This window comes from Aedes albopictus, chromosome 3 (genome assembly GCF_035046485.1).
Source record: "Aedes albopictus strain Foshan chromosome 3, AalbF5, whole genome shotgun sequence".
In the NCBI taxonomy this organism is placed as follows: domain Eukaryota; kingdom Metazoa; phylum Arthropoda; class Insecta; order Diptera; family Culicidae; genus Aedes; species Aedes albopictus.
The window spans coordinates 175,926,035-176,049,207 of NC_085138.1; the positions used below are offsets into that span (position 1 = coordinate 175,926,035).

General features: G+C 39.5%; 3 protein-coding genes across 4 annotated transcripts; 2 read left to right on the forward strand and 1 right to left on the reverse strand.

Annotated features, from left to right (window-relative positions):
* Positions 1–713: 713 nt before the first annotated feature.
* LOC109398927 (uncharacterized) lies at positions 714–1,853 on the reverse strand. Its single transcript, XM_019671380.3, has 4 exons — positions 1,656–1,853; positions 1,434–1,596; positions 1,072–1,375; positions 714–1,011 (listed from the first exon to the last, which is right to left on the reverse strand). Exons 1-4 carry the CDS (start codon positions 1,711–1,713, stop codon positions 805–807), a joined length of 732 nt encoding a protein of 243 aa, XP_019526925.3. The 5' UTR covers positions 1,714–1,853; the 3' UTR covers positions 714–804.
* Positions 1,854–15,408: 13,555 nt separating this feature from the next.
* LOC109403733 (acetylcholinesterase) lies at positions 15,409–119,940 on the forward strand. Of its 2 annotated transcripts, none has more exons than XM_029862673.2 (9): positions 15,409–16,598; positions 29,690–30,299; positions 98,885–99,135; positions 105,656–105,793; positions 105,923–106,460; positions 106,796–106,993; positions 107,070–107,777; positions 107,842–108,014; positions 115,133–119,940. In XM_029862673.2, the coding sequence occupies exons 3-9, from the start codon at positions 98,898–98,900 to the stop codon at positions 115,246–115,248; spliced, it is 2,109 nt and encodes a 702-aa protein (XP_029718533.1). In that variant the 5' UTR covers positions 15,409–16,598; positions 29,690–30,299; positions 98,885–98,897; the 3' UTR covers positions 115,249–119,940. The 2 variants fall into 2 exon arrangements, with proteins under 2 accessions (XP_029718533.1, XP_029718537.1); XM_029862677.2 differs by having other exon boundaries at positions 105,680–105,793.
* LOC134284282 (uncharacterized protein K02A2.6-like) lies at positions 61,129–70,755 on the forward strand. The gene has a single exon (XM_062843033.1). It carries the CDS (start codon positions 64,037–64,039, stop codon positions 68,486–68,488), a length of 4,452 nt encoding a protein of 1,483 aa, XP_062699017.1. The 5' UTR covers positions 61,129–64,036; the 3' UTR covers positions 68,489–70,755.
* Positions 119,941–123,173: the final 3,233 nt, after the last annotated feature.

The window sequence follows — 123,173 nt, forward strand, 5'->3', positions numbered from 1 at the left end:
GTTGTATCATAGAAAGAAACTGATGGACTATCTGTTTCATGAATTTAGGATTACTATTTTGAACGACTATTGAAAAAAAAGATTGATTTTGAGTTGTGACTTAATGAAAATAACCAAATCTCGCGTTTCTCCGCGCATTTCGGAATGGATCTTTGTGAAATGGAAATTTTCATAGTTTTTCATCATTTGCCATCCAAATCTCAAAAACGCCCAATTTTGAGTTGTGCTCCTATTGCAGCAAACCCACGATATAACTCCGTTCGTACGATAAATCATTGAAGTAGTTTCGGTGCAGTATTCCATGGCCCAGTCAAGTCCATAAGTGGTTTTGCACCATTTTCTTGCAACGTGTAATAATTTTAATAATTCAAATGACTAGAACCTCCTCAGTTCCCAAACCAAGCTACATCTAACATTTCATGACTATCGCACTTGAGCTACCCATGACGTCGATTTTTATCTCCACCGTAATTCTTGTCTCGGCATCCTTCTATGCAAAACTGAAGCTGATCATCAAACATTAGATTTCATTGAATTTTATGTATATAAAAACAATAGTCCTCGAACTACACTGTTGTAACACTTTTCCAACCAAAACATAACAGGTGTCATCTACAGAGGTGGTAATCTAATCTTAGAACAATTGGGAACAGCAGTGTAGTACAAAGCATGAGATAAACTGCCAGTAATCGAAGACAATAAAACAAGTAGCATTCGTTGTTTGCAATGATTACATTTATCGTTCAACTGGTTATTGTTAGGTATGCCAAAATGTTAATGATAACGTAGGATTGTTTGCAAAATTTAGCCAGCTCTAGGGAACAGGAGATTCAACAAATCTTCCATGGTTCTGGTAGCAAGGAAACGGTTGGCCATGGGGAAAATTGCCGCCGACAACAAGTTAGACATTCCTTCCGGGAAGTTCCTTAAGATCGAAGGTACAATGTCCTGAATCACTTCGTTTAGTAAATCCGACAGGTCTCCACCAAGAAGCATTCCTTGAATATTTGTCTGAAAGTAATAGGGAAAAAGTATAAGCGAACTATTGGAAACATATATTTTTCTTCTAACCTCCAATGAATCAATCATCAACTGTATTGTAAAATCAGTCAACGTTAGCATTCCTTCGCCGTTGTCTCCAATGGTAGCCGCACCAGTCAAAAGCACACCTTTAGGTCTGATGAAGAAATTACCAATACCGAAAATTGGAATCAAGCCATACATTCGACCATTCATGTCGTAGAAACCACTCATCGTCAATTCGTCATTATAACGGAATTCAAAAGGAAAGCGCAGTGACGACAGATCAACTTGCAAGCGCCCTTGGAATTCATCTAGACCTTCAATATGAATGGGGGTAAACCTGGTATCTAAGCTGTAATGATATTAATGTTGAAGTTACCTATAAATATCGTATATTCATTTATTCTCACTCAAAAAGTCCTCCAAACGAAACATTAATGAAGAGATCCTCATTAAAATACGGTGCCAAAACGGGCATGCCTGTTTCCGGATTTCCAGTACGCATCAGTTGCCGTATGTTTTCCAAAATTCTCCTCAAAGCGGCGTCCACAATAATTCCTTGACCAGAAACATCTGGAACGAATCAATTAGAAATTGAATAACAAAGAAAGAAAAATAAATCATTTTCTCACCCTTCACGCCCACAGCCATTAAGACCATAAGCACCGTGGAAACGATTTTGATGTTCATTTTGAAAACCAGCTTTAAAAAACACTAAACCAAAATCCAATATCGTATTGCACAGGAAACCGTTTTTATAACTCGATTGGTTGTCCAACGATGGACGAATGTGGCCCAACCTCTTCACTCAATCTAACCTTTGCTAAAAATAATGAACGGTTTTTTGATAAGTACGATGAAATCTCTGATTACCGGCCACAGCTGGAGTTGGCTGAAATCTGTATTACCATGCTATCATATCGCACCTGGAGGAGCGGATTGGCACTTATCTTGAGCGCATTCGCGAATTGAAATTAAAAGAAGAAAGCTCCATAGAACAACATTGAATTGGTTGTCCTCGGTAAATATACAGCTTTTATTTTTTCAACTAATAAAGTTAAAATAATAGAGACTTTCAGCCCGAGGCTGGTTCGTCTTCGAATTTATAGTTACATGATTATACAGGGGATAGACAAAATGATCGGGCCACTTTCTAACTGTGGAACAGTTCAATCTTTCCAACTAAAAAAATGTGAATTTTCAGAATAAGCGTTTGAAAGTAGGAAATCTTGAAGCACCTCCCACCAGTTCACATATTTTTCTCATTATTTGACAAAACCCGAGCAGAAGAATATATCGACAGCATAATGGAATATGTTATTTTGGCATAATAACTGTATAATGGAATTACTATTTTTAATGTTATTAAAATATCTTATTATATTATAAACTTGTCTGTCATAAGCGACAAAATAACAAAAATCATAACCTAAAAATTTTCCTGGAAGACCAATATAACAACATGTTTTGTTGGATTCAATAACAACTTCATATCAATGCATATGGCATTGTATTTGAAAACTTGTTATTGTTGTGTTATAGATCGTCACATATTTGTACATTTTCAATAGCAAGAAAATATCAAAACTTGGTCTACAACAAAGTATATTATTGAAACGCTATTAAGTAGATGAGTCTCAATAATTTGATAATAACAAAATAAGATTGCCCAACAAAACATGTTACAAAAAAGTAATACTTTGATAAGTTAATAATAACAAATTATGATATAAAAACAGGCTATGTGATTATCTTGCTATAAATTTGATATTCTCCTCAGCTCGGGAAGTAAACGAATTTTGATTGTTGTATCATGGAAAGGGACTGTAGGACTAACTGTTTCACGAACTTTTGATGACTATTTTTCAACGACTATTGAAAAAGTTGACTGATTGGGCTTCGTGGCCGTGCGGTTACCGGCGTCAGCCGTTTAGGCGTATTGTGAGTGCCACGGAGTAAGGGTTCGATTCCCGCTCCAGCCGGAGGAAACTTTTCGTCAAACGAAAAATCCTCCACTGGTCCACTGGGTGTTCCGTGTTGTCCGTTGCCTAATGTTAGTGAATGTTCAGTCTGTGCAACCTCTGGTTGAAGACGGTGTAGTGTCTTTTTTTTTTAATTTTGAGTTGTGCCTTTATTGCAGAAAATTGGTAAAATGACAAAATCTCGCGTTTTCAAACGAATTTTGGAACGGGTCTTTGTGAGATGAAAATTTGCATAGTTTTTTTATGATTTGCCATCAAAATCTTAAAAATGACAAATTTTGAGTTGTGTCCCTATTGCAGGAAACCGACGATATAGGAAACATACATGGTTGTTATCCACTTCTCCTGGAGAACAAAGGCTCAGGCTAGCAAGAGTTCTCACAGAGGTTGGTTACCAGATCTTCCCTAAGGTTGCTCGCAGCTCGACTGGTGACACTAGAAGGTAAAAATAGGAGTTACTTGGAAGAGGAAGATAACCTCATTGGAGTCTGTATTACGCGTTACCCAGCCTTTGCCTTTGTTTGTTCGAATGTTCAATATTTTGCATTATTCTATAAGTTTTCGAGAGGATATAAGTGGGGTATGAGATATTTATAATTTTGCCGGATTTTAAATGTTATGGTTTAACAAGATTTCTTTTTTCGTACACATCCACTACCTGTAACTGGATATTGGTAGCCCTCTATATACTCGCATGCTCCGATTATCTAAAGCTTTCAATGAAAGCTTCCGATCACACATAGCTGCCAACGTAAAAGCTTTTTCGGGCAAATATGCCACCCATCGATGACGTCATTTAGCTGTGGGTTGATTTCCCCTCACTTTTATTGGCACGTTGTTTTATGCCTCGAGCAACCATGCATACCGATACAGGATGTTTGCCTCCAATCAAAGGACGGTTCTATGCCGATTCTCTCTGCAGGCTCTTGCTCCCAGTTTCGCTCGGCTCGGCATTGATTCGGTAACATATTTTTCTACGTTGAGAATGTTTGCCTATGTGGTTGGAAGGCAGGTAGCCCTGTGTGTACACATCTACTCTCGGTGGGTGAAACAATTATTCAGCATGCAACACAACAACAACATCAAAAACAATAAAATCATGCGCCAAATCCGCTCTCCCTCTCACGCGCGGCGCATTAAAGGACAACGACGGAAGCAGTCCTTGCACGTTGTCGTCGTTCCTTTGCCTCCCACTCCCGGACGCGGTTCTACCTTGGCAGCCAAGCGCAAAGTTCAGGACCGCCATCCCGACCAGGGGAATGTAGTAGCGATTTTATATTTGGAGACTTTCGAATGTTCATATTAATATATTTAACAGGATATTTTCAGTGGCGGTGCCTCGTTGCATTGAGAACAAATTAACTTTATAACCGAGCTAAGATCAAATTCTACGACGGATTGTTTTGGGATTGAACCATTAGATGCCAACGAGTGCCGACGAGCGACTGCCACCAAAATTCTAATGTTACCTGGTTCAACATAGCCATACAGGTAATAAAAGCAAATCAGGCCAAACATTTCAATAGGTCCTATCTGCATTTGAGAGGCTCTCTTTGTTTACTTTCTCTTTCAATTATTGCAATATAATGGTACACTTTTCAACTATTTTTGCAGTACAAATCACAAGACGATTGTTTTTACCATCGTTCAAATCAGGGAGGCAATCAAAATACAAATAAATAGCTGAGATATTAACGAAAGAGAGAGAAACCAAAGAGAGCCTCTCTTCTGCAGATTGGACCTTTAGACATGTTTGGCCTGAAATAAGAAACGACTCTACCGCAGCTAGAAACTACATCACAAAGAGCGTTCGATTGCTCATATACAAAAGCATGAATCGGAACGACATGCAGAGGTTTTGTCTCAATGGTACGCGGGACAACACTGCACTAGTACACGCAAAACAAGAAAAGCTACCAAAAATTGAGATATGCCTTTTCTATCAATTTATGTATTAAAAACGTACAGAAAATGAGATAAATCATAATCCATTCGTTGTATTAAGATGCGCTACACGATTCCATAGCTTCCATACCACTACACACAAACACCTCCATTCAAACCCGAGAAGTTGAACCGGGTTGCGTCTAAAAATAACTTTCGCTTCGCTGCTGAGCTTCGCGTCCTATTGTCTACATGGAATTTTCCACTTGCAAACAGCAACTAGATGGATGCGGGCTTTTCAGTGCACAATGGGTCTAGAGTCGTATTTACGAAGACAAAAATGTTTCTGCCAAGTTCTGTCATTTCTTTTTTTTTTCATTAATGTGAAATGATTACGGTCAATCAAGTGTGGCTTATCCAAAAATCTGCTGATTAATTATTCTCTATACAATATCAGAATGTTTTACAAAGTTATAGCAAATTTACAAAAATAAAACATTCGATTGATTTGATTGATTTGTCTTTATTCAAGAGACTTTCAGCCCTTGGATAAAACATTCGAATCATTAGAACTTTTCGAAAAGTTTTCAATAAATTGCAACTTTTTTGCCTTTGGTCATATTTTAGTCGAGTCCAACAATACATGAAGACCAACACATTAGTCACAAACTTTCAAAATTTAATTTAATTCGGTTCGCTTAGTCCTTAGGTACAGTAATTTGATAAACGGAAGTCAAAAACTAGATATAGATAGAAGGGCTCTAATTTCGTGTAAAGTTGAATAATCAATCAAGCCCAAATTTGCACGAATTAAATCAAACTCGTTGAGGAACAAGTAATCAAAATTTGAATAGTTTTGGTGGACTTTATAAAAGGATACAACTTGCTAAAAATGTTTTAGGCAATTTTTAAAACTTAGCATGCTTTTGTATATACCACTAGGCGGTGCTAGAGGGCAAGCAAATTTTAAATTTAATATATCTCAGAATTCTGGTCACTTACAAAGTAGGTGTCTTTGACAATGTTGTTTGGTAGGTCAAGGGCTTGCAGATAATGGTCCACTTGTTTCGAAATTTTGCCACAAGGAAGCGCAAGTTACACATTTGCAAAATTATGGAAATGAATGTTTTTTTTTTTTCGTAAAGCAATCAAAAAGCCGTAATTTAGTTTTCTTTGGACATATTGAAGTCAAGTCAAAGGTTTTTCAAAGAGCTATACATTAGTCATAAAAATGCAAAATTTCATTTCATTTGGTTCACTTAATCCAGAGATATAGCAGTTTAACGAAGAACACTCAAATATGAAACATTTTACTAGAGTCGCTCCAACTTCATGTAAAACTATTCAATCGAGCTCAAATTTGTACCATTTATAGCTAATTAGTTGTGCAACTAGCAGATAAAATTTGAGAATTTTCCCTACACATTATAGAAAGTTACAGGTTGCTGAATATATTCGAGATAATAAGTAAAAGATACATGCTTCTACTAATTTGCAACCAACGCCGTCTACTGACAGAATCCTGAACCAATCAGCTAATCAACTGAAACGCCTTAATAAACCAAACAACATTGCCGAAGAAACCAACTTTCTATTTATTTTCTATTATAATAATTAATTTATCGTCAGCGCTACCTAGTGGTGGAATTTTGAATCAAACGGCTTATCACCAGTAAAACCTTGGCTGGCCTAACAACTTTGCCAAGTATAGAGTAAGGTGGGGCAAAAGTTCGACCCTAGTTGAAAATTCAATATTTTTCAAAAAACCAAAGCAGACATAAATAAACGAATACCGTTTGGTGATTTTACCATCCATGAGCTAAAACTTAGCTGAACAAACTTACGCCAAATGTCTTTTCAATTTTATGTTACAATACTTTTTGTATGTGTGTCTCTTATTCGAACTCTTGCCCCACCACTGGGGTAAAAGTTCGAATCTAGTGTTTGTGGAATTTCGCTATCCGTAGCACACTATTAGACACTTTGATAATAGGAATACCTGAACCCAATTAATATTTGATGCTGGAACTGGAATACGCTTTAAAGTTCGATCTGGATTTTACCCAAATCAGGGTTAAATTTACTACACCAAAAATTAGAAGTTTTCCGCTAAATTCAGATAAAACAACTTTTTTTTCAACTCTGATCGAATTTTCTCACTAATTACATCATTTTTAGAGATAATATAGACATTTTGCAGAATTTGAGTTTTTTACCTAAAGTTGCCACATGACTCGAACTCTTGCCCCACAATTCGAACTTTTGCCCCACTATGGGTAAAATATGATTTCCAAATCTTTTTTGCAAAAAGTTATACATGCTAAAGCATCTTCAAAATATACCTAGTTACGCCCCAAAATAAAATATCGAATTCGATTTCATTACAATTCCATTCCATGCGTTAGAAGGACCATCGCATATTACAATTTTTTGATCAAAAACCAACATTTTGTCATAACTTTTCGAAATAGTGATCAATTTTCATAATTTTTGGAGTGAAAGACTCTTTTTCAAAAAGGTTTCGAACAACCTTGACACCCGAAAAATATAATTTGAATTAAGCTCGAAAACTTCAAAAGAAACTCTTGCCCCACTCGAACTTTTGCCCCACTTTACTCTACCGAATATTTAAGTAATCATGGTGCTAAGATGTACGGTATGGAAATTTCACCAGTGCTACGTCTTGCTGTCTGTGACAGATATGTCATACCAGAGACAAACAGACGTAACACTGATGAAATGTTTATACCAAATATCTCATCATCCTGGTTACTTAGAGAGTTGGTGTCTTCGGCAATATTTTTTGTCTTGTCAAGAACTAACAAATGATGAGCCGTTTGATTCAAAATTCCACCACAAGGCAGCGCTAGTGAGCAAACAAATATTATATTCCATATATCTCAGGACTCAGATCACTTAGAAAGTTGATGTCTTCGGCGATGTTGTTAGGCTGGTTACGGCCGCTCAGTTGATTAGCTGATTGGTTCAAGGTTCTGTCAGTAGGCGGCGCTAGTTACGAATTAATTGAAGCATGCAACTTTTATTTATTATTTCAAATATATTCAGTAAGCTGTAACTTTTTCAAAAATGCACCAAATATTTTTCCTGCTATTTGCACAACTAGTAAGCTATAAACGGTACAAATTTGGGCTCGATTAGATAACTTTACATAAAATTGGAGCAACTCTAATAAAGTAGTAGAAAACAAACTTACAGCTTGTTGATTACTTCACGAAAAAATATCAATCATTTGAATGATTTTGCAAATGTGTAACTAGCGCCGCCTAGTGGACCATTAACTGTAAGCCCTTGACTCACTTAACAACGTTGTCGAAGACACCAACTTTCTAAGTGGTGAGAGTCCTGAGATATATGAAATTTAGAATTTGCCGTTTATTGGTGGAGTTTCTAATTAAACGATCCATGGCATCGAAAATAAAGTTATTAGAAAGCAGATTTTTGAATCAGTTTAACCAGACGAACCACTCTAACATAACAATAATAGGGAATAGGGTCAACAAATGAAAATAAACTTTCTAAAACACAATATGTGTCTAAAAACTTAAAGCTGAAGCTTAAACAGTTTTGTCTTCGCAAATACGGCTCTGAACCCATTGTGCAGTGTGGCGGCTGTATCACTTCCATCACCAAGCCACGTTTGTGTTGATGATGATGGCTTTCAGCCTCTTCTCTATTCATGTGCAGTTATAGCCGTACTGGTTAGAGCGCAGCATACTGAGTATCACCATGATAGTGTCTCAGTTCGATTCCCGTCGCCACCCGTATTTGTTTTTAAACATGTATTGGTATTTGATGCCGCCGCTGCTGCCATGATCAGTCTAAAAATAGAACAAATAATGAGAAACCAGTGCGACAGAGCACACGCACACATGCGAAATTTTCCTTTTCCAGATTCTAGGAAGCCAATACAATTTTTGGTATACTGCCACCTACCAATTTTTGTATTTGCAAGGCCCTAATACAATATTTGTATATGTTTCATACCCAATTGTATTAGAATCTGCCAACCTGCACGCAAAAACGGCTACGCTCAAAAATGTGTTTGACCTGCACATTTTTAGTAAACATCCATGCCGCACATGACTGTGTTGGAAACACACATTTTTTAAAAAATTGCTCGTACGCTCACATGAGCATGTATTTTGCAATAATTTCGACATGGCAGCTCACTGGGTTTATAAACCACCTTCAAATACCGAAAAATATTGATATTTTGCAAAATTGTGAGCGTACGAGCAATTTAAAAAAATGTGTGTTTCCAACACAGTCCCTGTGCGGCATGGGCGCTACTCAAAAATGAGCGTTTTTATTTTAGAGAGTCAGGTTGCGTGTACCTACCATGTGCAATGACAGAGAATGAAATTTGGTGACAAGTAAACAATGATGGTAAACAGGTAGAAGTAGCAATTTGAAGATTTATCGGAAGGTAACAATGCAGATTAACCCACACAGTTAAAAAATGTTACATCTCATAACCTGTAGCAAAAGGACTCCGTCATATAGCACACATTTTTCCATCAGTTTATGGATTTACGGCATGGTCTTAGTATAAAGCTTGCGTTCAACAATCCATTCAATAAATTATGTAATGTAAAACTGAGTTAAATGCAGTTGAAATTTATATATATGTACATATATGCCGATTTTGCTCACGTCCTGTGGAATTTTCAGATTTTTTATTGCTGTGCAGAACAGAACAGTAAAAACATATTACATCATATAACCTGTAAAAAAAGCATCCCGCCATATCGCACACATTTTTCCTTCAGTTTTTTTATTTACGGCTCTCAGTATGAAACTTACGTTTAACATTCCATACAAGAAATTGTCTAATGTCAAATTCAGTGAAATTGGGTTTTTAATTAAGAAAAATTCAATGATTTTTTATTTTTAAACAAAAGAGCACCTTTTTCTGAGCCGCTATGATTTTTTTTTTTCAGATTTATAGAATTTTATTTTGGTATCTAAAACCAATTTCAAAGAGATTTTTGAAATCACCTTTTGACAGCTGGGCAACTGCTTGACAGCTCCGCTCAGTACAAAATGCGACGAGGGGTGATTCGACAAATCGCTCCCATACAAATTTCAAAACGATTTTGAAATAGGTTCCCGGGCACCAAAATTGATGAAAATTTGGATTTCGGCTCAGTTTAGCATGCAGATTCAGAATATGGAATTATCTCAACACCACTAAAGAAGCCAATTGAAATATTTAGCTGTGACAAAAATAAATTTAATCTTAATCAGATTTCTATTTAATCTAGGTATTCTAGTCAGGACGGTTTGGATTATATATCGTTAAGAAGACCGAGATGCTTACGATGCACGCTTCAGCAAACAACTAACTTTATTATCTCTGATCGGCTATTTCTAAACGAGTAGTCGTAGGTCACTCATTTCATTACGCTAATAGTGGTCATCACAGTTCTTTCTCCTTAAGATTAAGGACAAGGTATTTGGAGTACATAGCTCATATAGCCGAGGCGGTAAACGCACGGGTATTCAGCATGACCATGCTGAGGGTGACGGGTTCGATTCCCGGTCGGTCCAGGATCTTTTCGTAAAGGAAATTTCCTTGACTTCCTTGGGCATAGAGTATCTTCGTGCCTGCCACACGATATACACATGCAAAATGGTCATTGGCAGAGGAAGCTCTCAGTTAATAACTGTGGAAGTGCTCATAGAACACTAAGCTGAGAAGCAGGCATTGTCCCAGTGAGGATGTTACGCCAAGAAGAGAGAGAGAGAGAGCTCAAAATTTCTAGAGCACCGTTTTTTAGAACCGTTGAACGGATTTGGATGAAAATGCATCACGCTAATTGTTCAGTGGTTGTCAACAGCATGATGCATTTTAATCCAAATCCGTTGAACGGTTCTAAAAAACGGTGCTCTAGAAATTTTGAGCAATGTACTCCAAATACCTTGTCCTTAAACCAAAATACAATAAATTCAGGTCAAATTCAACATTTCTGATAATTCACTTCGAAAGCTTAAATATGATCCGACTGAATAGGATTCAACTTAATAATACAAATAAATAGAATCGCTTTGTTCGATGAGACCTCCTGATTCTTGGACCTTCTCGATGACCAACGATTTCATTTCGAATAATTCCTTGTCGCTGTTCGACTTGTTGTTACATGGAAAAATCAAGTTTTTGGGCATGTTTTGGCAGTTGTTTGAGAAAAGCATCTTAGTACTGGATACTGGATACAATATTATGTTCAAGACATCTTTAGACAACAAAAATATCTACCAAAGTATGTCAAACGTATACTGAATATTGATAATGTTATGACAATTAAAGTGAACGTCTTTTTAATACCTGAAGATACAACATTGAGTCGCTTGCTCCATCTGTAAACCTCAATGTTTTTCACTCAAATTCCTCCTTTCATTTGATTTGAATTTAGTAGAGCATACGAATTTCAATTGCCAACAACAAATATAAACCGCACCCTACCCACCATCTGTTCCTTTGTTTCTTAAGTAGAGTACGATTTAGTGAATTGCAAAGAGCTTTGGAAAATACTGTCAGCATATGTTTTTTTCAGTGAAACTTCTAAGGGACGCGTAGTAGGCACGAAGGTAGTGAAGCAAATTTCCATTACAAGAAGTTTTTGGATCAACCGGGCATCGAACCCGTCACGAATCGGCTATATCGGCTCTGTTTAATGTTAAATGGCATTACTAAAAATTCCATCTCTCAAACTGCATTCACCAAATGCATATCGAGAGATGGATGAATGCTTACCCGGGTAGACGTGAATATCATAATCATATCTTAAAACGATCAAATTTTGATGTCATATCTTAATATGATATTGATGAGATATTCAAAAAGTTGCCAAATATCTGCTCAATATCTTATCGTCAGATCCTAATGAACCAACCACCGAGTTTAAAAATGTCGATTTTTTTTTTTTTTTTTAATGCATACAATCGATATTTGCTTTTCTTTACGATACTAAAAAAGGCACAAAAGTGTTCTCTGATAGGTTTCTCAATCCCAGTTTATAATTATTGTATTTCACTGTGAGTAATCCAGCAGAGGCTTTCTAATTGAGACCAATGACAACATGAGCTGGTCCTCGATGTCGAGTTTGCATTTGTGGTATGAATCCAATGAATGAATCACCGGACAATTTGGGAGCTTTATCGGCCAGCAAAGCAAAATACGACCATTTCGAAAAATGGACCATTTGATTCTAGATTCAACAAAACATACCCTGCAGACGACCAGCTTTTAGAGTTTCAACCAACAAATTGCGAAGTGATTCTGCCTTGGGTATAAGAACAGACGACAGTCGTGACGAGAACGATCTTCTGAACTTTTCCAAAACTTTTCTGGGCGACAGTTCACATTAGGACACGTTCAGTGAAGTACTAGATTTTTAGCTGATTTTTTTATAACTAGAAGGTAAATTCTCCGTTTTTGCAACGAAATTTTGTAAAAAAAAAACGTGGGTATTACGATTCCTTGCCTTATTTATTTCTGCTAGAACAAAACTTTGAAAACTTTGTTGCAAGAAATGGAGAAATGAAGAAAACAATAACAAAGTTACCTAGAATTTTGCTCCAACAGCATTAAATTAAGCAAGGAATCGAGATAGCCACGCTTTTCGTGTCATTTCATTGCAGAAATGGAGAATTTACCTTCTCACCATTCAAAAATTCAGCTCATTACAACAATCTAGTACTTCACTGATTGCGTCCTAATGGTGGAAATTCGTCCTTTTTTAGGCGCAAAATAAACCAAACATGTTTCTACACATGTCGTTTTTAAAGATTGGATCACTAGCTTTGTTAACAATTCAGAGAATAGGCATAAAATGTGAAATCATCTAGAGAAAAGAGCTCTCTTAGTTTAGGAAAATATGCATTCCTATTTGAGCCTTCACTCATTTTTATTTCCCACACTATCGCTTCAGTTTGCAAATTTAGGGTGGAAACTGTTTTAGTATTCTGCAATAGAACATTTATCATTTGTAAATCTGAAAAATACAGCTTAAGATCAAAGTAAGCTCTTCACATTTCCATCTGCAACATCCAGAAAACGAAAGATCTGAAAATTATTGCTCAAGATCAAAATCAGTTCTTTCATACATTCACACAAAAATTGTAAGATCTGAAAACTACTATTCAAGATCAAAATTAGTTCTTTCACACACTCAGCTACAACATGGCGGGACCAAACCAACATAGCTACCATGAGTCGCAAACACCTTGGAAAACGTAGAAGTTGATGCTCTTGTTATCTCATATTTTCAGATATGATTCGTGGTGCAGTGGTAATGTCACTGCTCATAAATCACAAAATCATAAGTTCGATGCTGGTCACGGCCATTTTTATTTTTTTATACATTTTATCCACCTGTAATATCATGTTATGATATTGGTTTGATGCAGTAGCACATCTCCCCAGATATTAGTCTGATCTTATAATATCAAAATGAGATATTATTATGTTTCCCCATACTAATTTTTGATCTAATTTTTGATCTTTTATCTCTTATGTCAAACAAACCAATAGCTAATTATGAACTTGAGTACTTCACTGAGGAATATCAAATGATGATATCGTTTTGATTTTTACTTCTACTCGGGTATTACTTTAGAAAGGCCAATATACCGAACCTAGAAATTGGGCTATGCAAAACTAGTTATTTCATTATTAAAAACTGAGAAACCCACAACAGTCCAACATACCTCCCTGACATATACCTCCTCCAAATGCAATTACAGTTGACTCTCTACATCTCGATATTGAAGGGACCATCGAGATAGGGAGAGATCAAACTCAAGAACCAATTTGTAATGCACACTAGATTGATAAATCGTCCGTAACTACACGGAACTCTAGGAGCACGGAACTGTAAGAGCCGATGCACACGGGCGGCGCGTGCACGCAGCGTGAATCAACGGTCCTGTGGGGCATGCGTTGACATTGCGTGACGCACACGGTGCGGCGCGGTTGCGGTGCGGTAGCGTTGCGTTCTCGTGTGCATCCTCCCATTTGATTGTGTGTAACTCAGGACGCACTTGCGTGCACGCTGCGTTGACGCGCCGCCCGTGTGCATCGGCTCTAAATCAACCCAAATTTAAGTTCTTTTGACGCAATACCGCACCTCCGTGGAATTACTCAAATTTGCGTCAAACAGCGATAGTCGTCACTAGGTAATTCTCGTTTGATCGTTGCAAAAAATTTCACCCAATGCTAAGTTATTTTCACCCAGCGGAGGCCTTATTTGACGCAAATTTGGGTTTAGTCAAAATAACCCTAATTTGGCTTCTTCCACGGAGCCGCACGGATTTGTCGGTGCTTCTCTCTTCATTTTTGACAACATTCGTGTGGGGCGAGGGAGAAACAACCCAATGCTGAATAAAAACTTAAAGCTGTTTAGTCAAATTTGAGTTTTTAAAACTTATTCGCTAGGTTTAAATATTTTTCAGTGTAAGAAAAACCGCCAATAATCAAATGTCACTTCGCCTTCCCAGAATGTTTTGCAACTGAGAAACGAGATCTAGCAACCTGTGTAAACGGAAATATCGACATATGGAGAGACAATCTAGAACAAAATCGAACGAGATCGCATCGAGATAGAGAGATATCGAGAAAAGGAGATATCGACATGTAGAAAGGTAAAATGTATGCAGATTGAAGGGACCGATCAAACCATCGAGATAGGGAGAGATATCGAGATGTAGAACATCGACATTTGGAGAGTCGACTGTAATTTGGATGTAAAAATATAGAACTGATCGGCATTGATCGTGAGGCTATGGAGGAAGCTTTAACTTCTCTGAAGCAGGAAACTGCAAGGATGAGCTCGACCAAAATTAAGTACATGATCGCGAGTAGAAACAGAGGCACGAAAAGTGGTAGTAGAACTGAGATAGGGAACGATGAGTAAGTTCTCGAAGTTGTTGAAGAATATCTGCCTGTTATCACATATCAGTCCTACCTTTGCTAGGTTTCCTATTCAAATGGAGCAGTTTGGCGATTAAAGGCAGATACGTGTATCTTGAAACACTTATGGTATGTGACAATGACGATTCCCATGAAGTGAAAAGTCGTAGTTGTAGCCACACGAACAGGACAGTCAGTGCAATCAGCAGATACAATGGATGATGTCCTAAATGGTTTCCAATAGTGCAAGCTTCTTCCAAAATCCCATCAATTCTCAGATGAAAAACTTCGGCTATTTGCATTAGACCTACCTTTTTCTCCAATAAAGGTCTGCTTAGTTTATGGTAGTTTTGCCAATCTAAGGTTCAGCTGAAAATGTAATGTAAAACAGAAAATATTTACGAGTTTTTCACTCAGCATATCAAAATTTAATCTACATTGGTACTATTTTCCCATTCAGGAAGCCACTAACAAACAGCAGAAAAATAACATAAAACCCCAAGAGTGTCGTCTCTGTTTGTTTGCGAGTGTTGGTGAGCGGAACTGCTGCCGTCCAATGCGACTATTTTTTCCCTTCCGAACAAAACGTCCATCTCAGTTCAGAGCTTTTCGTCCGAGCTGCTAGCTGCTGGTAGTGTGAGCCTGAAACTTTTCCGAGTCGCATGTCTGCTGTGCCGCAATGAGGAGCTGTCTCATTAAAAGGATATAATATCTTTTCTGGAGTGTTGTGGAAAGTTAACTTTTTTTCTTCACTGTGATAACCATCGACGGAGCAGTGCAAGTGCGTGGCTCGATCCGCTAGCTCGCCAGGTTTTCAATTTAGCTATTCTTGGAGATTCAGTGACGACGACGGTGACATTGGAAAGGGATTAAAAGCTGTTTGCAGGGGAAGCTCGAAATCCTTGAAAGGAAAAAAGAGAGACAAAAAGTTTATTCTGTGGCAAAGTGATTTGTGCAGCACTGTCTGTGAAGGAATTTCCACGGGTTTCCACTGCATTGAAGCAGATTGCGATGCAGTATTGGAACATCGATGGAAATCTTGTGAGAAACTAGAGATAGTGTTGAGCAAGTGTTGAAGGCAAAAAAACAATATTGCGGACGAGTAAACCTCAGTATAGCGAAGAAAAAAAGGTAAGCACAGGAGGATCCAGCAAACTGCTGCAGGAAAATCAATGGTGGAAGAGATAAAAACTTGATATTTTTTACTTTCAAAATATCACATGCTAGGAACCTTTACGAAGGTTACCCTAAGCGAAGAAACAGCGAGAAAACGACAATAGTGAGCATTAGAATTGCTGCAAGGACTGCGATACGGAAAAGCGAAGAACTCGTAATTGAAAAGTGAATATCGGCGACAGCTGCAACCGTAGCGTGAGACACGGGAGTGAGGCAAATCAAAAACTCAAATAAAATTAGTACAGTTTTTCTTGCTCGGCGAACTTTGCTCGGAAGGGTGATCCCCGTCTGTAGTAAAGTCAACCCTCCCCTTTAATCTTCCTCCCACCCACTGGCGCCGAAGGGTTGAAAACAGGAAGCAGCGGACGAAGGCTCGTCGCGGGATGTGCGAGAGTTAGAAAAGGACAGGGGAATACTATCTGCCGTTTGCGCTACCTAGTTTTGAAAGCTGTTGTAGAGTGGCAGCGCCTCCAGTAGCAGTTTTGTTATCAGCAGCAGCAGCAGCAGCAGAAATAAAATTCGAAGAGCTTTGAAACGACGTTCTATAAAAAAAACATTTACTGTAGACATCCTCCCTCTCCGTACTGTAGCAACATCGAGAGGTTAGTTGTATAGCGAAATCTCTCGCTGTTTCTCCGGTGTGATCTCACTGAGCACTGTGGTCAGAATCGTAAATTTTCATATTGGGTTGCGAAATTATCATTGAAGATTATTTAATAAAAACTGAAATGAAATTGACAGCTTTTAGCGATATCTTTGACAATCAAGTGTTTGTAAGGTGACACTGGTTCATCATAGCTTTCGTGTAAAATGAGCACAATATGAATTTTCAGAATAATCATTGGTTGGGGCTTCCGAAACACATTGTACTCATTAACTAATTAAATTCATCGTATGACTTCCGTGAGTTTTGGAAGAATATTTTTCAAGACTATTGAAAAAGCTGACTGAATTTGAGTTTAATGAACAATATTGGTGAAAATACCTTAATCTCGCTCATCTCAATACATTTCGAAATGGGTACTTGTGAGATGAAAGTTTACATAGCTTACCATCTTTTGCCATCAAAATCACAAAAATGGAAAATTTTGAGTTGTGCCCCTCTTGCACGAAACCGACACTTTTTTATTTATTTCAATTCATAGTGCATATTTAAGGACAGACTTGTTAGAATCCCGAAATGGCCGCCACAATGGCTGACTTTGGCACCTACTCACGATTTCGAAAGCACTATGTGCTTTCAAGTGCAAATTTAAACAAATTATAATAAACTACTTGTGTAATTTTCAAATTTTGAAAACTTTCGGAAGTATAAAAATTTACAGCTCGTTGATTTTTTTTCTAGATGAATAATAACACGTTCATGCTCATGCAAATTATCAGCAAAGATATCAACTTCCCAGGTAATCAGACTCGGAGATATATAAGATATAAAATTTGCATACTCATTAGCACCACTTACTGGTGAAATATTGATTTCATCGACCCATCAACCAAATGCACCTATATGACAACTTTGCCATCTCTCTTTTAGTAAGCAGGATCCTGAGAACTATAGCATATACATTTTTTATGTTCACTAGCGTCATCTAGTGATGAAATTACGATTCAAACGGACAACTATCTGTAAGTTTTCGATCTTTTAGAAGGTCGGCACGAGAGGTAACTTTTCCTCCATTTGGTCTTTGATCTACCAAACAACTTTGCCGAAGACACCATCTTTCTGAGTAAAGTGGAGCTTCGTGGCCGTTCGGTTAGCGTTACCAAGCGTGTAACCGCACCATGCTATCCACTGGTGAAAGTAATGTATGTCGTGTCCATGGTCTAGTGTTGAGTTCTGTTCAGTCTGTACAGCCTCTGGCTGAAGACAATGTCCCGTGCCTTTTTAATCGGAATCCTGAGCTACATGAGATCAAAAATGTACATGCTCACTAGCGCCTCCTAGTGGTGGCATTTCAAATCAAACTGTCACTCATCTATAAGCCCTTGATATACCAAACATATTTGCCGAAGACACTACCTTTCTAAGTTGTAAGGGTCCAGAGATACATAATATATAATATTTACGTGCTCACTAGCGCCGCCAAGTGATGAAATTTCAAATTAAACTGCGAATCATCCGTAAGTACTTGACCTACCAAACAACTTTGTCGAAGACACCATCTTTCTAAGTTATCAGGTTCCCGAGATACATAGGGTATAGTTTATTTGCTAACCAGCGCCGCCTAGTGGTGGAATTTCCAATTAAACGGTAAATAATCTGTAAGCCGTTGACTTACCAAACAACTTTGCCGAAGACACCATCTTTCTAAGACATCAGGATCCTGAGATATAATATATAACATGAAATTGCTCACTAGCGCCGCCTAGTGGACGTATTACGAATCAACTTTGTCAGCATTAAGTAGCCCATGAAATTTACAACAACTTTGCCAAAGACAGTCCTCCTCTAAACAATCAGGATCCTGAGATATTTCAGAATGTATGGGTGTTGTACAAAGTACAACGCGCGACGGCTCGCGTTACAAAAATTGGCGCGAGTACTGAAAGGTTAAAGACCGCAATTAAATCGCATGTCTCGTCAATCAATTATTGACTATTATCCAACTTGATGATCTTTTACACATCAATGTGTGCAGTGTAAGAAATTCCATACACAATATTCACGACATGTTTTTGAACTTAATGACTTTAAAATGCCTTTGTCATAGAGTTTCAAATGTTCTTCATTTATTGTGTTCAACCGCTCTTTGTTTCCAAGTGTTAAGAAAATTTGGATTTGATCGAAAAATGCATATTTAATAGGTGTAGATTTCACCATATCTGTGCTTAAGATTTGTGCAAAATTCTATTTAAACAAAATGTTATCCTATATATTTTTGCTGCTGTGTTACTATTGTTGCGACACTAACTCCAAAATCCCATATGAATTCAATGGGATACCGCAACATTAGGAACCAAAGTTAAATTTTACCTCAATAATAGTAGTGTGCCATTAGCAGTGTGCCTAATGTTGGTGCAAGCGATCTACTATCGAAAACAAAGATAAATTTTAGTTTTTATATTATCCCGAGCAAATTTCGGTTGAAAACTACCGACTAATATTTTGAAACCCCACATTAGGTGGTACGACCATTTTTTTTTTTTTTTTCAAATACCCGGATAAAGGATTGTGGGGGGGGCCAGGGCCCGAGCAGTTGTGGAGGCCCCTCGTAGGTAAAAATGCGATGAGCAATACAGTTTTATTTGTTTTTGAGCAGTACTTGAACCAAAATTGTTTTTTGTGGCCCCTAAAATGTGGGGGCCCGGGGCCCTTGCCAACACTCATTCTGAAAATTCACAATTTTTCAGTTGTGTCCCTATTGCAGGAAACCGACGACATGGTCAAATCTCAACCGTTACGTAGTTATTGAACTTTCCATGTTTTTGACTATTATTGCCTTAACTGGCTATAACTTGAAAATGGTCAAACTTATGGGAGATTTTTTACCCTAATTCGAAAGATTATTAAAGTTTCTATCAAATTGCATCTTTGAATCGATTGGTTTAGTTAAATAACTAAGTTTTCTGAAGTAAATAGCTCAAAAATAGTGTGTTTCAATTTGATTTTGACAATTATCTTTGAAAAATGCGTAATAAGTTAAAATTATTTCTTAGACAAAGTTGTGGCCCCTGTTCCACTCTACAATTCGTTCTTTAACATCAAACTTCTACCTCTTATAATTTTCTTGCAATTTCGATTTAAACATCGTATTGCAGATCATAAATTTGCAACTGTACAAGTAAGCAGTTTTTTGTGCACTGTGTCGCTGGATCTGACGCACGTTAAAATCGAAATTGCAAGAAAACGATAAGAGCTAGAAGTTTGGTGTCAAAGAACAAAATGTAGTAGGGGCCACAATTTTGCCTAAAAAAGAATTTTAACTTATTACGCATGTTTCAAAGATAATTGACAAAAATAAATTAAAGTTTTTTTGAGCTATTTGTTCTAGAAAACTTAGTTATTTAACTAAACCAACCGATTCAAAGATGCCATTTGATAGAAAATTCAATAATCTTTCGAATAAGGGTAAAAAACTGCGATAAGTTTGACCATTCCAAAGTTATAGCCAGTTAAGGCAATAATAGTCAAAAACATGGAAACGTAACGGTTGAGATTTGACCATATGCATAGGCGCTGATGCCCAAACGGTTCCAGACCCTATTTTGCTTATCTTCTTAGATAAACGACTTAAAAAGCTTCAACCCATTCTAATCACATCAAAGGGATAAGACTGGGTCAATTTTAAATCGTTTGTATATTTAGCAAAACAACATTTTATAAGATACTTTCGTATTTAACTGTCATTTCTTCAAGTAGTCTGTCCTACCTTTATTTGCTTTTTTGTTTTTGTTTTGTTTTGAATCCATTTTTGAAAAACTTCTACACCTAACGACGGTATTCTAAAAATCTGTATATTCATATAGTTTTGATTTGTTAAAAATGTTGTAAAGATAGACGAGAACTCTCCTGGAATTTGCAAGAACCTTCATTCAGAGTTCAGTCTTATCTCTTTCAAGAGATTAACCGTTATGTGTCCAACAATTTTTTGTTTTTGCTTTTTTCTACATCGTTAATAGAAACATGCTGCAGAATAATGTAAAGTTCAATTTTTTTACATCTACATTCAACTGAAATTCAAATTCATGTTCTTTCAATGAAACCTCAAAAAAATCTTCCAGATTTCTTCATTTTTAAGATACATGGTCTAGATGCTAGATCTAATGTAAACATTAAAAAGCTTTTTTCGAAGTATCATAGAAAAATATCTAAGGCTGATACAAATTTAATTTTGACTTGTTCATCCCCCCCCCATCAAAAATGTTTGGCTGGATTTTGCATTTTGAGGGGGCAGAAGATAAATAGTTATCAAATTGCCGGTTCTTGCTAAAAAGTCTTTATCAAATCCGATGAATTTTTAATTCTTTCAGATTAAATGCTTCATTTTTTTCCCTTCACCTCTACCAGTCACAGATTGGGTAAAAAAGTGAAATAAATATTTGTAATAGCCTAAGTTAAATATAAATATTTGGTTATTTTAGTATATAAACAGTATCTCTTGTTTATGTTAAAAAAAATGATGCTTTTTAATGCAGTATCAATAAAGTTTGAGATGATTTTAGTCACAGCAGTCAAAAACAAATTCGTTCACATATCGTCCCCTTAATGCTAGAACTAGGTAACTCAAAAATCAAGGATTCGAGAAAAACGAGTTTGAAAATTTCACATTTTTTCATGCAATTGTTCCAAAGGTATGAAACCTTAAAATAGCACTTTTTTGGCTTTGAATGCTAATTTAGCTTCTACTCTTTCTGTTATAAGAAAAAGTTGTGAACTATTAAAGCAAACATGTTGTAGAATCAGGGAAAATTTGAAAATATAAGTATGAAATAACTCAATGAGATATTGGTGAAAAGTTCTCGTTTTAGATGCATACGTTACACTAATAAATGTTCTGAAAGTTATGTCATTGATTTTGCCGGAAATTTTGTTAAGGTAATATACTCAAGATCACAAAACAACATTTTAACGATTTACCAATAGTTGATTCACCAATAGTTGATTCACAAATCTCAGAAGAAATACAGGGGATAGACAAAATGATAGGGACAGGCATAATTTTCACTTTTCAAAAAATGTTCAACTATGTGTAACTTTTCGAAAAGTGCATCAAATATTCTCAAATTTTTACTGTAAGTTCATCAACTAGTTGTGCTTCAGTGGTCCAAATTTGGAAAAGATTGAACCATTCTTCACGTAGTTATAAATATTCTTTAAAAAGGTAAAATTATCCGATAGCCAACTTTGAGCTGTAATATCTCCGAATTCAATGAACCGATTGCAATGAAATTCTGAGCATTCATGACCTATATAATGAACTCTGGAAAACATTTGACTTAGCTTGAAATTTTTGACAAGAAAAAAAGTTATAGCGATTTAATTTTTTTCATGATTTTTTAGTAAATTGGTCTATTTTCAATATGCATTCCATTATTTTTTCAATTTTTTTTCGGCTATGTTGTTACTTTCCACCAAAACACATTTATATATAAGTCAACCAGAGGGAAATTTAATGAACTATAATTTGCATCTTGAATTTTGAAACGATGTTGATGTTTTGGATAATTTGGTGTTTTATTAGAATAATAAACTAATCGTTATAATTTTCTTCCGTGTTCAGAATTTCAAGATAAGTCAATGGTTTTCGATAGCTCATTATATAAGTCATGAATGGTCAAAATTGCATTGCATTCGGTTCATTGAATCCGAAGATACAGAAGATGGCCAAAATGTTTGGGATAGGCAACTTTTTTTCTCCCACAAAAAAAATCAACATGCTGTAACTTTTCATAGAGTGCATAAAAAAATCTCAAATTTTGACTGTTTGTCAACCTATTATATGTGCATCATTGGTACAAATTTGGGCGCGATTGATTAATATTTCGCGAAGTTAGAACCGTTCGGGTAAAACACTATTTTTTTGACAACTCATTTTTGAACTGTCATATCTCGGAAACCAGTGAACCGAATTGAATAAATTTTTTAACATTTATCATATATTGATACTTAATACGACGTTATAAAATGTTATATTTTCTCACGGCGAATTAAGTTATACCGGGTTGAAATTTTTACCCATACAGAGGAAAATAAGTCAAATTTACAATACCACACAAAAATTATTAAATGTGTTCTTCCTTCAATCTAAATAGGCTCTAATATATCTTATTAGAGATAATTTGAGAACAGAAGTGGAAAATCTTTGGATATCAACACTAAAATTTATTGACATTGATGTGAAAAAATTACATTTTTTCGAGAAAAATCCAAAATGTGTCAATCCATGATAACTTTTTTTAATGTTTAAAAAGTACCTATGTTTTGATAGTTTGTGAAGCATTTACATATTGTTAGTGTACGTTCAAAATTTCATTCAATTCGGTTCACTGGTTTCCGAGATATGACAGCTCAAAAATGAGTTGTCTGAAAAATAGTGTTTTACCCTAACGGTTCTAACTTTGCGAAAGATTTATCAATCGAGCCCAAATTTGTACCAATGACGCACATATAATAGGTTGACAAACAGTCAAAATTTGAGATTTTTTGATGCGCTCTATAAAAAGTTATAGCATGTTGAACTTTTTTGCGAGAGAAAAAAAGTTGCCTATCCCAAACATTTTGGCCATCCCCTGTACAACAGCTCAAAGTTGGCTATCGGATACTTTTACCTTTTTCAAAAATCTTTATACGACCTTTTTCAACCACTGAAACACAACTAGTTGATGAACTTACAATAAAAATTTTAGAATATTTGATGCACTTTTTGAAACGTTACAGCTAGTTGAACATTTTATGAAAAGTGAAAATTTTGCCTGTCCCGATCATCTATCCCCTGTACATACTACCAAAAAATCCAAGAAAAGCCAAAAAAATCCTACACGTAATTTACCACAATTTCTACCAGGAAACAATTTGACAAATGCATCTTATTTAATCATTGAAGGATTCCACCTGAAATTGTTTCAGTAGTTCATGAAATTCCTTTGAAACTCTTTGATGGATCCGAAACCCAACAACCATTTTTGCTGTATAAGAGTAGAACAAACCACTCTTAAGCCCTCGAAGCTCGTGAATGCGGCCCGCAGAGTACTTTAGAAAAAGCTGCTGATTGTTGAAAATAATGATTTTGTTTGTGACTCGAAATAAGCTAGGGAACGATAATTTCTAAATATTAGTTTTATCTGTAGTTTATTACTTATTTTGAATTCTTCAAGGCAAGTACCGAATGATACGCTTCCTAAAGAAAAACAAAATCAACTTGACGTAAAATTACAAATGGATGAAAATGTTGAAGTTCAACACGTTCAATGGTTAAACTAAGATTTTTTTAGGAATAAGTTTGAAAGGCGAGAAATTATTGTCGAGAGTACCCGAAAATCTTTATTTTCCAATTATAAATTTATCTGGGTAAAAGGATTAGAACATTTGATAGTTCATTTTGGTTTCATTTTACTGGAATGATGGTTTTATTCTGCGACCCACGGTTTAAGCAAAAAAAAAACCTTAATTTGGCACACGGAATGCTTGAACCTGAGCACCACTGCCTTAAGGTGAAACTGGACGTATTTCCTCATTTTTTGGTTTCGGATTTTTTTTTATCAAATATCGAAGCAATATTTTCAAAATCGGTTTTTGTACATATGGTGAGTATGGATCAAGGTATCTCCTGAATGTTTTTCTGGTGGAAAATGTTTATCGTTTTTGCAGAAACCATTTGAGGCAAAATTTTACAAAAAAAAATGGTTTCTTAAAAAAATAGAAAACATTTTCCACCACGCAAAAAAATCTGAAAAAATCTGAGCATTTTAGCCAGATCGCTCTCCTCTTAAAAGTCTACGTCGTGCTCACCAACATCAACCTTCTATGTTTTTTTTTTGTTGGGATTTGAACCACTGTGACCATTATTGTGATCTATTGTGGGTATACCCCTGTCTAATTTTGCATTCATACAGATGACGAGTCACCATTTAGGGTAACCGCCGTTAAAACCTTCTATGTTACTATACCTTACCTGTATACCTATACCTATACATATAGGGTGTCCCAGAAAGTATGGGCACAACTTTGTAGCTCTGCCATTTGGGAATGGATGCATAAACAAACTTTATTTCCACACATATCCTGCCTTAATATATTAACATCAAATGACCATCATTGAAATTTGCATTTAACACTTTGTTTGAAAGCGGTAGAACATTCCCTAGAAGACCTTTTAAAGCTTCTGCACAAATTGCTGCATTTTTCAATAACATCGCTTAATAAATTGCTTCCTACGCATGAAATTATGCTCGATAAAAATTTCCATAAATATTTTCGTGTATTTCCATACGCGAATCTATTATACAATGCTTAGTTTGAATTGAAATCATATACTTTTGAATCTGAAAAATGAATTTAAATACCAAAATCGATATTTTTGAAAACCCCGTTTTTCTAATAGATGAATACAAGCTTCTGAATATATACCACAACATGCAGAAAATTACATTTAAATTTCACTATAAGTAAAATAAATGCTCCAGCTTTATAAAGTGCAGATTGAATCATTTCTATTCTCGTTAAAACATGTTTAAAAACTCGAATGTCTGTGAGCATGTCTTATCCAGAAATAGAAAAGGCGAATTTTCCAGTTTTCTCAAAATTCTGAAATACCCGTACACACAGGAAAAACATATTTTGATAAAAAAAATTTCAATCAACCATCTGAGGAAACATGTTTACGAGTATATCATGTGAAAAAAAATCGAGAAAATGTTTCGAATTTGGATATTTGGCCAAATATAAAAGTTGTTGTTTGTTAAGAAAATAATTGTATTTTCGCTATACAGGGTTGTGCCCATACTTTCTGGGACATCCTATACCTCTATATACCTAATAAGGTGCCAAACATAAGGGTTTACGACATTGTTTGAGTGATCTCACCAAATATGCCACAGAATGAAATTCCGCGAAATAACACGGAATTCACCGAAGGCATTTTCTTTTATTTTGAATTTCGTTTGTTTGCATCAAATTTATAAGAATTTCCTACCAAAAAAATGAATTCCAGACATTATACTACTTGTTTTTTTTCGATTGTTCATCTATTTCAAAAACAATTTCATAAAAGCATACCATGTCACAGGCACGAAGAGATTCAATATCCGGCCATCAATTGAATGATTTCGCTAAATAGTTGTGCATCACCACTGATTATTATGATTCCGTCGCCCCCCCCCCCCCCTTCAAAAAGTTTTGGCTGGATTTTGCATTTTGAGGGGGCAGATAAAAAAAAATATTTATCAGAATATCGCGACTTGCCAAAAATTCTTTACCAATCCGATGAGTTTTTAATATTTTTCAGATTAAATGCTTCATTATTTTTATTCACCCCTTGACCAGCCAAAGAGTGGTGGGACAAAACGTGAAATAAATATTTGTAACGGCCTTATCAAAAATTTAAAAGTAAGAATCAAAGTTATAAAATAACTATTCTCATAGGACCAATTATATACAACAAAATTCCTGACATCAAAGCTGCTCCAACGTTATTCATATTCAAACGCAAACTAAAGTTATGCATTCTGAATAACCCTAGATATAGTATGTGAACTAGTAAGAATTGTTTTTTAATTATTCAAATACTCTAAGATAGATATTGAACAAACCTTTAAAGGAACATTAGTTCAGTTCAAACCATTGTATTTTTCATTATAAATAATTTAAATGAAATAAAAAAAAACTATTAGCGCGATAAGCAAATGCAATTCGTTTATACAATAAGCCCATGGTATAAATAATAACACTGGTAAAAATCCGGAACCCGAAACAGACAACATGCATCATTATTTGGCAATAAATGTATGTTACTTCACATACATCATAAAAATCGCCAAACAATGATAAACTGTGGCTGGTAATTCTCATAAACTTTAGAACCATGACGAAAATTTAGGAAACTAGTCCTATCGTTTGTGATTTTGATTCCATCGGCAAATCTAGTAATAACTAGTAATACCATGATAAGAATTTATTTATGAAATTGTTACTTGCCATTTATGATTTTGGTTTCATGGGCAAAAATGTGGAAACCAGTTTTATTGAAATGTAAACTTTTTGGGTACGTGAAACTAAAATAAAAAAACTCCCGATCAAAAGGGTCACCCCCTCAAAAACATGCCATTTTTAGGACCATATCTCCGTCAATTTGCGTCCGATATCAATGCTTTAGGTCACATTCAAAATATAATAAGTCAAAGTAACCTTGAACATGATTTTGGTGAAATTTTTACAAACATATTTGTATGAAAACTTATTCCAAAGTTGCCAAATTTCCTTAAAAATGAAAATAAACTTACGGTAGTGTCGCTGGAAATTGCGTCGACCAAATTTTAAGATGAGAGTAGTAATAAAACCTCTTTTGCATTTGCTTTCAACTGCTTTTTATCGAACTTAGCTAAAACATCAAGAAAAAAAAGTTATAGGGTAAGAAATCAAGCTTTGAACTAGTCAAATTGTAATCTTAATTTGAACCATTTCAAAATTCATTAAAACGACGTACTTTTCAGGCAAATATTGTCCCGAAAAAGATGTTAAACAGCTTTCCCTAATATAACCTGATAACATGGACTTTAAAAGCATTGAAAAAAGCGTTTTTGTCATGGAAAACAGGCAATTGAAAAATCACTGTGATTTCACCCATTTCCCCCAAGAGAAAGCACATTTTCGGTGCACTCGTACAGCTCATGCATTGTATCACACGCAATATGTGAACACATCAAATGAAAGCTTATTTATCGTAGAATCGACCAACCGAATAAAATTCCGCATTATTTCTCATAAAATTATCAAATTTAAGTGATTCTTACTTGGAGAATGTTATCTTAAGTTGAACCATTTGTAATCTAAATTTGAACTAGTAAACGTGGGTGAGCTTCTAGTGTTGGCCTGTAGATTGCGCTAGTGGTTGCTTTGTTTACTCTTGGGGAATGGAAAAATCTAAATTTAGTTTCATAATTCCTAAAGAATTTCGAACATTCTGAGTTGAGATTCCACTGCCTAATGAAAAATAGGTATGAGAATTAGCAGATTCGTGTGATTTTTCATTGTTTTGCATGGAATTGGCTGTTTTGTGAGTTGCTCGAGCTGCTGCCGCCAGTAGTTCAAATTAAGATTAAAATTGGTTCAAATTATGATTACGATGGTTCAAATTAAGATTAAAATCATTGTTGATGAAAAATCGAATATTTGAATGAAATTCGATGCAAATACAAACTTTTTACCATTTAACAGAAAGCTTATACCCGTGGCTTTCATGTACATACGATTTTGCCGTAGTAAATTATTTCCATGTGGGAGAAAAAATCACTTAAAATTTGCACTGCTTCAGAAAGCCGCAATTTGGTTCAAATTTTGATTACCTACCCTATTAAGTAAATTAACTCTTGATGTCATCGACCAAAAGTTTGGGGTCACCCCTTAAAATGATGTCATCGGCCAAAAGTTTGGGGTCACTATCGTAAAACATGGGAATGTGATTTGTTGATAACTTTGTCATCTTTAATTCAATTTTAATTCTTCTTGGCTAATTTGAAACATAATGAATGGTACTTACTGCATGGACATTGAACCACAAATATTTGTTAAAATTTACATACTAAAACTCAACGTTAAATTGCCTCATTTTTTGAAATGTGGAGAAATGTGTTAACTTTACATAATATTTTTATATATAAAAGTCGTAAACTATGTTAAATTGAAAACATCAAACGTAAATTTAGTTAATTATCTTTGAAATGAGCCATAAAGAGTTAAAATTGAACTCTAAATGCCGAAGGTATCACCAAATCACTTTTCCTTGTTTTACGATAGTGACCCCAAACTTTTGGCCGATGACATCAAGAGTTAATTTACTTAATAACTTTTCTTTCTAGATTTTTTAGCTAAGTTCGGTTAAAAGCAGTTGAAAGCTAATAGAAAACAGGTTATATTACCGCTCTTACCTTAAAATTTGATCGACCCAATTTCCAGCGACACTGCCGTAAGTTTATTTTCATTTTTAAGAAAATTTGGCAACTTTGGGTTAAGTTTACATACAAATATTTTTGTAAAAGTTTTACCCAAATCATGTTTAAAGTTACTTCGACTTATTATCTTTTGAATGAGACCTAAAGTTTTGAAATCGGACGCAATTTGGTTGAGATATGGGCCTAAGAAAATGACATGTTTTTGAGGGAGCGACCCCAAACTTTTAATCGGGAGTGTATGTACTCTAACCGCTTCTAATTCCACTTTTTTTAGTTTTTAACTCCGGAAACTCAATTTATGTTGAATGGTACAGAAGGAATTATGATTCACAAATTTGTGATTTGAAATAGGCGCCGTCATAGTAGATGAAGTAAAAATATATTTTATGGGAAGTATCAATAATGAATAAAAAACAAAAGCCTTTGCTTCAAAATACTGTTAGAAAAATAATAAGATTTGAGTTAGATAATTACACTTTTGAAAATTTATAGAATTCTTTGTCTTGCCATGAAACACAGCGCACAGCCATTCGGATTCGGTAAAAAAAATAACAAATGCCATCACTGGTTTAAAAAAACTCCCGTTTGTTTGGTAGCATGTTGTAAAGTCGCTGTTTTATAATTTTATGACTTAGTAGCATGATTTCATGACTCAGCAGCATGGTATCATGAATCAATGTCACGGTATTTGATAAATGTAAACAAGAAAAGGATCGCCGTACCGTCTTTGGCAACCATGACTTTTTCTATGGAAAGGGTAAGAAACATTTATGATAATCGTCGTTATCGTCATGATATCATAAAGTGACGTATTTTATGGTCTTTTGACTTCTTCGTTATGATTTCGGAAATTAATTTTTCCCGTGAAAATGTGTAAATATCGAGTTTGGCCCCAATTCACAAATTTTCAATTTGTAAACCCAAGGAAACAGTCGAATAATCGCTTTCCAATGCTGAAATTTCATGCTTTCGACCACAGTGCCAATGCTTGAATGCTACACTCGTCGTGTGGAACTGTTTCACTGTGGGGTAGCATGCAGCAGTCAGTCAGAGATTCTCCCATCCTTGGAAATTATCCTCTTTTCAGAGAAAACCGTGTTGTGAAGCATCAGTGGCAGCATCCAGTCACACATTCAGTGGTGAGTGTGGTGTTGTAAGAAGCAAAACCGTGACTGTGTTTTCCGCTCTTCACTTCATCTCTCGAGATTGTGTAAGCAAATAAAACCAGCACAGCAAGACAAATATATTCTCGACCTCTGACACCGTACCCGTGTGGTGTTTCGCTGGTTGGCACGTAAGCGAGTGCTTTTCACAGTAGTTCACGCTAACGAATTGATTTCAAAGCCGAGGCAAGAGACAGAAGTACCATCTGTCACACACCGACTGGAAAACGTCGTCACCGGAGAAGAAAAGTTGACCCCGGAAAATTTAAGTAGATAATAAACCCCCAACTTGGAGAGTTACGTACATACTGCTGTGAGTGAACCCGCATTCACAAGTGGAACCTGTTATTGTCTCCGGTGGTGCTCCTGGAGCAAGTGGATGTGTAGTGGCAATTAGCGAATTTCACACAAAAGGAGTCGGAAAACACAGCAGCCAGTTGAGTGAACCACGCAGCCAGAAGAGCGCCAGCACTTGAGAAATTGGTGTCATCATCGTTAAATGCTCCTCTCTACAGTCTTATAGCTTTATTTGCGGTGAGTAATGATACTGCTTTGTCATCTGACCTTTTGGTTTCCCCGTTGGGATATGGAACGAAAAACTATAAACGTTGACCAAATTGAAATGGATTCGTTTTTCAGCTATCGACATCAACACTTTTTCTTGCAACTCAGCAGCACCTTATGTAACAGTTTGATAGATTCGAAGAAGTAACAAGGCAATACTCAATAGCCTTGTTGATAATTCAACATAGTCTTCAGATGTATGAACAGAGCATTGTTCACTAGAGTAGATTAGCGAGTTTATCAGTCAAAATTGAAACGCGACATACTCAGCAACGTTACAACGTCATTATTGAATCCTCTGCATCTTTATGAGTATTATAGAAACTGATACACTAAAACCTCTTTTATGTAAGTTATTTGCATGCACTTTCAATTTAGGCGCCTTTTTAGGCCCTGCATAAAAAGAGGGAACGCTACTCAGAATCATTGTACATAAGAATATTTAATAATGACGGAAACTTTTGCAACGGCCCTTGCCGCCGTGTTTATAGGGGAGAACAAAGGAAGATTACAGGAGCGTTTCAGGGGGTCCCAAGGGGTTTCAGCGGGGTACCAGGAGATCTCATGGGGATTTCCAGGGGTCTGAGGGGGTTTTCGAAAGCAATGCAGAGAGTTTCAGAGAAATTTCCGCGGGGTTTGTAGGCACTACACAGGTACATTTGCGGTGGTTTCTGTAGGTATTGTGTGCGTTACATGGGGTCCACGTGGGTCTTAAGAGAGTTTCGGAGGCATTTCAGGAAGTTTCAGAGCATTTGAGGCTGGTTTCAAAGGCGTTGTGGAGGTTTTGTGGATGTCGACGTCGGGGAATCTTAGGTACGTTACATAGGGTCCGAGGTGCAGGGCTGACAAACGTCCTTCTCGTCACACCTCCGTGAAGAAAACAATATAATCATCGTTATCCGGAACAACAACGGTGACGACTAGCCTTTTCGTCGCCGACTAAGGGCTTCACGACGAAGCTCAATCTTAGAATAGTCGACCACCAACTTTTCGTCACCCTCTTTGTTTCTTGGAAACCAACGACGACGGGCCAAGCGAACGCCAACAGGGAATAGCTTTCATTGGCGTTTCGGCGCATATCGTCGGTTTCCTGCAATAGGGGCACAACTAAAAAAAATGTGAATTTTCAGAATGAGCGTTTGAAAATTGGCAATCTTGAAGCACCTCCTGCAAGTTCACTTATTTCTCTCATCATTTGACAAAAGTAAACGAATTTTGTTTGTTATATCATGGAAAGGGACTGAAGGACTATCTGTTTCATGAATTTTCGATTACTATTTTCCAACGACTATTGAAAAAGTTGACTGATTTTGAGTTGTGCCTTTATTGCGGAAAATGAATAAAAATGCAAAATTCTCGCGTTTCTTATCGAATTTCGGAACGGGTCTTTGTGAGATGAAAGTTTACATAGTTTTTCATCAGTTGCCATCAAAATCTCAAAATGACAAATTTTGAGTTGTGCCCCTATTGCAGGAAACCGACGATATGGCAGCATCCATTTATTATGTAACGCTAAAATCAACATTTTTCGACCCCCCCCCCCCCCCTTCCCCCTCTGTAACGCTTTTTTGTAAGTAAAGCCTAAATTTTTTGTATGGGCCGTAACGCTTGGCCGTATACCCCCCCCCCCTCCTCTCCCACTAGAGCATTACGTAATTTGTGGACGGCGCCAATGTTGGAGCGGAACCTCATTAGCTCAACTAGCTTCTTCAACGGTGTTGAGATAATTACATATTCTGTATCTGCATGCCCAACTGAGCCAAAATCCAAATTTTCATGAATTTTGATGCCCGGGAACATACAGGGGATGGCCAATAGGCCGTGTCGATTTTTGCAAAATTGCGAATACACAATCCCGAATAGTCACAAATGGTTGCAAATGGACCCAAATGAAGCCCTGCAAAATTTAAAAATTCTAAAAAATCGGTAAGCTAGTCCGCAATCGACTTGAAGTTTTATATGGGAATTTTAATTTTTCAGTATGGGGAAATCCAACTTTTCAAACTTTTGAAGAAAAAGGCACATTAAAGCAACTCTAAAAATCCGCTCCCCACCTGAAGATTTAGTGCATATATTAGGGAACATTTTGTTAGAAGACAACTTTTTAGTTGCACTTAAGATAAGGGCGTTATTAAATTTCGAAACAATGGACATTTTATTCGCATGATTTCTAACTTCTTTAATTGGCATCACTGCACGTTTTGCGTGTGGAAGAGGGTGGTAACAGCCATCTGCGGCGTCACCACCCGTCGCTGGATGGAGACGCAAGTACCTGATAAAAATGAGATAGTTAGGATTGTAAATATTCTTGCGATATTGCTTTATAAAAACTTGGTATCTTCGGCAAAGTTGTTGGCATGGTCAAGAGCTGTCCAGTGATGAACTGAATTATTGGCAAATCCATCGCTGGGCGGCGCTAGTGTGCATACAAACTGCATGCAAAAGTATTAACGTATATTCGTGTATCTCAATAACGTGATAATTTAACGGTGTGGTGTCTTCGATAAAGTTGTTGGCTGGGCCACGGGCTATCCAGTGACGAACCAACTAAGTAGGATTTCAACCGATAGGCGGCGCTAGTGTACATACAAACTGGATGCAAAAATACAAACGTATATGTGTGTATCTCAATAACGTAATAGTTTAAGTTGGTGGTGTCTTCAACAAATTTGTTGGCTGGGCCACGGGCTATCCAGTGACGAAAGCAATACAGTCTAGACTCCTATTACACGGTTAGTTCGAGGGTGCAGTAGGAATCCGTGTTGTAGGAAACCCAGAGCTAATGGAATTTCGCCTAATTGGGGGTGTGAGCGAATATATCAGGAGTATTACAAGATAGCACCATACTTTCTTTGGCAAAGTTGTGGTACTAGAATAGATTTACCACACAATGCGAACTAACATCCAATTAGTTGGCGATTTGGCCGATAGAGGCGCTATGTAGAAGTGGTTGATTATGTTCACTCGCCAGTAGAAGCACTCATAAGTTATCGCTTGCGATATCTCAAGATCTACTTGATTTGGAACAATGCTGTCTTCGGCAAGGTTGTTCAGTAGGTCAAGAACAATCTGGTGGTTAACCAATTTGTTTGTGATTTCGCCGCTAGGTGGTGCTAGTTGTCAAGTAAAGTTTCAAACTTCTCTAGCTCGCGATCCAGAGCAGATGGAAAAGTGTCGTCTTCGGCAAAGTTCTACAGGAAGTCAAGAGCTATTTAGTGAATTAACAATTAGTTTGTGATTTCGCCGCTAGGTGGCGCTAGTTGTCAAGTAAAGTTTCAAACTTCTTTATTTCGGGATCCATAGCAGATAGAAGAGGGTCGTCTCCGGCAAAGTTGTCCAGGAAGTCAAGAACAATCTTGTGATTCAACATTAAGTTTGTGATTTCACCGCTAGGTGGCGCTAGTTGTCAAGTAAAGTTTCAAACTTCTCTAGCTCGCGATCCAGAGCAGATAGAAAAGTGTCGTCTTGAGCAAAGTTTTTAGGAATTCAAAACCTCTGTGGTGATTCAATATTTAGTTGATGCTTTCGCCGCTAGGTTGCGCTAGCTTTTAGGTAAGATGTTAAACTTCTCTAGCTCGCGATCCAGAGCAGATAAATAAGTGTCATCTTGGGAAAAGTTCTACAAGAAGGCATTTCGCCTCTATGTGGCACTAGTTGTCAAGTAAAGTTTCAAACTTCTTTATTTCGGGATCCATAGCAGATAGAAGAGGGTCGTCTCCGGCAAAGTTGTCCAGGAAGTCAAGAACAATCTTGTGATTCAACATTAAGTATGTGATTTCGCCGCTAGGTGGCGCTAGTTGTCAAGTAAAGTTTCAAACTTCTCTAGCTCGCGATCCAGAGCAGATGGAAAAGTGTCGTCTTCGGCAAAGTTCTACAGGAAGTCAAGAGCTATTTAGTGAATTAACAATTAATTTGTGATTTCGCCGCTAGGTGGCGCTAGTTGTCAAGTAAAGTTTCAAACTTCTTTATTTCGGGATCCATAGCAGATAGAAGAGCGTCGTTTACGGCAAAACTCTTCAGGAAGTCAAGAACATTCTTGTGATATCAACAATTAGTTGGTGATTTCGCCACTAGGTGGCACTAGTTGTCAAGTAAAGTTTCAAACTCCGCTATCTCAGGATCCAAAGCAGATCGAAAAGTATCGTCTTCGGAAAAGTTCTTCAGGCAGTCAAGAGCTATCTAATGACTAAACATTTAGTTTGTAATTTCGCCGCTAGGTGACGCTAGTTGTCAAGTAAAGTTTCAAACTTCTATAGCTCGCGATCCAGATCAGATAGAAAAGTGCCGTCTTCGTCAGAGTTTTTCAGGAAGTAAAAACCTATCTGGTGATTTAACATTTAGTTGGTGATTTCACCGCTAGTTGGTGTTAGTTGTCAAGTAAAGTTTCAAACTTCTCTAGCTCGCGATCCAGAGCAGATAGAAAAGTATCGTCTTCGGCAAAGTTTTAACGAATTCAAAACCTCAGTGGTGATTCAACATTCAGTTGATGATTTTGCCGCTAGGTGACGCTTGTTTTTAAGTAAAATTTCAAACTTCTCTAGCTCGCGATCCAGAGCAGATAGAAAAGTGTCGTCTTCGGCAAAGTTCTTCAGGAAGTCACGAACAATCTTGTGATGTAACAAATTGGTGATTTCGCCGCTAGGTGGCACTAGTTGTCATGTAAAGTTTCAAACTCCGCTATCTCGGGATCCAAAGCAGATCGAAAAGTTTCATCTTCGGCAAAGTGCTTTTGGAAGTCATGAGCTATCTGTTGATTCAACATTTAGTTGGTGATTTCGCTGTTAGGTGGTGGTTTTGCCTCTAGCTCGCGATCCAGCGCAAATAGAAAAGTGTCGTCTTCGGCAAAGTTCTTCAGTGAATTGATAATTAGTTGGTGATTACGCCGCTAGGTCACGCTAGTTGTCAAGTAAAGCTTCAAACTTCTCTATCTTGGGATCCAGAGCAGATAGAAGAGGTTCGTCTTGGGCAAAGTTCTTCAGGAAGTCAAGAACAATCTGGTGATTCAACAATTACAGTCGGAACCCGCTCGTTGAGCCACAACCTCCACCCAACCAACGAATTCGATTCGCTAGTTGGGTGAAGTGACAGCAGCACAAGGGGCGTGCGCATTGTTTTTTTAAATCATGTTTAGGTTGGAAGCAAAAAGGAAAAATTTTCAATTTGTTTTACATTTGGAGCAAAACTGATACGTTTTGCAAGATACATATATGGCCAATGCGAGAAATAATTATTTTCACCCATTTTCAGTCGGTGAAGTGAAAATATAGATGTTTATGAAACCACCCGGACCAAAAGCAAGCACAAAACACTTTCAATGATCGACAAAATAAAGATTGCCGATGTTTTGCATTTGTTTCGGAGTAATTGTACATATTCTTTTTTTTTTAAAGAAATATGAAATAGAATTTTTTTCTCGATTATCAGTAAAGTTTAAGCAACCAAAAACTCATTAGCTCGCCCCTCGGAATCACAGATTGGTTGTCATTTTCAGTTTGACATTGAATTATGACATCCAGGTACTTTTTAGTTGGCTGACAGCTCAACTAACGGGGCCCCAACTAAAAAGTCACCCAACTATTAAGCCCCCAACCAGCGAGTCATGACTGTAGTTGCATGAATGGCTTGCATTTTTAAGAAAAATGAAATCTTTTGTCGAAACTTTTGGAGAAAATTCTTCAAGAACTTTTGCCCGGTATATTTTCCATGAGCACATAGCCACCTGTTCGAAGAACCGCTCGAGATACTGTCGATTGCATGATTCAGCAACGTGTACACTGGCAAACGTCAAAACGATCGAACACTAGCGCCTCTGGTGGAAGGATAGTGGAAATTAAATGAAATTTGAATTGATCCTTAAATGCACGTGCCAAGCCATGTTTAAGAGTGTTACGTCTGTTTGTCTGTGGACGGAGTCTATGTTGTCGCACAGTAACACACAAATATGAATTTCAATATATGTACAAAAAAGTTTGCATCTGGGATCAAACATCGGACCTCTGAATTGTCAATCCTTCCCAAGTAACGCACTTGTCACATAAAAGTTACAGCAGCAGGTTTTTGTTCCGATCTTATGTGACAAGCGTGTTACTTGGAATTACTATTAAGCAGCAGAACTATTGCGGTGCAACAATAGCATACGCGCTGAAACACTAATAAATGCTACTTCCTGGTGGCGTTTCCTTGGCCGGTCGCCGCTCGTTTACAAAGGGACAAAAAGGATGACAAAAACGTTGGTGGTCGACTATTTATCACTGAGGTTCATCGTGGAACCCTTTATCGGCAATGAAAAAGCTAGTCGCCAATGTTGTTCTATCGGGATAATGTGATTTTTTTTCTTTGCGCGGCGGTGAAGAGAACGACGATTGTCAACCCTGGTCTGGATACAAGATAGAGATGTTCAAAATTCTATTTGCCAATTACCGCCACGTAGCGGTGAACTACCTACTAATTGTTGAATCACTAGGTTGTTCTATAGTCTATACTTTCTGAAGAAAATTGCCAAAGATAACACTTTTCTTTCTGCTATGGATTCCGAGCAGCCTTGCATCACCTAGCAGCTAAATCATCAATTTATTGTTTTATAACCAGAATGCTCTTGGCTTCCTGTTGAACTTTGCCGAAGACAGGACTATTCTATCTGCCATAGATCCTGAGATAGTGTTTTAAAACTTTACATGACAATTAGCGCCACCTAACGGCAAATTCACAAACTATATTTTTAATCAGAACATGACTCTTGACTTCCTGAAGAACTTTGCCGAAGACGACACTTTTCTATCTGCTCTGGATCGCGAGCTAGAGAAGTTTGAAACTTTACTGGACAACTAGCGCCACCTAGCGGCGAAATCACAAACTAATAGTTGAATCACTAGATAGCCCTTGACTTCTAGAAGAACTTTGTCGAAGACGACCCTCTTCAATCTGCTCTGGATCGCGAGCTAGAGAAGTTTGAAATTTTACTTGACAAAGAGCGCTACCTAGCGGCGAAATCACCAACTTAATGTTGAATCACAAAATTGTTCTTGACTTCCTGGAGAACTTTGCCGAAGACGACCCTCTTCTATCTGCTATGGATCCCGAAATAAAGAAGTTTGAAACTTTACTTGACAACTAGTGCCACATAGAGGCGAAATGCCTTCTTGTAGAACTTTTCCCAAGATGACACTTATTTATCTGCTCTGGATCGCGAGCTAGAGAAGTTTAACATCTTACCTAAAAGCTAGCGCAACCTAGCGGCGAAAGCATCAACTAAATATTGAATCACCTCAGAGGTTTTGAATTCCTAAAAACTTTGCTCAAGACGACACTTTTCTATCTGCTCTGGATCGCGAGCTAGAGAAGTTTGAAACTTTACTTGACAACTAGCGCCACCTAGCGGCGAAATCACAAACATAATGTTGAATCACAAGATTGTTCTTGACTTCCTGGACAACTTTGCCGGAGACGACCCTCTTCTATCTGCTATGGATCCCGAAATAAAGAAGTTTGAAACTTTACTTGGCAACTAGCGCCACCTAGCGGCGAAATCACAAACTAATTGTTAATTCACTAAATAGCTCTTGACTTCCTGTAGAACTTTGCCGAAGACGACACTTTTCCATCTGCTCTGAATCGCGAGCTAGAGAAGTTTGAAACTTTACTTGACAACTAGCACCACCTAGCGGCGAAATCACAAACAAATTGGTTAACCACCAGATTGTTCTTGACCTACTGAACAACCTTGCCGAAGACAGCATTGTTCCAAATCAAGTAGATCTTGAGATATCGCAAGCGATAACTTATGAGTGCTTCTACTGGCGAGTGAACATAATCAACCACTTCTACATAGCGCCTCTATCGGCCAAATCGCCAACTAATTGGATGTTAGTTCGCATTGTGTGGTAAATCTATTCTAGTACCACAACTTTGCCAAAGAAAGTATGGTGCTATCTTGTAATACTCCTGATATATTCGCTCACACCCCCAATTAGGCGAAATTCCATTAGCTCTGGGTTTCCTACAACACGGATTCCTACTGCACCCTCGAACTAACCGTGTAATAGGAGTCTAGACTGTATTGCTTTCGTCACTGGATAGCCCGTGGCCCAGCCAACAAATTTGTTGAAGACACCACCAACTTAAACTATTACGTTATTGAGATACACACATATACGTTTGTATTTTTGCATCCAGTTTGTATGTACACTAGCGCCGCCTATCGGTTGAAATCCTACTTAGTTGGTTCGTCACTGGATAGCCCGTGGCCCAGCCAACAACTTTATCGAAGACACCACACCGTTAAATTATCACGTTATTGAGATACACGAATATACGTTAATACTTTTGCATGCAGTTTGTATGCACACTAGCGCCGCCCAGCGATGGATTTGCCAATAATTCAGTTCATCACTGGACAGCTCTTGACCATGCCAACAACTTTGCCGAAGATACCAAGTTTTTATAAAGCAATATCGCAAGAATATTTACAATCCTAACTATCTCATTTTTATCAGGTACTTGCGTCTCCATCCAGCGACGGGTGGTGACGCCGCAGATGGCTGTTACCACCCTCTTCCACACGCAAAACGTGCAGTGATGCCAATTAAAGAAGTTAGAAATCATGCGAATAAAATGTCCATTGTTTCGAAATTTAATAACGCCCTTATCTTAAGTGCAACTAAAAAGTTGTCTTCTAACAAAATGTTCCCTAATATATGCACTAAATCTTCAGGTGGGGAGCGGATTTTTAGAGTTGCTTTAATGTGCCTTTTTCTTCAAAAGTTTGAAAAGTTGGATTTCCCCATACTGAAAAATTAAAATTCCCATATAAAACTTCAAGTCGATTGCGGACTAGCTTACCGATTTTTTAGAATTTTTAAATTTTGCAGGGCTTCATTTGGGTCCATTTGCAACCATTTGTGACTATTCGGGATTGTGTATTCGCAATTTTGCAAAAATCGACACGGCCTAATGGCCAAAATGTTTGGGATAGGCAACTTTTTTTCTCCCACAAAAAAAATTAACATGCTGTAACTTTTCATAGAGTGCATCAAAAAATCTCAAATTTTGAGTGTTATCAACCTGTTATATGTGCATCATTGGTACAAATTTGGGCTCGATTGAATAATTTTTCGCGAAGTTAGAACCGTTCGGGTAAAACAAATTTTTTAAACAAATTATTTTTGAGCTGTCATATCTTGGAAACCAGTGAACCGAATTGAATGAAATTTTGAACGTACACTAAAAATACACAAATGCTTCACAAACTATTAAAACATAGATACTTTTTGAACGTTGAAAAAAGTTATCATGGGTTGACGCTTTTTGGATTTTTCTCAAAAAAAATGTATTTTTTAAGTCAATGTCAATAAATTTTAGTGTTAATATTCAAAGATTTTCCACTTTTGTTCTCAAGTTATCTTTAATCAGATATCTAAGAGCCTATTTAGATTAAAGGAAGAACACATTTAGTAATTTTTGTGTGGTATTGTAATTTTGACTTATTTTCTTCTATATGGGTAAAAATTTCAACCCGGTATAACTTAATCCGCCGTGAGAAAATATTAAATTTTATAACGTTGTATTTAGTATCAATATATTGTTGATGAACGTTAAAAAATTCATTCAATTCGATTCACTGGTTTCCGAGATATGACAGCTCAAAAATGAGTTGTCTAAAAAATAGTGTTTTACCTGAACAGTTCTAACTTCACGAAAAATTATTCAATCGAGCCTAAATTTGTACCAATGATGCACATATAACAGGTTGATAAACAGTCAAAATTTGAGATTTTTTTGATGCACTCTATGAAAAGTTACAGCATGTTGAATTTTTTTGTGGGAGAAAAAAAGTTGCCTATCCCAAACATTTTGGCCACCCCCTGTATTTTAAAATCAGTTTGAAGTTTGTATGGGAACGATTTGTCGAATCGCCCTCGTCGTATTTTGTACTGGGCGGAACTGTCAAACAGTTGCCCAGCTGTCAAAAGGTGATTTCAAAAAATATCTTTGAAATTGATTTTAGGTACCAAAATAATGTTCTAAAAATCTGAAAAAAATCATAGTGGCTCAGAAAAAGGTACTCTTTCATATAAAATCAAAAAATAGTACATTTTTTTAAATTTAAAAACCCAATTGGCAAGAGTGCTGGATTGGTCATCTAGAGGTTCGTTGTTTGATTCTAGATGCAATAATTAATTTTATATTAAAACCTATATTTCTTTGTGTTGCTGAGGGCAACATTGACTTCGTCGGTTAGGCGCACTTGGACGAAGAGCGAAACAAAACGAATGACGATTTTGTTTCTTCACGACGCAAGCGCGTCACATGGGGTCCGAAAGGTCTTAAGGGGGATTTTGGAAGCATTTCAGGATGTTTCAGAGCATTTTCGTCGCGATTCATTTCAGGAAGTTTCAGAGCGTTTTCGGTGGTATTCAGAGGCGTTACGGAAGAGGTATCGAGGAGTTTTAGAGCCTCTCAAGTGCGTTACATCTTACATGGGGTCCCCATGAATCCGATGGGGCTTAAAGGGGATTTCGGAGGCATTTCAGGAAGTTTCAGAGAAAGTTGCCTAAAAGTATGTAATTTCTTTACGAAATAACTGCTTACTTCCAAAAACATTATTTTATACAAAAAATTTTATATTTATAGAATTTTTGATGACGTTATCAGGTTTAGTAAATACTTTACAAACAGAAATAATCAATCAAATGCTCATTTAATGTGCCATACTGCTATTGTAACAAAAGTTTGAAAGTGCCATGGTAGATCGCCTTACACGCAGTTTGGGAAAATATTGAATTTAATACAGAAATATGTCACTAATTGGCTATAAAACATGGAAACACACCCATCTTTTAGCCATATGTCGTTCATTGCCCACATATTGTTAAATGCTTAGAGCGTAATTTTTGACAAATAAAAATGGCTCTCACGTCGATCAATTTTACCCCACTGATCAATTTCACCCGAAATGACGGTAAAATTCAAAGTTAGCTATGTTTAAGATTTTGACGACAAACGATAGAAAACTATGGAGACTTTCATCTTACAAGGATCGTTCCGAAATTCTCGCGTTACTCTAGTTTTAAACATTTTAACCGATTTTGTGTAATAAAGGCACAACATAAAATCAGTCAACCTAATCAATAGTCGTTAAAAACTAATCATCACAAATTCACAAAATAATATAGGTAGTCATTAAGGATTTTTCTCAGACATAATATCAAAGTTAACTCACCTATGGGTGGTGTCCGGCCATTTGGCCGAATTTCGTTTGGCTGAACGCCATTTGGCCGAATACCGTCTGGCCGAATGGGTCGTTCGACCGAATGCCGTTTGGCCGAATTATGATGAAAAGAATTCAGAGGTAGTTTTTGACATTCTAACCACAGAGAACAGACGTCCAAGTGGAACGGACCTGGTGTGATGGTTAGAACACTTGACTATCACGCCGAGGACCTGGGATCGAATCCCACTCCCGACAAACTCGCAAAATGTGAGTTTTTCTTTCGGAAGGGAAGTAAAGCGTGGGTCCCGAGATGAACTAGCCCAGGGCTAAAAATCTCGTTAAAACAGTTAAAAAAAAGAGTTTAATCTGAATTTTGTATAAGAAATATTTCATCGGCAACACAAGTGGCAACATCGTGGCACTGCAATCAATTAGTTTCTCATACTAATATAATTCGTCGGGGTCGCCAGTTAGCCTAGTGGTTAAGGCTATGGATCGCCAATCCGGAGACGGCGGGTTCGATTCTCGTTCCGGTCGGGAAAATTTTCTCGACTCCCTGGGTATAGAGTATCATTGTACTTGGCTCACAATATACAAATTCATGCAATGGCAGGCATAGAAAGCCCTTCAATTGATAACTGTGGAAGTGCTCAAAGAACACTAAATTGAAGCGAGGCAGGTCAAGTCCCAGTGCGGACGTAGAGCCATGAAGAAGAAGAAGAACTAATATAATTCACCACTTGAAATGGATCAATTCACCACTGATTGTGGCAACATGGTATTTGGCGGCGCTAATGTTTTTATTGTGTATTGGTTTTCATCCTTACTCAAGTAAGGATTGAAATCCTTCAACAACTTTTTGAATGAAATTTGTTCTAGCCTGGATATCTGTTCTCTGTGTTCTAACTTACAAATATTATCATCAGAAATATTTCCTTCTTTTATTCATAGGCGATTCTTTCTAGTTTTGATATTCAGGAATTATTTGCCGTTGAAACTGTCAATATTTTATCAAAGATTTTTCATTCTTTGAATCATAGTTTGTTCTTTCGAGTTATACTGATGCGGAAAACAGTCGCATAGTCAGTTAAGTGCATCATTCAGTTTCGGCCAAACGGCATTTGGCCAAATGACCCGGAACCCTATGAATGAACCTTTTGTAACTCACATTTTTGAGTTTTGTCCCTTTTGCACGAAAGCAAGGATAATGCATTAACCTGTTAGCTACCACGCGTCTCCTTTCCCTTTCATTGCTACTGTGAATAGTCCGACAGAGCCCTCAGGTACTTTATTACAAGCCAAAGCGGAAAATGTCAACGAATACTAATGCAAAACTGGTGGATTCACCTATTGGGTAACCGTTGTGGAGATGTTCAAAGATGGTTTAGCTGAAATACAGGTTGAACATTTCTCTGCTACAAACTAACATATCATATTTTATTTAAAAATTGCTACTGTTTCTTTCCATCAAAGTATTAACGGAAACGAAACAATTAACATTCCCCTAACTGATCCGTATCGGAAAGGGTAAGGCTATTAGGAAGCCAACTCCGTAATGAAATGCCCTATGAAAATTTAAATCTGTTCTCATCATTAATTTGGTCACTTTTTCCCTCAATTTCATCGCATCATCGTTCGCACATCCGATGGAGCTGAGGGCGGCCGCATCATAAATGAATCGTTGGGTCCCTTGTATGGGTAAATCGTTTTTGTTTTTTTTTTTCGTTCGCACAATCCCACTGTTGTTCATTTTTACTTTTCCACGCTGTGAACGATCACATGAATAGCAATCGACACCGTTTTTGCCATTGGATAGCGATATTGTTTCTGCTTTAAACGGTTGTCCTCTGAACCGGTGGTAATAGGCATAGGCGAAACTACCGGGGGTGCCGGGGGTGCCTGGCACCCCCTAGAATTTTGATGCATTGCTGTAAGATATGGGGCAATGAATGATGAATGGATGAACTAATGAATATTTTGTTTGTAGTGCACCCCCTGGCAAAAATCCGTAGTTTCGCCAATGGTAATAGGTGGTAATAACTGTTAGGAAACGACCATCGGTGAGTGGATTGAACAGGACCATTTATTTTTATAATCAAATCAATAAAACATACATTATGTAATGCACAGCTTATATATGTGTACTGCATAAATACATTCAGATGCTATCTAGCAGAAACAGAAATAATGGGAAAGATTTCTTCTTTCGATTTCATGCTACTTTTTCCACCAAAGTTTCTTATCCTTTGCTGCTACTTCTTGCCGAGTTCGTCCCGGCAACCAAACGTGCCCACACACACACATGAAAGCGTACATATCAGAAGAAGGAAAAGCTATTTTTTCTTATTTTCCATCGCCCTCGGGTCGACTACTTGGGTGGCAGACTCACATACAGGACGAGAGAAAAACTTTGGGAAACCTATTAATATTTTATTACAGGCACTTCATTTAAACAATTTCAGCGAGGCTATACCAGACTGATAACGTACAAAGCCCCGCAATTTTGTTGATGACAGTTGCTCTATATACCTAGTGACCAGACGTTACCAACATTCAGTCGACTATATCTTGTTCAACCCGGGGTCTCCACTAGCCTTACTTTAAGGTTTCATTCCAACTTCGTAACTGGTAGATGCTCGTATAGTGAAATGAGAGCCTTGTCCATTGTCATCGAAGCACGTGGAGCATTGGATCAATAACTCTAAGAATTTGTTCGTTAGGGGCGTTCCATTTATTACGTAAGGGAATTTTTACGATTTTTCGACACCCCCATCCCTCCTTGTAATATTTTTTGTAAGAGAGCCCAAAAATTTTTGTATGGCTTGTAAGGTTTTTCAAAACCCCCCTCCCCCCCATAAACCCTTACGTAATCAATGGCCAGCCCCTTATGTGAAACGAACAAGTTTTAATGATATCGAAAGTCTACAAAACCGTCTTATCAGCTATACTCAAGGATCTGCTCAGGATTAACAGGATTAACAGTGTAAAAAACATAATGTAAGAAATCTTACAATTTTACGAAAAGAACGGCTGCAATGCTTTTTTATCATTAACTCTACTAACAAGACTTTTAGCTCTTGACTGGTTCGGTTCTTGTTTTCAACGTTACTGCAATAACAATAGACCTCCAGTAATGTGGAGTACTTTCTTTACGAGCGATACAAAATATAAGTTGGAAATGCCTGCTATAGCCGAACGAACTAACAAGCCAGAAACCGGAAGGATGGCCTATACCATAAGCTCAACCAGACAGCTCAGGATGTGAAAGCGGGAAACTACGGAGATATAAACAAAAGAAGAAAAAACGATAAAAGATGAGGAAAAACGTGGGCGCAATGTTAATGGCCCAAACAAGTGAAATATTGCGCAAAAAGTTGTCGCTTCCAAGCCGACTGCTGGACTGCTAGAATCGACTCGGCAATTTATGGCTGAACTAGCAGTGAACAAACAGTTGGAAAAATTTCATCTAGGTATGGAGATAGATTACAGAGTAGATACGTAGTGCAAAAATAGACGTCCACGGTGCGATGAATAATGGAGTTGGTTTGGTTGCTTGCATTTTTACCGGACTTATGGAGTGCTGCCTCGCGGCCGACCGACTGTCAACCGTCGTCGTCGTGCTTTGACTTTTGCACACAATTTGCATGCTCAGTCGGTTGACTAATATGAAGTTTTCTTGAAAGGAGTTCGGAACTTGCGGGGACAATGATTATTTTTAGACGAGGATAACAAACGGCCGTTTTTTTCCTGATTGTTCCAGCTCAGAAATCCACTCACTTTCTTTTTTTATCTTGGCATATTATGTAGTCCAGTAACAGAGCCTGTTCATACAAGGAAAGCGCACAATTATGTAATTTTTGCGAGGTTTTGCCTCACTTTCAAATGACGCTGTACTAACTTGTTGGAATTATGAAATACTAAAATACTTATTTCTTCTGGCATGAGCCACGAGCACAATTTTATTCGATACTTACATCTAACCATGGGTCTCCCGTTAGCCTAGTGGTTAAGGCTATGGATCGCCAATTCTGAGACGGCGGGTTCGATTCCCGTTCCGGTCGCGAAAATTTTCTCGACTCCCTGGGCATAAAGTATCATTGTACTTGCCTCACAATATACAAATTCATGCAATGGCAGGCAAAGAAAGCCCTTCAATTATAAAAACTGTGGAAGTGCTCAAAGAACACTAAGTTGAAGCGAGGCAGGCCAAGTCACAGTAGGGACGTCGAGCCATAAAGAATAAGAAGAAGAAGAAGATCTAACCATGTGGTCCACCTCCTTGTTTTAAAACTTATAAAAAAAAATAATTCCTGTTTAACTACTAAACAAAATTGTGTTATTATTTAATTTCCATTACACGAAGGTATTGCACAGGGGATTTTTTCGGCTTTCAGTCTATTAAGCGATTAAAACGAAAGTATCTTTCTTACGCCCGACGTTTCAATGGGTTTTACCATCTTTTTCAAGGGTTCTGTAAAGGTACATTGGTTCTGTTACATGGAAATACAAAAAACTACAATCTTACAAGGATGTTTTTCGTTTTTCGTCTGGAGGTTTGTTCTTTGCGTGAAAACTTGTCAGCATAGTATGGTTCATCAATTCCCTAAAACATCAACAATCAAAAACACTTTTTTAACAATTGGAACTACATAAAACAGATAAACAGTTACTAACTATCGGATTTTCTACACAGAACGGAAGACTGGACACTGGGCAACTACACTATTTTTCTTCGTCTTTAGACTATGTGCATTTAAACGGTCATTTTGTAGTCATTATTCTATAAAAGTGTTATGGAGGAAAACAGTTATTGAATGCAAGTTCTTGTCATAAGCTATTGTGTGTCATTATCATTCAGGTTTGTCTGGTTATCTATTGTCTGTGTATCTGTGCGGTTTGTTTTGGTTTTTGTTTTAAGTGTGTGTAGAATTCCTGCATAAATGTTACTTAGACCGTCGCAATCGCTTCGCTTGTTTACCGTCTCGTTTGTGTTCACGATGTGGCAAACTTCCAAGATAGGGAGAGCAGAGTACCGTCGGTGACTATCGAGTATCTCTGTTCTATCTAGGGCAAAGCAAATGCATTGTAAGATTGTAAGATTGTAGTTTTTGTAAGTTTTTGTATTTCCATGTAACAGAACCAATGTACCTTTACAGAACCCTTGAAAAAGATGGTAAAACCCATTGAAACGTCGGGCGTAAGAAAGATACTTTCGTTTTAATCGCTTAATAGACTGAAAGCCGAAAAAATCCCCTGTGAATTCGAAACAGTCGATAGCATCCACGTACAACGAAGGTATTGCACGTGAACGTTTTCTTAAATGTATTTGTTTTAAATTCCCAATAAATATGTTCTTTACAGCTTATACCACACCTATTATCTAAGCACAAATTTAAAAAAAAAAACAGCTAAATATAATCGTATTTGTAGCTTTTGAAAACACCAGTGTCACTTCGAGTGTAATCCCAATTGATCTCAAGAGCAACTTTGCCAAATATGAAGTAACATTATGTAGAGTTGATGAGTTTATTGCAAACAAGCAGAAATTCTTAAACCATCAAATATTTATCGTTTTTTTAATGGATCATTTTTTTTACCTGTATTAACGAGATTTTTAGCCCTAGGCTAGTTCATCTTGGGACCCACGCTTTACTTCCCTTCCAAAGGAAGAACTCACATTTTGTGAGTTTATCGGGAGTGGGATTCGATCCCAGGTCCACGGCGTAATAGCCACGTTCTTTAACCATAATACCAGGTCCGCTCCCCAATGGATCATTTATTATCGAAGTTTTTGGAGTCTTATTTTTTAGTTTCCCTTAAAGATTGAAATACAAAGTTTACCTTTTTTCAACTATAATGCCGTAACCTGAAAACTCGAACTTTGCATAAATTTAGAAATTCCTAGTGGGTACCCAGTCAACCAGTCATCGTATAAGATGTTGTATAAGATGTTAAAGTGGAGACGATATGCGTACATTTTACATGCGCCTAAATGGAGGCATGCACGCATATGGCCTCCACTTTATCATCTTATGCAATATCTTATACGATGACTGGTTGTCTGGGTAAACCTATAATAAACTATAGATCTATAGGTCATCATCATAGACTATAGACCTATAGGTCATCATCGTAAAGCCTTTGGATGTCCTGATAATCTTTGCTGAAAACGTACTTCCTTCTACGCAGTATGCAATCTGATTCTCATAGGACAGATATTTTAATATTTACAAAATTCACAAGCGACACCTAACGGATAGATCCAGAATCAACCAGTTCATCATCAGATACAGATAGCTCTTGATGTTTATCAGCTCCGCTATTTTAGAAATTCTTTTATGTAGAATAAATCTTGAGATACAGAAATCTTAAAATTTGTAAGGCTTATCGGTGCCAACCACCAGAAAAAATCTATAATCAACTAGTTCATCATCGGATGTCTCATTTCTGATATCCTGATAAGCTTGGCAAAACCACCTCCAGAATCAAGGGGCAGAAGTTTATAGTTTCTTTGACTCACTAGCGCCACCCAGCGGATAATTGTAAATCCGGCACACGTGTAAGGGGTACCGCTGTCCGATCATTTTTGCACATTTTGAACGCCTTGTCACGCCCAGACCAGTGAACGAAAACATTGTGTACGTCGTGTACAAAAAAATCAGCATAATGATAGTTCCGTGTCAAAACTTGAGGTTAATCCATCAAAGCAAGCCACAGTCACAGCATCCCAAACTTAACCATTTTGTATGAAAATCGGCGTTTATCCGATCAATTATGCGCCACAGTGTACATGCTTAGTTTGATTGGCTGTTTGCAGTGTAACGATTCACCGAGGTAATTCGTAATACTCAGCATTTCCATTTTATATTCAATAATAATTCTGTCAAAAGACATCGTCATAATAAAATACGCAACGAATAAATCTCGCGTAACTTAAAAAAACAGACGAATTTGTCTGCAAACTAAACGTTTCTGCTCATTTAGCGCCTAGCCAACTAGTCCTATCTAACATTCTTCAAATTGCTCAAAGACTTTTCTTCTTAGGTACTTCTGGAGGAGAACAAATGCTAAACGTTACCTGTGGCTGTGATTATAAGTCAGACTTTTCCAAACATGTGATGCTGGTTAAGAAAAAAATAACTGAATCTAGTCCCAGTATGGGGAAATGCCAAATTTGCGTCTTATTTCCAGAGATGCCTCAAGGGATTCTTGCAGGAATACTTGTTGGGATTGATCCAGGAGTTTATGATGGGGTTTTCGCGATAGATTTCCCACTAGATTGCTTCAGGAGGTGTTACCAAGATTTCTTTCAGGGATTTCTCGCAGAATCATGTTTCATTTATAAATTCTTCTTGTGATTTCTCCAAGATGTTCTATTGGAAACCCTTTCTGCCGGAATTCTTCCAAGGAATTCTGCTGGTATTCCTCCGGGAATTCCTTCGGGAATTCATCCTGGAATTTTTACGAAAACTTTTATTGAGATATTTCCCTAGGATTTTACTAGGCATTCCTCTATTGGTAGCTCCAGAAGTTTTTTTTTCTTGTGAATCCTCCAGCAACTCCTGTTGGCATTCCTCCAGGTTACTATTGCAGAATTTCTCAAGAATTTATGCTGGAACTCCTCTAAGGATGTATCCAGAAATTTCGGTAAGGAGTTATCCTCTTCCTATAATTACTCCGTGGTTTCATCCAGAAATTCCTTAAAAGATTTTCCCAAAGATTTTTCCAGAATTTGGTATTCTTTCAGGAGTTTCTAGTGGGATTCTTCCAGTAATGGTACCGGGGATTCATCCATGGTTTTCACCGACGATTGCTCTACGAATTGATTTAAAAAATCTCTATTAATTAATTCAGATATAACTCAAATAAATTATCCAGGAATGCCTCGCTCAAGGGATTTTTTCATGATTCTTCAAAAGATTTCCCTATAGGGCTTCTTCCATGGATTTCTTGGGAGCTCCTCTGGGTATTCTTACTGGAATATCTCTTGGTATTGCTTCAGGAATTTCTCTTGCGATTTCTTCCAGAATTCCATCGGAGATTCTTCTAAAAACTCTTGCTGGGAATTCTCCTGGAATTTATGTTAGAATTTCCTAAGTCTTTTCACTGGGATTTCTCCAGAAATGGCTTCAGATTTCCCCGCAGAATGGAATCCTAGCAGGGATTGCTGCAGAGATTTCAATAGAAATTCCCCCAATGATTGTTCTAGGAATTACTTTAGGACTTTTTCTTGTCTCTAGCGATTTCTTCAGAAATTACTCAAGAGATTTATCCGGGAATTTCTCTACAGGTTTCTACAGAAATTACTTACGGTATTCCTCTAGGAATTATGTAGGATTCCATCATGTAGTTCCTGGGGTAATTTCTCCAGGAATTTCTCAAAAAGTTCTTCCACTCTAGCAGGGACTCGCAAAGTCGGGTCCTCACTATAGTTCAATATCGATTAGCTCTGTATGTTCTGACGAACTTTGCCTAAGAGGAATTGCCTTTGTGTCGTCTACATCTGGAGAAACAGAATTTTAGGATTTCTAAGATTCTGTAGCGCCTTTTTTGCTAGTCTTTATTTTAAATTTCGTTTACAGAGATTGTTGCTGTGTCATTCCTTTCAGAAGATATTGGTGATTTTTCTTTTTTTTTAATGGGAACTTTTTTACAACACTAGCGCCTCTTCATTTTATAATACAATTCACAATAATAATCTTGAATAAGAGATACTTTTTATGCTTGCCTCAACGTGTAATACCGTCTTTTGAATAAACTGTGATTTTTGAAAAAAAAAACTTACTTGATCCAAAAGCTACATCGACCATTTTTGCCCGCGTAATTCCAAACACGTTTTTTGTGCGACTTTAAGGAGAATAAAACTACACCTAATTTAAAAAAGCTCTAGACCGGTCAATTTTAATAGCATAAATATATTCATTGCGAGGGGCATTGGAAATTCACGATTCCGCAAAATCCGCAAAATTGGGCAATGGTCGCGAAATTTAAGAAATCACGCGAAATGACGCGAAATATCTGAGAAAATTTTGAAAATAACCTTGAAATTCCGCTAATTTTTAAGACGTAAATTAGCTGATAGCTTTTAACAGTGTAAAGTAATTTACGATTCCGAATGCATTTTTTATTTACTTCTTCTCTGATTTTTCATCAAATTTGTTACTTTTTCTGTAGATTTATGATTACGCCCCACAAAATGCAAGTAAATTATTAATTTCGCATGAAAAATTGGTGTTTTCTTCAACGGTACGGTTAAAAATATGGTGCCGCGAAATCACTGCGAAATTCTCAGAGTTGACCCGCGAAATTTGAGAAATTTAGCCGTGAATTTCCATTGTCCCTGTTTATTGCCATTGCTGATTCCGCTACTATTTACAATAACATGGACCCACTCATCTCCACACAATTGGCCGACTGCCGTGTGCAGCGTAGCTGCCCATGTTCTATGGAAATCCCTATTAACATGGACAACTATACTGCATCCGGCAGCCTAGTCCATGCAAGATTTTTTACGCTTCAAGGAACGATTTCTTCGCCCCCGCTTAGGCATTGAACCTGGTTTAATTATATGGGTAAACCAGGTTTACGAGTTGAGCGGAGCTAATGAAATCGATCCTAAGTCATATCATCAACTCAGAAAGCGTCCTGAACATAAACGGCTTGCGATAGATGATAAAATGGTAAAAAAGTGAATACACATTTCAAACATACATCACATTGTGTTGTAAAAATACATACATTGTGTTAAAAAAATACAAACATACATCACACTGTGTTATAAAAATTATCTGATTACTCATTGTGATATATTTAAGATTAATTTCTTCGACATTTTATAATGTTACAAAATTGTATCAAATTTGTATAGAAACAAGTAGGCTCAGTGTACCAGTTATGGCTATAGTACCTCAAATTCGCAATAGTGGATTTTCAACCTTAACCCTAAAAGGGATACCTGGGGTCCATTGGACCCCAGGCGCCTTTCAGAGCTCGTCTTTGATGGAACACACTCAGCGAGGTGACGAAACTGAGTCCATGAAGGTATCCCTTTTAGGATTAACGATGCAAATCAACTAGAAAAAATGTGTGAGCAAAAGATCACATTAACAAAAGATGGTTGTACTCATTCAAACTTTACAATTTGCCCAAATTATGATAGAAATAAATCATTTTCTCTAAAATTTGGGCTTCGTTGTTTTTTATTTTGCCATAGTGTACCAGTTATGGTTAATCCCATAAGGAATGCATGTAAATTGTGCTAAGTGGAACCGAAATAAGCACATGCCGTAATAAATACTAAAAGTGGGATTGGCTCCGATTCTATATATTTTCTTTAAAGTATGGAAACAAATCTATCATTTGACATATCGGAGACATTCGTCGATCTTCTTCTTATTTTTGTAGAAATAGTTTTCCTTAGGTAGTGCGAGAAACTGGTACAGGCACCTTAATCATGAAGCTAAAATTCATGGCACATTTTGTTAGAATTTTGATCTGCTTATGACAAAATAAAGTTTTATCTTGATTAGAGCAGTGTAGTTTTTGTTACAATTTTAGTTATTATAACGTCATCCTGCATCTAGTTTATAACATAATAAGTTATAGAAAAATATGTTACACCATAACACATTATGATATGAACTTGTAAGCCATGGAGTGTGGATTCAAATCCCACGTTGTCCGTTATCTAGTGTAAGTTATGTTCAATCTGTAACCTTAGGCTGTAAAGACCGTGTGTAGTGCCTTTTTTTAGAAAGAGGACCTTAAGCAGGAACAGCTTTGTATAAGGCCATATTCGCCTAAAATCTTAACAATCATTTGAAGGCACTACATCTTACCTCGTAGAATAAGATTCTCGACCACTAATTTAATTTTAAATTGTACACTGAATATGATTTTCTAGGCAAACTCAATAAGGACAATGTGTTGTATCTACGATGAACGATTCCATATAGGTAGTAAGCGAACTGTGTTTTTCTTTTCTCTGCATAAAATTCACCTTAGCAACATAGCCACAGCCAGTGCTGCACGCACTCCCTATTTCCACACACCAACCGTGGGAAAAGCTCTCCACCGGATTTTCTCTGTTTTCACGATACCTTCAGATTGATTATATTTACATACTTAAATGTTGTGTGAAATCGTCGCACGAAACATCGTTTATTGCTTTAGGGAGTTTTCCGTGCCATCATGGCCTTACTGACTGCTGCTGTATTTTGAGTTGATGGTCCTCGCGCACATAGCTTGATATGTATTCCGCGGACGACAAGGTGCGGGGGATCCTGCTCCACCGTGCCGTGTGGCTGTGACGTAGTGGTTGATGTGTCAGGAGGAGTGCCAAGGGAAACGCCACGATGGCACGAATGAGAGGAGGACAAGCCAAGACTGTTTCGCAAGTAAGGACGAGTATGGTGTAAATGTTTTTGTTGGGAGTAAAGTAAGGGGCCCACACACTAGAAAATGATCACACATAACTGAGTTCGTTGCAGACTAGTGTACAAGCGCCAAACTAGGTGCTTACAGAGGAATAAATTGCGAAATACTGTGGTAAATATAAGCTGTTTCGTAGTCACACATCAGCAAGACGGAAGTAACCTTCTTTCATTGGTCCATGTAAAGCCCATATCTGGTTTTGATAATCTCGTTACTGCACATTCAGTTAATTTTTAAGTGGTTTTAATTAACGTAGCCACAAAAACGAATAAAGACTTTTGCTATGAAATTTGTGTTTTACGATTAAATCTTGCAAATGATTTAATTTTTTCATACTTTCTTTAGACAAAATGTTCCTGACCCTGAAACACACAACTTTTGTGAACATGTCGAGACCAGATTTCCAACATTGCATAGTGTTCATACATGAGAAAGCTCGAAAAAAATACATTTTAGTAGTTATGGCAATAGTACTCAAATGATTTCAGGAACATTTTATCTGAAGCAAGCGTTAAAAAATTCCAAACAAATGTCAAGATATAATCGTTTAATATTAATTTTTACAACCATTCACTGAATGGTGTATCCTCACGTAACAATAAAGCCCGTGGCGTAGTGGCTATCCAATCGAACTAAAAAAGGAACAGGAGCCACACATCAACATTCTCGTGCTCATCATTCTATCATGAGCAGGGTAAAAAATTGGCAGCAGCGCAAGAGGCAACCATAAATTCGATATAGTAGAAAAAGAACAGAATACATTTAGACGCTGTACAAAGTGTAAGTGCAGCCGCCAATTGGAATCGCTTACGAAGTGCCCTAGTGGACAAAAGAGCTGTAAATTAGGTTACTTGATTGAAGAATTAAAAAAAGTGTAGCGAATTTGGTCACCCTAACGGGAAATATTCTTTGAACAAATATCAGCAAACCTACAGTGAGTCACAATAACTCTAAAGGAAGCTGTCAATCTATACTCGAATAGTAGGAAAAATGAAAAATTTTACGTTTTAAAAGCAGTAGCAAGAACAGAAGTTCAGCGTTAGCTTTGATTATACATATTCTTAAGTATGGTTTCTTTTTTGGCCAAAAAGCACCCTTGGCCTAAATTGATGTTTGAGCGCTTTTTAAGGATATTTATTTATTTTTCTGTAAATTTTTAAATAAAATTCTATGGGTTTTCAAAGATGTAATCATGGTACAACATTAGAAACTGCTAGGTAAAAATTTATTTATGCTGATTAAGATCGTAATATGCCGCATATCGCACTTTGGCCAAAACACTTGACTGGGCGAAACTGAACTTGGACTAGACTACGTAATGTTACTAAAACTATTTAAAAACCTTGCATATTTACTGAATTCCCTCAATAGAAATTTTAAGAAAAATTACATATTTTAAATAGATTTCATGCATATTTTCTATAGTTATCAAGTCAATGGTTCGTGACATCCTCAGGACAGTCATATAACATCAACTTCTGGTGCATTCGAATACTCCTATTTTGTGAGACATGTCCACAATTATGTGTGAACGCCCTTGGGGGTGCACCGAAGTCTGCTCGCCAGAGTGAGCGAAAGAGGCTAATGGAAAAGTTTTCCTTTCTATGTGATGCAATGCAGATAATTATTTAAACGCAAGGTTACTCGAGAGTGTTTTCCGTTTTTTCATCTCTTTTTTTATGCGGCTCTGACCTACGATAAAAAGGTGAGAAGCGCCGCGGTTGTACATTATATAGCACTGACTGCCGATGCCGGCGGCGAAGGTGGTGATGGTGGTGGTGGTCGCTGCAACAGGAAACGGATACACTGCAGAACGATTTAAATAATATGACTAATTAGAGTTGTGACATAAACAAATCAATAAGTGAAAATTATGGCGGAAGCTGCTAATGAAATAGTGTGCACGGACGCGGTGGGTCATATTGCGTTAGAAAGAATATTGATTTTCCTTTCTCGAGTGATTTAGGTTAGGCCGTGGGCAGGTAAATGTCTGTAAGGCACTGCTCGAGTGTATCAGTTATAACTCGGACAGAAAAGAAAATCTCTATAGAACACGTTAAGAGTACTTTATTTGCTAAGCAGCTTGCTAGAGGTGTCTCTTCAGTCTTCTAGGCAGCCTAATTTTCATGTAATTTCGGAACATAAGTAAGCTGAATAGCCTTCTAAGCAGCTTCTGATGGAACTTTCTCAAAATTAATGTAAAAACAAAAACGTACTTTCCAGATTCATCACGGTCTCCGTTGTATGCTTGTATTACAAACTTACTTTACATGACATATGTACTGCCCTTCTAAGCATATCTGTCCCATGTTGTTTTGCATTTTTGCCGTGTTTTTCTCAGTAACAGAGCCATTCAAAGTTAATTTAATATTTTTTCATTGTCCATCACAAATTAGTATTCCACGATAACGTCAAGCATCTTTCTGACTTTGATTTTAAGTTGTGACTTAGGTTAGAGCAGTGGGACAGTATGCGTAGAAAAACAACATGGTACAGATATGCTTAGAACGGCAGTGTACTTCTTTTAAGATTTGAACCAGGTGCTAATGCGTGATAACCTGCTGTCGTACTGCTGCGCTGCTGTAGACTCTTGATATAATGAGACTAACTGCGTTACTGTCCCAGTGTACAAACCTAGCAGTCGGTAGAGCATTGTTTCAAGTTAGATTTCACCCAATGTGTACTTCCATGCAACTTCATTCAAATTTGCTTGCCATGAAAATATTCATAGAAGAAGTGTTTGCTAAAATGACAAAAAAATCCTTAGCACATCAAGTTACTGAAACGAACTCATGAACGAACTTCTAAAAACTTAAAAGTTCCAATGAAGTTCCAAGTAGCATCTTAAGCAGCTTTCAAGCTGCTTAAAAGACTAACAATGAGCCGTGCTGGAACTTATGTGCGAAGCTCCGGCAAGGCCCACTGTTAGCCTCTTAAGCAGCTAGAAAGTTTCATTCGGAACTTTACCTGAACTACTTGGAACTTAAAAGTGGAATTTGACATGAGAAGCGGAACTTTGATTTCTTGGATGAGGATCCATATAATCGAAGCGGAAAACACGTGTATATTCAGAAAGACCATGCAGAAGGAACTTTTCGATATGGAAATTTCTTTGATTTCCTTGCACATAGAGTGTCGGCACGATTTTTTTTCCTGTTGGGGACATAGTACTACTGCGACCATTAATTTGATCTATTGAGGTGTTATCCTCTTTATTTTTGCCGTACTGAAAAGACTCATCACTATGGAGAAATGATCATCCTCACAGCTATTGTCGTGTTTTCCAATCAGGTACTGCATTTCAAATGAAATCCAATACCTGCTTGGGATGAGAGGCCCAGATTTCCCAAGGCTCCATCAAGCCCTTATCAAGGTAACCGCGTCGCTTTTGATAAAGTGCAGCACACTCACACAATAAATGCTCAGAGCTTTCGCTCTCAAATTTACAGAAACGACATTTGTTATCTTGTGATTTCCCAATTATATTTAGGTAATATTTGCAAGGGCAGTGGCCTGTTACTAGTCCAGTGTAAATACTTAAATCATGTTTGTTCAGGTTCACTAACCTTTGTGTTTTAGATGCATCTGGTTCAATGAATCGTTTAGATTGACGACAATCTAAAGTATTCGACCAGATAAGTTTTATTTTAGATTTTTCAATGTTCCTTAATTCCATTTTTAGGGCACAAGGAGCTATTCCAAAAAATGGCTCAGGCCCAATGAATTGTATGGATGACCCTATTTTTGCTAACTGATCAGCTTTTTCATTTCCTTCTATTCCGCAATGTCCAGGAACCCAGTACAGATAAACCTTATTGCGATAGGACAATTGCTGCAGTAGCATGGTACATTCCCAAACTAGTCTTGAATTTTAAATTTTGTGCTTCAAGGCATTTAATGCTGCTTTGCTATCCGAACAAATACATATATTAGCATTTTTGTAGCGCCTTTTGAGACAGACACGTTTTTCCATACAAACTTCAAGCACTTTAAGCGCCTCCTTAGGCTTAATCGATTTTGCTCAAATTTTGAACGTAGCTTCTGGGAGTTCAAAACAACCGATTCAGGAGGTAAGACTACTGTGAAAGCAGAGAAGCAAGCTTTGTCCAAGTTGGACCGTTACGCCTAGAAAAAGAAGAAAAGGATTAAACGATACACTAAAACCTCTTTTTATGCATGTTATTTTTATGAACTTTAAATTTATACACCTTTTTATGTCCTGCATAAAAAGAGGGAAAGCTAATATTGTGCATAATATTATTTAATAATGACGGGAACTATTGCAACGGTAGCCAGGGGCTGTTTATAAGGGAGAGCAAAGGAAGGTTACAGGGGCGTTTCAGGGGTTCCCAAGGGGTTACAGCAGGGTACCAGGAAAGGTACCCCGCTACAGCGTAGGTCTCACGTGCGTTACACGGGGTCCGAGTGGATCTCAAGGGGGGTTCGGAGGCATTTCAGGAAGTTCCAGAGCATTTTCGACGGGATTCAGCAGTGCACAGTAGTCCACGATCCAGATTTACGAGGAAAGATGCATTCAACGCCTTCAAATGAGTTTTTAGGCCAATATAAGGTCCTCTTTAAAAAGTGCATGAAAATAAGGGTGGTCCATATTTTCAAAGAAATTGGTATTTATTTGCAAGAATAACTGTATACATTCTTCGGGGAAGTTGTAGATCTATTTGAGCAAGTTTGCTGAAGACACTTTTTATGTAGCTTTAAAATTGACCGATCTAGAGGTATTTTTTCTGAATAAGCTTAGGGTGGTTTAAGAAAAACCGATTTTCTGACGTTAACTTTTTCCGTTTCGATTATGGCCACTTTTGCACCCGGAACCAAAATTCATGATCTGGAATATTACATTCATATGCAAATCGTGAAGCTTCAGCAATAAGAATGCACAAAAAGTGATCGAAAATCGAAATTTATCATTTCGACTTCATGATAACGATCGCATCGCGGCCGCACATGGTTTGTTATGAATGCTTGACAAATTCTATCGTTGTTGCTATGATCGCGCGATGCCTTCCAACCGCGATACATTTGGGGTCCTATCATGATCACTAGATTTCCATCCTTGGTTACGGACGAGTTTTCGATGGTTCGGAGTCTCTCAGGTGCGTTACATGGAGTCCAAAGGGGTTTAAGGGGGATTTTAGAGGCATTTCAGGAAGTTTAGAGACACCATTACAATACCTTTAGAAACTCCCCAGAAATACTATTTGATTTGAAGGTTCTCTTGAAATCTCCTGATGCGACCCTGACCTGAAATGCCTCGAAACGCCTCTGAAACCTCTGTAATCCCATCGAAACGCCCTTGAAATCATCATAATCAATTTTAAATGCCTCTGAAACCCCTTTGGACGCATTTAATAATTAGAGTCCAGAATCCTCCTGAAACGCGCTTGAAAACACCATATGTTGCACCTACTTTCATCACTGCCGCCCTTATCGTTACACCTGGAGATCACCAAATCGACAAAACGATCCTGATTGACGGATGGTACTTCTCTGACATCATAGACTTCAGGATTTAGCGCTAACATCGACTCTGACACTACTTGGTGATGGTAAAAATGCGCCAAAAACTTTTCGTGATTAACAACATACCATACCGACGGCCGCCTTGGTACAATCTGGAGCAATTGAAGCAACCGGATGTTGCCACCGTATACGCGCAGAATCTCGTCGGCATTGGCGGACGAAGGCAAGCTTAATGATGCCCTTTTCGATGACTGCTGACCGCTGAGTACGATAAAGGCAACCATCAACAACGCAGCTGAAACCAATGTTGGGTATGTGGAACGGAGCTGTAGGAACGATGAGTGTAGAAAGATTTTGTAGGAAAGGCAAGCAGCGAGGGCGGTCATGCACGAGACTTGACAGAACGTGGATCGATATATAAAAACAAAGAAACAGCGGATCCGCCTCTTCCGGGAGAGAAAGCGCTACCTGAAAGAAGCGGCGTGCGAACAAATGAAACTGCTGTGCTGTTCCCAACAAACACGGAAGTCCTACCTGAAGTTCAACGCATCCCGCAGAGGCTTCGGGCCGCGAACCGAAATGGGTAGGGATGAACACGGGAGCTTCTTGACGGACGGAGGTGAGATGATCGAAAAGTGGAAGCAGAACTACGACGAACGTCTGAATGGTGAAGGAAGCGTAGACATGGAGGACCTGTGAGAGAAATGACTACATCAGTACTGCAGGGAACCTCCCACGTTGAGGGCAGTAATGGATGCTATCCAGCTCATGAACAATAAGACAGCTGATACTGATGGTATAGGAGCTAAACTCATCAAAGTGGGCCCAAAAAAGTTGGCCTGCGTGCACCGGCTAACATTCAGGATCTGAGAGGCCAAACAGCTACCGGAGGAGTGGAAGGAAGGGGCCATATGCCCCATCTACACGAAAGGTGACAAACTGCAAAGTGTGAAGACTACCGAACGATCACAATCCTGAATGCCGCCTGCAAAGTGCTATCCCAGATCATCATCCGTCGTTCTTCTACTGAAGTGAATGAGTTTGTGCAAAATTATGAAGCCTGCTTCGTCGACGGCCGCTCGATAACGAACCTGATCTTCACCGAGCGGAAAATGCCTAAAAATTAAGAATTTATTGTTGCAGATCACGATACAACTTTGATTAGTTTCATAGAGCCACCCCTTCCTAAATTATGTCGTTATTTAACCTTTAATCTTAGGTTTTATTATTTTTTTTTATTTCAATTGGCAATATGCTAAACAACAATCATATTCACGAGGTATCAGAAAAAAATATTGTAAACGCTCAATGTAGACTCAACATTCGTCAACATTCAGTCAATTGCAACCTAATTGATACAAACACATGAACTTTTTTTCATCAACACAAATTGACATTACCTGTAATCAAAACTCATTCTCCCACGACAGTAGTGACGGCGAGGACAGCACAAATTAACAGTTCACTTCGAATGCTTTACAACAAGCGTCAAAGTGCCGCCATTATTTCCACGTGTTCGACGTAAACATTAATCAAGCTGCCGCCGGTTTGCTCCACTTCTGTCCTCAAACTTCAGCATTTGCAAGTGTTTAGGTAGGTGCCTTCATCCACTAACGATTGACATTCTGTTGACTTTGGCTATCGGATTTGGTTTTTGCTGAGCCGGGAAAAACAAAATGCATGGAAGCTCACGGAACATTCCCCGTGTGCCTTTGAACATCGCGAGCGGATCGCGTGTCTTGCCGAGCTTAATCTGTGGATCCATCATAATTGCTAGTAGGTAGGGAGAAACATTTAGTGGTTAATTGCCATGTGATAGGTTCAGCGGATACTGGCAAACATGTCACCTGCTCTGCTGTAGGTTGGCGGTGCAATGTGCCGCTTAAAAAGCAGTTGCACTCTATTGTTTACATCGTTAGCACGCTTGTTCCGTCTGGATATCGATCATTTGCAGTCTAAGCGGCGATTTGGAGGCCCGGTGCTTGACCTACTGGGAGCTTCTGTTGTTCTGATATGGTGGTGCCGCTGACTGATTACTATGTTTAGTTGTGCGTATTCGATTATTATTATTTCACATAAAAAAGACAACATATCTTGTAATATGAAACAATCAGTAAAAGCCATCATCAAAAAGATATATACTAAACATATTATTAAACAATGCCATCCCGTTTTTACTAGAAAATTTAAACGTAATTACATAGGATATATTTATGTTACCGAATAAAAGTTAATTGCATTTGAATCTATGCGTCATTGTACTTATTTTTGTTCAATTTTTGTTCATTGTGGCCAAAATATTGAAATTGTTAACGAAAACGTTTAATTGTCAAAATCGTAAAGGTACTGCAAATAAAAAAGTTCTCTTTATCCTTTTCTTCATTATCGTCCACTTTTTTTCTTATGCTTCGTCTTCTTAGTGTAATTTCTATGCTTCTTCTTATGATTCCCATTATTTTTATTTGTTCATCTACCTATTTTTCTCTAACCGTTTCTTTTTTAAACTTTTTTTTTTTGGTTTTCGTCTTTTTATGTTTAAATCTGGATTACTGCACAAATTTATTCTGGCCTGCTTACTCTCACACTAAATTTGACGTTTTAGCGGTGTCGGCACCTCTCAAACGTCAAATTTTCTGTGAGAGTAAGCAGGTCAGCATAAATTCGTGCAGTGGACCATTCTATTTCTCATTTTGGTTGGTGTCATAACCCAGCTAGGAGAAAACTTGTTCGCCTGTTCACCGTTGAAAACCACCTATTGCTTGATAGAATGAAACAAAATTTCATTAAGTCACTTTGCAACTCTGGAAGTGCTAAGTTTGAAAGCAAGCTGTTTCAGTGAGGGCAAATTGAAAGAATTCCTCTTTCCTCTTTACTAAATCATCTTGCGAGTGCAAGGTTACAACCGATTACTACTGTGTCTGACAGTAATAAACGTTGGTATCTCATTCTGGTAATAAAGGTACAAATTTACAAGCATCGGATCCTCCATAAATTTTGGAAAGCTTCGTTTCCTCCCAGGAAATTGTAAGTTGCAATGTGGCCTACAATCGAGAACGGCTCATGAAACCATGGTTTTATGGTCGCAGCACACATTGTTGGTTGTAATACGTGAATTTAAATTAAAAGCCTTCGTTTAATATCTTTAATCCCGCTCAGCTCCACAGGCTCGCCCGTATCGGAACGCTTATGCCCAAGGATGCACACACGTGTGTCTTCTCTGATTGGTGCTCCAGCTTCATTCCGTATTCGGAGAATGGAATGCCCAACGTAATCGCCAGCGCCGTAGTTATTGCGTGTTTGTATCCGTTTGACCGGGTCTGTGTACCCAAAAAGGTGTACATCTACGCTCCAGCTGTGACCACTGCAAAGCAAGACCACGCACGGCTGGAGTAGCCGGAACAGAACCATGCGCCTAGAAGGCCTACTTGTGTTGGGGACAATGGTTCAAAATGCCCTTCTGGTAACGGTTAAAGTTGATGAATGTTTTTTTAAGATTGTTTTAAGAGGAGACAAACCATCATCGTTTAGCAAAAACTCAAAAGCAGTTTTCTCGCTGAAATCTCAACCAAAGTTAATAAAGAATTATCACTGCACTCTGGCCACCATTTGGATAACAGTGAAATAATTTTCAATGACGGTTTTGTGACTTAGAGGAAGAAAACTGCTTTTGAAAAATTGATGATTGTTGATGACTGAATGATAGTTATTTGAGCCTTAAACAGAAATAGAGGCTAAAAATGAAATGGACAACTCAGACACTATGTTACAGTAGGTACACCAATATTGCTCGAAAATATCATGTAGTGCCTTTTTTATGAATCAGTATATAAATTTCAAACAAAGCATTTGAAGCCGACTTCCCCCACAGCTGGCCGAAAGCTTTCTGTGGACGGCAAATACGTTGAGGGGCAGAATTAAAGCCAATGCAGAACGATACATATATACGAGCGCACTGGGAAATGAGATTAGGATAAACCGCATCACAAAATTCGTAGCAGACACATAAATGGAGCCATGGAAAGAATCGTTGGCTATTTATGCCTCCAACCAACAGCGACGACGCGCTATGGCTGAAGGCAAATAAGACTACGCAAAACTTTACCACCTGGAGAGAATGATCCAGATTTTGGCCTCACGCGGAAATAAGCAAGAGCCAGCTTGGAAATTGTGCTGTATTCACAGCAACATCCCCATGCTGCTTGTTTACAGATGTACATACATACAGCCGCAAGAATGTGGCCCAAATGTCGATATCTAGCAACAAGCACGAGCAAACATTCATAACGGTGCATAAACGAAAATTATCCCTGAGGTGCAATGATGCAGTAAAAGCTTTGTCCAATGGATAAAGAAAAACTAAAGATTTAAAAGCTAATGTATGACTATTTCTTTCAAACCTCATGTGTATGATCAATAATATGGATAAAAGTAGACGTAGGCACCTACTACTGCTCTTCATTCTCATTTAATTCTCGAAGATATACGGGTATTTGTTTATTATCGTACAAATTGGTACGAGGGTTTCAGAATTAAATGAAATTTATCTCACGGATGGGGTTCATTCATGTATGAGCAAAAACAAAATTGAAAAATCAAGGTCGCCTAATTTTCCGGAAAACTCCAATGGAAAATAAACATTTTCCACAAACACCACCTACTTAGAAAATCATAACTCAAGAACGAAGCATCGTAAACACATCTTCTTCTTCTTCTGTATGGATCGACGTCCGCATTGGAAATTGACCTGCCTCTCTTCAACTTAGTGTTCTCTGCGCATTTCCACAGTTTTTAATTGAAGGGCTTTCTTTGTCTGCCATTGCATGAATTTGTACATTGTGTGGCAAGTACAATGATACACTATACCCAGGAAGTCGAGAAAATTTTCCCGACCGGAACAGGAATCGAATCCGCCGTCTACGAATTGGCGATCCACAGCCTTAACCACTAGGCTAACTAAAGACACATTTTCGCAAATTTTCTCTGCGATTGAAAAAAAAAAATACAAATGAAAATTGTTTTCCACAAAATTTTCCACTATTAAGGAAAATCGGTTGGAAAAGTCGGAAAAGCTATTTAGGAAGTCCGGAAAAATTAAGAAAAAAAAACAATTTTGGAAGGAAATTACATAAGCTACACTCTGTGAAATTTCCAAGATGTGGTTTTTCTCCGTTATGACCAATTTTGTGGAAATTGTCCAAATGTGCTATATAAGCTGTTGGGGACAACTGGAATGCGGATAGCCCCTACCTATTCCGCCGCCGCTGGACTCGCGGGCGACTGAACATCTGTCACCCTTTGATGTCGACACAGCGCATACATGTGTAATTGTTATGAATGAATGTTGTCCGAATGTAATGTAAATAAAGTTAGTTTGTTATTGTTCGTTTTATCGTAACAACGCGATTTTAATTCGTCGTCCGAATTATATGTTTTAATTTGTTTCTCGCGCTAATGACCGCAGTACGCGAGTTCGGCCACCACGTACGGGCGCGGGATACAAAAGTGGCGACTTCGGGAGTGGCTAATATTGTGAAAAATAGCTAATTAATTAGCCACCGTGACACCCACGGCGAAGCGGCGAAGGATGAGTGAGGGTAGTGCTGGTCAAATCCCGTCGCAAAATGGGAACCAGCAGCCTCCGACTAACGTGCAGCAGCAGTTTCGACCGCCGCCGGTAGTGAATGTGCCCCCTCCCAGTGTGAGTTTTCCTCCGCCCGGACAGATGGACCCGTACTTACTGTGGTTCCAGCAGCAGCAGCAAAGTTATGTTGCTGAACTTTTCCGGCAGCAGCAGGAGGTGATGCAGCAGCAGCAGCAATCGTTCATGGCCCAGCAGGAACAGTTGATACGGAGCATCCTGACGTCGATCCAGGTGCAGGTTCCGTCGAATCCGGAGGCGATATTGGACTCGCTCGCCAGCAATATAAAGGAGTTCAGATACGATCCGGAAAACAACGTTACGTTCGCTGTTTGGTACAGTCGGTATGAGGACCTGTTCGAGAAGGATGCCAGCCGGCTGGATGGTGAAGCAAAAGTGAGATTGCTGATGCGGAAGCTGGGAATGTCGGAACATGAAAGGTACGTCAGTTTCATTCTACCGAAAGCGCCGAAGGAGTTCGACTTTCCGACGACGGTGAAGAAATTGAGTGCTTTGTTCGGTGCTGCTGAGTCCGTCATCAGTCGGAGGTATCGTTGCCTGCAGATTTCGAAGCAGCCGCAGGAGGACTACGTTTCGTACGCGTGCCGCATCAATAAATCATGTGTGGAGTTCGAGTTGTCCAAGCTTTCGGAGGAGCAGTTCAAGTGCCTCGTGTTTGTGTGTGGACTGAAGTCGGACAAGGATGCGGAAGTGCGGCTGCGGCTTTTGTCGAAGATCGAGGAGCGGAACGATGTGACGTTGGAGCAGCTGTCCGAAGAGTGTCAACGATTGTTGAATTTGCGACACGATACGGCGATGATCGAGGAGCACTCGACCGCCGTGAATGCCCTGAGGACGAATCAGCAGCGGTTCAAGAGTGGATCACCGTCGAAATTCCACCAGTCCGGTGGGGAGAAAAGTGGTTCCGGATCAAGTAGCGGCAAGGCAATTCCGGAAATAGCGTGCTGGCTCTGCGGAGGAATGCACTACGCCAGAGAATGCAGCTACAAGAGCAGCAAGTGCAACGATTGCGGCAAGGTTGGCCATAAAACTGGCTATTGTAGGAGTGCAGCGAAGGTCAAGCCCCGGCGATGGAAGCAAAATGTCGCATCGACGAAAGTAGTGACCGTCAACTCGTGCAGTGTGCAGCAGCGTCGGAAGTACGTGCCGGTCGGGATCAACGGATCGCCAGTGCGTCTGCAAATCGACACCGGTTCCGACATCACCATCATTTCTTCGGAATCGTGGAGGAAGATTGGCAGCCCTTCAATGACCGTGTCGACGGTCGTAGCCAAGTCAGCGAGCGGTAGGCAACTGCAGATTGAAGGTGAGTTTGCATGCGATCTTTCCATTGATGGACGAGTGATGCGTGGCACGGTACGTGTTACGAAGGAGGAGCTCCACCTACTGGGTTCCGACATGATCGATGTTTTTGGATTGTGGTCGGTTCCGTTGGACTCCATTTGTAACCGTGTCAGCAGTACTCCAGCCAGTGTGAGCAAGCTACAGGCCGAGTTCCCGCGAGTGTTCGCTGGTAGTCTCGGGCTCTGCAAGAAAGCGAAGGTGCAGTTCCAGCTGAAGACCGGAGTGACCCCTGTGTTTCGGCCGAAGCGTCCGGTTGCGTACGCGATGTACCAGGCAGTCGACAACGAGCTGGACCGATTGGAACGTGCGAAGATCATCACACCGGTAGATTTTTCGGAGTGGGCAGCTCCGATTGTGGTGGTTCGTAAGGCGAATGGGAAGATCAGGATCTGCGGAGACTATTCGACGGGACTGAATGAAGCGCTGCAACCTCATCAGTATCCGTTACCTCTGCCGCAGGATATCTTCGCCAATCTTGCAAACTGCACGGTCTTCAGTCAGATTGACCTGACGGATGCGTTTCTGCAAGTGGAGGTGGACGAAGGCTCTCGTAACCTCCTGACGATCAACACGCATCGTGGTCTGTACCGCTACAATCGTCTTCCGCCGGGAGTGAAAGCTGCGCCCGGAGCATTTCAACAGCTGATCGACACGATGTTGGTCGGGTTGAAAGGAGTGAGCGGCTACCTGGACGACATTGTTGTTGGCGGCGTCGACGAAGAAGATCACAACAGAAATCTTCGTGCGGTGCTGCAGCGGATCCAGGAGTTCGGGTTCACCATCCGAGCGGAAAAGTGTAGCTTCGGGAAGAGCCAAATCCGCTATCTGGGGCATCTGTGCGATCGGCACGGAATACGGCCTGACCCGGCAAAAATCGAAGCGATCCAGATGCTGCCTGCGCCGAAGGACGTCAGCGGAGTTCGTTCTTTTCTGGGCGCAATAAACTACTACGGAAAGTTCGTGCCCAACATGCGAACGCTTCGGTTCCCGCTCGACGAGCTGCTGAAGGAAAAAGGAGAGTTCCGTTGGACCACCGAGTGTCAGCGTTCCTTCGAACGGTTCAAGGAGATCCTTGGTTCCGACCTTCTGTTGACCCACTACGATCCGCGACGAGAGATCATCGTTTCGGCGGATGCTTCATCGATCGGCGTCGGCGCGACTATCAGTCATAGGTTCCCCGACGGTTCAGTGAAGGTGGTTCAGCACGCGGCACGAGCGCTTACGAAGGCAGAGATGGGCTACAGCCAGCCGGATCGCGAAGGACTGGCAGTGGTGTTCGCTGTAACGAAATTCCACAAGATGATTTTCGGCAGGAAGTTTCGTTTGCAGACCGACCACGCACCTTTGGTTCGGATTTTCGGCTCACGGAAAGGAATTCCGGTGTACACGGCGAACCGTCTTCAGCGCTGGGCGCTGACGTTGCTGTTGTACGACTTCACCATCGAGTACGTGCAAACGGAGAAGTTCGGGAACGCCGATGTCCTGTCGAGGCTGATCAACAACCACGCCAAGCCTGACGAGGATTACGTGATTGCGAGCGTGATTTTGGAGGAGGATTTGCGGTTTGTAGCGGACGAAGCAGTAAGCTGTCTTCCGCTCAGTTTCAAGTCGGTGGAACAGGAGACGCAATCCGACGAACAGCTGCGCAAAGTGTACCGGTATCTTCGAGAAGGCTGGCCGGAAGAGGCGAAGATCGTGGATCCGGAAATACGCCGGCTCCATGGCAGACGAGATTCGCTGTGCACCGTTGGGAAGTGCATCATGTTCGGAGAACGCTTGGTGATTCCCGAGAAGCATCGGCAGCGGTGTCTGCGGCAGCTGCACCGGGGACACCCCGGAATCCTACGAATGAAGGCGTTGGCGAGAAGTTATGTGTATTGGCCGTCTATTGATGAGGAGATTGCCCAGTACGTGAAGGCGTGTAAACACTGCGCTTCCGTAGCAAGGAGTCCACCGAAAGAAGCACCCGTTCCGTGGCCACGTCCAACTGGCCCATGGAAGCGAGTTCATGTGGACTACGCCGGTCCCATCGACGGAGTACACTACTTGCTGGCAGTCGACGCGCATTCGAAGTGGCCGGAAGTGGTGCCAACACAACGGATCACTTCCACAGCCACGATCAGCATCTTGAGAAGCATCTTTGCCCGGCTGGGAATGCCTGAAACGCTCGTCAGCGACAACGGGACGCAGTTCACGAGCAGCGAGTTCCAGCAGTTCTGCAGCGACAGTGGCATCGATCACGTCACCACGGCACCGTTTCACCCACAATCGAACGGTCAGGCTGAAAGGTTCGTGGACACGTTCAAGAGGGCGTTGAAGAAGATCCAGGAGGGGAAGGTCGGCGTTGGAGAAGCGTTGGATGTTTTCCTGTTGACCTACCGCACAACACCGAATCGACAGGTTCGCGAAGGTAAATCACCGTCCGAAGCAATGTTCGGCCGGCGCATCAGGACAAGTCTGGACCTGCTTCGCCCTCCACCAGAGCGCCCACCGAGTGACGAAAAGGAAGGAAACCGAAGGAGCTTCTCTGCACACGATGCCGTTTATACGAAGGTGTACAGCAACAACAAGTGGCGCTGGGCACCTGGAACGGTGTGTGAGAAAATAGGCAAGGTGATGTACACCGTCTGGGTTGAGGATCAGCGGATGGTTCGAGCGCATGTTAACCAGATGCGCAGTCGTGGCGGCACTACACCAGGTAGCAGCAGGCCGCAGTCAGCACTGCCTCTAGACGTTCTGCTGGATGCGTGGAGCATTCCGAGAACTGCGCCGCCAGTCCCAACACCATCCTTGTTCCCGACGTGCACCGCGGACTCGTCAAGAGAGTTCCCACCGTTGCAACCTGTGCCGTCTGCGTCCTCGTCGGTGTCTACGTCCATGTCCTCGTCATCATCGTCATCTATGTCTGCTACGTCAGCATCCCCGGAGTTCGCATCGGCAGATAGCGAACCAGTTACTCCGGTACAGCTTCCACGAAGGTCTTCCAGAGCTCGAAGGCCTCCGCAGTGGTTCGACCCGTACCATCTCTATTGAGAAGGGGGGATGTTGGGGACAACTGGAATGCGGATAGCCCCTACCTATTCCGCCGCCGCTGGACTCGCGGGCGACTGAACATCTGTCACCCTTTGATGTCGACACAGCGCATACATGTGTAATTGTTATGAATGAATGTTGTCCGAATGTAATGTAAATAAAGTTAGTTTGTTATTGTTCGTTTTATCGTAACAACGCGATTTTAATTCGTCGTCCGAATTATATGTTTTAATTTGTTTCTCGCGCTAATGACCGCAGTACGCGAGTTCGGCCACCACGTACGGGCGCGGGATACAAAATAAGCCGATAATTTAACCCTATTAGGCCCATATAGCCGAGGCGGTAAACGCACGGGTATTCAGCATGACCATGCTGAGGGTGACGGGTTCGATTCCCGGTCGGTCCAGGATCTTTTCGTAAAGGAAATTTCCTTGACTTCCTTGGGCATAGAGTATCTTCGTGCCTGCCACACGATATACACATGCAAAATGGTCATTGGCAGAGGAAGCTCTCAGTTAATAACTGTGGAAGTGCTCATAGAACACTAAGCTGAGAAGCAGGCTTTGTCCCAGTGAGGACGTTACGCCAAGAAGAGGAGAGGAGGAGGTTGTTGGGGTCAACATGACCCAGACAGGCTCGCTGAACGCGCACGTCGTAGAGCGCCTAGCTTGACATCCTAGGAGGGTATAAAAATCATAACTTGAGAATGAAGCATCGAAGACACAATGTTTTTTTATGAAATCGTAAGCAAATTCTGTCCATAGGGCCCATATAGCCGAGGTGGTAAACGCACGGGTATTCAGCATGACCATGCTGAGGGTGACGGGTTCGATTCCCGGTCGGTCCAGGATCTTTTCGTAAAGGAAATTTCCTTGACTTCCTTGAGCATAGAGTATCTTCGTGCCTGCCACACGATATACACATGCAAAATGGTCATTGGCAGAGGAAGCTCTCAGTTAAAAAGTGTGGAAGTGCTCATGGAACACTAAGCTGAGAAGCAGGCTTTGTCCGTCCTCACTGGGATGGACCAGACGCCAAGAAGAGGAGAGGAAGCAAATTTTCTCAGCAATCAAATACAAAATGAAAAAAAAATCCAAGAATAATTGGATTCCACTGTTGAGGAATAACGGCAAGAAAAGCCTGGAAAACAATCAACAAAACCTGCTCTGCCATGATTCTTCTTTGACGTGTGTGATGCTTGGAAGAATCCTTGGAGGACTAATTGTAAGAATTTATTTTGGAATCCTTGAGTAAACGCCTGAAAAAACTGCTTGAGGGATTTCTGAAGAAATCCCTGGAAAAATGTTGGGCAACTTATTGAAGAAATTCTTAGAGAAATTCCTACAAAAACGCAAAAGGAGATTCCAGATTAAATTCCTGAAGAAAGCCTAGGGTAAATCCTAAAACAATTATTGAAGGAAACCCTTGAGAGAGTCCCGGGGGAATTTCTGAAGAAGTCTCTTGATGATTTTTTGGAATAATCCCAGAAGAGTTTTCTAAAGCAACACCCTCAAAATATCCCTGACAAAACTCTTAGAACAATCTCTGAAGGAGTTCCTGAAAAAAACAATGGATAATTTATTGAAGAATTTCTTGGAGACAAAAAATAATATCAAGATACATTCCTGAAAAAATCTCAGGACGAATTTCTGAAGGAATTTATTTGCAGGGTGTTCATGAAAGAATTCATGGATGGATTCCTGCACAAATCCGTGGATGAACTCCTAGAAGATTTCTTGAAGATAATAGTAAAAGACTTCCTTGTTGACTTCTTGGAAAACTTTCTGGCTCGTGTATGCTTTTCTCTAAAATTATCTTAAAGAATTGTTATACAAATTGCTGGAGGAATTCTGATCGAAATCTTTAAGTAATGCTGGACAAATTCTTGAGTGCATGCCTGGAAACGATGATGAAAGGATTTCTGAAATTTCTGAAGGAGCTTCTGAATATATTTTTGAAGAGACCCCGAGATGAATTTCTGAAGAAATCGTCAGAGGAATACCTGAATCAATCCCTTAGAAATTCCTGAATAAATCCCAGGAGCAATTCCTCCTGGACGAATTACTGAAGGAATTGTTGGATGTATTCCTGCAGGAATGCCTGGAGGAAGGTATGGAAAAATTCCAGAAGATTTTCTGAGTTTCCTCCAGAGTTTCTGAGTTTTCTCCAGAGATTTCTCCAGGGATGCCTCCTGAGTTTCCTCTGGAGTTCCCTCCAGGCATTCATGCAAGAGTTCCTGGAATCCCTAGCAGAGTTTTGGAAGGAATCCACGTAGTCATTTCAGAAGAAATCTATTGAAGAGTTGAAGAGTGGAGAAATTTCAGGAGGAAACCTTGGAGGAATCCCTGGAGCAATTGGCTTCTTTAGTGGTGTTGAGATAATTCCATATTCACAATCTACATGCCAAACTGAGCCGAAATCCAAATTTTCATGAACTTTGGTGCCCGGGAACCTATTTAAACATCTATTTAAAGTTTGTATGGGAGCGATTTGTCGAATCACCCCTCGTCGCATTTCGTACTGTGCGGAGCTGTCAAGCAGTTGCCCAGCTGTCAAAAGGTGATTTCAAAAAATCTTTTTGTAATTGAATTTAGGTATCAAAATAAAGTTTTAAAAATCTTAAAAAAAATCATACTGGCTTAAAAAAAGGTGCTGTTTCGAATAAAATCAAAAAATCAATATATTATTCTTAATTTAAAAACCCAATTCTTGAAGAATCCCTGGAGAAATGCCTGGAATAACTGCTGGACAAATTCCTGATGGAATCCCTTGAGGAATGTAAGGAGAAGACCGTGGAGGAAAACCTGGAGGATTTTTTTAAGGTCTTCTTCTTCTTTGTGGCTCGACGTTCGCATTGGAACTTGGCCTGCCTCTCTTCAACTTTGTGTTCTTTTAGCACTTCTACAGTTATTAATTGAAGGGCTTTCTTTGCCTGCCATTCCATGAATTTGTACATTGTGAGGCAAGTACAATGAAACGCTATGCCCAGGGATTAGAGGAATTCTGTGAAGAAAATCCTAGAGGAATTCTCTGAGGAATTGCTGGACAAATTCTTTGTGTAATTTTTGGAGGAACTCCATGAGGAATCCCTGGTGGAATCCCTGGAGGAATCCCTGGAGGAAATCCGAGAGAACTCCCTGTAGGATTCCCTGAAGCAATTCTTGTAGAAATCCCTGATATAATCCTTGAATGAACCAGTGAAGAAAAATTCGTGGAGAAATCCCTGGAGGAATTCCTGGAGGAATCCCTCAAGCAATTATTAGAGGGATGTCTGGGAGAATCCTTGAAGAAAGCTATGACGAAATTTCTGAATAAATTTCCGGAGGAATTCCTAAGGAAATTTCTGGATGAATCACTGAAGTTATTCCTGGAGAAAATCTTTGGAAGAATTTCTGGAGAAATCTTCAGAGGAATTCTGGGAGAAATCCCTGGAACAATTCTTGCAGGAATTCCTAGAGAAATTTCTGGAGGAATTCCTGGAAGAATCCTGGAGAAATTTTTGCAGCAATTTTCGAAGGTATTCCGAGAGGAATCCTTACGGAAATACCTAGAAAAATTCGTGCAGAAATCATTGGTGGAATTCCTGAAGCAATTCTTGGAAGAATATTTGGATGAATTTCTGAAGCATTCCAGGCGGAATCCCTACAGGAATTCCTGGAGGTATTTCCGAACGATTTCCTGGAGAAACTCCTGCAGGAATTGCTGTGGGAGTTTCGGAAGGAACTGCTGTACGCCAGACACCATTACTGACGAATTTCTAGAGGAGTCTCTGGAAAAATTCTAGGATTAAATTCTGCAAGGCTGCTTGGAGGAATGCTAAGAGGAACTCCTGAAGAAATCCCAGAGAGAAGCCCTAGAGAAATCCCATGAGGGATTCCTTTAGTAATCCCTAGAAGAACTTCTGGAGGAATGCCTGGGAAAGTTTCTGTAGGAATTCTAGTAGGTATTCCTGTAGATATTCCTGGGTGAATTCTCAGAAAAAATCCTGAAAGAAATACTGGAGGAATCTCATGCAGAGGTCTAGGAGGAAAACCTGGAGGTATTCCTGAGTAAATTCCGGGAGAAATTCCTGGGGAAATTTCTGAAGGAATCCCTGGAGAATTTCATGGAGGATATGAATTCTTTGATCATTTCTTCGACGGATTTCCGAAGGAATTCCTGAAGGAATTCTAGGGAAAGTCACTGGAGGAATTCCTGGAGGCAAGGCTAGAGGAATCCCTGGAGGAATCCCTAACACAATGCCTTAATAAATCCCTTGAAGAATTCCTGACGGAATGCCTGGAGGAATTCCTGAAAAAATGCCTGGAGCAAGTCCTATTGGAGTTCCCGGAGACATGCTTTGCCTGTAGGAATTCCTAGAAAAATCTCTAGAGGAATTTTTGGAGTAGTCCCTTGAGAAATCCTTGGAGGAATTTCTTGAAGAATCACTGGAGATATTCCAAGAGGAATCCCTGAAGAAATTTCAGGAGAAACCCCTGAAAAATCACTAGAGAAATCTTTAGAGGAACTTCTGGAAGAATCTCTACAGGAATTTCTGGAGGAATGCTTAGAGGAATCTCTATAGGAATTGCTGAAGGAATACCTGCAACACCCTGGAGGAATTTTAGAGGAATCCCTGCAAGCATTCCCAAAGGAATTCCTGAAAGAATTCCTGGAGGAGCTTTTGGAGGAATCCCTGGAAGAATTCCTGCCGAAATCCCAGGAGGAATTCTAGATGGTATCCCAAGAAGACTTTCTGAAGAAATGCCAGGGGATGTAATGAATAAATCACAAATGAAATCTTGTAGGAATCCCTGTAGCAGCTCCTGAACGAATCCCTAGAGGAATCCTTGAAGAAACCCCAGGAGGAAAAAAAACCAGGAGGGTTTCCTGAAGGAATCCCCAGAAGAGTTCCTGGAGGATTTTTATAACACACCGATATACTAGTGGTGCTCATACATAAATCGCAAGGTTCCGCGCATATTTCCTAAGAGCTAAGAGGAAGATGCAAAGAGCTTGCACCGATGAGATTAGAATGGAGCGAAGTGAGACCTTATACGCATAATTGTCCCATGTTATATGAGAATCGCTGGCTAAACTGACACTGAATAAAGCGATTATGACGCGGACACAGACATGCTTCTCTAATCTATAGTAGGTAGGCAACAAGAGTCCCTGCAGTCATGCCTACAGGGTACTCATAGCCTAAAACGAAGAGTGACACTAATGACATTTTGATTCAGTTCCAACCTGGATTGTATCTGAATCAGATCACAGTTGCAATCCAAACCCGTCTGAGGTTCGCTTGCACCAAAATTTGTTTGAAGAAGAAGAAAAATATATGCCCATGCAACGAAAAATGTAATTTAAATTTAAAAAATGTTTTTTTTTCTCATTGTAAAATAGCATGTTTCAAAAAACACACTGTTTCAAAAAAATAATATTCTGGATTCCTCGGACAATTTTCTGCAAAATATCTGACGATCAAAAAATGTGTTGGATATTGGTTCTCTTATTAAGCATGTGGCTCTCATTTTCATCCTACGAAAAACAAAGGATTGAAGCGCCGTTTGTTTTGTATCTAATTTTTGTATTTTTTGTTAGAAGTGAGCACCCACGAAAACAAGAAGAACGGAATCAATCGGTGCCGTAATCGCTTGTTCTCGAATAGGATGAATATGGGAGCGTGAGATTACTGATGGCTCACATACCCTATATGTTACAGTTTCAAAGATATAAATTAAGAGAAGGAAGGAAAAACTTGTTTTTTCTTGTATTGGCCAAGACCAGGGGTGTTCCAACGGGCCGAGAGGCACCAAAGTTTAGATTTTTTTTTTTCTTCATTTAACCCTCCTTATGCATTAGCATTGCCAATTGTACTCTACGTCAACGACCTGTTCCCAATGTGATGCATTTGGAAGGATGAACATGTATTCCATCAAATTTTGGTCCAAATCCGCGTTGGCCGATAACTGTTTCCACTTTTTCTCGGTCTCTTCATTTGTAATAACCCACAAATCATTCACGGATTTACTTTAACTCTTCTAGCCACGACTCCAAGTTTAAAAACTGGGGATATCGAAGAACCGCCAACAAGTTCACTTATTTAACTCATCATTTGTCAAAAATAAACAAATTTTGACTGTTGTATCCTAGAAAGGGCGTGAAGAACTATCTGTTCCATGAGTTTTGGATTACTATTTTTCAACGACTATTGAAAAAGTTGACTGATTTTGAGTAGTGCTTTTATTACACAAAATTGATAAAAATGCGTACAAATCTCGTGTTTCACAACGAATTTCAGAAGGAGTCTTTGTAAGATGAAAGTGTAGATAGTTTTTCATCATTTTCCATTGAAATCTCAATTGATCGTCGATGTTACCTTTCACTTGTCTGCACACAGAGTTATTTTTCATTGAACTTCTCCAACCCCACGCCCGCACAAGAAGCATCAAGTGTGTAACGGTTCGTTTCCATTCGAACTGTTTGTCCAACAGTTCTATTTTTAACCAGAACCAATTCTTCCTATGAGTCTCCTGCTTAGTGATGGAGCACATCATCCCGGAGCTTTCCACCCACACGCAGCCCTATACATTGTAGGCAGCAGTATCGCGGAGCATTTCCCATTGTTCATAGAAATAACTATAGAAACAAGAGTGCTAGCGGAATTCGGTGAATCTTGATAGGAAAACATGGTGGGTGTAATCATTATCTGTAACAAGTCCAGTTCGAGTGGTTGCAATCCTAAATAAGCTCGCAAAGTGATGATTGCATAATATCTTTGACAAACAGTGAGCGTGTACGCAACTAGATTCGGAGGATTCCTTGCTGGGAGTGTTCGGCTTAAAACGTAAACAGTCGGGGAGTGCGCGGTAAGATTCGTAATAACTCTCGCGCTTAGTATCATACAGGCGTATCTACAATGATCGATTTCTTTTCATCGATTTTCTTCCCTGATTATTTCAGGAAATATGAGCAGTATTCGGATGGCTTCTCAGTGAAATCCTGAAGAGGACAAATAGGACTAGCATCTAGAACAACAAAAGCAATCAAAAAAGATATACCGACGTAGTGAAATCGTCCATTGTAGATACGCCCGTATGATACTGAACGCAAGAATTTCCAAAAGTTCTAGCGTCTGAAGCTAAGCTTACATACCGCAAGACAGGTTGCAGATATCTTTCACTTAAAATGTTCCACCAATCCATTTTGTGGCCCATATATCCTATTTGGTGGGAAAAAATGTGGCAGTTTTTTTTCTTCCTTCCGCCTAACGTAAAGCTGTGGCCCTTATTTTGAAGTCAAGTGCAACCTTGAGTCATGAAAACTACAACTGTTTGGAGCGAAGTTCAATGGAATGTTTTTCCCTTCCAGAGCATAGATTCCATTCGTGTGGCCATTTCAATTTCGTTGCACGGCTGTGATGCATATGGTGATGCAAATCGTGACCTCTTGTATACCTTGTAGGCGATGTGGGACGGCGAAGCAAAAAAAAATAATATCGAAATGTGATTCAAACTAGCGTGCATGGAGCGAATCGGGCCTTTGGAATCAATAACTAATTTCGGGGTGGAAGCTCGTGTCAAACCAGAATAAAAACGGATGTTACAGTTGCAAAAATTGTATTTGACTGGCAAGCAACATGATTAGGCTATTATTTTCGGTTGGTTCGATCGATTTTTTCTGAATTTGTCCAGGCGAGGTAAGTTTCTGAGAGGTTGCAATCAAAATGAATTACTATAACAGATCAATTTGGACAATATTCTAGTCATGATTAAGGATAGTCAAGGGGTCGTCAGCACAAAAACTACTTTGCTTAGGGAAAAGAAAAGTTTATTCAGCAGCGAGACAGTTTATGTTCACTATTTGTATACTACTATTTTCTAAATGTAGCCAACCTTAAAGATTAAAAAAACTAAAATAATTGGAAAAAAAAACTGGAAAATAAGAAAACAAGAATGTTGATTAATTGAAAAGATGGATTTATGAAAAACAACCGTGCTCTGGAGGGATTCTAACTCATGATTCATCAGCTACTAACCTAGCTCTCACACACTGAATATGAACACTGCAAGTGGCAACACATACGTTTCGGATTCTAGGTATGTGGAGTGCGAGAATACTTACCTTGCCGGTCAGACTAAGGCCTGAGTGTCCTCCACACATGTGTGTCCTCTGTCGTACGTAAGAGTCGTCTCCATTCTACTCTGTCCTTGGCTGTGTGTCTCCAGTTCCACACTCTGCGAAGGGTCCGCAAACCGTCCTCCAGTTGATCAACCTATCTAGCTCACTGCACACAACGTCTTCTTGTACCGGTCTGATTGCTCTTGAGAACCATTTCAATCGGTTGCTATCCGACATCCTGATGACGTGACTCGCCCACCTTAGCCTCCTGATTTAAGCGGTATGGACGATGGTTGGTTCTCTCATCAGCTGAATCAGCTGGTGATTCATTCGCCTTCTCCCAAGTCCCGTCTACTGTTCACCCCGCTGTAGATGATACGCAACACCTTCCGTTCGAAAACTCCAAGTGTTTGTACGTATAGTCCATATGTAGAGCCCATAGAGGACTACCGGTCTAATCAGCGTTTTGAAGATGGTTAACTTTCGGCGGAATTCAAAGTAAGCTTGATTTCCTGCCACAACGCGTCTTTCAATTTCTCTGCTGGTGTCTTGGTCGGTGGTCACCAGTGAGCCTAAGTACACGAATTCTTCAACCGCCTCGATATCATCATCGTCGATATAAATTCGGGGTGGCAGGCGCGTTAACTCCTCCCTTGAGCCCTTTGCAATCACGTACAAATCTAGTTTGCCTGGGCCTGGGTCCATTCTTTAGTTTAAGTCGGATGTACGTTTCCATTATCGTCTCAAATTTGCGAGCTATAATATAAATACACTAGTTTACAGCATTTTTGAACTCGGTAAGCTGATGATCATTTTTGGTGTAGAATCATGCCCTGAGTTCGAAAACGTGAAAGAAAAAAATTACAGTAGAGCGGAAATTTTTTCGACTTTCCATACAAGGGTGATGATTTGAAATCGATTTTTGTTCTATTTTTAAGCAAAGTCGCCCACTTCAAACATCTCATTCTCCGTAATCAATGCTCCGATTGAGCTGAAATTTTTACTGTAACTCGCCTACATATGGTATGTCAAATAAACGTTGAGAAAGGTTTTTTAAGTTGTTTTTTTTTTTCTTATTGAAAAAAATACATTTCTTTAAAAATTTTTGGGAATTTTGATAAAATTTAAGAAGATCGTCCCTAAAACTCGCCAATATCTTGAATTTCATCAATCTGACGCAAAACCTGTTTTCAGATGATCGAATGGTATTGTATTCAGCTTTTAATTTATGGAAAAAGATTTAAAATTGGTTGAACAAAACGTAATACCTATATTTGAATTTTAGTAAATTACATATTTTGAAAAATTGCAAAACTCGATATGAAGCTAAAACTCAAAAACTGATCTACTTAAAAAATTTTGAAGGTCGGTTTCGAAATCAGCACTAAATTGTGCTTCAAAAATTTTGGTCGTTGACAGAAGTTCACGACTTTCGTTTTATTTTGTAAACTTGTGATATCATCGGCGAAACCAAGCCACTAAACGGACTTCGTGAAAATCGTACCACTCGTGTTTATCCCAATTCTCTTTATTACACCATCTAACGCATTGTTAAACAGCAAGCACGAAAGACCATCACCTTGCCGTAACCCTCTACGATTCGAAGGGACTCGAGAGTGTCCCTGATACTTGAACTACGCACATAACTCGATCCTTCGTTTCCTTGTTCAATTGTGTCAATTTATCCGGGAATCCGTATTCGTGCATAATCTGCCATATCTGATCTCGATCGATTGTGTCATAAGTTGATATAAAATCGATGAACAAGTCATCCCCTTATTGCTAGAACTAGGTAACTCGAAATTTGACGTTTTTGAGTTAAATATACCATTATATCGAGCTTTTTGAGCTCTATAATATATCCAAACACCAATAAAATACGATTATAAACGACGAAAATATTCACCATTTTCAAAACTAGGTATCTCAGTGTAGAATACAAGAACTGAGAGCTATAACTAGGTAACTGAGAAAATCATGTCTATTTCCAACCGCACAGGTTAAAATGTATCAAACGCTTAGACGTGGAAATATTACTAGTCATTCTTTTAGTAGATTGAAAATCTTCTACTGTTTTCCTTTTTATGCCAAAAAAACTAAAAATACTTTACTTGTATTGATTTAGCTAAAAACTGTGATTGTTCGTAGACGATTATTTTATGAACATTTTAGGTGTCATGACGTGATATAACAGGCATGCTAGCAAATTCAGTAATTACACGTTAATTTCAATATGTGAACCCTTTTAAATTTGCATACTGCAACAAGAAAACTGAAAAGAATGATATGAATAGTGGTAAAAACTAGGTATCTCAGAACATCTCCTCCATTATTTAAGATGAATTTTGAGTGCTATAACTAGGTAACTCGACAATTTTTCAACCATTTATTGTTTTTTTCAAAGGTTTAAACCAAAATAGTTCAAAACTTTTTCTTGTAGCAGAAAGAGTACAAGCTGAATAAGCAATCAATGCCAATGCAATTCTTCTCCGTCGAGTTACCTAGTTCTAGCATTAAGGGGACGAAGTGATGTGTGGACACGTTGTATTCGAGGCACGTTTGCAACACCTGGCTGATGGCGGATATCTGGTTCATTGTAGCCCGTTCACCCATGTGCCACGAACTTTCTTGCAATCGGTGCTAGACGGCCGCATAAAATTTGAGAGAGAACCTTTTAGGTAGCGCTCACTAGTGTGATCGAGCGTAGGGTTACCATATTGTTCACACATGAAAAGAGTACATTCAAGAATTTTGATAAAAGAGTACAAAAGAGTACAGGAATCGATTGAATACTGTTTGACACTCGTGAAGATTTTTCATATTTAAATTCTGTGAACCATACTTGACATCTAAAGGTAGGTAAATTTTCTAACGAAGTAAAAAACTAAAGTTGTGTCTACTTAAGACATCACTGGATAGTTATTACAGCAGTTTCTAATTTCACATTTTTTCAGTATTCATGCCAACTGTTGGGGCGGTTTTATAGTGAAACTGGCAACACTGCACAAATTGATAAGTAGTAGAAAAGAAGGCGATGAAGTGAGCAGTTAGGAAGTAGAATCCCTTTGCAAACAGCGGATTTATACACTTAAATGTAAGTTGTAAACAATGTAAATAGTAAGTAGTTTGTTAATAAATAAATATATATATTTCAGCATTGAAGCTGCATAACCGAAATGCTGCTGTCAATAGGTGTTAATCCATGCAAAGGTGATGCTCCCAACACCAACTATTGATCAATCCAAATACTTGTGTGTTAGTGATTTGTTTTCAAATTTCTTTCGTTACGAATTAACAAGATCTGTCAAATTTTTGTTCTCCCGTAGATGGATTTCGTGCAATAGGTTTCGTAAGACTTTTTTTTTTGTGAAATGGACCTAGTGTGATGATTAAAACACGTGACGCTTACGCCGAGGATCGAATACCAATCCCGACAAACTCGCTAAATGTGAGTTCTTTCTTCTGAAGGGCTAAAATCTCGTTAATACAGATTACAAACTTCTTTTAAGATTTCAATGGAAAATGTAACTCACTGCTTCGTTCAAGACAGTTTAAAAAATTGAGCCTGCTTTCAAAAGCTAGCATATTACAAAAACGAAATACTTTCATTATTATTTACCCTTCCGATTATTGCACGTCAAAGTGAAACCATTTTTGCAAAACAAATTAATACACGACAGTTTTAACAACATTTTTCAGCAAGGAGCGAATCATAATCTGAATGAATTAGAGTGATTTCGATGGAAGAAAGGGAAAATTAAGATGGCCTTTCTTCTGCAGATAAGACCTCTCGTTAAAAGTGATTCTAATTTGTAGCATGCTTTTTTACTACTTGTAAGGTTATTTTGACTGATATGTATATTTTATTAGAAAAATGTAATTTTGCAAAAAAGAGTACAATTGGGCCCATTTTACCAAAAAGAATAGTACGCCCAATTTTTTGCTGAAATAGAGTACATGTACTCTAAAAAGAGTACGTCTGGTAACCCTAATCGAGCGGTAGTTCCCGCAATCCAAATTGTTGCCCAATGTGTATATCATTCTTCTATTCCTCCAGTAATACTTCTTCCCAATTATGCATTGATAATAACCCAGTGTACTCACCAGGGTCACTGTTAGCTGCTGCACGTATTCTTGAACCACTTCCACGTTCCGCAGCCACTCGATGTTGAATCGTGACTTCGACGCGTGGTAATAACTGTCGAAAATTTTGAGCTCATGCATACAGTGACTAGGTAGTGATCCGAAACTATATGTGCACTGCGGTATGTGCGGACGTTTTGTTTGATGGTCGAGTGATCTCCAGGTGTTTTTGTGGATATCTTTGCGGGGAAAGAAAATACTTCAGGCTACCATACCACGGGAGGCTGCAAAGTTTACGCATCGCTGGCCGTTATCATTCACTACGGCGTGCAGGCTGTTTCGCCCGATTAGCGGTCTGTACATTTCCTCCCTTCCTAAATGCGCGTTCATGTCGCCGAGAACGATTTTCACGTCACGCGGCGAGCAACCATCGTATGTTTGCTCTAACTGCGCGTAGAACGCTTCTTTCTCGTCATCAGGTCTCCCTTCGTGTGAGCAGTACCTACACGTTAATGATGCTGTTCCCTTAACTCTCAACATGCACATCCTTGCGTTGATCGTCTGCCACCCGATCACACGTTGTCGCATCTTGGCCAACACTATAAACCCTGTTCCCAGTTCATTGGTTGTGCCACAGCTGTGGTAGAAGGTAGCCGTCCGATGCCCGCTTTTCCACACTTTCTGTCCAGTCCAACAAAATTCAAACAGTGCCACGAAGTCGAAATTGCGGGGATGTAATTCGTCGTAGATTACTCTATCACATCCTGCGAAGCCAAGTGACTTGCAATTCCATGTTCCAAGTTTCCAATCTAAGTCCTCTTTCTGTCGCGTTGGTCTTTGCCTATTTTATCGCGTCGTATTTTGTCCTATGTTATTCGTAATGGGGATTTTCATATCTCCTCAATCTAGGTGAAGTCAGAAAGATAACAGTGCCCAAGCTGCACTACCAACTAAGCACACAACTCTTAGTTGGCGGTTTTTGTCATCGATTGATCCGTGGAAGCATGAGGTAAGAACTCGTGAGGAACAGATCTATGCTGGACGCTCTCCTTGTCGACTTTTGATTTACTACTAATTTGGCAACCTTTTTCCAGTTCTACGATATCCTAGGGCCGAATATTACGCATCTCCCAGAACACCATAAATGAAGAGCTTTACGTATCCTGCACCCTTGTGCATGTGTTTTTGCCATCCGTCGAAATAAAATGCATTTTTTTTAATGTTAATTACTAGAGTTTAATCCAACGAGTTCTGCAAGGATAAATGGGCTATTGTGTTTTGAACATTTACTAAAAAGTCTTGATATTAGCTCCCCTATTATATTCAGGGAGTTATACAAAGAGTTTACACTTTTCTAGTGGAATTTTCATTCTACTCAGGTGGGCTTCCCTAATAATACAGGTTCTAATTATATCCATTCTGAGTAAAGAAATCTGAAAATAAATTATATGAAAATCAATGAATAATGATCCTCCATTAAGTATTTGAAACATAAATTCATTAATTATGTACAGATGTTTGTGGAATCCGCTTCGTCCTTAATACCATCATCCATACAATCTGCATGTTACCACCATCGATTGTTAACTTTCCAAGCTACAGCAAGCTCTCCGTGTGTCGACTCATCCACTGCAGCACCACCAACCACTTCGCAAATAGCCAATTACGCGGTACGATCCTTTTTGGCTGGATTTTTCATGATTTCTGCTTATTTTTTCGAGCGGAACCAGCTCACTATTTACCTTGCACTTGACTTGGTGGGACACTTTTGAACAACCCAAAAGCTACACCAATATCCACCGTCATCGTACAGTCGTCGGTCGTGGCTCAGCCGGTCGGTGGTGGGTCGTACGATTTGTGCTGCTTTGGAGCCTTTGTCGTGCGCTCCAAATGATTCGGTGACCTGGCTGGTTCCTATTCGTGAATACTGGCAGGTACTGAGTTTCACTATAAGTAGAGGTAGTTCCGTTCCGTTGCCGGTGAAGCTAGTTTTTCTTCTTGATGACTTTTGCCACTTGAATGGCTCAAGAGTGAGTTCGCTCGAAAAGGACCGTCACGCGATAATTGGAGCTCCGAGTGCAATATCAACCAATTATTATGATAGCATTAATTCAAACGTCTGTTTTCAATAGTTTGAGGTGTTTGCGCGGAGTGGAGGTTGGTCGTATCGTTGACATCGGGGGATGATGTCTTTCTTCACTAAGCCAGCGCTGAGCTCGGAGCCGAATTTATCGATTTACTATTTCGCTCAAGGCAACGTGCCTCTGCATGGAACGTCGCTTCAAGAGGAATGTACTCTATTTACCAGAGTCAAGGATTTCTGTTCCATAGTGCTGGGCTGACTGGGTGAAGACATGCAGCTTTGGGGATTAATTTGGCACACCGTTTTATGGGGGCTCAGTTCGAACGAGCTTTGTGGGCACACCACCGGCGAAACTGCATTGCGACACGAAATCACACTCACATGCTGGGAGTGTTCTGTCAAGATTGGAAACAGTTTTGCCGTCAATCTAGGTGGTGTTGTCTCGAAGAAACCTAGCAGAGATTTTGCTGGCAAATGAGTGATTGATAGCAACATGCACTCTTAGATTTGTTGCAAAAAGAAAGAGTACTTCGCAAGGTGCAACATATTAGAGATTCTCGATTTCCTGATATTGTATTGTTATGAGAATGGACCCTGCTACTCAGCTTGATTCTCAATCAGCGTTTCCACATTTGTATCTGCAATAATTGATTTTCTTCGATTTTCCATTAGGGAATGTCCATAAATAACGTTACGCTTTGAGGAGGGAGGGGGTGTCAGCTAAGTGTGACGACTCATACAAAATATTCTGAGGTCCCACACAAAAAAAAAAAATAAAATGGTCGATTTTAATGTATGGGTGTTTCAGTGTATGGATAATGGTCTGGTGTAGTTCATGATTTTTCATCAGGGCCTAGCTGATTTGATCGCTTTCTCTTCGTCGATTCTCTCTTCCACTAATAACTTGAATAAAACAAACTAAATCATTATTTTTGTTATTCGTATAGCCAGATGTAGTTGCTCGTTATGGATTTCAACCAAAAAATCTTTGGAAAATACTATCCACATTATATAATAACGTCAAGGTGAAGAGACATGGAAAATGTCACTCTGGCTCTAATGCTCGAACTTTTCAAGTAGCAGGCACAATACTGCACGTTGGGAATACATATCCAACTAAATTTTCATCAATATAAGTTGCAATTTGTGAAATTGTTTAACCGGTCTGTAATCAGGCCAGAGATGCTTAGCTTTATTACACCGTCTTTGGTGCAAACCATACTACTGAAAGTAAGTAATGTTTGTATACCCGAGCAAAGTCCAATAACTGAGCAATAACAAACTGATAACTAGTGTTCGCTTAAGAACTCATTTTACAATTTTGTGTTATCAACTTGGCAGTTCATGTTACCATTACCTGTCAAACTGGGGGCACCATCGTCGACAACAACAACGGAAGTTTGTTATCAATGACCGTTGCAAATATCTTTCTGATAACAAAATGAGTTTTCAATTGGATAAAATTGATAGATTTACAGAAGATGTTATCAGGATGCCTTTGATGATAACATAATGAGATATTTTAATGGTATCACGGGTATTCTTGGTTGTTATCATGCTTGTTATGTTGCCTGCTTATTCAGCCACAATGAGAACAAATTTAGTTAATTATTTTTGATATCAGATAACACAGTATGTTATCCGATTATTATGAAACTTTGCTCGGGTAGTTCACATCCCTGATGGTGAACTTCAAGATGATCTTTAAGAAAGATCGCAACACTGGACGCCATTCCGTCATTGCACGTCATGTCTAGAACGGTCTAAAAGAATGATTCATGCAAAGCTAGAAGGCAAGGAAATTACTCTTACGAAAAGATTCTAGTATTTATCAGGATTCATGTTCAAAAGTGTTCCTATCACAATCTAGCCTTGTAAAATGTTATTATTGCCCAAAAGGAAGTAGGCTAATTTACCAGCTTTGCAGGTTGTATGTGAATTCCCAGAAAGCCATTCCCTAGAGCAGTACTTCCCAAACTGTGCGCCGCGAACCTTTCCCAGGTGCGCCGCAGGCTTTTGAGTTGTGACGAAACAAACAAAAACAAACTCTTTATTTGAATTGCGGAACACCTTTAATTTTGTTTTGTTTAGTAAAACTAGTGTCGCTTCATAGTTTTTTTTTAATCTTTCCTCATTTGTTCCACAGGATTTCTGGTTTCCTTTTTAAACATATCAATTGACACCAAATTTTAAAATGTTTAAATTTTAAATTATTAAAATTATTTATGGACCTTATAAGCTTCAACTTAGCTTTTGATTCAACTATAACTTGTTCAAAGTTTTTCTTTCAAGAACCTTATTTGCGTTCTTTTCAGAATAATTACAAGGTCGTTGGGACAGCTAGCGGCATGCAAGTTTGCCGTTGTGACATTGTGAAGAGCTAGCTTTAACCTTTTTGAACCGGACTGTTTCATCAGTACTGCCGCAATCTCACTGAACTTTAGATAAGTTTGCCATGCTCGGCTTCATCACTGGGCTTATATATGGCCACTCCAACCTCAAAGGGTTAAGTCGAAATTTATGAAAATAAAGAGTTCAATCAAAAACCTGACAGGTTCTTAACAATCTCTTCATGTGCCTAAATTTTCCAAAATAAATAAAAGTGTTTGAAAGTGTTGCTTTGCAAATTCCGTAAAAAAATGATACTTAGGTGAAGTTCTGTGAAGTCATTTTATTTCAATTGGAATTCTTTAGTTCTTTTTATCGCAAACGCATTAGAATTTTTGGCTGAATTATTAAAAAGCAGCAGTTTGTTTTACCTGTACATCTGAGTTGTTTGCTCTTTTATAAAGCTTCTATGATGAAATCACCATAATTTTTGATTAAAATTATCTTTGAGAAATTTATTTAAAAAAAAATAGTTTTCCAAATTTTCTCAGAATTCTAAGAAAACACGATATAAGAAGTGTTTCACAATGTTGCCTTTGACATTTTATAGCGAAAGCTGTTTAGTATTAAAAAAACTATTTTAAAATGTTTGGTGCTCCGCGACATTTTTGGAAATTTCAAAGGGCGCCGCGATAGCTAAAAGTTTGGGAACCTCTGCCCTAGAGAATGTAAGAGTATGCACTTCGTTTCGTTTCGCGACAATGTTTCGCATGATTAACTTTACTTTGAAATTGAAACTATTGAGTCAAACTGATTGAGAACTTGTGATACAGAAAAACACTGAGTAGGGAAGTGGAACCATCTCGGCAGGGCTCCTATTTTGAGCACTTTTCTGCTATAACGCAGCCAAATTTGAACCAACAATTTTTGGAACGCGGTGAGATACGTATGTATAGTATTTAGCCGTGTACAAAAGTCACGTCAAGTCAATTGGTTTGGAATTGACAGAGTGGCCGAAAATATCGGCCACTGCCCAAATGGCTAGCTACCCTGTTTGCTCATATTGGCGAATACAATAGAAATTTCGTGTTTCGTGTCTGACAATAGGCAATGGTGAAAATTGATGCGATATTAAACGAAATGTCGGTGCTACTTAAAAGCAGAAAACTTTTTCCATTAATAGGGTATGAGCACCTTTCTTCAGCCAATGCCCCTCATGTTCATCCTATTCCAAAATCAATCATGTATGTTATCATATATGCTCACTAGGCCGTCCCTATTTTTGCAAAAGTTGGAAATGTTAAAAGTTCAATATTGCAAAACGATCGTTTTAGCTGAAAAACCATCATGACAAAATTTGAAGTCCGTATCTCAAGGCTAAGTGGTCCCCCACGGGGCCTAAGGTTCTCAAAAATTGTATGTAGTCAAAAAAAACATGAAATTTTTTCGACGAAAAATTTACACTATTCTACTAGAATCGGTGATTTTAGGACCCTAAAGGGCTAAAAATGTGCTCAGAATTGCGATATCTCTTTTCGTTTCTGAGTTATTGACGAAAACCTACCTAAAATTGAACATTTTGGCCATTTTTTGAAATCCCTGAGTAAACCTCCCATATTTTGTACGATAACTCAAAAACGAAAAGAGATATCGCAATTCTGAGCACATTTTTGGCCCTTTAGGGTCCTGAAATCACCGATGCTAGTAGAAAAGTGTAATTTTTTCGTCGAAAAAAATCATGATTTTTTTGACCCCATACAATTTTTTAGAACTTTAGGCCCCGTGGGGGACCACTTAGCCATGAGATACGGACTTCAAATTTTGTCATGATGGTTTTTTAGCTAAAACGATCGTTTTGCAATATTGAACTTTTAACATTTCCAACTTTTGCAAAAATAGGGACGGCCTAATGCTCACTCCTATCAAAAAAATACAAAAATAAAAATGAAACAAAACAAACAACGCGTTTTGTTTTTGATAGGATGAAAAATGGAGCACTATACTGAAGATAGGTTCAGATCCCTTGTATGCTGTTTTATAATCACAAGCTTGTGGAACTTGAAAGTGAGACATGAATCACTATTGTCATGAAATAATTGAAGATTTCATAAAATTTCGTACATAATGAAGTGTTATAAATGTTGAAAATGATGTAACCATGTGAAACTGCATTTGTAAAGTGATACATTGTCAGAAGTTACGCGCCTGGACATTACAAAATTAGTTGCTGTGTACAATAACGTCACTATACGTTACCATTTACTAACTTTACTTCACTAACCAGTAGTAATCTCAGTTGGTCACCGAAACAGATGACCTTAAGGACAGATTTGTTAGAAACCCAAAATGGCCGCCACAATGGCCGACTTTGGTACCTACTCACGATTTTGAAAGCACAAATCTCTTCGTAAACGAAACCAGCGCATCTGCGCTTCTTATTTTAAGCTTATTACAAGTGAACAAGGCCCATATAGCCGAGGCGGTAAACGCACGGGTATTCAGCATGACCATGCTGAGGGTGACGGGTTCGATTCCCGGTCGGTCCAGGATCTTTTCGTAAAGGAAATTTCCTTGACTTCCTTGGGCATAGAGTATCTTCGTGCCTGCCACACGATATACACATGCAAAATGGTCATTGGCAGAGGAAGCTCTCAGTTAAAAACTGTGGAAGTGCTCATTGAACACTAAGCTGAGAAGCAGGCTTTGTCCCAGTGAGGACGTTACGCCAAGAAGAGGAGAGGAAGTGAACAAGAACAGAATAATAAAATTCACTGTTGTTTGAGGCTTGCTTCTTGAGATTTGTGCGTCTGAACTTCTGATGCACTGTTATATATTGAAGCGGGATTTCAAGACGTTTGTCCTTAACTTTCATTTTGCACCACGTTGGCAGCAGCTCGCTGACGGTACACTACGTTTGGGTCAAAAACGACTCTAATGCCAAATTTTCCCCTGAATTGTATTGAAATCCCTCTGGAACAAAATCTCTTAAACACCTGAAACTATCCGACACTATTCTGTAACGTCTTGAAATCCCACTGAAAGCTTCCTGAAACAACTCTAACAGCACTACCCCTTCCCCCCGTAATCCCCTTAGAGCCCCTTAAAACCTCTTGGAATCCGGTGAAATCAACCTGAAACTCATGAAAGGTCTTAAATAACCCTGAGAGGGTGATCTTCGTAATGGAAAATTTCTGAATTTCCTTAGACATAAAATAAGCTCTCAGTTAATAACTGTGAAAGTGCTCAAAGAACACTTAAATTGAAAAGCAGACATTGTCCCAGATGGGACGTTACGCCTTAAAGAATAAGAATGAATCCATTAAAATGAAACTCTATTTGAACACCCAACCCCCCATTGGGTTATCCCAAATAAAGGGTTGATTTTCTAGAGCATTTCCAATTCTCCTTCAAAAGTAATCGAACAAAATGTTCACACTCGATTGTAAATCATCGACCATGACATTCCTGCTGGGAAACTTCCTCAAGCCCATCCGAAATTTACGAACAATACGAGTGACACGACAAGGCTGCAACCTGGACGCATGGAACTTCAAAGCTCGGAAAGCGTCAAAATACCAGCATCGGAACAAGGACACAGCAGCAAGCTCAAAATCTCCCGTACTACGAACGAAGCCACCAACAACAGCAGCGTGTTCCAACATCATCATCGCCTATGCTGGCCTGCATGTAGGCCGTGCAAATTTATCTTACCTATCATCGGATTCATTTGCATAAATGACAAACAATACTGCTGAATTTAAATGCCAAGCAGTCCATTTTCAATTACACACATACAAGTACACCTTATACCTATGTACGTTCACACACCAACTTGGTATGAGCCGATGTCCTGCAGCTCGGTATCTGGCTGACTCAGGACCATCCTCGCTGCGGATGTTGCAGTGCATTGCAACAGACCCCTAGCAGGGTTGCGGTACTAGTAGTGCCGGTACCTACTCAATAAATTCTTATACTGAAACAGTAGGTAATGATTTTTTTTATAAATATTTTAATTATATTATATGGCGAAGTGGAACATATTGTTCGAAAAAATATTAAATATTTGGATAACTGACTCCAAGGCAGATTACAAGAGGTACTCGAAATACGCGTATCCGCCAAAGGATAAGCATTACACACCGAAATGAAAAGGCACAAACGCGAATAAGCAGTATGCACACAGTATAGACAACCCTACCCTAAGGTGTGCGCATCAGTTCCAATGTGATTGAAGCGAGTGCAATCCACCCGAGGCAGACCTTTAGCTGCTGATGCTGCTGATGAAATTGAAGTTCATTTTGACTAACTACATACGGAATCTGATTTGCAATGGCAAATCAATAGACTACATATACGCTAGCGACTGGAATACTTTTATGCCATCACGATCCCACCCATTGTGATTCAAGTGAAGAAGCAAACGAACTATGTAGTTTATCCATGCAATTAGTGCTTGAGTTGAGTTACCGGTTATCAGCAAGGCAAATGTTTTATTTTATTTTATAAAGCCAGTTGAAGGCAACTTGAATAGTTAGTCGCATCAACTTTTGTAACGTTTTTATTAGTATTTATATTGTCAGCGCAGGGATAACTGCTCTTCGATCCAATGATTTTACTTTTTTCATTTATTAGAACTACATCACATTCAGAGAGCACATAATCAACTAATTATCGCCATAAAACTCGATATGCGACTGCCACCTCATTCATCGGTCGTGCTTGATTTCGTGACCTTACATTCTACCAACAATCTCGCTCGCTGTGCTTCCCACATCTTTGTGCTAATTGGATTTGTGGTGTAAACCAACTTTACAAAGTTGTCACCCGGCATTCTTGTAGCATGCCCTTCCCACCGTAGCCTTCCCTTCTGTGCCATTTTCTTGAATTCTGGGTACGCCGTATAGTGCAGAATGCCCATACATCGCCGCCATACATCGCCGCCATACATCGTTCTCTTGTAGACCGCCAAAAATCGTCCTTGCTTAGATACTAATCTTTCCTCAACAACAGAACTGCAGCAACGAACATCGATGACTCGCTTTGGGGAGTCCACCAAGATTATTACCAGATTCCCTTTGTCCTCGGCAGGCAGGCAGTATCAAGAATAGATCTCTTACTCAATAATTTGACCTTCCCGTAAGTATGGCCGCCACAGAAGGACGTGCCGACATGGGGCCTTTATCTGCCCTGATCTTACCGGGGACCCCACGGGCTCGGAACCAACCCAGTAGACTGACGTCACGACAGCAACGCCCCAAGCCGTGCCGTAATACCTTACCATGGACAAGACGACACTAGCTACATATAAGCTTGCGCTTGCTGGCATACACCGCACAGCAATTGGACATCATCCATAACATCCATAACACAATTGTCACCGAAGAGTCACGGTGGCGCAGCGTTTTGTTGCACAGAGGTCATTTTGACTTAATTCTAACAAATAAGTAGGTACTCATTTGCTAGAAATAATCACAGTGACTTCTACGCAACAAAAACCTGCACCTCCGTGACTCTTCGGTGACAAGTGTGTTACTTGGGCCGGGACAGTGCCGCTATAGCTGTGTAGGCAGGCGTAACCAACGTGGCTACCAAAGGAAAGCTCATCGATCATCACCACCCCAAGTGTTTGACGGAGCGCTTCGAAGTGATAGTGCAACCACCTAAACTGATCAATGTTTGCTGTCCCGACTTTCGGTTGTTCATAACCACCACCTTAGTTTTGTGGTGATCCGAGTCCAGTTTCCTGGATCTCATCCACTTCTCCACAACTGCAATCGAGTGGGTAGCAGTCAATTCCACTTATTCGATCGATTAACCGTAGACTTCCAACGTATCGTCAGCGAAGCCGACGATTGCCACTCCCATCGGGAACATTAATCTCAACACCTCTTTGTACATGACATTCTTTAGCACCTGACCCAGGATGGAACCTTGCGGGATTCCTGAGGTTATGTGAAAGCACTTCCGTCTCACCTCTGTTTACTTGGTTCTAAAAGTAACTTCTGAGAATCTTGTACCCGGGTATTCCCAGACGCAGGAGCGCATCGGCAATAGCCGTCTAACTGGCGCTATTGAACGCGTTCCTTACATCCAGAGTCACTACTGCACTGCTGGAGCACTATCTCGACTGCCTTTGTAACCGACAGGATAGCATATACGGTCGACCTCTCCTTCCGTAAGCCGAACGGGCTGCTCAAGAGACCATTTACACCCTCAGTGTGCCTCAACATTCGATTGAGAATGATCTTTTCGAGCACCTTTCCCGTTGTGTCGATCAAGCATATTGGTCTATGTATATGTATCTCGACGAGTCTCTGGGTGGTTTACCCGCCTTTGGCCATAGAATAGGCTCTGCTACTTCCACACCTCCGGAAAACTCCCCCGTGCAAGCGTTCTGTATAGCAGACCTGAACATCCCAGGATCCTCATCGGTGACCCTCTTCTCATCGCCAGCCCCAGTCCCTTGCTGTCCAAAGGAGGCCAACGACTAAGATCATAACGCTAAAAAAGCCCCTCTCATAAGACTTCGCTGTATTATCTATTACACCTCTTGTCTTGGCCATCAGGATCCGCATTGGTATGTACTCTGATAGAGACCCTCAAAGCAAGCCTTTTTGCTTGCCCTTATCTCAGTATTCAGCGCGACTTTAGCAACGGCGAGCACCACTCGCCGTTTATTTCGCACTTCGTCAGTTCGTGCTCGCGGCATCCGTCGCCTGATTATTATATCTTGGAGGGACTTGAAGGACTATCCGTTTTATGAATTTTATATCACCATTTTTTCAAAGACTATTGAAAATAGTTTTCTGATTTTGAGTTGTGCCTATATGACACAAAACAGATAAAAATGCGTGAATCTCTCGTTTCTCAACGTACTTCGAAACGGGCTTGGGAACGGGTCATTGTGAGATGAAAGTTTACACAGATTTTCATCAACAAGGTATTTGGAGTACATGTGTAGTTCAAATTGTCTACAGCACCGTTTTAAAGTAACCGTTCAACGGATTGGGCTGAACATGCATCCCGATATTGACAACCATCATGACGCATTTTTGAACGGTTCATTCATTTATTTAGTTAACATCAAATTCATGATAATACTGAATCAACAATTTGCCGCCATAATACTCGATTTGCAGCTGCAGCTCTCCAACCTCGGTCACGCCCAACACTGGCAAGATCACGCTCCACCTGGTCCGCCCATCATGCTCTCTGCACTCCACGCCTTCTTGTACCAACCGGATGGTTAGCAAACACCAACTTTGCAGGGTTGTTGTCCGGCATTCTTGCAACATGCCCTGCTCATCGTATCCTTCCGGCTTTGGCCACTTTCTGGATGCTGGGTTCGCCGTAAAGTGCAGCGAGCTCGTGGTTCATCCTTCTCCGCCACACACCGTTCTCCTGCACGCCTCCGAAGATCGTCCTTAGCACGCGTCGCTCGAAAACTCCGAGTGCTTGCAGGTCCTCCTCGATCATCGTCCATGTCTCGTGTCCATAGAGAACCACCGGTCTTATTAACGTCTTGTACATGGTACATTTGGTGCGGAGGTGAATCTTTTTTGACCGCAGTTTCTTCTGGAGCCTATGGTAGGCACGACTTCCACTGATGATGCGCCTTCGAATTTCACGGCTCACGTTATTGTCAGCCGTTAGCAAGGAACCAAGGTAGACGAATTCTTCTACCACCTCGAAAGTATTCCCGTCTATCGTAACATTGCTGCCAAGGCTTGTCCTGTCTCGCTCAGTCCCACCTACCAGCATGTACTTTGTCTTAGCCGCATTCACCACCAGTCCGACCTTTGCTGCTTCGCGTTTCAGGCGGGTGTACAGTTCTGCCACCGTTCCAAATGTTCTAGCAATAATATCCATGTCATCCGCAAAACAGACAAATTGGCCGGATTTCGTGAAGATCGTACTCCGGCTGTTGAGCCCGGCTCGTCGCATAACACCTTCCAGGGCGATGTTGAAGAGTAGGCAGGAAAGTCCATCACCTTGTCATAGTCCCCGTCGAGATTCGAATGAACTGGATAGTTCACCCGAAATCCTTACGCTGTTCTGCACACCGTCCATCGTTGCTCTTATCAGTCTGGTAAGCTTCCCGGAAAAGCTATTCTCGTCCATGATTTTCCATAGCTCTTTGTGGTCGATGCTGTCGTATGCCGCTTTGAAGTCGATGAACAGGTGATGCGTTGGGACCTGGTATTCACGGCATTTCTGGAGGATTTGCCGTACGGTGAAGATCTGGTCCGTTGTCGACCGGCCGTCGATGAAACCGGCTTGGTAACTTCCCACGAACTCATTTACTTTAGGTGAAAGACGACGGAAGATGATCTAGGATAGCACTTTGTAGGCGGCATTGAAAATGGTGATCGCTCGAAAGTTCTCACACATTAACTTGTCGCCTTTCTTGTTGATGGGACAGATTATCCCTTCCTTCCACTCCTCCGGTAGCTGTTCGGTTTCCCAGATCTTGACTACGAACTGGTGCTGACAGATGGCCAACTTTTCCGGGCCCATCTTGATGAGTTCTGCTGCGATACCGTTCTTACCAGCCGCTTTGTTGTTTTTGAGCTGGTGGATGGCATCCTTAAATTCCCTCAGTGTGGGAGTTGGTTCGTTCCCGTCCTCTGCTGCACCAACATAGTCATTTCCTCCGCTGCCTTGGTCCTCCGTGCCTACATTCTTCTCGCCATTCAGGTGCTCGTCGAAGTGCTGCTTCCACCTTTCAATCACCTCACGTCCGTCCGTCAGGAGATCCCTGCAGATTTCGGCTTGCGGCACGTAGCCTTTGCGGGATGCGTTGAGCTTCTGGTAGAACTTACGTGTTTCTTGTGAACGGCACAGCAGTTCCATTTCCTCGCACTCCGCTTCTTCCAGGTGGCGCTTTTTCTCCCGGAAGAGACGGGTCTGCTGCTTCCGCTTCTGTCTGTTTCGCTCCACATTATGTCGGGTTCCATGCTGCAGCATTACCGGCCGCGCTGCATCCTTCTCCTCCAGAACCGCTCTGCACTCCTCGTCGAACCAATCGTTTCGTCGACCCCGTTCTACGTACCCGATAGTGCTCTCGGCTGCGTTGTTGATGGCTTCTTTGACTGTACTCCAGCAGTCCTCCAGAGGGGCCACATCGAGCACACCCTCGTCAGGCAACGCTGCCTCGAGATTCTGCGCGTATGCGGTGGCGACATCCAGTTGCTTCAGTCGCTCTAGATCGTACCGGAGTGGCCGCCGGTACTGTACATTGTTAATAACGGAGAGTTTTGGGCGCAGTTTAACCATCACCAGGTAGTGATCGGAGTCGATATTAGCGCCACGATAGGTCCTGACGTCGATAATGTCGGATCACGCACCTCTGCATGTCGCCCATCACTATAAAAGCTGTTCCCAGCTCGCGTGTGCTGCCACAACTCTGGTAGATGGTATGATTACCTCTAAACGTTCGCACCATAGATCCTGTCCAACAAACCTCCTGCAGCGCTACGATTCCGAACCCGCGGTCCTTCAGTATATCGGCGAGTATGCGGGTGCTCCCGATGAAGTTGAGAGATCTGCAGTTCCACGTACCGAGCTTCCAATCGCAAGTCCCTTTTTGTCGCTGTGGTCATCGCCATTGGTATCGGTTCGCATTCTTCTCTTGTTGATTTTCCGGTGCTAGTCTTTTTTACGGCTGGCTCGCAGGGCCTGACACCAACCCACTAACCCAGGGAGCTGGGCTTACCTTCCCGGAAGCTACGGGTTCTGCATTGGCATTTCCTCCAACTACAGTGCTAAATAGCTAGGCTCAAGCGCGTTCTTCAAAACTGTACTCTTGAAGATTTGAGCTATGTTGGAGTACAAATTTTGTCTTTAATTATGCCCCGACGATTTCAATATCCTTCGAAATATAGCCTCTAAGCACATTTCAACGGATTCTGGGTTTACCCCATTTCAATTCCCTTTTTGGGTGGTGCCAAACTTTAAGTGCTGCAATTTTTAGCAACGACTCCATATTAATTTACTGCTAGATAGTATACATATGATACATCTTCATGCAGATGATTAAACTCAACACTTCCATTTAACCCCTTACCATTACGAAACTGCCAAGGCCGCCATTTCCCCCATGTAATTTCCCATTCTCAACCCTATAAAAAACAGAGACAGCAAACACTTCAAAATCTGACGAGGCCACTAACAGTTCCCCATCATACCTCCCCTTACGGATGGTTGGCTTCGATCAACATCGAATTAATCGAATGATTATCGTGTGAATGACAATCACATTTTCGAATAATGGACCATTTGAGGCGTGAAAACTTCATGAAAGTTAATTTAATGAACGCCCACAACACATGAATGAACGTGATTGCTGGCCGTGATAATTATATTTAGCCCCATGTGTTCCTCGTCCGCTTTTCATCGTGCATACATAAACGGTAACTATCACAATAACGTGTTGAGCTGCCGGGTTTGAGAAATAGACAGGACTTCACATGTGTATTTCTATGGATATATGGATACATGTACCGGACTGTACGACGTGTCAAATAGGCTGTCCCACTGGGACAACCAAGGGCCAAATGGAGAAGTAAAATAGAAAACTATTCTTTGCAGTTCAATCGGTACATGATTGCACAGAAAAACAAGTGAATAGTTCGATGCTGAATCCTTGTACGAGCCAATGTTTGACAAGTACAACTATTGAACATACACAGATGATCAATTGGCCTTTTGATGGGGAGATTACCCTAGTTTAAACTGGTGTAAGACCCTATGGCTGCCGCAATGCACTGTTGGCAGCTGCATAGGCAACTTTTTTTCTCCAACAAAAAAGTTCAACAAGCTGTAGCTTTTCATGGAATGTATCAAAAAATCTCAAATTTTGACTGCTTATTAACCAATATAATCATTGCACAATGGTAGGAAAAAAAAGTTTGGCCAAAACTCTTTTTTATGTGTTCAATCGAAGTTATAGGTTGTCTAGATATATTATATAGTATTTTGAGTGTTTCAAAAGGGGTATTAAAAATTACGTAACTTCAATATTTTCAAAAACTGTATAAGTCAATGAACCCCACAATTTAAGAGTTTTTTGTTAGTAATTCAATTGAATGAATTCAATTAAATGATTAACTTTCGATCAAATTGAATCATGTTTGTTCAAAACGTGTTAAAAATGTGGGAAGATTAATTTTGATTCTGTCAAAAATGGAAAAATTTCATAAAATATGTGAAAAAAAAAACAATACTTTTTTAAATAGCTTTAATTTGAAAACCTGCAAATGTCTGCAAAATATTTAAACGTTTTTTGCATTCCTAAGCATGATCTTTAAGATGTGCTATTCGTAATTGGGGCGACACGTGACGACACTTCAAAATTATCAAAATTCCTTGGGTATAATATATAAAAAATTGAAAAGTGTGACATATTAATTTTGTACCATACGTGCAAACTGTTCAACACATTGCTGGATAACATAAAACATATATTCCTTTCTCAAAATAAATAATACATATTAACTCTTTTCGAATGGTTAATTCTTCAATTTTATGACTTAGGTCACTTTGGCAGTGAAATTATCATTGAAATTCAAAAGCTGGTATACTTTAAATCAAGGATTATAAAAGTACCATACATTAACTTTGTAATAAGATGAAATAAAGCTTAAAAATATCAAATTCGTTATTGGAAGTTTCGGCCGCCCCTTTGTATGGAGGCCGACCAATGTGCATTTGTACAAATTTGAGTTCGATTGATTAATCTTTCGCGAAGCTATAAACATTCTGGTAAAACACTATTTTTAAGACAACTAATTTTTGAATTGTCATATCTCGGAAACCAGCCAACCGATTTGAATGAAATTTTTAACGTTTATCAACAATGTATTGGTACTGGATATGACGTTATCAAATGTGTTATTTTCTCACGACTAAAAAAGTTATACCGGTTTGACATTTTCACCCTATCTAATAAGGTATGTATTGTATATCTTGAGAACAGAAGAAAAAATTCTTTGGATATCAAAACTAAAATTTAATGACATTGTTGTAAAAAAATGTATTTTTTCGAGTTAGTGTTAGTGTTAGTGCATCATAACTTTTTTCTACGCTCAAAAAGTACATATGTTTTAATAACTTGTGAAGCATTTATACATTGTTGATAAACATTCAAAATTTCATTCAATTCCGTTCACTGGTGTCGAAGATATGACAGTTCAAAAATTAGTTGTCTAAAAATAGTGTTTTACGTGAACGGTACCAGATTCGCGAAAGATTAACCAATCGAGCACAAATGTTGCACATGAAATAGGGTGACAAACAGTCAAAATTTGAGAATTCTTGATGCACTCTGTGAAAAGTTACAGCTTATTGAACTTTAGGCTGATACAAATTTATTTTTGACTTTTTGTCTCCCCCCCTTCCAAAATGTTTGGCCCAAAATGGCATTTTGAGGGGGCAGATAAAAAAATATTTATCAAAATATCGAGTCTTGCTAAAAATTCTTTAACGAATTCGATGAGTTTTTAATATTTTTCAGAATAACTTTCCTTAGTCCCTAAAAAAAAGTTACAAATAAGACCCTGGGATCATTTTTGACCCCGAACTTTGAACAGCTCGCAAAAATCAGTAGCTTGTCCGATTTTGGATCTCTTTGGCTCAAATGAAAGGGCCACAAGTCTAGTTTTTAAAACCACCGGAGAAATGCGGATTTGACCACTGTGGCCACCGGGAACCTGCTTCAACTGAAAAAAGCCGCTTTTGAGACCCTAACTTTGACAAGCTATAACTTTGCAATCAAACAAGTAATCAGGACCGTCCAAGAATCGTTGGAAAGGTATTTACGTGGACTTTGATTATAGACATTAATATTGACTAATTATTGGTTCCGGAAATCCGGAACATCCGAAATATTAGTTTTCATCGTTGCTATGTGCTTGAAAATCCATAAATGTATTCCCTTTATGCATTTTATTGCATAACTTCTCTGCACACTTCACTGAAATGAGAAACATATTGTTTAGGACCGTTTTTGGGGGGTTCTGGGCAGGTCTGGTCAATGCTGAACGGGTTACAGGGACTCCGGAAGCTGGTCAATTGGGTAACGACAATGAACTTCATATAGTTTTCGCTTCAAAACCCGGCGCCACATGGTTCAACCTTCGTCTGTTGTTCTTGTGATACAAAAAGAGATTAATAGTCATCTTCTTCTTCTTCTTGGCATAACATCCCTACTGGAAAAAGCCTGCTTCTCAACTTATGAGTTTTTTTAGCACTTCTACTGGAATTTACTGAGAGCTTTGTCTGCTAATCATCATTTTACATATGTATATCGTGTAGCAGACCATATTTCTGAGGCCTAGTCTGAACTAAGTGATGTTTGTCCACACCGGAAACTAATTATTTCTACGCTCGTAAACCTACCGGTGGAGCCATTTGGAACTTTTCCAATTTACTCGTTCCCCATTAACGCAGTACTCGTCCATAAGTAAGTGCGGGAAAAAAGTTCCCGCCTAGGTGATTGAATGTGGATAGAGTCCTAGTCAGTGCCCTGTAGGCGGAATCAACACCTGGCACTCTAGTTAGATACATACACAAAGCAGCTTACAAACTGAATTTGATAGAAGAAACCGATCATTTGCAAATTAGCAACTGGGAATTCTGAACTGTCATAGTTACTGGTTGAAATCAACTTTTTAAAACTGTCAGATGTATAATGCGAATAAACATCTGATCAATCTTGAAGATTAAATCTATTCTTCTACATACATATGCCAATTACCTCAAACATTAACGATGCACCAATATTCTTCTCTCGGTTGCAGATTTCTCCAAGCCATGGAGATCCGAGGCCTAATAACCCGATTGCTAGGTCCATGTCACATCCGACATCTGATACTGTGCAGTTTGGGCATCTACTCCATCCTGGTGCAGTCGGTCCACTGCCGGCATCATGACATCGGTAGTTCCACGGCGCATCAGCTAGGCTCGAAATACTCACAATCATCCTCGTTATCGTCATCCTCGCAATCGTCGTCATCGTTAGTTGAAGAGCCGGCGCTGAACAAAGACTCAGGTAATTATCAATTATTGGTTAGACAATATTTTTTCACTCTCGGCTGTTTCCAGTTTCCTGCCTCGTACTTTTTTCTATGTCTTCGTATGTTTTTCTATTCAGAATTCTTTTTAGCATTGAAATTTATTGATATTTGTTCACTATTTATACTTTTCCTCTATTCGTGATTGCACTTGCCAAATGGTTTGTTATTTTGTTGTTATCTGATGTGGTTTTATAAATTTTAACTATTTTTCATAGTATGTACTGAATTCTTGCACTTTTTTGCATCTAAATTAGATTGATTATAAACGATCGAATAAAAACAATAACATTCAAAAATGATTTATTTATTTATTATTTCCTTGTCATCAAACAACAAAATTTGGAAATCAAAGCACTTCCTAAATACTTTCTGAAACATATGTTTAACATTATCAGGCTTGAGACTTGACACATGGGACTCGAAGGTGAATTCAATTTGCCTGGTTTACATAAAGATGTGGCACGGTAAAGGCTGGATATGCTGCGCAATGCAGATCCCATTGTGATCCACTAGCCTCTGCCCAGCAACTCCTATCCCCACCTCCTCGCGGTACCGGCCGGAAACTATGAGCAACCTTAGGGAAGATCGGGTAACCAACCCCGGTGGGAACTTTGGTCGTAGGCTGACAGGGAAGGGGTGGTTTGCTTCGACAAACCTGAGCGTCTGTTCTCCAGGAGGAGCGGCTCACAACAGCGTCTGATCTCCATGTAAGGGGCGGCTGATCTACGTTCGAGTGCCAGGGAAGGACTCTAAGCTCAACTGTGCACTATGGTCCTCCGGAAAGTAGGGGGTTGGTGTCAGGCCCTACGAGCCAGCCGTAAAAAACATTGTAGCGGAAAATCAGCAACAGAATAATACGAACCGAGACCAACGGCAACGACCCCAGCGAACAAAATGGACTTGCGATTGGAAACTCGGTACGTGGAACTGCCGATCTCTCAACTTCATTGGGAGCACCCGCATACTCGCCGATCTACTGAAGGACCGCGGGTTCGGCATCGTAGCGCTGCAGGAGGTCTTTTCGACAGGATCCATGGTGCGAACGTTTAGAGGTAATCATACCATCTACCAGAGCTGCGGCAACACACGCGAGCTGGGAACAGCTTTCATCGTGATGGGTGATATGCAGAGGCGCGTGATCGGTTGGTGGCCGATCGACGAAAGAATGTACAGGTTGAGGATCAAGGGCCGATTCTTCAACTTCAGCATAATAAACGTGCACAGCCCACACTCCGGAAGCACGGATGATGACAAGGACGCATTTTACGCGCAGCTCGAACGCGAGTACGACATCAAGATCATCATAGGAGATTTGAACGCTCAGGTAGGCCAAGAGGAGGAATTTAGACCGACGATTGGTAAGTTCAGCGCCCACCAGCAAACGAGCGAAAACGGCCTACGACCCATTGATTTCGCCGCTTCCGAAAATATGGCCATACGTAGCACTTTTTTCCAACACAGCCTCCCTTATCGTTACACCTGGAGATAACCACAGCAGACGGAATCTCAAATCGACCACGTTCTGATTGACGGACGGCACTTCTCCGACATCGACGTCAGAACCTATCGTGACGCCAACATCGACTCCGACCACTATCTGGTGATGGTCAAACTGCGCCCAAAACTTTCAGTCATCAACAATGTACGGTACCGGCAACCGCCACGGTACAACCTAGAGCGACTGAAACAACCGGAGTCGCCTCATCATACGCGCAGAATCTCGAGGCCGCGTTGCCAGACGAAGGCGAGCTCGATGAGGCCCCTCTAGAGGACTGCTGGAGTACAGTGAAAGCAGTCATCAACGACGCAGCCGAGAGCACCATCGGATACGTGGGACGGAATCGACGGAACGAATGGTTCGACGAAGAGTGCAGAACGGTTTTGGAGGAGAAGAACGCATCGAGGGCGGTAATGCTGCAGCAAGGGACTCGACAGAACGTGGAACGTTACAAACAGAAGCGGAAACAGCAGACCCGCCTCCTTTGTGAGAAAAAGCGTCGCCTGGAAGAAGCGGAGTGTGAAGAAATGGAACTGCTGTGCCGTTCCCAAGAAACACGGAAGTTCTATCAGAAGCTTAACGCATCCCGCAACGGTTTCGTGCCGCGAGCCAAAATATGCAGGGATAAAGACGGAGGCCTCTTGACGGACGGACGTGAGGTGATCGGAAGGTGGAAGCTGCACTTCGATCAGCACCTGAACGGCGTGGAGAACGTAGGCACGGGAGCCCACGGCAACGGAGGAAACGACGACGCCAATGCAGTGGAGGACGGAAATGAACCAACTCCCACGCTGAGGGAAGTTAAGGATGCCATTCGCCAGCTCAAAACCAACAAAGCAGCTGGTAAGGATTGTATCGCAGCTGAACTCATCAAGATGGGCCCAGAAAAGTTGGCCACCTGTCTGCATCGGCTGATAGTCAGGATCTGGGAAACCAAACAGCTACCGAAGGAGTGGAAGGAAGGGGTAATCTGCCCCATTCACAAGAAAGGAGACCATTTGGAATGTGAGAACTTCAGGGCGATCACTTTTTTGAATGCTGCCTACAAAGTGCTATCCCAGATGATCTTCCGTCTTCTGTCACCTAAAACGAATGAGTTCGTGGGAAGTTATCAAGCCGGTTTCATCGACAGCCGGTCGACAACGGACCAGATCTTCACCGTACGGCAAATTCTCCAGAAATGCCGTGAACACCAGCTCCAAACGCATCACCTGTTCATCGACTTCAAAGCGACATACGACAGTATCGACCGCGCAGAGCTATGGAGAATCATGGACGAAAACGGCTTTCCTGGAAAGCTGACTAGACTGATTAAAGCAACGATGGACGGTGTGCAAAACTGCGTAAGGGTTTCGGGTGAACTATCCAGTTCATTCGAATCTCGCCGGGGACTGCGACAAGGTGATGGACTCTCATGCCTACTCTTCAACATCGCTCTGGAAGGTTTGATGCGACGAGCTGGGCTCAACAGCCGGGGAACGATTTTCACAAAATCCGGTGCTTTGCGGACGACATGGACATTATTGCAAGAACATTTGGAACGGTGGCAGAGCTGTACACCCGCCTGAAACGCGAAGCAGCAAAGGTCGGACTGATGGTGAATGCCTCAAAAACAAAGTACATGCTGGTAGGCGGAACCGGATCCGTGTGGGTAGTAGTGTTACGATAGACAGGGATACTTTCGAGGTGGTGAAGGAATTCGTCTACCTCGGATCCTTACTGACGGCTGACAACAACGTGAGTCGTGAAATTCGGAGGCGCATCATCAGCGGAAGTCGGGCCTACTACGGGCTCCAGAAGAAACTGCGGTCGAAAAAGATTCACCCACGCACCAAATGCACCATGTACAAAACGCTCATAAGACGGTGGTCCTCTACGGGCACGAGACATGGACCATGCTCGAGGAGGACCTGCAAGCACTCGGAGTTTTCGAGCGACGCGTGCTAAGAACGATCTTCGGCGGTGTGCAGGAGAACGGTGTGTGGCGGAGAAGGATGAACCACGAGCTCGCTGCTCTTTACGGCGAACCCAGCATCCAGAAGGTGGCCAAAGCCGGAAGGATACGGTGGGCAGGGCATGTTGCAAAAATGCCGGACAACAACCCTGCAAAGCTGGTGTTTGCAACTGATCCGGTTGGCACAAGAAGGCTTGGAGCGCAGAGAGCACGATGGGCGGACCAGGTGGAGCGTGACCTGGCGATCATTGGGCGCGACCGAGGATGGAGAACGGCAGCCACAAACCGAGTATTGTGGCGTACTATTGTTGATTATGTCTTATCTTAAATGTGATGTTGAACAAATAAATGTATGTATGTATGTATGTATGTATGTATGTATGTACATAAAGATGTTTTGAAAGACGCGGACACCGTCTTCAGCCAAAGGCTGTCGAGACTGAATGAAACATAGCACTAGACAAGAGAGACACGGAGCATGCACCAGTCGATACGGAGAAGAAACTATTATCACGAATAGCTTTATCGCCCGGAGCGGGAATCGAACCGTCACCCCATAGAGCGATCAGTTGCTTGATAATCTCAACCGCACGGCTACGAGGCTCAACGTGATTTTGAGGTACTCCTAAACCGGGGAAATCGTAATGAACCTTCAAGAAACAATTTTTGATTCTAGGAAACATCACACTAAACTTATTGGGATATTTTTAAGGCGTTGGCAAAATTTATAAAAGATTACCAGCAAAATTCTTTAAAATAAACTCATAACTCGCCTTTATCGGCTAGGGAGTCCGCCCACGCTCTTTTGTCCCATCATGAGAGCGTTTCACTTCCTTCTCGAGAGCTGAATAGTGCTGACGGCTACGGCTTTGGCTCCTCGTGTTTTCGCTCGCTCTATCGCGGCTTTGGCGTTCCTTCGCTCCTCTATCTTCCTCCAGGTATCATCTGTGATCCACTGCTTTCTCCAGGTGCGTAGCTCACCCAAATTATTCTCGCCGGTGGCGATGAAGGCGTTCATTGATCTTCTACGCTTCCCCCTGCTGGAACATCCGCAGCACGGTTCTCTAGCTCCTCGACGAAGGACCTTTTCACCGCAGCGTCTTCCAGTCGGCGTGTGTTGAAGCGGCGCCCGATTTCCTCCTCCTGTCGCTGGATCCTGCCAGTGCGCAATCGGATCTCGCCGATTAGGAGATGATGGTCAGACGCAATGTCGACGCTACGTTTGTTCCGCACATCAAGAAGACTCCATCTCCATTTTCGGCTGATGTAGATGTGGTTTTCCGTGATTTTCCGTGACGCCATCACGGGAAACCCATGTCACTTTGTGCACTGGTCGATGAGGAAAGAGCGATCTCCCAATCACCATGTCATTGTTGCCACACGGGCAACAGCTCTCCGTTTTCGCTCATTTCTCCGAGACCATGGCGTCCCATGACGTGCTCATTGCCAGAGTTGTCGGAACCAATCTTCGCGTTGAAGTCGCCCATGAGGATCTTTATATCACCCTTCGAAATCTTATCCACGACAGCATTCAGTTGACTGTAAAACTTTTCGTTGTCTTGCAATTCGACAGCATCGGTTGGCGCGGAACATTGGATCATGGTAAGGTTTCGAACCCGTGTTCTAAATCTGGCTACAATTATCCTGTCATTAATAGGTTCCCACTTCATTAGCGCAGCGCAATCGTGAGCGCTGAGCAGAAATCCAACTCCGCGGTGGCGAAGAGCGTGTTCACCTCGTAGGCCAGAGTATAGCAGAATTTGACCCGATGCCAATCTGTGTTCTCCAAAGTACGGCCAACGGCTAGGCCAACGGACTTCGCTCAGTCCTAGGATCTCAAGCAACATACGGCATGCCTCATGGCTAGTTGTGCCAGTTTATCCTGCTGGGCTAGGGTCAATACATTCCAAGTTCCAATTCTTGTCCGTTGTTTCGCGCTAAAAGTCGTTGCCGTTGAATCAGTTCGTAATCTTTCATTTTGAGTTTCTGAACGGTTTTTTGGTTTCGAAAACAGTAGGTTGTTGGCCTAAGGTCACCTATGCACCGTGGTGGGGCTGCCACCTTATGTATAGCTTCCGGTGGAGAAGCATTTCATACTCAGCAGCTAAATACCAGAACAGACGCTGTTTGATCCGCATCTCCTTGGTGAACAGACGCTCGGGTCGTACCTCCTCAATCTAGCAGAAATCAGAAGGACAACAGTGCCCAGGCCGCACTACCAGCTAAGCACACAACTCTTAGCTGGCGGTCTTTGTCATCACTTGACCCGTGGAAGCATGAGGTAGAAACTTATGAGGACCAGAGTTATGTTGCACGCTCTCCTTTTCGACTCACCGTTTTGCAGCCCGAATATACGCAGCACGGCTCTCCAACTCCTCGACGAAGGACCCCTTCAGCAAAGCGTCTTCTAGTTATAAACTGCAGAGGTTGATGCAGCGGTGCGTGCAAATTGATCGTCGTAGTGCTGAGTAAGATAATTCGCGATTGTTGTGAGAGTTGTGTCATAACGATTTCACTACGCATATTTCAGAGATTTCATAATGAATTTCTCCTGTACTATTTTTGATGAATTTGATGGACTAGAAACATCTCAAAAGATTTCTCAAAAATCGTTTCCAGATAATTGTGAACAATATACTGCAGCAACGAAATAATATGGGATTCCTCTAGAAGTTCTAATTGTGAAAAAATGCTCCAAAAAACTTCAATAGATATTTTACCTAGTTATATTCGTGTTACTCTGCTTATCACTAATCTGGCTTAAACTTTCGCCGTAATACGAATGTGAAGTCCAAATTCTATTCTTCCGTATCATTTTTTTTTTTTTCATTTCCGTCACGTAATCTGCACCCTTTTACTGTTATTTTAAGTAAACATATTGACAATTCTTACTGATGCCCTCTAACACCCCTAGCTTACCAACTGCGCCAGCTAGCTTTGAGACCCAATCAAACGATAGAGAGCTCCATCTGAATGCATTTTTGATCGATTCCTTGTTGGTTGTTGTTTTCTTAAATAAGTGTATTGTAATTCAATTTTTCAGATGCATTTTTTACACCATATATAGGTCACGGAGATTCTGTTCGAATTGTAGATGCCGAATTAGGTACCCTGGAGCGGGAGCATGTCCACAGCACCACCACACGAAGGCGTGGCTTGACGCGAAGAGAGTCTAGCTCAGGTGAGATTGGAATCTCGTAAGCTTTATTCAAAATGATTTTCTGTGGTTTTTACCTGTTATTTTGCCCAATGTTTGTAAAGGCCAAAACAAACGTGGAATATGCGCTGATTTCTTACTCAAAATTTTCAGATGCGAACGACAATGATCCGTTGCTCATCACCACGGATAAAGGTAAGGTACGAGGCCTCACACTCGAAGCTCCCAGTGGAAAGAAAGTAGATGCGTGGCTTGGTATCCCGTATGCTCAGCCGCCCCTAGGACCACTGAGATTCCGGCATCCCCGGCCAGTCGAAAAATGGACGGGAGTGCTGAACGCCACAACACCACCAAACTCGTGCGTCCAAATTGTGGACACGGTGTTTGGTGACTTTCCGGGTGCCACCATGTGGAACCCGAACACACCACTATCCGAAGACTGTCTATACATCAACGTGGTTGTGCCGCACCCGAGGCCAAAGAACTCCGCCGTTATGCTGTGGATATTCGGGGGCGGATTCTACTCCGGTACTGCTACCCTAGATGTGTACGACCACCGTACGCTTGCATCGGAAGAAAACGTTATCGTAGTTTCGCTGCAGTATCGTGTGGCTAGTTTGGGATTCTTGTTCCTCGGTACGCCGGAAGCTCCAGGGAATGCCGGATTGTTTGATCAGAACTTAGCATTGAGGTGAGTAATGCAAGTGCAATATCGAAATGCGTATTTTTTTGTGGAGTAGTATGATTGATACTAGGATCACATAGAAAAAAAAAACGTGGTGAAGGTGGTGCAATATCAGTATCCAAGGGGCAACACTGATTAGACAGCTCTGATCCCAAGCAACATTGTGCAATCCATTTAGTTTTAAAAAGGTTCAGATAGCCACGAAAAAGCCAAAAGTATTTTATTTTAATTTTACGAAGGTTCTATTAATCTTAGGGAGTTTACTTGACTTAAACATCCATATGCCAAACGTCATACCTCCATTAGTATCACCCACCCTAAACCGTATCTTATATTTCTAGATGGGTACGCGATAATATTCACAAGTTCGGTGGAGACCCATCGCGGGTGACGTTGTTTGGTGAAAGTGCAGGAGCTGTCTCAGTATCGCTGCATTTGCTGTCGGCCTTATCGCGAGACCTGTTCCAGAGAGCAATCCTCCAAAGTGGATCACCCACTGCCCCCTGGGCTTTAGTGTCCCGCGAAGAAGCTACGCTCAGGTAATATGCGTATTAGGAATCGCCAGCGCCTGTGGTAGGTATAACTATTAAACTGATGGTTGTGTGTATTCTACAGAGCTCTTCGCCTGGCCGAAGCCGTTAATTGTCCCCACGATGCGTCTAAGCTCACCGATACAGTGGAGTGTCTTCGCACCAAAGACCCAAACGTACTGGTCGATAACGAGTGGGGAACGCTGGGAATCTGCGAGTTTCCGTTTGTACCAGTCGTTGACGGTGCGTTCCTCGATGAAACGCCCCAGCGTTCGCTAGCCAGTGGACGGTTCAAGAAAACGGACATTTTAACTGGCAGTAATACGGAGGAAGGTTACTACTTCATAATCTACTACTTGACTGAACTATTGCGAAAAGAAGAGGGTGTTACAGTTTCACGGGAAGAGTTCCTGCAGGCCGTTAGAGAGCTGAATCCTTACGTGAACGGAGCCGCGAGGCAGGCTATCGTGTTTGAGTACACTGACTGGACTGAACCAGAGAATCCCAACAGCAATCGGGATGCGTTGGACAAAATGGTGGGAGATTATCATTTCACCTGCAACGTGAACGAGTTTGCCCAGCGATATGCGGAAGAGGGCAACAACGTGTACATGTATTTGTATACTCACAGAAGCAAAGGTAACCCTTGGCCACGGTGGACCGGGGTGATGCATGGTGACGAGATCAACTATGTATTCGGTGAGCCGTTGAATTCCGACCTGGGGTACATGGAAGATGAGAAAGATTTCAGTAGAAAGATAATGCGATACTGGTCTAACTTTGCTAAAACCGGGTAAGGCCTGAATATATTTTATTGTTGTAAACATGAAAGCGCTAATTATATTTTCTTTGCACAGAAATCCAAATCCAAGTCCTCCAAACAGTGACTTTACAGAATGGCCAAAGCATACTGCACACGGTAGGCATTATCTAGAACTCGGGCTCAACACAACTTATGTGGGCCGCGGGCCCCGACTGCGGCAATGTGCGTTCTGGAAGAAATACCTACCACAACTAGTAGCAGCTACCTGTAAGTTTCATTCAAAATACTAATATAGACTGTTTCAGAAATTATAAATACACTTTGTTTATTAAATTAAATGAACTGTTCTAATGATTTTTACCGACTTTGTTCAGAGTATAGCATATTGTACTCCATATTTTTATATTTCCTTTCAATTGTCTTGATATTCTAAAGAACAATCGAGTTCTGTAACAAATATCTTAATTTTTCAAATTTGCATTTGCACAAAGGTGTTTTTTAATGATTTCAACATTATTTATCACTAAATACCAAAAATTATCTAAATGTTCATCACATTCGCTTTCTCAACAAATTGTATAAGGAATGCCTTGATCAAAATTATAGAAAAATCGATAAAGGTATTTCCACGACATTTTCTCGGAGATCAAGTTTCTTATTTTTTAAGGTTTTCAACGGAACATAAGAACGACCACACAGTTTCTTAGCTTTCCTGAACGCAATTAATCTAAACAAACTTATTTTTGCAGCTCATTCGATCCTTCAGATGGCAAAGTTTGCCATAACATAAAAACGAATGCAGTAAGCAGTAATTAAGACATTCGTTTGCTTAACGTTTGGTACTACTGGTGTTGTTAATGGTGGTTTTTTGATCAAATATTCCAGTAAAAATTACTCTTACCAATCGAGAAATATCTTTTATTATCGATACAGCAATTTTTATTGTGTTTGGAAATTAAATATTTTATCTGTGAGATTTTTTTCTTTTCTACTATACTACATTTTCTGACCACTTTGTGCAACTTCAAATTTTAATCATCTAGTTTACAGAGCCCTATTTTTTTTACTTTTACAAGAAACATTAACAAAATTGGTATTATTTGCTTCGTTAGCATGTTTACTAAAAGAGCTAGAAGAAACTTTTTGGGATATTGTGCTCAAATTGAAATGGCAGTTAATCGTTAGTGTATTTATAATTTCTGAAACAGTCTATAGACACATTCTACCGTGACGTTACAACGTTTTGACGCATTCGTAGTCAGATTTTCCACTATAACTCATAAAAACGAGCGTAAACCTCAAAATATTTTTTCATATTCGGATTCCTTGTAAAATTTCTGATATATTTGACCTATTGAACATTTAGTTATCATTAGAAAAACGTGTTCAAAATGCGTATTTGTAGCGTGACGTTACAACGCGCTAGAATCCGACCCTCTCTAACGCGCTACTAACATCTTAAAATATCTGCTCGGATTTTTATGATATTCTGATTTTTTTTCCACCATTGAAATTTATTGATTTGTTCTTTAATTAAATGGAATAAAACATTTAAATTTCGGATTTGTTTTTGGATAATCGACTTTTACACTTCGTGACATTACAACGCCCGTTCAGTTTCAAACAGGGTTCTGCTCGCGTTGTAACGTCACGAAAATGCACATCATGTTAGAATCAGAATAACACTAGTTTACAGCATTTTTGAACTCGGTAAGCTGATGATCATTTTTAGTGTAGAATCATGCCCTGAGTTCGAAAACGCGAAAGAAAAAAATTACAGTAGAGCGGAAATTTTTTCGACTTTCCATACAAGGTTGATGATTTGAAATCGATTTTTATTCTATTTTTAAGCAAAGTCGCTCACTTGAAACATCTCATTCTCCGTAATCATTGCTCCGATTGAGCTGAAATTTTTCTGTAACTCGCCTACATATGATATGTCAAATAAACGTCGTGAAAGAATTTTTAAATTGTTTTTTTTTCTTATCGAAAAAAATACATTTCTTCAAAAATTTTTGAGAATTTTGCTAAAATTTAAGGAGATCGTCCCCAAAACTCGCCAATATCTTGAATTTCATCAATCTGACGTAAAACCTGTATTCAGATGATCGAATGGTATTGTATTCAGCTTTTAATTTATGGAAAAAGATTTAAAATTGGTTGAACAAAATGCAGTATATTTGAATTAAAGTAAATTGCATATTTTGAAAAGTTGTAAAGCTCGATATTGAGCTAAAACTCAAAAACTGTTCTACTTCAATTTTTTTGAAGTTCGGTTTCGAAATCAGCGCTAAATTGTGCTTCAAAAATTTTGGTCGTTGACAGAAGTTCACGACTTTCGTTTTATTTTGTAAACTTGTGTAATCAGCCAAATTTACCCGAATTTGTGAATATATCATTGCATTATCTTCACTGCTTCAAGGGGAACTTAATTCCATTGAAAATCCGTTTTGTGATAAATGGCTCGGGGGCCAAGTTATTGCTATCAATAGTATGAATACTCCTACATGAAGGTTAATGACACCGGCACCCATCTTCGGTTTAGTATCACCCATATTCTTCTAGTTTTGTTCCAAAGACTAGCGCGCTTAGATGCATTATTTTGCACCGCCAGATATTTAAATTTTTCAGCATGTAACTCATCACACCGTTGAATTAAACATTTTTTCAATAATTTATGCAATGTCATTGATTCAATTAAAAACGCTTTAAGATGTGCGAGCAGTAATTGAAACAAAGACATACCTGAGGATCTGCATACCACTTAGGGGCATCAATTTCTGTGATTCCAGAGACAAAATGACCTAATTCTGACAAAAAAAATTCATCCTATATATGTCAGAATCATAATTACTTAGAGAGTTAGTGTCTTTGGCAAAGTTGTTTGATAAGTCAAAAACTTACAGCTGATTTACTATTGGATGTGAGATTCAGACACACTGGGCGACGCTAATTAAAAGTTTACAATAGTTTAGAATTTCTCAAAAAGCTTTGAAAGTTGAAAAACTTTTTTTTGGCAAAATCTTTGGGTACTTTATAAGAAGTTACAACATGTTGAATATTTTTTGAATAAATATAAAGTGCACGATTTTTCAAAATTTCAACTACCACTAGTCAGTTAGAAACTTGAACCAAACGGCTTTTAAACTGAAAATTCTTGACAAGATAAACAACTTTTCCAAAGACATCAACATTCTAAAAGTCTAAAGTCTAAGTTATTAGGGTCCTGAGATATATGAGTTTCAATTTCGTAGGTGTTACGTCTGTTTGTCGGCGATTCTTATATCACAAATAGATGTAATACTGACGTAATATTCATCCCATATATTTCAAGATCCTAATTATTTAGACAGTTGGTGTCCTCGACAAAATTGTTTGGCTGGTCAAGAACTTTCAATTGATGGGCCGTATGATTTCAAATCGTTCCACTAGGAGGCGCTAGAGGGCATACACATTTTAAGTTTTACTTATCTCAGGATCGTGATTAATTGGAAAGATGGTTGCTTCATTAAAGTTGTTTGGTAGATCAAGGACTTTCAGTTTAATTGCCGTATGGTATTAATTTCTGCCACACAGTGATGCTAGGTGTCTGTAATTTCTACAATATTGGACTTGATTGGTTAGCTCTACACAAAGATGGAGCGCTTTAATCAGAATCATATTTTTGACTGTTGTTCTATTAACTCTTTTATCTAAGGAATAAGTGAATCAAATCAAATTAAATGTTGAAAGTTAAGAATTATATATTGATCTTTGATTACAATTTGATTTGAATACAATATGTCCAAAGTGAAAAAAGTTCCAGCTTGTAGAATACTTTTCAAGAAATTCTAATCCCTTGCCTGCTTTTAAATTGGAAACTAACGTCTTCTAGTGGCAAAAACTCGCATCTATTGGTAAATCAGCTGCAAATCCTTAACTTACCAAACAACTTTGCCGAAGAAATCGTATTTCTATGTAATAGGGATCCTGAGATGTATGAAATTTAAAATTGGTAAGTTCTTCAGCGTCGCCTGTTGGTGGAACTCAAACTATCCATCAACTGTAAGTCTTTAACCAACTTAATAACTTTGTAATTTCGTCAGTGTTTCGTCTGTTGGCCACTGATATCATAGAAATTTTGGGTTTGAGTGGTATTTGATTACGAATGAAAAATTTTACAATATCGTAGTACAATTACATCGTAGATTTTGGCCAAACACCATATCCCCCGTCCTTCAAAAGTCTACGTAGTTTATGAACGGGCAATGGTACGCAATTTATAAACGATATCTTGAAAAAGAGCTCATACGACGAAACGGTTTTGAATATAGAACTACGTTTGTAATTCAGAAGCCGTCCAAGCCAGAAAGATTTGGTCTTTTCCACAGAACTTTTTTTCGTGACGTTACAACGCAAACTTCAACCAGGTGAAACTCAGGCTTCCGTGAACCGATTTTCTTTCTTTTAGTCTCATTTGAAACATCTTTTCGAGTACAAAGAGCATACAAAATTTCATATTTGTAACGTTTTCCGTATTTGAATAAAATTTGAAAATGTTGATTTTAATGCTATGATCAGCCATATTTCAGAGTTGTAAAGTCTTCCGATTAAAAATCTTTTTATGCTAAAAAATCTTCATACATTTATCTACAAATGATGGAAAACTTTTGAAAAATCAGTGTATTGGTGTTTAAAATACTACAGTTTGGATGAAAAATGTGCCTAAAAGACTTAAAATCACGATTTTAATGTTAACCTTAATCGTCGTTCAATTTATATTTATTGTCACACTAATATCATGTCGAATGCATTTTTGGATAACAAAAGTAATGTAGAATGTGATAAAAATGTCAAATATGCCATAACTCAACTTTGAAAAATTGGTATTGATGATACGGGGCCCGTAGAATGTGTCAATATCAAAACTATATAAACAATTGTTATATCTAGCAAGTGCTTGTGTTTGTGACTAATAGGAAGCAATCTATGATGTACTATATTGAAAGAAGTGAGATGGATTTTTGTATGGTGAGATGATCAATTCTCCATTTATGCAATGAAATGGTGCAAACAGCGTTGGTATTATGATTTCTAGTCTAATTTGATGCTGTTTGAGCAAAAGTTTGGGTAACTGTGTTGATGTATTATTTATTTCTTGTAACTTCAACAACACAGTTACCCAAACTTTTGCTCAAACAGCATAAAATTAGGCAAGAAATCACAATACCAACGAGTAAAGGTCTTATTCTCATTTATAAGTCTTAACAGAAAAAAAACATTAGGGGTACTCACTAAACAGATTAAATTGCTGCGTAAGCCATGATTTTCTGCTTATTTCAAATGTTTCATGATTTTGCGAATGAAATAACCAAAGATTGCCTTGGTGGTCGCGACGTTTAATCAGTTTAATCAGTTTACGCTGTTAAGTGAATCCATCTATTTATTTTTGCATTGCCTAGTTTATCACAAGCAAAAATGTACTAAAAAATTTAGTTGCGCATACGTCAACTATACAAATATGGGTAGTAAAGTGAAATCCACATTTTTGATTACCGTAAAACGTTATTAGTTTTTTTTTTCAGAAAATTTCCCTCATATTTCTCCATGTAACAGTACTCAACGCAAACAATGCATTCTCAATACGGCTTTATGCTGAGTTACTATGTTGTGCATATACACGCAGAACTCGATGTACACAGCGCAACGAGTAACTTTCACGCAGCGACCGAAAAGACAAAAGAATTTTCACGCAGATTTGTGTAACACTGGATCAACACAAAAAATGTGTTGATCCGGTGTTACACAAATCTGCGTGAAAATACTTTTGTCTTTTCGGTCGCTGCGTGAAAGTTACTCGTGTGCTGTGTTGTTTCATTTAAGGGTGTAGACGGAAGCTTCTATGCAAGCCCTATACCAATGCATCTGGTGGACTTAATCATCATGTACATGCTGTGCGAGCAGTTTCTTTGGCACCAAGTTATAGCTCTTCTCTCGCCACTAACCACTAACTGTGTAACATCTTGAGAAGGCGCTTTATCAGCCTTTTGACAGTTGTTAAATAATAGTTATACAGCAACCCCAAATTATTCGATTAAATATAGTTTTAAGTTATGATACCTCTCATGACGCAATTCATGAGTAACTGGAAGTATTTTCGTCGCGATTGAAACCCGAAGCTTCCCCGCACGCGACAATCGAGTATTCTCCCAATCCACAAGTCGGCATCAACATTTCAAAAGGGCGTAACTGCTTTTGCAACCAATGCCTTCTCACAGAGCTGTGGGTCGTATTTCATTCATCTCACGCAATTCACATCCATTAATCGAAAGAGGAGGATTTCATCTTTCGATTAATGGATGTGAATTGCGTGAGATGAATGAAATACGACCCACAGCTCTGTGAGAAGGCATTGGTTGCAAAAGCAGTTACGCCCTTTTGAAATGTTGGTGCCGAAGTGAAACCTAACGTCGGACGTAGTGCGCTTGGCAGCGGATCTGGCCCTCTATCCAGCGCACTTTGCCCGACGTACGTCCGACGAACGGTTTGGGAGAAAATAGGATTAGGAAATTAGAACAATTGAAGTACATGCCGCATAACGAGCTTTAAAGCGCTGTTATTTTGCGATTTCGGCAACATTGCAAAGTGTACTGTATAGTAGCAGCTGTTTCATTGCTAGGGATTCCTATTTGATGAGTTGGATTATAGTGCAGTAAAAGCAAACCTAGTGAAAGTGATTGATTTGAGAAAACTGAACTGGATAGTTGTATTTATATTAGCAGCAGCTATGTATTAGTTTATGGTTTATTTTTTCACTCGCTTCTTTTTTATTCAGCGTTCACTGCTTGAATTCGGCTGTTATGCAGCAGAAAGCAAATGACTGAAGCTTATAGCGCTGAAAATGTTAGTTGAGTATTTTCCGTCAATTACGTTAACGATCAAGTAATTGACGCATGTTAACCTGAAGCATGTGAAAATCTTTTAATTTCGCATGCGTCACTTGCCAGATTACGGCAGTACCAATAGTGGAGATCAGATTCAGTTCATCCCAAGTGGCTTTTTAGCATGGAACATGATGTGTTCGCTTGGCAATTTAAAAAATAGGGTCGGAAGTTCGATTCTCATCGGAGCGCGTTTTTTTTTTCTACGTCCGTTAAGCATATATTTTATTTGTATACATGAACGTTAAAGAACTACAACAAACAACAAGCTGAAATATAATAACGGAGAAATCCTATAAAGCCCACAAAAGCTTTACCAACTATTCAGTGGATATACCGATTTTTTGTAGGATATTCTGACTTTTTTGGGTTGTGTCACCCCCCTGAAATTAAGTGTTTTCCTTGGCCTAATGAGACGAAAATTTATTCCCTTGAACTAATCATTTATCATTTCTCTCTTTACAGCTAATCTACAAGCAACTCCTGCTCCTAGCGAGCCATGCGGAAGCAGTGCAGCACTCTATCGACCCCTTCTATTTTTAATAGTCTCGCTAGTTCTAGTAACCCGTTTCAAAATATAAAAGTCTTATGTTCATTAGGCTTTATACAAAGGTCGGTTATAAAACTGAATGATGGTTGCAAAATAACATCAATACTACTATGAATACCAATACTATTAATTAATAATAAAAACTGAAAATGGAACAATAAAGCTAGATTTTATTAAATTTGTCCATAACTTATCGATCCTAAGTGAACATCGCACTTCATGCGAATGATTGTACAATTGTTTTCTATTATTTTTCAACAACGTTATGTAAAACAAAGGTGATATCATTGATATTTTACTACTCATACAATAAAACAAAGTATTTCCTGTTATAGATTGTGATGAAAATTTCGCTTTAACTACAGCAGTAAACGTTACTTAAGTTCAAATAACAAGAATTTTATATAAAAACAACACTAATTAATACAACAGCTGCTAGAGACAACTAGACATTAAATCGAAAATCGTTATTTTGAGAAAAAGAGAAAAATGATTTATGATACTAGCAGAATCTCCCCTTATAAACTCGAGAGAACGCAAAATGGCTAATGTGTAATGATACAATAAACACAAGCATCTAATTCTAACAATCAGCTGTTTCTTTACTGAAATTTAAACAAACTTTCTTATAAAGATTCACACAAAACCACACTTACGCCATTGCTAAACACATACCACACATCAAACAACCGATCGTCGAAGAAATGGAATTGTAGATGACCGTTGCGAGAAATGAAAATAGGAAACAATAGTTAATGTTAGATTACCTAAGCCTACAACAGCTGAGCATGACGAGGAATAACACCTTCAAAGTAATCGAAAAAAGAGAAAAAACTGAAAACATATCATTATATAATGTAACTCCGTTGTAAGCTATTGACAGAACGTGGAAAAAAACAAAAGAAATCACCCAAGTGTAGTTAAATATTTCTATACAATTTATGGTGGCCAATTTTAATATGATTAAAAAGAAAGCAGCAGAAGTGCAGAACGCGAGGAGAAAAATGCCCAAACAACTAAAACGAGATAACAAATATGAAGTGAATTAGGGAAAACCTGCTGTTTACCGAATTCCTTTTAGCTGCTAGACTAGAAGATTGCGCAAATCTTCTACACAATATTAAGACTAAGTATAAAGTAGAAACCACTAATTAGAAATAAAAGTAAACGAAAGAGTAAAAAAAAACTTAGAACACACAAAAAATATTTAAACAAAAAAGTGAAACCAATGCGACTGTGTTTAGGCTGCGACGTTTGGATGTAAAATTTCTTTGCTAGTTGCACCCATCCTCACTCATAAAATACTAGACTCTAGATGAATGACAAAAAAGTAAGAAAAAATGTGCAATTTGCGACAAAAAAGTATTGCCCTTAGTTACCCTAAAATGTGAAACCCTGCCCAGGAAACCATATAACACTATAAAACCATTGTGATGATTTCCGTAAAAGAAAGTCAAGACAAAAAGAATATTTATCAAAATTTAGCTCATCGAAAGTTTGCTCTTACCGACAACAATTTCGTTCAAATAATTACCATATTGATTAGCGAATAGTTTCCACGTCGAGACGATCAGAGGCAAATGTGCACTTTTATCACCCTTTGAGGTGTACCAAAAGTAGTGCATTAGTCCAGTTTGCGGTGTAATCTGCAATATCGTGTTGTTATATTTTACATGTTTTAGCTGAAAAAATTTTCTTTGTCGGCCACGTGTTCAGCAGAAGCAAGTTTTGCGGGTTTAATCGGGATTTCCGTATTTTTTTTGTTTTTTTTTTATATTTCGACTTGGCATAACTAGTGTCGCAAAACCTCCCGGTTATCCAAGTAGGCCTAATTGAATATAGGCAAAGCATGTCTCGGCTTCTCGAGATATATGAGAATATTCTTCAGAAGATGACCTTCATAAGTAATCGCTAATCAATGTTCATTTTCGCTGCTTTATTTTGCAGTCCAAGGTATTAATACATAGTCAAATATTTAACAAAACACAAATAAACATCGGCTTATAATTGGCCAGAAATTTGTCTCTGTATTTTAGTACGACTGCATATTTTCTCATTAAATTTTTTTAATTTAATAAAACTGAGAGACAAAATAAAAAGTTTCAAATCCTTATAAAATTCGAAATTGGGAACGTCCTTCAAAAAGAAAAAAAAATCCTAAATTTATGGTGTCAGTGATCTTACGAATAAGTGTTAGTTACTTTATCAGTAAATGACATTTTTCAAATAAAAAAGATATGGTTTTCTTAAGAATGATGAATAAATCGAAGAAAGAAATCAAACAAGCGAACCCTCTTTTTTTTCCTCGACAAAGGTAAAGATATTGGTTTTTGAATTTCGAAATACTTCGATTTAGAAATAAAGCCTTAACGTAGGTCAGATTTTGGCAGGAATATAATTCAGTGGAATGTGTTTCGGCGTTCTTCCGAGGTAATTCATTATCATGGGAACGGCCAAAAACAATCAGGTAAATGGAAATACATGACAGATCAACAATTGAGTTATACTCTTGTCGAAAACAATAATATAGAAATCATTTACGAGCGCCTTTCGATGAGCAAGGACCAATTTTCGAACAATATAAGCTAAACCTGTGAATGATCTGTGAGCTGATTGTGTGTAGAAACGAAAATAGAAACAAATCATTATACAACTGTGTTAATCGGAAGTGCAATGCTGATATTAAGCGCCGCTTCAAAGCAATTGGAATTCTTGTTCAGTTCGTCAGTAGTAGCTCTCACATTTAGTCCAGGAAAATAAATCGGTTCTCGTGCTAGCTTGTAGACCAATCGATGTAACGCTTCAGCATAAGACACACTAAAAACAAAACCCAAATGACTCAAATGCCCCTTTTTTCTCGGTGGTAACCGTTGGTGGCAGAAAGTACAAAATTGACAAACATCTTCATTAACTAGTATTGATAGAAGTGGATTAAAGTAATTGGCAATTGTAGCAGACCTTTAGAAGTCAGATTCTACACCAAAAATTGCACATTGATGTCTCTTAGAAGCCGTGCACTCGACGACTAACCAAAGACAAAAGAGAGCCAGTTTCAGGATTAAGTAAAACGTGAGCATGAGTAATAAGAAAATGTATTGCCATTCGTTCTTTTGTAGTTCTAGAACACGCGATCCAGATTTGTAGAAATCATCAATCAATTTGTCAAACAAATGAAACACAAAAATCACTTTAAAACAACGGAATCAACGATCGATAAAAGTAAGAAATTAAGATGAACTAAAGTGTAAGTTGAGCATAAGTCAATAAACACCGTTTAATACATAAGTAATGCAAAACAACTAAATAAAAAAGGCTACCTTAGTTAAGTATCAGAAAAAGACAACACGCGAAAACAGTGGGAATGAAAAAATGTTCATAATACATATCATTTAATCTTAGAATGTATAATCATTTTAGGAAACATATTTTTATTGAAGAAATATTACATAATTAGCGAAGATGTGAAAGTAATGAAACACGCCATTTAGCATTATGTCAAGCTGAAGAAATGCTTCTATATTATAAATCAAGGACGAATGCAAATTTCTTCTGCTCATATTCAGCATTCGTTATTCGTAATGATCACTTAGAACGGAAATAAAAATCATTGCTACTCATTTTTATTTATTTGTTATATTCTTGATGAGCGCTCTGAACTATGAAGCGAACACTGAAATGGTTAAACACTTATATTTGTGTGATGTACATATTTTATGATGATTCCTTAACAATTTACCATTATTTTTTTATTTATCTGACCCATGTGTATCAATGCCATTTTATTTCATATTAGGTAATAACCCATCATTTAAAAATTTGGTAATTCTCAGATGATTGTGATGGATCTGTATGAGCCAGACTCACTGTTTTGTCTTTTATTATCTGTCACAATAACCTGTGAATAATGTAATATGTTGCCCTGGTTCGATTGCTGCCTTTTCACAAGTGTTTTTGAAAAGTTAACCATCTACTTGGTAAAAGAATTTAAACATTTAAAAAAAAAGTCATACCTAACAGAAATTAGTCTGAGAAACATCTTTTATTTTTTGCTTAGTATTTGTTTAATGATGTGATAAGATGTGTCATCAAGTATCACCAGGTATGCTAGTTTCATTTCTACTGTAGTAGCATCATACATGCATTTGGCCTAATAAAAATAAATCCAAAAAATATCTCCACACACCAACTATTATCCCTTATTAAATCTTTGATTAAGTAGAATACAATTGAAAGGAAATCAACTAATCTTTACCTTCTAAATCCAGCATGAAAAGATACAAACGACTATAGAAAGATTTAATTAATTGCATAATATTGCGGGATGATGACGAACACAAGAAATGTACGGGCTATTAAAAATAAACTAATAAATTCATGAACGCTAATGAAAATCAATAAAGTTTTATTAAATTGAAGCAAATAGTTTATTTTTGTTACCAATTTCTTCTTATACAAAAAGAAAAACTTCTGCTATATTAATTATTTATTACCAATAGATTTATTATGACTATACATGCTAGAAAGCTAACTAAACCCTAATTATAGGTATTAAAAGAGAACGGAATGAAATGGCTAATACTAATAGAATAAAAATGTATTTAATTGATTAAAAGTAATTGAACCTTGAATAACAAAACTAAAATGAATATATATGAAACATATAATGCTTTGTTAAATGTAAATGTTGTGTATAGGAAATAAAGATACACAATTTTAAAAATATGATATACCCACGTTTTATTCACAATTGTCAAAAGAAATCCCAACCTTTGTCGAAACCCAATATGAATTATCAAGATCATGATACTGTCGGGGATCATCCATAAATGGCGATGCGTTTTAGTGAAGAGCTTCTGATATTGCCATAGTAACCAACATGGGCGAAGCCAGATGGGGGCAGGGGGGGGGGGTTCTGGGGATCCAAGAATTTTACAGAAATTTATCCAGGAATTCTTAAAGGGATTCCTCCATAGATATTTTTTAGAGACTCCTACAGTAATGCCTCTAAAGATTTCTCCAGGAATTACTTCAGGGAATCCTCCAAGAATTCCATCATAAATTCTCCAAGTCATTCTTCCAATAAATTTTCCAGGCATTCTTCTAGAGATTCCTCCTTGGATTCTTGCAGAGATTTGTCTAGTTTTTTTTTCAGCGATTCCTCCAGGAATTCCAATAGATATTCCTCCAGGAATTGCTTCAGGGATTCCTGGGATTCCTTCAGAAATTCATGCAGGCATTCCTCCATGATTTCATCCAGAAATTTTTCCAGAATCTCCGCAAAGAATTCCTCGTGAAATAACCACAGGGATTCTTCCACAAATTAATCAAGGAATTCCATTATAAACTATGCCAACAAATTATCCAGGAATATATTTTCTCTAGGTATACCTATCAGCAACAGGGGACACTTCAGGGTTCGGTTGGATCTCGGGACGTACCTGCCGGAGAGAGGGACCAAATGTCAGCAACAGGGGACACTTCAGGGTTCGGTCGGATCTCGGGACGTACCTGCCGGAGAGAGGGACCAAATGTCAGCAACAGGGGACACTTCAGGGTTCGGTCGGATCTCGGGACGTACCTTCCGGGAGACCGTATCCGGTATCGGCAACTAGGGACTTCCTTCAGAGAGGCGGATCGTACCAGATGCCAGCAACCAGATTACGTCGCTGCGGTATTTCTCTTGCGGATTTCAGGGGTCAGGTTCAGTTCGGAAGTCTTGACTTGGGAGGACTAATTTCGGGACAGTAGGTTTGAGTTTTCGAGGTTTGAAGGTTTGGGTTTTTGGTTTAATTGCTTCTGCTTCGCTTGAAAGTTTTTGAAGTAATGACAGATTTGTTTTTTTTTTTTTCAATGCATAGCCACCTATGACCGTTTCATGGTCGTCATCATGACCTCGTTGCTATCGGTAACATTCTCCGGGGCCGGAACAGAAGTGGCCTTGAGTAAAATAATTTTGCTAACAGGTCGAGTAAACGTTGATCTTGCAGTTCGTACTACGACAGTTCGAATTCTTCCATCCGGTCTTCTCGATCAGGGCTTTAGGCCAACATCCACGATGCAACGACTCGTCAAAAATCATCACAAAATCTCCGAGTCTATATTCATGATAATTACGGTTGTCCTGCCACCTTTGTCGCTTCAGTAACTCTGGACGGTAGGCCGAAACCCATTTTCGCCAGAAACGATCAGCAAATACTTGCGCGTGCTTGTAAGCTGCTCTACAATCTAAATTGCTCTCGTCAAAATCGTGGTCGTACTGCATATAGTTGTTTCTGCCAAGTAACAGCATGTTCGGAGTTATTGGTTCTGGTTCTTGAGGGTCATCGGAAACTTCGGTCAGCGGTCTGTTGTTAACAATATTCATGACTTCACATAACGTTGTTCGGAGAACCAGGTCGGTAGGATGTCTTTCCTTCAGCATAGCACGAAGACCGGTCTTGACTGAACGAACTAATCTTTCCCAGCAGCCACCGAAGTGAGGCGCGCCTGGTGGGGTAAAATCCCACTCGATTCCTCTGACGCTGAGTGTCTCCTCTATTTGCTGCTGATCGAGTGTCCTGACAAGATTCTTGAGCTCCTGATTGGCTCCCGCAAAATTTGTTCCGTTGTCGGTCAAAATTTTCTGTGGAACACCGCGTACCGCCATAAAGCACCGAATCGCCATTATACAACTGCTGGTATCCAGGGATGGAACCACTTCCAAATGTATTGCTCGACTGGTCATGCAGGTGAATAGTACGGCCCAACGTTTCTCGATTCGTCGGCCAACCTTCACCACCAAAGGGCCGAAATAATCAATTCCAGTGTAAGGGGAATACAAAAGGGGTAGTCCGGACTGGTGGCAAGTTTCCCATCTGAGCTATATTTGGCTTTCCACGTAGTTCTCGGCATCTCAAACAAGAATCTCCAAACTTCTTGACTTGAGAACGAATTTTCAGGATGCGATGTCGTTGTTTCAAATTGTTGATGATTGTTTCTAATCCTTGATGAGCATTGGCATTGTGAAACGTTTTAATTAGCAAATTTGTGAAACTGTGATTATCGGGCAGTATAACAGGATTATTTACGGCAAACGGGTTACTATTGTCTTGAATTCGACCTTTCATCCTGATGATTCCATCAATCAAAACTGGAGAGTAGGCGTATAATCGGCTTGATTTCTTCACAAATCCAGATGATCTCAAACTGCCGATTTCGTCACGGAAAGCGTCCATTTGAACTCTTTTGTACCACAGATTTCGTGCTTCTTCCATATCATGCACGTTGATCATAAATTTCTTTGGTTTTTCTTGTTTAGGCAGTGACAGAATTTTCCTCATGTTTAAGTAGTAAGCAGTCGATCTAATCAAACGATTGTAATCCGAAAATCGTCTAATGTCAGGCATATCTAAGATATTTTCGTGTTTGTCCCTTTGATGAAAAATTGTTTCTTCTATTGCTTCACATTCCATATGATAGTTCACGGACTCATTTGATGACATCGTTAAACATTCTTGATTTCGCCATTCACTCTGATGGTATCTCAAGAATTCTGGACCACGCAGCCAATCAGACATATTCATAAATTTTGATGATTTAGTCGCAAGATCTGCAACATTTAAACTTGAAGGAATCCATCTCCACATCGCAGTGTTATGTCCGTTGTCTTTGATCTTGGAAACTCGTGATCCTACGTAGGCAGCTAGTTTCTCCTTCGTGCAGAGCCAAGCCAAACATATTTTCGAATCAGTCCAGAAGTAAGTTGCGGATACTTCAACTTCCAGTTCTGTCTCTATTACCTTCATCATTTGGCTGGATAGTACGCATCCTTGCTGTTCCAGTCTTGGCACAGTTTGAGACTTTAGAGGAGCTACACGTGATTTGGCCATAACCAAAACAACGTGTGTTTTGTCCGGACACCGATGAACCATGTAGATTACGCTTGCAAAGGCTTTGTCACTTGCATCTGAAAATGCG

Excerpts from the sequence above, each read along its gene's own strand:
- LOC134284282 (XM_062843033.1), top strand. The coding sequence starts at position 64,037 with ATGAGTGAGGGTAGTGCTGGTCAAATCCCGTCGCAAAATGGGAACCAG.
- LOC109398927 (XM_019671380.3), bottom strand. The coding sequence starts at position 1,713 with ATGAACATCAAAATCGTTTCCACGGTGCTTATGGTCTTAATGGCTGTG. Across the intron at positions 1,376-1,433 it reads TCGTTTGGAGGACTTTTTGA|CTTAGATACCAGGTTTACCC; the intron begins GTGAGAATAAAT and ends ATATCATTACAG. Across the intron at positions 1,012-1,071 it reads TGATGATTGATTCATTGGAG|ACAAATATTCAAGGAATGCT; the intron begins GTTAGAAGAAAA and ends TATTACTTTCAG.
- LOC109403733 (XM_029862673.2), top strand. The coding sequence starts at position 98,898 with ATGGAGATCCGAGGCCTAATAACCCGATTGCTAGGTCCATGTCACATC. Across the intron at positions 99,136-105,655 it reads GGCGCTGAACAAAGACTCAG|ATGCATTTTTTACACCATAT; the intron begins GTAATTATCAAT and ends TCAATTTTTCAG. Across the intron at positions 106,461-106,795 it reads GATCAGAACTTAGCATTGAG|ATGGGTACGCGATAATATTC; the intron begins GTGAGTAATGCA and ends TTATATTTCTAG.